Below are 105,857 nucleotides of genomic sequence, written 5' to 3' on the forward strand. Positions count from 1 at the left end.
ACACCAAGTGCTTTGGCTACACGAAAAAAAAACATTTCCCATGTAAACACGCGTCATTGAGACTGCAAACATGACTTGTAAAATATCACGTTTGCCACCCACGTCGACGAATTTCTTTCCGGCCAGGCTCGCGGCAAAATCCGCGTTCGCGCGTCGTCGGGAAAGAAGTTTTCGTTCATTCTCGAGATAACGCGGGTCAAATTACCGACGAGCCTCGTCGATGTTGTTTTGCCTGTCTCGATTAATCACGAGACTAAAAAATCATTAGTTTTTGGGTAAACAACATTGCGCCGCGCCGCGAAGCAATGCAAACGGCTGGGGGGCGGGCAGCGGCGTAAAGGTTAATATTTTAATGCCGCGCTCAATCGGAAATTAACGTGACGTGTAGAGTAGCTTAGGAAATTTCTGTGCGACGTGCTTCATTCATAATAATACGAGCGAGTGAGACTGGCTCTCATTTGTCAAAAACTGCGGCGCGTACGAAACAGATGTTTGTTGAAGGATCCACTCTAGTCGAGAACTGATATCGCGCGTCATTCAGCTTTTTAGCGTTACATGCCGCGCGCGCGTGGCGTGGAGCACACTTGAAAATTTTCGCGTAAAAATGAGATATCCGCGCGCGCGACTGATCGAGCCTCGATGTTTTTGTAATAATAAAAAGTGCTTTGTACGAGATTGTGTACTGACAAGCTCGTATTTTCAATAAGCGATTAAAAATTCATTTCGAATGCGCTTGAGCACTCTTTTTCATCGAAAATCGATTTTTCAACGAACCATAAAAGAAAAGCAAGGAATTTTTAAGATCTAAAAAATACATTAAAACCTGTTACAATTGCATGCTCGTAAAAATGTTTCCTTGAAAAAAAGGTTCACCTGCAATAACCGTAACTTTTTCTATGCTCGGCTACTGCTATTTAACAACAACGCGCGTATATATACGCGAAACTGGTTCATATAATACGTGTCGTACGCAACAGTAGGTCAAGCAAACGCGTTTATATACATACGCGCGTATGTACATATACCGATTGGCGCAAAAGTCCACCCCCATCATAAATCTGTATACAACGGGCAAATACAAACAGTAAAGCAGCAGCAGCAGCGGCAGTAAAAAGCTCCGGTGCTTTTTACCCGATGAAAAATAAAAATAAAAAAGTTTTCAGAAAAAGCACCGCAGCCCTCGAGTGAGCTACAGGGGCCAGATCATGTAAACAATTTGCGTCGCAGCACTAGAGCTAGCTCGCAGGTGTGCAGCCGGGGCGTCGTCATCGAGAGCTCTGTATTCCTTCGGTACAGCATGGGAGAGCAACTGAAGAATAGAGACAGAAAAGGGAAAAAAATAGAGGAGAAAGTATTGAGTAGCGCAGCGGAACAACACAAGCTCTCTTTTCCTCTTGGGCACAAGCGTACGCGCGGGTGTTATCGACTACTATCGTCGTCGGTCGGGGGGCCGCCGTCGTTGTCGTCGTCGTCGTCGACGTCGCCACACCACCACCACCTCCTCCCGTTCACGTGCATATACGTATACGTACGCGCACACGCGACTCTTTTATATCCTAGCATGTACGTATATATGCGCTTGGCACAGTCTGTGTACGTCGCGCTGCTGCTTTGCTACTGCTGCTGCTACAGGCAGTTTCGCGCAGTCAGGCAGTTGCCAGTTGTGCGCTCGCCGCCGTCGCAGGCGCACACGACCAACGTCGATTCGCATTCCTACCTAAGTTACTCGCTCTCTACATACGTAATCTTTTCCTCTCTCTCTCGACTCTCGACGCAGTATAGCGTTATCATTGTTATCGTTGTACGAGCAAGTACACGCGCTCTCTCTCTCTCTCTCTCTCTCGAGTCGAGCGGTAGCGAGCTCTTCCGAAACTCAAAAAAAGCTCTAGGCGCAGTGCGTGCGTGAACCACAGAGCTTCTTGGACACGTATTATAACGCATTATATTATAGTATAATAAAAGTCCCAGTGCAGCAGAAGCAGTATCAGAGCAGTAGCAGAACCAGTGCTGTGTGCAGTGCAAGCAGCGCGCGCGAAACGTTATATCGCTCGAGCGACCTATAACGCCTCCTCCTCGCAGCAGTAGTGAGCGCTCACTCACACACACCAACCCACACGTAGTCCATGAACTCTCGGTGAGCTCGAGTCGTTGTCCCCCTTTTACCCAATTTCTTTGCCTTTTTTCGCGAACATATATCCGCGAGCTTTTTTCTCCCTCTCTCTCTTTTTCTCTTTGTGTGCGAGTGAAAGCTCGCATTTTTCTCTTTCTATTTTTCTCTTACTCATTGCACTGTACTCCTGTGCCGTGTATGATCTTTTTCTCGAGTTGCGCGTTTAACGAGTTAAAAAATAATTATGTACGCGCGCTAATGCGTCCGCTACACACTGTGCTCTCTGCTGCAAGCTCAATCTCTTAACGACGACGTCGACGACTTGCGAGCGAGAGTGAGCGAAATTGGGTTAAGTGCCTGCATATATACAGTTTGAAGCTGTCTTTGATTCCTCTGTACCGCGAGGCAGGATTATAAACAAAGCTCGCCAAAGTTCAAAAGTCGGACAACAAAAGTATCGGCGAAAGTGACACCAGGGGTGTATAAAAAGCTCAATAATAAATGTTAAACAAAGTGTGCCCGTCGTAGCAGTGCGTGCGTCCATTTATATACGCGCTTCCACCAGTGTTGCAGTGTGTATACGTGCATATCATCACGATCGTTTCGTTCGTTGTGCACGGCTAACCCAAAACAAAAAGAAGAAAAGCTCGAAAAGTAAAAATAAAAAAGTAAAAGGCCTGCGTCGTGTGCACACGTGTCTGTCGTCTTGCTCTTGGGGGTGGTGGGAGAATAGCCACCATCGATGTACGCGCTACGTATGTAAACTCGCGCGATGCTCGCGAGTGTCAGCGATGCAAGTAGCACGACGATCATCGACCAAGGCGCCCTACGACAAACGGACGACGACATGCTGTTGTTGTTGTTGAACGCTGCGACGACGACGACGACGACGTGCAGCAGCTGCGTCACGAAGACGAGAAGTCAAAATTATTGTTATCGTTGTCAGCAGGAGCAGGAGTATAATTTGGAGCGCGAGCCCGCGCAGTCGATCGCCAGCACGCTCGGCTCACCGATCACGAGCAGCGAAGTAAGTTCCGAGCATTGGCAAGAGACCGTATTCCCAAGGCGTCAGCATTAGAAGCCAACATCGAGCTTTGGGGAATCGATCGTCACGTATAATAAAATACGTGAGCGCGCGCGATATATGTGTATAATATATAGCACGAGCGCGTTAAGCTCAGTTTAGCGGGCGCGAGAAAGACGCTCTCTCAACCCCAGCAGCCAGCCAGCCTGCCTGCCCGCCTGCCAACTTTGTGCCGAGAAGTCTCGAGCTTGCGAAGAGAGACGGAAAAGTCTCTCCGGTGGGTGTGTGTGTATCGAAAAATTGCTCTCACTCTTCCCATCGATCTCTTTCTCTCTCTCTCTTTGCGTGAAGGAGCCGCGTGAGCTTTAACACACTCACATACACACATACGCGGGGCCCTCCCTCCACCTCTTCAGCTCGGTGCGCTATCGTTTTCCCAGCTTCCGTACATAATATACAAGCGCCAGTATATAGACAGAAGCATCAGAAGCAGCTGCGAGAGCGAGAGGCAACAACACACGGATCGCGCAGGTTGACCTACACAGGCAGTGGCAGCAGCAGCAGCGGGCTCGACTCTGCTCTCTGTGTACGTGAGTGCGTGTATGTATTCGTGTGTGCTGCGATGTGATGCACGAGATTTTGCACGTAATACATAGAGCAGCAGCAGCCGGTCGTTAACATGAGCACCGCTGGCCTACTTAGCTTACTCGTCAGCTGACACACTCTCGCTCTCACTCCTACTCTCTGGCTCTGCTCTTGCGCGCAGCTTTGCTATATTCTCGGTGTGTGTGATATATATACGTTTATATAGCACACAACTTTGGTGAAATATATATATATATATATATAGAGAGGAGTCGCAACGGAGAGGGACGGAGAGCTGCAGAGTCGCCACCAGCACACAGCCTGTTGACGTCGCGCGCGGCTCTTGTGTATGACACCTATTCTCTCTCTCTTCTCTCCCACTCATCGAAACACACACAAACACACAGAGACTCACACGTGCGCGAATAAACAAACGTGTATCATTGTTGGTGTATTATCGCGTGTATACATATAACATATAGTAACAAGTGTCTTTGTGCGCGAGTGATAGATATCATTAAAAAAAAAAGCCGTAAGAAACATAGATAACAGAAACAATATAACAGAAACGAATCATGTACTGTTTTCAAAATCCGTTTTCGCGCGCTACGCGAAGCGTCGTCGGTAGTCCCCTAAATCCAAAGCTCGGCTCGAAGTCGAAACAGCAGCAACAGCAGCAGCAGCAACAGCCAAACGGCCAACAGACGCAGAACGGACAGCAGCAACGTCGCGGCAGCGAGGCAACGAGCGAAGACTCGGGCTCCTCGTCGATACGTTACATCGATCAGCTGTCCGAGGCCAGCAGCACCGACACATTGCCGGGCATCCGGGCGGGGGACTTTCTCGACGCCGAGTCGATCCTGTCGCCGGGTGGGCCCGAGTCATCGCTGGCCTCGCCCACCATCGTGTTCACGAGCGACGAGACCAACAATCGGACCAATAGCCAGGACGAGGACACCCTCGTCGGGAGTCCCTGCAGCAGCGTGCACGGCGGCAGCACGGGACACGTGGAGAAGCTCGGCAGCAGCGTCGGCGACTTGAACTCGGGTCCAAGCGGTACGGGCAAATCCGACGGCCACTGGCGGCGCAAGCTCCTGCTGAGACTGCGCTCCACCGACTCGTCCAACAGCGAGGCCAACAGCTCGTCGCCCTCGCCCGCCAGCGAGTCCTCCTGTCTGCACTCGCGCCAGCACGCCGAGCACCAGCACCACCACTCCAGCAATCAGCTGCTGGCCAAGAACAAGCTGTCGCCGCGACGCAGGCGCCTCCACGGCTCGGCCAGTCTGCTGATCGGCCGGCGCAAACACGAGAATGCCTTCAGCGACTACGACGACGACGACGATGACGTAGTCACCTGCCCGATCGACGACGCCGAGCCCGAGGAGGTCTCGTCGCTGCCCTCGAGTCCGGCCGCACCGGCCACGGTGGGCCTGGCTACGGCGACGAGCGTCCCAGTGCCCTATTACGGTTTCCTGTCGGTTAACGGCGGAGCCATGCGACAGGAGAGCACGAGCACGAGCTCGCCCCAGCTCGCCACGCGCTGCCACGACGACGAGGCCCAGAGCACCACGAGCCTGCCCGACGAGACGAGTTCGCTCAAGGAGGAGCACAGGGCCAGCAGCACCGAGACCGTGGCGCTCAAGTCGCTGCTCAAGCCCGACACCGGTCTCGAGGCGAGTGGCTGCCTGCCGGTGGCGCGCAGCTGTCCCAATCTCGAGCGACAGAGCGCCGGATTTTTCAGTGCATCGGGTTCTTCGAGTCCGATACCGAGCTCGGGGCCGAGATTCAAACCCGTCGAGGAGGGTGACATTCAGGTGTGTTATCTGAATCACGCCAGGACCCTCGTCAGCAAGATCCTGTCGAGTCGATTTCTGAGACGCTGGGAGACTCATCATCTTTATCTCAACGACGCCTGCCTATCGTCCAAAACCGTAAGTAGCTCAGATATACAATAAACACAACTCTATTTTACTCCGTTTTTCATTTTATATTATATTTCCTACGACTCGATAAAAGCTATTGTTTCCGCGCGTTTATCGCGAGTAGCAACGACGCGACAATCGCGGATACGTTTCCGTTGCCTCTTTATCTCGCAACAACGCTTTTAACTCGGTTTGGAAAAAACTTTCAACGACCGAGGGATGCGACAAAACGTGAATACTGGGCGTCGATTCGCGTTATCATTATTTATAACGATTTTTTTTCTCGCTTTCGCTTCGCGCTTCGCAACCGCAATCGCGTAACTGGGGTAATCGACCCTAATATTTTAATTATATTATAATTTTATAAGTAGAAATGTCGTATGCCAAGAAGAAAGTATTATTATTATTACCAAGTCCAAAAGTGGTCATTTACTGCAGTTAAAAGTGGGTAAATTACTAATCCATTTTACAAACTGTTTCCCGAGCAGAAAATCATTTCAAGTCAAGATTCATGCTCGCTTATAAGTCCGACGCGTCTTTTGTCGCTTCAATCTCGTATTTTTTTTGTACACCCGCCTTGTACATTATTTGTATATTAATCGCGTATTGATGCACGACGCACGGGGCATCTTTCTCTTTGCTCGCGGGCAAATCGTTAATCACACGACTTCTCATACACACATACGTGCGCGTAGCAAGCTCAAAAGACAAGAAGTAATTTATCCTTGAAAAGGATGCGCGCAGGAGCTCATACATATACGCGAGGCGACAGGATAGCACTTATGCCATCGTACCAAGCAGTGTCTATGTGCGTGTGTGTGTATATGAATGTATGCTGTGTCTAACTCGGAAAGTCGATGATTAAGTGATGTGCACTTTTGCGAGGGTATATAATTGATAGCGGCGTACAGTGTGTATGAGTGTGTGCCTGTACGTGTGCGTGTAGGTGTATTGTGTAGTGCGAGCGCGGCGAATAATTTATTTTGCTCCATCACGGAATTAAATGATGATGATGATGATGATGATGATGGTAGAAAAGAGAGACGGCGCTACGGGGAAAAAAGCGTCGGTTTTTCTCGAGATGAGCAGCACGCTTTTAATGAAATTTGATCGTCTTTCAACACCTTTTGGGTTTGATAACGACGTCCCAAATGAAAAAAACAAAAAGAAAAAATGACGTGCGCGTGCAACATTAACATAGCTACCGCGCGGATAAAAAAATAAGAAGATACAATTAACGCGTGTCGGTGGTCGCGAATCAACGTTGAATAGTTCGCGTTGATTTTCCTTACGAGATCGCGCGCGCGCGACGATTATGGAACTATGATTTTTTTTGCTTACCATTAATAAAGGCTATTTTACGAGAGTCGCTCTTCTTCCTCATTCCGCTGATACATGGATTCTCAGCGCCGCGGACTGCGCTGCACGAACGTCACTGGATTTTTTGTTTTCGGCGGAATGCGAATACCGCTTAATATTTACCTGCCATGAGTCATGCTCTGCGGTGAGAGAGAAGATGCGGGAATATGCGAAACACGAGCGAGCGAGCACTTGCACACCGGGGACGCCCTTTTGTTTGAACGAGCGCCAGACATACACGATACTTGCGAGTGACGTTGATTTCGAAGAATCAAATGCGGTAATTCGTAAAATAACAAAAAAAAAACTCGCATGTATCATAAGCGAAATAATTTCGGAACACGTCGATAAATCATAGTACATAAGCACGAGTGTCGATATACACAAGCGTATCGGTATGGCGCGCGGGAGCAGAAGGGTAATTTATTCAGTTGTACAAACATCATCACTCGCGGCAGCGTCGGCGGAATTAAGAGGAATTTCGGCTCATTCACGAAAAAGTATATAAAAAAAACTATAACCGTGATTTTCTATCGCCCCGGTATTTCGGCGTGACGTTTTGGCATTGAAAATTAAAATTAAAAAAAACCAACGGATAAGAGATCGTCATTCATATGATGCAGACGTAGGTTAACACATCGAAGACAGACAAGAATCTTAGTTGAATATACAAGGAAGTTGGCGTTAATTCTAGGATGTATGCATGCATGCGAGTCGGTCTTTGACTTGCTCCGTTTTGGCCGCCTTCGCTTTGCGAACAATAAAAAAAAAGAAGAAGGAGAGAAAAAGAATGAGATGCGAATCCCGATCGTAGAGCTGCAATGACGTACACACGGTACGCGATACCGAAGCTCCTCTATTGCCTAAGCGCAGCACAACGGCGGTCTATAAAGACGCATTCGTGCGTGTAATGTATCGCTCGTTGCAGAACTCGTCTCTCTCTCTCTCTTTCTGTAGGTATTGCGTGAGTCTCTATCCTTTACCTGTCCGTGATATTCGATTTCTTTTCGTCTTTGTGTGTATGAAACGTCTCTCTCCTCATTTTTTTCCTCTTTTTGAATTAAAAATTGCGCGCACGCTTTTGCAGCCGAGCGCGTCATTGCTGCGACACAATCGTCGTTGTCGCGGTCTTAGTGTCGTCTCGCTTGTATGCAGCTGCTGCTGTCTGCGCGCGCGAGCGACGATATTAATCATTACATAATGCGCGCGCGCGCGGCCTGATCGCTCACATATTTTTAATTCTTATTATAAAATTTGATATCTGCCTTATGCTATATTACTACTACTTCGTCACATTTTTTGCGCAGCAGCAGTGACAACGTCGGTGGTAGTGGTGGGATAAGAAATGAAAAAAAAAAGAAAATATAACTCGACTGTCGCGCGCCAGTGCCGTGGTAGTGCAGCTCACGGCACAACTCTAGCGCCTTTGCGTTTTATGAATTTCCAATATTTGGATTCGAGAGCATGGCTCGAGCAGCAGCAGCATGAGGTGTACACAGCACGTATACATGTATATAGAGGTGATCGAGCGTCGTCTGACGCAACTGGTCACGTTTCCGAGGCGAGCGCGCGTATAGTATTAAAAAATTTTGCTCGCGAAGAAAAAGAGTCGCGCTCTCGACGTGTACACAGTCACACATATGTACATAACGTACGTGGCAGCTCTTGAACGTATACATACGGAAAGCAGTGGCAACAATTGCAAAGTATTGCATGTACTGCAGCAGGCACACACGCGAATACAAAACCCCGAAGTCGAAGAATCCGAAGCTTTCGAGCTGATTGCGTTTCTATAAATCCATATATGCGCGCGACACATGCAGCGGTGTAACGACGACGGCGCACTACTGCTAGCCAAGAAAAAGGGGACGTTACATTTTTTTCAATTACGTGCACTACGTACGCTTCGAGGAGGATCGAGGATGCGTCGTCGTTGCAACGTTACAAAAGGATCCATATATATCTACGCGCGTACATTCTGGCTATAATAAAACTAGTCGAAGTTGAGTAAAAACGGACTAATCTTTTTAAAGAACGTCGCGCATTAACTTGCGCAAATGAAATTCGCTCTCTCATCTCGTTACTTTTTTTTGCTTTCTCAATTATTGTTCGTCTTTAAAACTTGATTTAGTGAGCGCCATTTTTTTATACGTACGATTAGAATGCTTTTTTGCGATCGATTTTAAGTTTTGCTAAATCACTATAAACTTGGCTCTTTATCGCTCTGTTTGCGTCTCTCTCGGGTAATTTTTTTCCCTTCCATCGAGAGCTCGAGTGCAAAAGTAGAAAAAAAATTCACGCGTACTCGCAGCTTTCATACGTGAAAAGGAAAAATTATACGAAGCCTGGCTGTGATAAAGTATATCGCGGCGTTGGGAGAAAAAAGATACAATTCGCACTTTCTCCGGTGCTACACGTGTTGTATCGCGCGCACACATATGAAATCTGTAATCTAAACGCGGTTAGCAGCGGGCGGTCTTGAAAGCTTCGCTCGCAGCTGGTGGACATCTCTATATACAATGATATACGTTATAATACAATACACCGAGAGCTATTCTGTAAAAAAGCTCTCGAAGCGTTTTTTTCTTTGTCCGACTGCTGCTGCTGCTGCTGTTGCTGCAACCACTGCTGCGCGATCGTGTCAAACTTTCTTTCTGTTTCATAAAATTTGCTGCCTCGGGGCTATCCACGCGCTGAAATTCGACGTTATTAATGTTTCCTTCGACGACAACGAGAATAATATTTTCTATGTGTTCGGAGTTTCTCGCCCGTAGTTTACACTGTTAAATATTTGATCGATAAAACTCTTATATTAAATACCGTATTGCATTCCACATTTTTGCGAGCTTTATAGATTTTAAATTGTACATATTTTTTTCGACAACATCTAGCTGACCTTTTTATTATATATCGTGTGTATCATGCAGCAATTTTGTGTTTGGCGCAAGCTTTCCATTATGACTCAGCAGGGCCACGCGGATAAATAGATTATTACGCTGGGAATTCGTTTTTCTTGAAAATCTCATTAATATTATTGGCGCCGCGCGCGCACGTAAGCACATTCGTGTACGTGTAATACGCGCCCGCTCACGAGAGCTTTCGATCGAGAGCTGTAAGGAGCCACAGCTGCCGTAATTTAATATTACAAAAATCATTTTGTATTGTATTAATATAAAATACAAATAATAAGACAAAAGAAAATAAACGTAAAGATCTTCGTGTCAAAGTGAAATTACAGAGCTCGAGTTATCTCAGGGAAAGTATAAAAAACATTTCGCACGATCATCTCGAAAATGCCAGCGCATCGTCCAATTGCAAGCACACATAAATAAGTAATCTTGCCGTTGCATGTGTTACTCTCGTTAATGCGGTCTAATGATTTTTTAGTGTATGCGCATATATGTATGCGTGTATACGCGTTAACGCTTGTATAGTTAAGCCCCGAGCGCGCGCTGCGCTGCTTCTACTTTAGCTATATATACTTGACGTCAAAGCCGACCCTGAAGATGATTATGATAATAATGGTGCGCGACTATTTTGTTCTTAGATTCCAAGTCGCGATTTTCGCTCTCTCTCTCTGCGGCGGAGGTATTATATACCTATATACACATCTTAGTATAGGTATGCCGTCCTTCACCCGAGTTCAAGCCCCCGAGTTCATCAGACTATTATCCTGCTCTCGACGTATACGTGCACACACGTTCGAGTGCGTATATACTGTTTGTATGCGTCGCCGTTTTTTCGTCTCTTCGTCGTTAATCGTCTTTTAACCATACGATGTGTGTGCATAATGGGTGTGTGTACACATACGTACGTATGTGCCGTGCCGAGCGCATCATCATGGTATACGTGTTATGCGTCGCGTATCTCTAATTGCGATATATTTCAATGTCGTGCCGAACAATCGACACAATGAAAAATAGCTGCAAAATAAACGCGCGCGCGCGCATATCGCTTATACAATTGAGAATACAGTCGAAGGCTTCGCGTTTACTCGCTCGCTCACGAGTTTACAATGGCCACAAGCCGTCGCGTATACACACGCACATACGTACACTTGTGCGTGAGTACTATACGCAGGCAGATGCCGATGTGAATGTATAACATTAAATATCTATTCGACGAAATAATAAGTGCATCTGCCTAACTCTCGCATGCAAGCAGGCGTGTGCTCTATGTAACGCGAGGCAGCCGAGAGACAAGTATCCTACACGCACATGCACACACGTGCGCAGCTCGAGCTCGGGCGCGAAAACAAACTTTATTACACGCGTTAAGCGATATTTTCCAAAAGCTTCCGCCGTCGAGCAGCAACAGCAGCTCGGGCAAACATTATGCGCGCATCCTATAATGTATACACACACGCGTACATTATCCACATACTTTACAACTAGGCGACCGTAAATTTTCTCGCTCAATTATGCGGGGCTGCCAAAAAACGATTTTTCTCGCGTTGTGTGCGGCTGCTGCTGCTTCTCGATGTCGGCGCGTCGCTGTCGCGCGCGGATTTCTGTTACGTAAAGTTTGTGTATATACTACACCGCGGCAAGCCAAGAGTATTTCCAATGTTTTCTCGCGCTGCGGCAATTTCTTTAATGAAATCACGATTAGGAAGAGCAAATATATGCAGTGTGTGTATGTTTACATTTGCCGAGTGATTAGGGAAATTTACTTTATTCGTATTGAACGAGCTCGTCGAGAGAGACGATGTGTACAATACGTCGGGAAAATCTCGAGCGTTTTATGTGCGAGGGATCGAGTTTATCGTATATTTACATAGACACACCCGCGGATGCAGATTTGTACTCGAATGAAAACAAAAACATCTTTTCTATCTCTCTTGTATATAGTAGGCAGCAATTAGAAAAGCGCATCGCCACGCTATATTACACATTTGGCACGGAGCTTGCAAGCTCGACCAACGTTTAAATGCCTGGCAGATGACGGAAACGCGAGCTCCGATCGCGGATGAATTTTAGCGAATTAAAAAACGAAGAAGAGAATAATAATGAAATCTGCGATAGTTCTCTTTTTCTTTCTTTCTTTCTTTTCGAATTTATTTTACCTTATTTTTCTCTTTTAATGCGCAATTCATACGTGCCGGGCGTTTTTCTGTATGTGTCCTCTTTATAATGCGAGAATTGCCGATAACGATTTGTCACGATCGAATAAATTGGATTAATAGCGTAATATTTTTGCTTCGAAATTTATACATTACGCGGGGGCTACGTGTGACCTGCGCTGCTCTACGCCAGTCGAAGTTGATTTTTTTCTCATTTTTTTTTATTTTTCTGTATTCATCGGACCAAAGCGCAATGAACCATATTTCGTACCGATTTGTCAAGCGTCACGTGCGTGTATACATATAAATGTAGGTGCGCGCGTATAAAAGTGCATCGCCATCTAGGTCAAGCTTTGGGCTTTTGAATCATTCAAAAAAATTTTATATCATACACGGCCGCGCGCCCACGCGTGCACGAGAAAATAAAGAAAAATATACATGAATCAAATCTCCGAGATTAACTAAAAATGGCACGACTACTTTGAATTCTCCACGGGTGGGTGGATGTGTGTGTGTGTGAGAGAAAATTCCTTGCAGATCTTTGGATGCATTCATATATATATGGAATTTTCGCATTCTTCTCCCAGACGAAAGATTTTCATTATTCTAACAGTGCAGATATAGCAGCCTCGTGTGTGTGTGTTTTTTGTTTATTTTTCATTCGCTTTTTTTTATTATAATTTTTCATGGCCAAAGGATGATCCCTCTCGCGTAAAATTTTGCGACACAATAAAGTTTAGGATGAATACTTTTTATACTCAGTCGTAGGTGACTGCTGAATAATTTTTTTTTCTTTTTTTTTCAAATTGACGCATCCATACGCGCTATAGTGGCGACCGAAAGAATTTGGAACAGCAATTTCTTTCAGTAATTCGCCAAGTATGTGAAAATTAAAAAATTTTAGTTCTTCGTTTCGGTAGAATATTTCGTTATTATATAATAAAAAATGAAAATGATAGCCATTGACAAATTTAAATCATTCTTAAAAATGTCACATTTTTCATTCGATTATTGAGCAACAACCATTAAATTTCACTAATTTTTTGGCGATATTATGAAAAAAATTTGGTCGCTGTTCCCAGAAATCTGTATTTTGAACAACATAAGAACCGAAATTGTGTTTCTGATGAAAAATAATTTTTGTTTATGCGGATTTATTTTCTGTAGAAATGATGTTGCACTGTGTTTTACACGTTTTCTCGTTGCAGTAAATACTTTTCTTCCTGTGCATTCTATTTTTATCTAATTAATAAGTATTATTTTAAAAAATCATCATTCCTGATCGAATCTTTCTTCTCTCAATATTTGCGTTCTATAATTTAGCTATTCACAGGCATACCAATCAATCGATGCTTACGAAGTAAGATTGCGTTAACGCGCGAATTCAAGATTATACTTCTATTGGAAATGTAATTCAACCAACCGTGGAGATTGAGTAATTTTACGAAAAAAAGCGGAGAGAAAAAAAAGAGCATCGCGAGCGTGACAACTGCATCGTCAGCTGTAATATTGACAATGAACACGTGTTTCTTTATTATTGACCTCTCTTGTATTTATTTTGCGCTCGTTGCGCACCTGACATTCTTTTTCTCACATCATAATGATAGCGCCGATATATTACGCTCTCGGGTGCGGAGATAAAAAAAACAACTGCTGCTACTTAAAAAAGAAGCAGCAGCAGCGATGGCGGTGGAGAACAAAATTAAACTTGCCGCTTCACTCTCTCACACTTTTCGTGACGTGCTTAAAGCTCGAGTCTTTCTCTTCCTTACGCTGGAGAGCGCCTGTATATACAGCTGCGAAGGATATATAATACTTAACTTGTGATAAATCCACAACTGCGCGCGAGATAGAGATTAAACTTGCGATATTATGAAATTGCTGCTCTAATACATCGGTGTTCGGTGCTGCTGCTGCAGACGTCACGTCATAATTAACGATAAGTATATATACACAAGCTCGAGCTGCTGCAGCAGCAACAGCAGCAAAAAAGCTCATCAAGCGCTATAGACTTTTTTCTCTTCTTCTTCTTCTCCTTCCCTGTGTGCCTTTTCATCCCCCGCTCGTATATCAGCTGAATGATGAATCGCGATGTATGGACGCAGGTCGCGCGCTAAACTTGGAATTAGCCCGATACATAAATCACACGCACACATAAATAATAATTAAGTCAACATTGTGTATGCGAAGAGAGATAGGCAGGAACTTTCTTTTGCCTGCCTATAGCCTATACTATTACTGTGTGCGAATCGCGTGACTTACGATAACGCAATTCTTTTCCGCGAAAATCGAAGCCACACCACAAACGTTACCCACGTACTATTATGTGTGTGTGTGTGTGTGTGTGTGTGTGTGTGTGTGTGTGTAGGACGATGGGAATTGCTCGCTCCTCGCTATTATAGACATACGTGAAAGCCGCAGGAGCAATATTTCTATATCCACATCACGCGCAAAAAAGGGGGCTGCTGCTGCTGCTGATTTCATTGGTATATAACACGGCTGACCTAATTCAAAATCTACCGCAAATTCGCCTTTGCCCTCTCTTTCTCTCTCTTTCTGTGTTATTCCATCTTAATGTTAAATTTTTTATTCGGGAGCTTGTTTCTTTTTTGTTATAAATTAAGAAGATTAAGTTATCGCCTCTTGGCGCTCGTAAAATACATTGAAATTATTAATGCATTGCGTGTGGTACGTGGTGGGCTGCACAAATCGCGTGTTGGCGCATAATATCGATACGTTTTATATTTTCGTTTGTGCTTACATACGTTACATACGTACGTTTTTTTCACATCGCTGAGGTACTTAATAAAAAAATTCGGATTTTGTCAGATGCCAAAATCAAATGTGGCACCACGATAAAGCGAGAAATTTACATCGGCAGCAGCAACATTGAATGAGAATGAAGAAAGCAAAAAATAAACGTTTTATGCGATTGATAAGAGCCAATGCGAAACATGCGAGCTGTATAGTTTTTCTCGTGTGGCATTTTTTTGGCGCGTAGTTACTTGGTACGTGTACCAGTTATTGCGCACGCGGGTGTTAAAAATAATGTGTTTGTATAAATAAAGCCTTTAATCGAGTACATACGTATACGGATTATCAAACGCAAGAAAGGCACATACTTCATCGGCTCTAAATGCTGGCCCAGCACGTACACTGCGGAAAATCCAAGCCTCTACAACGTTCGTCACCGTGTGTTGTTTACCAATGCTACTACGTTACGTATTATACACACGCACAATAAAACTCGGCTGCGCTCGGCGGAGAGTCGCCTCGATCCTGTGCGCGCACGAAACGTTAAACTTTTTTAATTTAAACTTATAATACGCATGTGCAGGCGCGCACGGGGGCTGTTCGAGCCGAGCGCCTGCACCCTGCTGCATACGGGACTAAGTGCGTATAGCGCACTATTTATTGCACCCCGAGTTGCTAAGCTTGTAACTCGTCGAGCAGTTTTCAGTGCCGAGCAAAAATAATTAATGTATAATTTTCGGGTGGTAAAAGCTCCCGAGAGCGGCCACCCGAGAGAAACATAATTGATTGAATATTTGAATAGCTTTTGCGTGTCAAATCCTGATTTTATGTGAGCGCGCTAACTCGTTAAAGACTTTTATAATACATATAAATAAATTGAGGAGCACCGCAAGCTCAGTGCGACGTGTATTGTACCGCTCCGAGTCTCACGGATTAACAAACCTATACTTTATTCATAGTTAATTTGAACGCTTCGGCGTTCGAATAAACTGGAAAAAAATATATACGTAATGTCCTGAACTGAATTATTTAAAGCAGTGGTTATTTATGTCGTTATTATGAATGGGTACATCGTTAGGAATAATACTATCGTAGATATAACGAAGCAAAATAGATCTATCCAACATGCAAAAAAGAAATACGCAATGAAAATTGAATTTTACATCGATGATATACATGACAAAATTAAATTGTCATTAGAGTATGTGTCTGTAAATGTTTGAAGACCTGTGACTATCATGCCCATAAACTTTTGATAAATTCTTAATTCATCAGCATATGCTAAAATTCGTGTACTCGAAAATGGGGAAACGCCAATGAAACTATAAGCACATATAAGAGCATGTACAAAGAAATGTTTCTATTCTAGTGAATGCTGTTCTTATTCAGAATTTTATAGGTAGGAACATTCGATGTGAATACAATTGCTAGTCAAAGGCTAATAACATATGCTAACCGCTTACCTGATATCAATCACTGCAGGAAGTTGTCATTCCATAAATTCAAATCAGATCGAGATTGAATACCGTAATATGACATTAAAATTTTTAAATGCACATCCACTAACAACATTGACTAATGAAAATAACAATTTTGAACTATGTAAGAAAATTTGCTGTATGAAATACTACATGTTGTCATATAAAAATGTTATTCTACCCCATGGCAAATTTTACTATGATGCAAATATAAGACTATTATTTCCCAGGAAAACATAGTAAAAATTATCATATGTGTATTAATTTTCACTGCAAAAGTTATTTCAGATAGTTTTAAGATAGTTTTTAATGGCAGCATGAACTTATCAAGAAATATCAAGAGTAAGAACTAAATTTGACTATGGCTCTGAATAAATAAAATGTTACTATGGACAGTTTAGTAAACATTACAATCACTACAAATCGAAACTTATACGTTACGTAATGAATGCAATTTCAACAACTGCTGGACAGTGTGTAGTCGAGCCACGTGATCCAGAATTTAATAAATTTTTCATTTTATACTTATTTTATTTTCTTTTCTTTCACCAACAAATCCTTATGTATTTCCAAGTGCACACATCAATCGATCCTTATGTATTTCCAAGTGCACGCATCAATCGATTTATTAGTCAAGCTACCCGTAAATGGCAAAAAGTTCAAAAATTGTACGCTCGCTTCGTTACCGTAGATTTTCTTGGCTTTTAATGCAATTCCTCGGTAAATGGTTCGCGGTAAATGCTACACTTACCCCACTCCCATACATGACCTACAAGTGCGAACACTTGTATACGCAGCAGCACAAGAGGTTGAAACGTACTCGACAGCTTTTCATGTTGTCGAAACTCTTTATTAAAATGCACTCGATGTCTTTCTCCTTGCGCAATGCGCCCACCACCAGCAGGCAACCCCTTTGAGTGTTCGTATAACGTCGCTCGCTATATGCGAGCACATACACACGATACGACGTTACAATAATGAAAAAAAGTTCATCCTCGAGCTTGCTAGCGATCTAGGAGCATACGACTCGGGTAACATTTATCCGGCACAGAGAATCCCTCACGTCTTGAATCATGGCCTTGGTAAAAATGCTCATTTCCCGACGTGCGTGCGCTCGCATAACTCTCTCAAGTATATATGTTTTATAATATAAACGCGTATACGACAGATGAAAAAAGGAGAAATGCGACCAACTTCCGTTTTTTAGCGCGATCTATATGCGCGTGCACATACACGAGCTTGCAAGCTCGAGCTTGCGCGAGTTTTATGCCGCGCGATAAAATCGATCGAGATCGCATCCACGATAGACAGTGTAAATTTTGATAAAACGCGAAGAAAAAATCGATGTATTTTTAGAACGCACAGCAACAGCAGCAGCAGCAGCAGCAGCAGCAGTGGCAGAGGTCGAGAAAATGTCTATAACATTTTTCTTTCGCCGTCGCGAGCACGCGCGCGTGGTGATTATTCCGCGGTTTTTTTTTGTTCGCGTAGCAGCAGCTTACGCGCGGCCGATAGGAAAATGCTTTATCCCTGTGTGAGAAAGAATCAAAAACTACCGGGAGAAGAGAGAATCAAATCGAATGAGGAAAAGTAAGGGAACGGTAAAAAAATAAGAGTAGCTCGCGTCAGTCAGGATTACTCTATAAATCCCTCTTCGTACATCACACAGAGAGCTCGTGCGCTGCTGCTACTGCTGCACAAGCTTCGAGCTTATATGCAACGACCAAAAAAAAAAAAGAAAAAACATCGCGTTACGTTCTTCGACCTACATAATCGCGGTAGAAAAGCTCTTCCTTCTCCTTTATTTTTCGTGCATACACTCACCCACATACACAAACATAGGAGGCGAAGAATAAAAACCTGACGAAACTTTTTTTTCAAATTCCCCCGCAAGCTTACTCTCCTGAAATTCTCCTAAACGTGCTTACTCATCAACGACATATCTGCCGCGCTCCCGCGTCCCGCGCGTTATAACACTCGCGCACTTACGTACACACATACATGCATGTATGCACCGAGCGTGCTTTGACTAAGCGAGCAGTGAATGTACGCGCGGCATATAACCCGTGCACCAAAAAAAATCGCTAGTAAAAACACTTAACCTTTTTTTGTCCCTCTCTTGTTCGTCGTCGTCGTTTCTTTTTACAAGAATTTTTTTCGTGTATTTCGTCGTTGATCGACGACGACGACGAGCTACAATGAGGCACTGATGATATAAGGTTAGCGTCCGTAATTTTAGCTATTCATCATAATCGCGCGCGCGGGGAATTTTTCAAGTATATATCTACGCGTATATGTATTATATGTGCGCGCCGCTCGAGCGCTCCGCAACGTCGTAAGGGATTTGGTCATTGAACGATCTCGAGGTTGTGCACCAGTGGTTGGCCGCGTTCATTCAAGGGAGCTGCTGCGCAGAATGAGTATACCTATACGTACATTGCACGTTCCTCTTTTTCTCTCTCGCTCGCTCAGTGGAGCAGCAGCAGGGGACTGCAGCGCGTGTATAGCTCGCGCAAGCTCGCTCGCCGCGCTGCAAGCTCACAGGTGTATAGCACATACATATACAGGAGCAGCAGCAGCGGCAGCAGTGCCAGTGCGAGCTTTGACTGAACTGGCCTAGTTTCCGAGACCAGCTCTCCTCCAGCAGTCGTTCAACTCGCGGCCTAGATTCGCAACGAGCAAGCGCAGCAGCAACCCGCTCTATCTCTCTCTCGCTCTAGCTCTGACGTCATTCGATGTGCACCTCCCTGCATACATACATACACACACACATGTATACTCGCGAGAACTGCGCGCGATCGCGTCAGCGTACATACATGCATACATGTATATGTGTTGTACGTGCACGGATAAATGCGCGCGCAAGCGAGTCTATTGGCTGACCCGGGTCATCGTCGTCGTAACGTCGACGACGACGCGATTTCGTTGGCTTTTATACATGCGCGCGCGCATTGTGCAGCGCCAAGTAAACTTGGCGATGTCAAATTTATCTTTCTTTTTTTTTTCTTCTTTACTTCAGAAAGTTATAATAATCGGACGCGCGCTCCTGTACAGCAGTAGTCAACCTATTACAACGAGCGCGCGTACAAAAGCAATTAATAAATTTTCATTTCGTATTTTTTGCTCGCAGCTCGCGTGCTATATAGCACATCAAGGAGATGGTCGTTAGCGCGTCAAGGACTGCTCACGCATACATTGGTCGCGGCTGTATAATGTTCGCGGCGACGAACGACGATACTTCAGAGCTAGCTGCTTCTTTTCTCGCGCACACATAATTTTCTCTCGACCCCGAGAGCTCTCGAGTTCGCCGTGCGACGCGCTCTCTTTGTGTTTTACGCTCGCGCGAGAGTGGCTCGCGAAGACGAAGACGAGATTCGATTTTAAATTCTTGATGAATTATGCATCGGCAGCGATGGCAGTGGCTTATCGCTTTCGACGAGTTTGTACGAATGTTAAACACGTCGGTGCCGCCGTCGCCGCCAACGCCGCACGCAGTAATGTGCCTAGATGATTAATTGTCGTCGTCGGTATAAAGTGTAATCGTATGCATGTATATCTAGACGCAAGAGAGCGCGTTAAATTATATATGCAACGTACCCGTTTCCGTAGTTAGATAATTAAGCTCTTTCTCTCTCTCGTTGTCGTCGTAACGATAAATATTCATTGGAAATTTGATTTAATTTTTGCTATACATACGCTCGTATATAATGTAATAACTCCTAAAGCGAAAGCGCAAAAAATATACCTTTACGTGTGTCATAATGCGCATATATAGTAACTTTTCTTTTTTACGCACGTGTGCCCACGGTGACACACTGACAAATTTAATTATTCGTCACAAAGTGCGAAAAGATCGAGTAGTGAAAAAGAAGCGAAAGAATAAAAAAGAAACTAGTAGCCACGCGCGCGTTAGGAAATGTCACTATACGAAGTGTACCGTCGTGGGGCGACGACAACGACGTGTATAGTGAATTGGCTAATTTCTTTCCTCATGGTTTAAGGCACACGCTTAATATAACACACACACATACATTTGGGAAAAGCGTATACGCGCGCCAGTAAAATTGCGGCTAAAGTAGAGCAAGTTCGATACGATAAGACTTAACGTATAGCGAACTCTGCTATATATATACCTTTTTATACTTTTTATACTATAGCTCCGTATTTTGCCAGTGTGTGTTTGTGTGAACGCGAGTATACATTCGTAAGTTTATATTGTCCGCGCATTGTTAACCCCGCGTGCATACGAACTGTATGTGTGTGCTTATAATATAGAGTGCAATTATAATGTTGCACCGATATTTCTTTTGTTTTGTATCGTTTTGTTATATCGTTTATGGAATATTATACCATAATAAGTTTAATACGCGACGTAATTGAGAAAAAATTCAGTCCAACCTTTTCATGGCACATTGTATTATACGACACGATTTTAACGAAACATCTATAGTTGATGTATTATGCATTTGTCGAGAAAGTGTGCTACACGAATCGAACAATTTTTTCTTCCTTTTGTCAACTTTTTCTTTCTTGTTTTCCTCAAGTTTTTGCACTGTACCGCTGCGCGTCAATCTTCCGATTGATTTCTCTTCTCCGAACGAACATGCTGGAGCTACGAACGTAATATCTCAACGTCGTTTTATTATATATTTCATTTATTTTTTGGTGATAGTCAAGAAAAATAAAATATGTTTACATACGCGACTATTACTTTTACCCGGGGTATATGTGTATGTGTATGTGTATGTGTGAGGCAAAAGACGCGCACTCGAAAAATCGATCGTCGTCGCTGTGTGTGTGTTCCATTCGCTGCTGCGGCCGGAATTCTGCAGGGTCGATGCGCGCGCGCGTCCCCAATGTGCGCCTGATGCGACGATATACAGCATGTACTTGACGCAGTCAGCTGAGCAGCAGCACTTGGCTTTTCTAGACAATTGTCCCTTATATACCACAGACTTATATATGTATATACGGCGCGCTGAAAATGAATGTATTTTCTTAGCGTAGGATTGTGTTTAATAAACTGGCTCGCGCGCAAGCTCGTATTGGCCAATGCTCGAGATCGGTCTCCAATCTCCAAGGATATTAAAATGAACGAAGGAAGAGGACGAGGGGCTTCTCAGCTTGGTATCCGTCATGCGTGAGATGAGGCGCCCGGGCGACTCGAGTTTCTGCAAGTGTGACTTAGACACTTGGAATTAATGAATAGAGATGCGCGCGGAGCAAGTTTCGACGTTCGCCGGGGAAGCGTAGCAGCTGTGTGCCAAAGGGAAAGAACAAAGTTTGGAATGGATTAAGTACTTACAGGACACTTCCTGCCCCTGGAACGCGATCCGCGCAAAGGGTAGGGATTATTAATTGATCTTTGTTGATAAATATGTACTTTGAACGGAGAAAACGGAGGGTTTGGCGAGTATTGACACAAGTTCAATTTGACAGCAGGTACTTTGCTCTTTGTAGATCCTAACCCCTTTTCGAGAGATAAATTTGAGAGATAATTTTTCTTGATTCGGCTCGGGATTTTCCTTTTTCAGAACCTTTTGTTGGGAATTATATACGAGTGAGCGGAATGGAATTTTCGTTATTCAATCAAGAATCCTATAGTAAAATATTTGTCGTATCTAGTGTAGATACTAAAATAAATTCCGAATTCGTTTGGGAATTCATTCGGCCGGCCAAATTTCAATTCGTGGAATTAAGTGCCGAGAATTTGCACTGTTATACAAAATTTAAAGCTAAATTTTTTTTCTTTTAATTTGGAACTTTGAGAACTTGGGGGTTTTACACGGTTGTCCAGCGTGTGCTTTTATACTTTTTTACTTTAATCTTATTTTCGTTAAATCATCAGCGACGGATATTGCTACGATTTTTTTCCTATTCGAGTTACCGCTTACTCTTCTGCGCTTGCCGTTATTTCTGACCAATATTTCTCTCTCTCTTACTTTTCCTGTCTGTCTTCTCTCTTTTACCACTCAAGTCGGAGCTTTTTCTACTTTTTTTTTCAACTTTCGTCTTCTTATGACATCGTTATCTATCAAATTTCTTTAATAATTGTTTTCGTCGTTGTAAGTCTTCGGACTTCTCGTCATTTTATTTCACGGTAAAGCCAATTTTCACGGTAAAAATAAAAGGTGGGGTTAATAATTTTTCCGTGAAATTTTATCGTAATTTCATTTTGTAAGAAAAAAAGAGAGCGATATAAACCACGGAGAGCTTTGGAGAGCTACTGTTTATTTCGAAAAAAAATAAACGAAAGCTAGCAAACACACGTATACGTATATAGACATAAAGACTCTGTGGAAAAGCGAATTTAATAACTTTTTACTTGAGTGTGTGTGTACGACCAGGAGCTAGTAGTATAACGCGCATACACATGCATACATGTATATTGGCCCAATATCGAACGTGAGCGCGAGGCACGTATATACATAATAATAAAGTGGGTCGAAGCTGGTTAGATCACCGAACGCCGCGCACTATACGTGGAGAAAGCTCGCGTACTGCCGCCACTGCTGCCGCCGCCGCCGCCGTTGTTCATATGTATATAAAAAAGCTCGTGTAAATAAAACGAAAACACGAACAACAATGTGAATAAGAGAGAGAGAGAGAGAGAGAGAGAGAGAGAGAGAAAAAGCTCGTATTTGCAAGTCTACACACGCGCTCGATATATACTCTCGGGCTCTCGCTCGTTCTCTCTCGAGACCATGTTCACTATCACCATCTGAGAGGAGAGGAAAAAAGACGTGTAAAAACAAAAAAAAATAAATATATAGTGTACAATCCTTTGCTGAAAATATTGCGTGCGAAATATTCCAAGTTTTCAAGCTCTCTCGAAGTACACGTACAGGTCAAGCACTCGCACGTAGACACACAAACATACGTATATGAAGTATAACAGTTTTCTCTCTCTCTCTCTCTCTCTCTCTCTCTCTGTCTCTCTATCTCACCGAAGAAAAAGTGATAAATACGTACAGGGAAAAGCTGGTACGTCCAGCAACAGCAGCACGAGCCAACACAAGAGCGAATACGTGTATATGCCATTGATTTTTATCCGTGACATTTCTCAACGTCGCAATATAACGTAAATATACATAGACACGTTTTCGACGTCGCGTCGTCTATGTAAGGGGGGAATATTTCGACTTTTCACGCGATATCGCCGATGTATGCAAGTACGTAAGTTTTTCATGAAAAAAATCGCCTATTATTCGTCATGCTTCGCGTATAATCGCGTGAGCGAGTGCGAATTCCGTCTGTCGAGTCGCAGTTTTGTGTTTTGGTGTTGACTCATTGTTACTTTCCTCTTGAGAGCTTATACCGCGTAGTATATGTGATATTTACGCGTGATTTTTTGACTTTGGGGGACTCCTAATGGTACGGCGATATATCGACTCTCATCTTTCTGGATAAACCAGGCGGGAAATTTGGGCAACACGATCGCGAAAGAGTATCCAGTCGAATGTCTGAGACGAAGGGATATTAGAAATAACGACTTGTTGGGTATTTTAAAGAGAAAAAAGTTGCAAGCTTACGAGCGTATATTACACTTAAGAAGAGCAAAGTTCTTTAACACGTATTACAAGATTCGCATTTCAGATAATTGCGAAACGTTATAGCGTGAGCTTGAAGCTCGCGAAGAATCGATTATTATTATATATGCGCGCAGTGCAACGCGATGACGCGTTCGCCATTGCCAATCACTATGTATAAACCATCATCCTCATTGTCATCGTCGTCGTTGTCGTTGCCGTCGTCATCGTAATGATCATCGAGGGAGTCGTTGCGTCCTCCTACCTATAACACTTCGACTCTCTCGCGTAACGTAACTTTTCATATTACGCGCGCGCACACGATTGCAATCGTAATAGGTGCCCTGTGCTGTACTTCTCCGTAATGAAGCTTGCAGAGAGTAATTTTCTCTCTATCTCTTTTCTCAGCTGTGTAATAGCAAATATTTCGTAGTTAATGCAATGTGCGTGCTCGGGCCTCGGGCGTATAATACGCGTACGATAGCTGCACGCGTGGAAAAAAACCTCTGCGTGTATAAAGCTTATATAGCTACTGCTCTCGGTAATTCTTTTCTGGGTGAGTTTTCGATTCTTTTTTTTTGTACTCTCTTGCGCTTAGTTTTTTTTTCTCCCTCTCTCATGGAGGGTTGCGTGCGATGAGTCAAGAGCTCGAATTTTAGCGTACAAATAATACGAACAGTGCGCGCGACGAAAGAAAAGCTGAAAACGTATCGATTTCAAACGCGAGCTCGTCTGAGCTGATTTCCGAACGCTTCGGCACGCGCGAACTCCGATCGCGTAGTTCGTTTTTCGTCGCGCTCATATCGCGCAAAGAGAGAGGAATTTGGAAAATTTTCTCATAAAACGCAAACGTCTTGTGACCATTCGGTGAAAAAATAGCCATCCCACGTGTTTTCTTTGTAAGTCGTTGAAAAAGAAAAAAAAAAGAAATATACGAAAGGAGAAAATTCTCTCGACTTTGCAAGTATCAAAGCTCGCGGATACCTATATTTGACGGAGCCGTGTGTAGTGCGCGCCTAGAGAGAGAGAGAGAGAGAGGGAGAGAGAGAGAGAGAGAGAGAGAGAGAGAGAGAGAGGACTATATAAAGGCGCAGTTTGTCTCTTTCCCTGTGAGTTCATTAATGCCACGACCCAATTTGCCCTCCTTCCGGATTCGACTTCATTTTCTCTCTCTCTCTCGCTCGATGCTGCTGCTGTACGTGCCGTAATACTCCATGATAGCTCTGACTCTTTCGGCACTAACTGCGAGCTCGATTCTGCACACGCATGCACTAACACACGTACAACGATTCACTCTTGAACATATAAATACATTTCCCAACCGAGGCATTAGGTTCTCCTAGTCTATGTGTATGTGCTTGCGACTGAATACATCTCTCTGCACATGTATGTATGTGTGTGTAGCCAAACGCGCTCTCTCTCTCTCTCTCTCTCTGGTAATTCTCGCTCGAGCTGCGATGGGCAATTTTCCTCAAATCGTTCTCAATTTTCTACGCAGAATAGATTCGCACTGTATAGATTGAATTTTTCCTCTTTATAAATATACGGTGTATTTCGATCTAGGGTGGACCTTTTTTCATACATTTTTTTTTGCGCTAAATCCCCTTTTTCTATCTTTTCTATGTATAGACACTATTAGCCGCATCGAATAGAGAGACTCGGTTGGGGTTTTTCTTCCTCCTATATACTTTGACAAAATCTCATCCGCAGGATTTATCATTTCCGATTATTATTTTTTTTTTCATGCTCGTGACGTCGTATAACTGAAATCTTGTGAAAAAACAGTAATACGGCAGTACTGTTTGCATTATTTTGTTTTATCATCCAACAATCTCTGACATTTAAATTTTCCATTTGGTTATTTATCGTGTATGTATTAAATTTCGTTTGCCGCGCGTCCCGTTGTCGATTGTTATCGTAAGACGGCAGAATTTTTTTTTACGACTCTGCCCAATATTGTTACAGATGACGAAAACAATATAATTATTGTTGTCGAATTTTCACATTTTACGTAACGCGCGCCCGCGCCGTACAAATTAATTATTGTTGTTGTTGTCTCAATCGCGTTCGTGACGCGCGCGCGTAAAGTGTGAGGCAATATCCATTCGAGTTATAAAGTAGTTAAAAAAAACAAAACAACAATCGAACTTGCGGATCTATACAGGCAACAGACGCGCAACATACGTTATTATATTTTTATTCATTTGTGCATGTAAAGACAATCGGCCCCGCGACGAATTATTCGCTCTAATAGTTCTCCTCGATATACGAAAAAAAAAGAAAGAAAGAATTAAAAGCGATTTTAACTGCGAAACGAGGATTTAATAATCATCCGATTCTCTATATTCTCTCTCTCATCTGCTGCTTCCAGTTGACCGGGTTTCTTCAGCAACCAGTGATGTACAGCATGATGAGCGAGGTCTACGCCGTGGCCAGATGGGATCCAGCCTACAAATACTGCCTAAGAATCGTCCTGCCAGACGGATCGTTACTGCTCCAGGCGAGCAATGCCTACACCAGAGACCAATGGTACTACTCGATACTGTGGAAGGTAAGTCGCGTTGTTGCTTTTTTCTTCTTCTCTCAAAATCTCCAGCTCTTTCTACAGACGCACATCGCGCCTGATTATTTTATTAATTGTCGCGAGGAAGAGTCCGCAAATATGTGCTTAAGTGACGTTTCGGAGGAATGCGTGACGCGAGAGAAAAAAAATTAACTCAGCTGTCATCGAGCGAGCTATGCGTGTGTGCGTGTAAATTTACTTAAGCTTTCTATCTCTCTTTTACACGCGCGAGCAAGAGTTTACAATAAAAGCGGCAAAGGAGCCACAGTCATGACGAACTTGCTCCGAGATTATATATAGCACATCTTCTTTATATATACGTGGCTGCATTAATTCATGAATTTTTACACGAATAGTCCTTCCTTCTCGTGTATAATTTTCCAACTCTCTCTCTCTCTCTTGCACAAATTACGGCTCCACCTAGGCCGAAATAACAACTTGTCCGAAACAGAGCTCGCCCGCGGCCGCAACACACAACAACAACAGCAGCACGTACTCTTTATAACTATCGCGGTGGTCTATGAAATTACCTGCATAATCGTTGCACCCGTGTGTTATATATATAAATAGTAGTACGTAGCATAGGTATACGGCGGCCGCGAAATTCCTTTATGAGAAATATCAAGTCCCTGATCGCCGGACGTTCGAATTCATTCCTTGTGTGTTGTTTTCTCTTGTGCATTGTGTATATCAGCCTATAAAGTAGATATGTTTGTGTATATGTATGTACTTTATCGTTATGCAATTGTCGTGCCATAGACGTGCGTGCGTACGTGCACTACTCGCTCTGCATATCGTCGTCGTCGTCGTCGTCGTCGTCACGGCTTTTCATGAATTACAAAGTTAAATGAGCCGCTAGTGCCTTGCTAACATCAAGAGCACTAGTATATAGGTCGATAATGATGTATATGCAATACACGTGTACACACGTTCGTGTACGACATCGCGTTGACCATGTACGATACATAGCACCTTCGATGCAACTCATAAAAGCTCTTTTTAATACCTGTGTTTTTGTTGTTTCTTTTTTTTTTTGGTTCCAACAGAAAAGTATTTTTAAGTACCAAAAAGTCGTGCCGACCGCCACGAAGGAGGAAGTCGTCCTGCGCGAACTCAAGGCTCTCGTCGATTTTGCCCTCTCGACGCCTTTGCAGGTGAGATAAAATTTCCTTATTATTAGCATCCATGTACTTGAAAAAAAGAATTAATTTTTCTCCCTCGATGTCTGATACAGGACGAGCGAGTGATGAGCACGCCGCTCGAAGCCGTGGCGAAGCTCCTCGACGAGCCCAACAATTACGAGCGCTCGTCCACATCTGGCTCCGATCAAGAGCCCCTGATCATCTCCGACCTGATGGACGAGCCTAGTCCGGCCCAGCTCAGCGAGGAGAGCGAGGAGGCCGATCGTCGCTGGTCCGAGGCGATACTCAACGTGGCGGCGCCTCTGTTGGAGCGAGCCGCACCCCCACCCACGCTGGCCCGCGCTCTGGCCCGCCTGGCCCAGCGCCATCCGCGCTCGTCCCTCGTGCCGGCCCTCGAGCCCGCCATCACCCGCTGCCTCAAGCACACCGTGGACTTTGGCAAGTCGCCGGACATGCGCAAGCTCCTGCAGGTGTTCATCGCGGCTCTCTACGAGAACGAGGACGGCGAGCTCGCCATTCGAGACTACGTGCAGGCGGTTCACGGGCCCGGCAGCGACTGTCCGCATCCGCGAATACTGCCCAATCTCGTCTCCATCTGCGTCGGAGCCATCTTTCACAGGTACGCCTGTGTCAAGCAGTGCACTTTTCACTTCGAACAAAAAACTCTCTTAAAAGATTTTCCAATCTACGACTACTCGGAGATAGTAGTAGTCGTAAAATAAAATAATTCAACGCGAGCGAGCTTTTCGTCTCGCCTGTCCACTTTATTATATCTAATGCGAACAGCGCCGAGAGAGAATGGAATACGTTTTATTTGGCATGTAAATCTCAATGAACAGCCGTCGCTGTTTCTGCGCACAGCGAGGGGCAAATAATTCAATCGCAATGTACTCGAGTTCCGTTCTTAAAGGTACTCCAAGAGAAAGAAGTGTGCGCGTCGCGCGGCGCAGAAGGAGCGTGATAAAAGCTTGAAAATAAATCTTGACGCCGCCTCGCTCGACCCTCTAGGCCAATTGTTCAAAATTTATGCAAACGAACGAACGATGGATTGTAACTCGCGTTACTACTCTCTTTTTTCCTTGTTTTTTTAAGTACATTTTCACTTAGACGCGACTATACGACGAGGCGCAGTCGGCGCGCAAGCCTAACGAGGCGCAGTCTTTTACGATTTCCGTTCTCATAAACCACCCGTGTTCCAGATTCGAGGTATCAGCCCTCAAGCAAAGCGTCAAGAGTCCGAAGAAACAGCAACAGCAGCAGCAGGCCAAAGAAAATCCAGAGCAGGAGAACGAGAAAGAACAAAATGGAAAGGAGGATGAGAAGGTGAAGAAGGAGGACGTCGAGAAGCAGAAGGAGGAGGAGGAGGAGGAGGAGGAAAAGAGAAAAATGGAAAACAAAGAGGAAAGTAGCAGCAGCGATAGCGGCAACGTCTCGCCTACGTCACTGCCACCCCTGAGATGCTATCTGCTCGTACTTAACATTGCGTACGTGAATAATACTTATATTATGGATTTTGCGTCGGTAGACTAGGCAAAACTTGTGTGTTGTGCGCCTTTATTTTTAGGGTTTCCAGAACTGTGCTGACGCCGCGATCTATAAATGCACAATCGTTTGTGTGTACTTGTGCAAAAGCCCGATAAATGTTTCTTTTATATTTATAACGCGAAAGCACGCGCGCATAACTAAGGCTTTGATTTTAGCTGATTTTATGTTATAACCTTTATACGTAGGTTCCACGTAAAGATCGCTAACAAAAAACCTAATAATAAACAAAAAAAAAAAATAAGAAGAAATTGCGCAACGACTATTAATTTTCCGTCAGTCAAAGTGACCGATTGCTTTTCGCGAGAGCGTAATTACGAGAGCGAGCTAGTCCTCGACACAATGCGTCGCGTGCGACTTGAAAATTAATTAATAATATCCTGCGTTATTTCTTTCAGCTCCGAGTACGCCGACTGGCGACCCGGCCTGGGTGCCCTACTCCAGCCCGTGCCGTTCCCCGAGGACGCCCTCGCGGACAAGGAGGTCCAGGAGTCCGTGCTGTCGGTGGTGATGCGCCGACTGGGCCGCGACCCACGTTGCAACGTGCATCGAGTGCTGCTGCCTGTGCGCGAGCTCCGACCCGGCTGGCTTCACATAGCCGCGCCCTCGAGTCCGGCTTGTCCCGACGAGGGACAGCTCTTCGGTGAAATGGTAAGAAAAAGAAGAAGAGTATGTACGAAAAAAATCAAAAAAATTTTATTCGATTTCACGTGACGTCTACGTGCTATCAATTACAAACGAAATTTTCGCGTCGACGGTGTTCCATCGGCGAAGACGTCGCCAGGTTCGTTCAACCCAAATCCCCTCGAGAGCGACGAAGAGGAGAAACAGAGAGAGAGAGAGAGAGATATTTTACGTCATTGGCACGCGCATCGGTCGCGCAGCCGTCTGAGTGCTGCTGCGTGGCCTGACAGAAAATAACATTATCATTGATCCGAACATTGGGCTTATTTGCGCGCAAATGCGAAATATCTCTTTACGGTCATCAGTTATATATATCGGGACACTTCAAGTATTTTAATGTATATATAATATCGTCCAAGGAAAACTTTTGCCTCGCTCGATTCTGGCGCTACTCTCCACTGATTTATTTCAACCGGTCATTTTTCTTCTTGACGAGTAGTTACATTGGACATTTTACAACCCCACGGAGTGATGTTAATGTCCAGCTAGCTTGTATTTTTACCTTATTGCTCAGTGTGTTGCGAGCGCGACGATTTTCAATATTTTGCTCTTTCTCTCTCTCTCTCTAAAATGTAATCATTAAGTGCTTTTAAAATAGATTTATGCTCTTTCGTTGTGTATATCATCGAGCGACACGTTAAAACCCCCACAAATTTCAGCAAATTCTTTTTTCCTCGAAGAGAAAATTATTAGTCGTGTGCTAGTTAAACGAGCTAGCATACAGAGAAGACCCTGCGCTGACGAATCGTTCCGTTACGCGAGTGTGACTCACGAAGACCAATTAGAATTTCGATAGCCTTAGAAATCGAATTTACTCTCTCTCTCTCTCTTTCTCTCTCTCTATATATATATCGCTCAAGAAGCGCATATATCTATATGCACCGGAATCGAAAGCAGATGCTGTTTATACGGGGATCGTGGTGCAGCGGCCACCGCCGCGCGCTATGTACACGGTCTCGCGGAAAGCTTGCAAAACGTTAAACTTGTTAGCTCGCAGTTTCAAAGCTGCTCGTGGACCATGTCTCTGTGCGCGCGTCTATGTGTGTGCGGGAAACTGCACAATATCTACACAATGCAGAAACATAATAAACTTTGGCGCGAGTTTGCGTTCATACCCTGTTCTATAGATTTCCCACGTGCACCATGAGCGCAATGTATGTGATCGGGGCCGCAGCAGCAGCAGCAGCTGAAGCGCGATGACTTGGAAAGTGCAAACACTTCTATTTCCTAAGCTCGAATCACATCTCTCGAGCTTTTCATCTCCGCTTTTGGCTTATAATACCACGTGACGTTATATATATTCTGCATACACGTTCGCGACGTTAATGGGGACATACGAGTCGGGCAAGACTATGAAAAGCTTTAATTAAAATTCTTGATGCCTTGAAGATGAAACGCTCCAAGTGTGCAATTCTAAACTTGCAGAGATGAAAAAATAAGCTTCAAAATCATAGCTTCGATATTCATTAGAACGATTGATAATAATGTATTTGTCATTTTAGCTGACGACTCTGCTAGACTGCTGCTGTCGTCGCAAGCGCTTCATCAGTTCGCTGCTCAAGCAGACCGGCGGCGCCTGCATACTCCTCGGGGTGAGGGGCTGCGACGCCGCCCAGGAGGCTCTCTGCCTCATGCTCGAGTGGCGCCTGCTGCCCAACGAGGAGGCTCGTCTGCAGGTGGTCTCGGCCCTACAGTCCACCGAGTCCGGCAAGGCCCGATACAACGCCCTCTGCCAGCGACAACGCAACCTCCAGGAGCTAGTGAGTTTGAGTTTGCTTTTATTGTTTTATGGCAAATCTCCTATCCCAGTTGTATTTCACGTACGATCTCTGACCTGTCACTTAGCAACAGAAGGGTGGCCCGCGCAAGCTCACCCTGCCAGTACGGGCGACCGACGCGGACGTGGCTCTGCTGCTCGGCGGCGGTGCCCTCGGCAATCTCGAGTGTCTCTCCCTGGCCTTCACCTCGGTCACGTCGGCCTGCGCCGAGCAACTGATCAAGCTGCCAGCCCTCAGGTACCTCAATCTCTGGGCCACGCAGTTCGGCGACACCGGCCTGCAGATGATCAGTGAGCACCTGCAAAAGCTCCAGGTGCTGAACCTCTGCGAGACGCCCGTCTCCGACAAGGGCATCTCCACTCTGGCTTGTGAGTACAGGCTTCTTTCGTTTTTAAGTATACGCTTGCACCATTGAGTTTGTTTTCACAATCGTGTGCTCTCTCTCCGCAGCACTGACGAATCTGCGCAAGCTCAATCTCAACAGCACGAAGCTGTCGGCGTCGACCTTCGAGCAGCTGAAGAAGCGCCTGCCCGCTCTCCAGGAGTTCGACGTGCGCTACACGGAGGCTTGGTGACCCGAGTACACTCCCGAGACGGCCTCACAGGGCTGCTCTCGGGAGAACTCGCGACGCATCAAAGCTGCTAATAGCTTCAAGTCGTCGCTCAAGCGCGCCGCCTCCAAGAGCCTATCTTCGTCTTAAATTTAGAATTTATTATATATGTATAATGAAAACGATCTCGAGCGAGCCAATGCATTTCTTCTTCTTCTTCTTCTTCTTCTTCTTCTTCTTCTTCTCTTCTTCAACGTCTTCGTCTCTCTCTCTCTCTATCTCTCTATTTTATATATGTGCCGTGTTTCTCACAATTCTCAAAGTTCCGCGCGGGCTATATCCGTAAATAATTCCACATACACACAGACACACACTCGTTTTTGAAACGTATCAACTCTGTTCTCTGAAAACCTCTTCTCTGTCTATTTCTATAACTGTATCCCGATTTTCGAGCGTATATATCATACATAAATATTATAATAAACCACTGATACACGATCTTAATATACCTAAGAGAATGAATTGTATATATTATTAAAAATTTAAGTATATCTGATCTCGCCTTTTTCCACTCGTTGTCTAATTAACTATACGTGTAAAAATAATTATTAAATCGTATTGTATATTAAAAAGCTTGTGTGCGAGAGGCGTGTCGAGGATAAAAACAAATAATTTTAGGATAAATGTCGTTGCGATAGTATGTAATTATCATTATCATTATCGTAGTTGTATATTTGGTACATATACGACCGTTGGAGGCGACTCACTTTTTTATTCACGGTGATAATAATGACGTTGATATTTAGTCTTCATCGTTGTTATTCGCGAGACGTAAAAGCCTATTTGCGCTCGCTGTTATATTATTCATCGTCGAAAATTATGCACCTAATGTCCATTACTTTACCTCCTCTTTCTCTTCTTCTTTTTTTTACACACATCTACAACGTGGATAGAAAAAAAGTAAATATATATATTATACAATATATATGACATACGATACCACTGACGAGTATTAATTAAAAAAATTGCGTGTGAATGTTGTTATGATTATCTTCGTTGCGTGTTTATGCAATGTTATACGATGTGTAATTTTACAATATCTTTGTAAGCTTCGACAAATTTTTCGTTAAGAGATGCATGTTAATATTGCGCATATGAACATTTTTTTACATAGAATATTTGCTAAAACGTAATTTGTGTATACCGAAAAAAAAACGAAAAATCCAAGAATTTAAACAAAAGTATGTACATCGATCGTCGATATAAAAAAAATTTTCGTAATAATTGTAATAATAATTAATTGGGCACGATGAATGTAAAAGAAATGGACACTTCAATTATCGATGTTTGCATTGTTATTCTCTATTAATGATATCTCAAACTCTCACTACCAAGGTGACTGCCAAGCAGATTTATCTATGTTGTTATACTTTTTTAAGTCCATATCAAATATTTATCTCGTATAAATAATAAACTTTTCCTAGTCAATAAGTCGTTGAATATTTTCACTCGCGTAAATAAATTATATCGTATACTCCTAATTCCTTTGTTTCTCTCTGGGAATGCATGTGTTGCGTGTATAAATGTTTGAAGTTATAAAAAAACGAGTCTTGGTGTTGTAAAGATAAAAACGAAGCTACTTGGCAAAAACGAAAGCATCTTTACTTCGATTAAAAAGCCGACGCGACGAGTAAAAATAAGAAAAAAAAGTATTTATTGACAGAGTAAGCGTAATGTAGTTTGAACAAAGATACGAGAAAAAAATTCGGCTTTTGCAAAAATTCATTTGCCTTGCTAAGCTTAAAAATAAACGTATCGAGGAGGAATGCTGTACGCCGTTGATGCGTACTTAGATGTAATTGCGAGGCACGCAAAAACACAGTCACACCTTGGTAAATTGAATACCCTGTTACATATTGTCATGTATAAACGGCACTATTAATGTCTAAAGTTCTAGTTCAATTGGAGGAAAAACAAAAGGGAATAAGAGATTTAGGAAATATTTACTTGAGTGATAAAATTCTTAATGTAGAATAATCGAAGCGAAAAGATATCATTTCCGTTCGAGTATAATAAGTATTTTCCAAATCTATCGATGTTTCTGAACGTGTTTGATGTAGTCTTATTGTGTATGGATTTTAAAAAAATGCAACCTTAAACATTGTGTATATATGCATTTATTGAAAGATGCTTGTTAAAAACTTATATTTGTCGCGTTTAGTATGGAGAGTTACCGAAAATTGAATAAAATCTATGTACATCTTCGTATTTTCTTCGTCGACACCAATAAACAACAAAAATGAGAATTAAAAAAAACTTACACGGTCTATTTTTGACTACAAGACATGGGTATTTATTATGAAGAAAAATTGACTTTTATAATAGTCGCAAAATAATTGTTGAATCTATCCCTGCTTTGGACGAAGCAGATTCATATTTTAGTCCGATGATCATATAGTACATAATTAACCATCGTAGAATCCGATAAGAGTCGCGTCTCGATTCTCCGATTGCTTTCTACGTAAATATAATACATATCATCGACGAAAGGCGTTTTAGAGTAAGCTTGTCTAGGATGAATTGTAAGTGAAAAAGTTAAGCTTTAAATTGACACATATTCATTTTTTTAGCCGCAATTTAACTTGTCTCTGAAGCAGGGAAGATATAATCATTAAGACGAGTTCAGAGTTTAAAAAAATGGAGAAAAAATAAAGTTATCGTATCGATTACGAAAAAAAGAAAACTGGTGAAAGTCTCAAAGATACTCTCGCCTGGCAAGGCAAAATTTATTCTTGAAAAATACATTTGATTGCGTGTTTTGCTGGCTAAAATGCACAACTATTTTAATAGAAGAGAGCATCGTGCTATTATAGAAAATTAGTTATTGAATATACCACATTATATAGGCAAAGAAAAATTTTCAATAATATGTATTTAATATACGAAAATTTATTTTTAAACTATAATACAATGTTGTACCAGTAAAAAGACATGCACATATACGCACACGTTTACACTCGACTATTAATTTTTTGTAGTACATTACAATATGTAAAGCATCAGCTGAGTTCTCAAACAAAATGAATTATATATTTCAGAAAAAAGTAATTGTATAATAAAAATACGTCCGGATGGAGATAAATATAATTATGTCAAATGTATTACAGATTACTAGACGCACTGTGTAACAGAAAAGTTATTAAAGACAATTGAAAAATTCCAAAGTATGAAAGAAAATATTATCGTTATTATTATAATTATTATCATTATCATTATCATTAATAATAAATCTGATGATGAATTGATGAAATTTATAATAAACTGCCCTTTGAAACAAAAAAAAGATATAATTCATAAATAAAATATATATTTATCGCGATTTATAAGTGTGAACACTGCCACGCGCTCTCGTCAAGGGTCTCATTACTGAATTATATTTATTATGTATAAAGTAGCAAAGGCGGCTGGTTCGTCTTAGACATTTAAAAAATATATATATGTAGAAGAAAATATAGAGAGCGTGCCGATAATAATCGTACGAACTCATGTTATTCGCATTCGAATCTGAAATTTCAGTACAAGAAATCCTGTAATGTTTTAATCCTCGTAAAAAAATTATACATTCAACAAATCGTACAAGTGTATTACTAAATTATTTCCTTTTAAATGTATATAGTTAATATGATCGCAGAACAAATAACTTAATTTATGCATCATTTTTTTCGGTAGCGAATATTTATAAAGATTCTAAGAGTACAGATAAAAATTAATTATGAAATAATAACAAACAATAATAATTATAATTATATTCATCGCACAAGTTGATGTAATAATTATGCGGGGTGAAGACCGAGCCGCAAGTAAAAACATAATTGTACGATCGGTGGATATGTGTTCGTATGTGTAATAAAAGCGGTGTCGCATTTATTGTTAAAAGATATCAAGAAAACGGTGAGGCAAAAAAAAAGTATTTTTAAAAAAAACCGTTCAAGACAAGGGCATTCATTCGTTATCCCTCCAGCCATCTTCGTGATTAATGATATGTAATTATGAAAGCGCCACAAACTGACAAAATCAAATTTACAATGATATTTATCGATCTCTCGAAACATGTGCTCAATTAACGTCCGGAATTTAATGAATACTAACGGTATTTTCTGCAAAAATGCTTCAGCGAAAAAGTCAATGTTGTAACAATTTTATCACTTACGATATACAACATAATATCTTAACACGAGCACTCGATTGTTGTCATTGCGACTCCATCGATACGTGCGAATGAACAAACAGAAAAACGATAAAACGAGCAAAATGTATGACACGACGAAGAAAAAATGTTCCAACGGAATAATAAAGTTGACCGATTTTTGTCGATCTCGTGTGCAGTGAATTGCATTTGAAACGAGAATATACATAGGTGACTTTGTTGCACCCAAGACTGTCTGCGTCAATTTCGAATAACTGCGATTCTATTGTAAAATGCGTAGCCAGTTATACGACTTTTATTATTAAACATAAATTTGGAGAAAAAAAGTAATAGGTATATGAATTGCAGCCTGCGATGCGAGGATCAAATACATACATTTATGAAATAAGATTCGAGACAAAATGAAAAAGTCGTATAAAATTAAATAATTGTACCATGTATTGTTATTATTGTATATTTGGTATTGTTAAAGAAAAAAAAACAACTTGCAAACTTTGAATACCGATACAAAATAATGACATTATAATAATGATAACAATAATAATAAAAGTCACCGCGTATATCGTTTACATAAACGCATAATGACGATCGCATAGGTATTACGATCTCTTAGATTTCTTTTTATAATTTTTATTGACACATTTTCATAATCGAAATAAAAATTAACGGGGTGGTAACTTTAGATAAAGATGCATTCGATACTCCATCGTTCATTCGTTGTAAAATTTATTGTGAATCTCTTTCTTTATTTTTTTGTCTTAATCTCTGAAGAATACACACTACGTTTATTATTATTTTACAAAAAACTCTATTAACGATGCAGTCATATCAATAATCGATTTTTCACAATATTCTTCCTCTTTCATAAATTTACAAAAATTTTATCAAATCAGAAAATTTCTAAATCAATAATAAAACTCATTCGTAAGTCAGAAAATCGGAGAAAAAATATAATGAAAAAAAATCGTATTATGCATCGACACGATTATTACATTTATTATGGCTAGTCTTCACACTTAATATACAGCTATTTCCCCTCCACGATGTGCATAAATAATTATGATAATAATCAATTTAAATATACACACAGTCGTGACATTTTTAAACACTATACATTTTCGAAAACACACGATAAAAAAATTATTACAATTAAGATAAGATTAATTCACACTTGTCATCGTTTAGTCACATATTATTATTATTCTTATTATTATTCTCTTTTTCAAGCTCATATTTTCCCAGAGATAATGAGCTTTTTTCTCCGATGCAGAAAAAATAGGGTATTTGATTCTCTATATTTACACGAAAAATCATGTATGTGTGTCCGTCTATCGAAAGTTGGTATGTGAGCGACAAAAAGATGCTATTATTATTTAATGATAATAATTATAATTACAATAATAACAATAATAATAATATGGCTACAGTCATGAAAATTAAAAAGGGAAAAATGCAAATTTAAAAGAGGTTGACATACACAACTGACAACGACGATCCGTCGCTGGAGATCTATTTATGTATCATTCCACGTGATATATATTAGACATACATAATATATATGAATATATATTTAAATGGAGAAATTAAATAATTTCAAATTATAAATACAAAAAGAAAGAAGGTGAAATAAACTTAATTAAAAAAACGCTGCCACGCTCTCTGTCTTTACATAATACAAAAAAAAACATGCTCTCGCCGAGCGTGCGTTACGATAATAATGATAATTTAAAGTAAAATAAAAAAAATTAAAAATAAAAATAATAACGACGTACTACCATTATTATTTAGACAGACAAATATAACGGTGTGTGTGTGTGTGTGTGTGTGTGTGACGCCGTGCGTGGTGGTAGTGGTGTGGTGCGGGTACTGAGTACTGCGGCGGTGCGTAATAATTCAGCCTGCGGCCCTTGCTACTGCAGAGCTTGCGAGCCGAGCTTTTCACGGACGATTATAGTCGGTGTGGACCTGAGATTGGATGTTGGGCGGCAGAGTACGGTACACTTCGAAGGGCACGGTCTCTGCGCACGATTTATGAAACACACACATGAAAAAAGAGAGAGAAAGTGTTATTATCTAAATATTGATAAATAAGATACTCACATGAACGAGTAAATATGATTTGAACATATTTTTCGCAAATATTATAGATGCATAAAAAAAAACAACATATTTGTGAGATAATATAATTATAAATTTAAAAGCACGCATATAATTAAATAAGATAATGTATTATTATGATAACAAAACAAACAAACAGAAAAAAAACGACAAAACAAGTGTGATGATCGAAATGAGAATTATGGTGTTTATCTCAATAAAAACAGTTGAATTACTCAATAAACTCGATTATTGCATTATTAAATTCCCTCACCTTTGCACGTGTATCTTAGATTGGACCAGAGCACCATCTGCTGGGAGAAGGCAAAGACACCGAGTCGGCCACCCTTCAAGGTCGAGTCGAAATTGTTGCCCGAGTCGGCGATGAGCCGCTGGCCCTCGTAGATCCAGAGTCGAATCAGACCGATTCTTGGCCGGTGAATGAGTCGCCACCTGTAGGGCGTGTACTGCTTCCAGCCGACCTTACGTGGATCTTTCCAAAGCAATTTGACCTGCTCGCGAGTGTTGCCCGTGTGCCATAGGGCGTTGCGCAGATGCTCGCCCGGTCCGGTTTTAGAGTCGACGAGTTTGAGCTGTATGCCAGTTTCGGCGATGGCGCGGAAAGGCATGGGCTCCCAATAAGTTTGAAGTACTTTCTTCCACATCACTGTGTAGAATTGACGGGTGTTCTGGTAGGAGAAGACGAAGCCGACGTAGTCGTCGTCGATGTCCGTGTTGACGAAGAAGGTACCCTCGAAGTCGACACCGCTGAAGCTGTCGAAGCCTACGGCGATGCCAGGGTCGCTATTCAGTGTTTGATAGATCTCCGAGCCGTTGTGATGGATCTCCCATATGGGATCCTCTTGGGTGGCGCCGTGCGGGTCCAGGGCTATGGTGTCATACTTGCGGAAGTCCGTGGCCCAGACGCGGCTGTTGTTCGGGCAAATGTCGATGAGATTTTCAACCTGGTCGTTATCGTTGTCGTTGAAGCAGGCGTCACCGATTCCATCGCCTATATTTTAATGGTAAAAATAATCAATAATGACTCAATTATTTCCAATTATATAGTTGTCTGTTATAATAACCATTAACATCCAGCTGATCTGGATTGTACACGTAGAGGCAGTTGTCGTTTTCGTTGGGCACGCGATCGTTGTCGATGTCGGCGTCGCACTCGTCGCCGAGGCCGTCCTGATCCGAGTCCGTCTGTCCAGGATTCGGCACGTCGATGCAGTTGTCGATGTCGTCCTGTATGCCGTCCTTGTCGCGATCGCTGTTATTGTCGCAGACGTCGCCGACCTTGTCGCCGTCCTCGTCGCGCTGATCGGCGTTCGAGATTCGCGGACAGTTGTCGCACACGTCGCCGATGCCGTCGTGATCGAAGTCCATCTGGTCGTCGTTGAAGACTTTCGGGCAGTTGTCGTTCATGTTTAGAATACCTGCGGCGTAAAATCAACGATTGAAAACAATCATTTCCGGTTGTTTTTTTGCCCAAAAAAATCGTTTACCGTCGTTATCGATGTCGTCGTCGCAGGCGTCACCGATACCGTCGCCGTCCGTGTCGTGCTGATTCGTATTCTTCACGTACGGGCAATTGTCGCAGACGTCGCCGATGTCGTCGGGCCCCTCGTGATCGCTGTCGGCCTGATCGCTGTTGGCAATCAGCGGACAATTGTCCGACAGATTGAGCACGTTGTCGTTATCGGCGTCGTCGTCGCAGGCGTTGCCGAGGCCATCCCCGTCGGCGTCCTCCTGGCCGCTGTTGGGCGTCTTCGGGCAGTTGTCGGCCCGGCAGTGCTGGTCCTGGCAGTTGAGCGCCTCGTCGGGATAGCCGTCGCTGTCGGAGTCGATGCCGCAGGTCTGGCCGTCGCCCGCCCAACCTACGTTACACTATTGGCCCAAGGTAGAGTATACACCCGATTGGCGCCACGACCAGGGATGATTTATTAGTTTTTTTTTCGGGCTCGTGATATTTTATGTTTTGTTTTTTTTTTTCAAACTTTTAAAAGAAAGAGAGAGAGTTACAAAAAGATGATTAGTTGCGGCGCATTTTTGAAATATTAAACGGCATATATAACGTAATGGTTGAAACGAAAAGTGCTGTTAGTGTCAAGAGTGATGCGATGGACACGTAAAAGTACTCGAAGTTACAAGGAAGAATCTCTCGAGTTCAACTTTTGAGAGCTCAAAAAGTTTTTTAAATATGTTACGCAGATTCCTAATATATTAAATACTCTTATAAGTCTTTAAAGTATCATGGAACTTTGTAAGTAAATTGCGTAAAGATATATAATTACGTTTTTTAAGTAATTATTAGACCCGAAAAATTGAAATTATTATAACGTGACGTTTCTATGAATTTTTTTTCTTTTCAATGTCACAAGTAGAACGAGTCTATATACGGTGAGACTCATGCAGTCATTAACATGAATGAAGTAAAAAAATAAAAAAACTTTTTGAAGTAACCAATAGCTTCATCTCTTTGCGCGTTAACGCCAGACTTTTCTATATTATACACTGTTAAACGCATAAGCTCAGGCATAAAGGTCGGCTCACTTTTTGTCGACGGCAATTCAAAGTCCTTTTTTCCTGGGTGAGAAGAAAAGGAAGAGAAAAGCTCAGTCGACAAAAGCGGCCACGCGCGTTAAATTGATTTTTAATCTTTTCGCTTTTTTTATCCAACACACGCTTTTTTGTGATAATTACCCTGCACAAATATTGATCGACAGCTACGCAGATGCAATCAGCGTTATGGTCGCATCTCGTTATTCCGTCGCCACAGATATCGTGGCGTGGATAGCAGCCTACCGTCTGATTTCCGTCGAAACCTTCTTTGCATGGTCCGCATCTTGCGATTCCCTATGTGTGAATAAATTTCTTTACACTTTTCTGAGATATATATATTGCTTTCACAGCAGCCGCTCGTTCTTTGACTAGCAGCTCGCAGCTCGCTGACTTATGTATGCCGTGCGCTTTTTGCTCGACGACACTTTTATGTTAAAAAAATAACATCAGCCGTGGATGTGGCGAGTTGGTTAGTAAATGTACTTTTTCAGCGGGTGTGCAACAGAGGCCGATAGAGAAAAAAAATCAATGCTGATGACGAATGAATGAGTTGAAAACTTACTTGCTTAATAGAAACTACAGTCGAAGAAAAACATCCAGATATATATAATTGTTTGTAAAATTAGGAAGGAGAGAAAACTTGAGCAAGCTTAACGACTTACGGTCAAATACAAATAAACTAGAGTAAAAATAATCCCTCATGCTTAAAAGATATTTTCAACAAAAATATGTACAAAGAAGTCGTTAATCTTGAATCTAACTTCCTCTCCAAAATTGAGTTATAAGGTTCGGTCGAAAAAAAGGATAAGCAAAATAACGTTTACTATAAATCAACGAAGTACGTAGTAAGAAAAAAAACATGGCAAATGGTGATAACAGTAATAGCAATATAGCAGTGTATACATTCACTTCGCGCGACAAAAATAAGTTACTGTCGAACCTCATAACAAAATTACGACTTAAAGGACAGAGAGAATTGTGGTGAGGAAGAATAAAGAAACCCAAGATTTTCTTTCCTTTTTCTTTTTTTATATGTTCCTGCATTTTTTTCATACGCATGGAAATTATAATTTTGCCTTATTTTTATAAATTAAAATGTCGATTTTTGTTTCGCATTTTGTTCTCAAAAGATATACAAGTAAAAATAGATGCATTGACTTAAGAATATAATAATAATCATAATCGTATGGAAGAGAAGAAGTAGAAAAAATGGAGATATTTTACATGACGTAGCGAATAGTGCGCGATATTACACACACATTTGTCTTTCTCGAAATAAATAGTACGCATTATTAGCCTAATGAATCGTATAGACACATGAATGAACAATTGAACGAGAAAGCAATAAATGGTAACTTATTAATTATCGCATTGTCGTTGAGAAAATTACACACGATGAAACTCGAGGAAAAAAAATTAGACGCGCGAGATTAATAGAAAGAAATTAGAGTCCGAGAGAAATAGAGAGCTTGATAAAATTGTTCAAAACTTAAAAATATGAACATGACGCGGATTTATTTTTTTTATTTTATCGTAAGTGTGTGTATTTGTTTTTGTATTCACGTGCAAATCACCTCGGAGTTGTAGCAATCCGAGTTTTCGACGCATCCTCCGTTGTTGTCGCTGCACGGGTCAATTCTGTAGCAGTACTGGCGATGGGTGCGCGCGTACTCGATGCCACGGCCCTCCGACACGTTGCCCGTCATGCCCTCAGGACAGGAGTCGCATCTACATCAAACAAATGCAGAGACATTTATGAATTACGTAGATTTGTCATGAATCGCCATCAATTATTTGGCGGGCGATCGTGGAAACCAAGACGAGAAAATTAAGAGCGAGAAAAATTAAGGTTGAACTGTTTTACTTTTTTTTGATGAATCGCGCGTTATATTGGACAAAGATGAGAGAAAATAAAAACAGAGTCGATACACGCGACATATTACTGCAGTCGTGCGCATTGGACGCCTTTGTTTTTTCACTTTTATCACAACACTCACATACGTATACAGACATATATGTGTAGTTGGAGAAAAACTAATCAAACTTCTTCGCGCCGACATCTCGTTCTCTCTCATATATTACGAAATCAGCCAGTGTACTTTGATACTTCTTTTTTCTCACTCGCTACACTGCAGCAGCACCAGAAAGCTCGAACTTTCGCGAATTAAAAACTAAACAACGGCAGCGGCGGTGTAGTATCGGGGCACGGAACAAAAAAAAAAGAAAAAAATAAAGAAAAAAAGGGAGCCAACAAAGTTTTTTCTTTCTCACCTGTATCCGTGATCAAATTTGTAGCATCTGACGCCCTGCCAGCACGGCTTGGCCAGGTCGCACTCGTCCTCGCGTTGGCAATTGAGGCCGTTGCCGTGGTAGCCGAGGGGACAGCCGCCGCAGCGATAGAACGGCGGCACCGTCATCGGGGTGCAGGCCACCTGGGGGAAGCACGGATTCGGCTGGCAGCCGTTGATGCGCTCGCAGTGCTGGCCGTTGCCGGTGTAGCCGCGCGGGCACGAGCCGCAACTGAGAGAAAGAGAGAGAGAAAAAAAAATAGGCGATACAGTTTTTTGTCTTCTTTTTTTCATTAGTTATTTACGACGTAGAGGGAAAAGGTATCGGGGAAGGCGAGGAAAGGAAAGCTCGACCTTGAGATAATTACGCGTCTCGCTTGGCCAAAGGTCACCTTTACTCGGGAGTTCCTCCTCCTCCCTCACCGACACCCTTATACTCAATTTTTTACTTCTTCCCCAGTTCAACATTTAACGAAAAAGTTTTTCGGACTTGAAAGGACCACTTGAATTAGTCGCAAGTTATCCAAAGCTACATTTGACAGCAGTTTATTAATAGCTTATGCATTTGTGATTTGGTGACTTATACATTTATTTTGACTTTGCCACTTGCAGATTTACAGATAAAGGCACTCGCCATCTAGTGGTGGATGCTCAAAGTCGTATTATCGTATTTAAAGTGGCTAAAAACTGGTCTAAATTTTTTGAAAATAGTAAATCGTAATTTTTCGTTTATCTTACAATGCGCTTAATATTTCCGGCCAAAAATCGCCAAAAATAGGTCAATATAGATATAGAATTTGAAACATTTAAACGGTCACTTTTTGTAATTAGGCCATTATCAATGTCGATCATTTTCACGATGGTTATTCCGTTGAATTTTGTAACTTACACGAATCCAGTGGCGGTGTCCATGCACTCGACGCCGTCGAAGCACGGATGGTCCTTGCAGCTGGGCAGTCGTCGGCAGTTGCGGCCGTCACCCTGGTAGCCGCTCGGGCAGCGCAGACACTGAGGTCCGGCGGGGGTGTCTCGGCAGTCCGCTCCGGGGAAGCAGGGCGACATGTAGCTGCAGCTTCGCGGTGGCGGCGGTGGAGCTGCACAAATAATATATAAAATACGATACAGCGATCTCGAAGTAAGAGCTAGGTTTAAGAACGCGCGGGTGAGTAATGTGGTCAACGACAGTTGCAGCGCGCTGCAGGAAACAATATTAAAAGTGTGCTGTGCGCGCAAGCGAGCGCCAAGGTACATAATACATAAATTAGTTATACTCACGCGTCGGTTTCTCGTGACAAGCTGCGCAGTTCTCCAGCAGTTCGCGAATACGCTTCGTCTCGCCGAGCTGTAAATTATGCGCGAGGCAACTGTGTTAGTTAACGGTTTTCATGATAGATTGAATAGATAGCCGCCTGCCTGTCGGGCAGGTGACGCGACGCGTTACACCCGCGGGGGTGTCGGTGTCTAGCTTACGTTCAGATCCAATTTGGTCCACATCTTTTTGATAGCGTCTATCAGCAGATTCAGAGTTTTCGCCATCACTTCGTCGCTGAGGCATCCTGCCAAGTAGAAAAACAGAGAAAAAAAGACGAGTTTTCATAAATTGATTTCCAATTTCCCAATTATAAAGCGTGTATATATAGGTGCATTCGCACGTGGCAGGTCGCGCGATACGCTTTTACTGCGTATATTATTTTCATTCGAATTTCTCGGATAAAAATTAATTAATCCGTTCGTTCTCTCGCGCGGGAACGAATGCGGAATGAGAGAAGAAAATGAAAAACAAAGTAGCAGCGAAACAATTCAGGCATAAATAATAACCATTAATATCGATGAGCGGCGGAAACTCGCCGGGAATGTCACCCCGCCGACGAACCCTCGTCGTCTGATCGTCCAGCAGTGCAGTTGTCGTCATGTTGGCTCCGTACTCGTGATCGTGTTGTTGTCCGCCGCTGTGATGACGATAACCATCTTGGTGGAGTATCTCGTCGATGTCGCGCAGCGTCGTGCGACTGCAATTTTCTCGAAGTAATGCCCCCTCGATATCTCCGCCTCGGTAGATCCTCGTTTTGTAGCGACGCTCACGTAGCTACGCGTGCGGAGAGAGAAGACGACGAGCAGCGCAGGGCCGAGAAGAAGAGGACGAGAAAAAAAATTCATTTGTACGGTGAGCTTCTCTTTTACTTTTTCTTGTTTTTCTTCGATTACAAGAATTTTCAATTTAATTCCGGAAAAAGTAAATGAAATTCGACCACGTGAATTTCAAACGACTCCGAACAATCGACACAAATTGAGCCGAGTCGACGCGACAAAAAAAAAGTAAGTAAATAAAAATAAATAGCCACGCGACATATACGAGCATCTCGCGCAAATAAGGCAAGGTTTTGTATGGGAGCTATGCTGCGCGCCGATGCATCACGTGTAGCAGTAGCATAATACCGGTCACGGCTACGAGTTGTTAAGTAAGTGCAGTACACTGTGTGCACAGTGTGCTGCATGCATAATAATAACAATGATGAACGACGGCGGCTGCGGCGGCTCGGGAAGATGCCGTATTTGGCGAGCGAGACCTCGGCCCACGTTTTCATATATATATGAAAACAAGTTGCACTCTGAGTTTCTTATACATAGATCCAGATCTCGTACTGTGTGGCTGAGTTAATGTACACCTCTTACGCTGTTATTTAAGTTGCCAATAATAGGGACTTTATTAATGCAGGTGGCGAAATCCATTACAGCGCGATAGTCATATCTCTCGTCCGCATAAGTGGGAACTTTCGTGGTGTTAGTTGATAAATTACGGGGATTGTGTCACACGCACTTGGTGCCTTTTTTTTAATGACTCTTTAAAAAGCTAATTATATCTAGACATTATTTTCCTGCCTTTGGAAATTATTTTTATCCTCGAATTGACAGTTTGAGTTTAACACGTCGCTAATTACAGCGTGGATTTTTCTTTCTCTCGATAGCGAATAATTTTTTCTTTCCGTGAAATATTTTTCAACAGAGAGAGGAAAAATAAGTGTATCGTTCTACGCGGTAACGACTTTCGTTTTTTAAGCTAATACGAAAAGCTCATTTTAGACAGGCCGAGAGTTTTGGAATTTTCGCCGAAGCTCGACGACGACGATGACGACGACGAGGCAACCGCTACAAACAGTGTCCCTTAGGGCTACTTAAAATAGAATTTCGCGCTCGATCAGCTCTGATCCACGATTTCCTGTGTCAATCGGATGTAGGCAGGGAGCAGAGATAGAGAATGATCAGATCATTAAGACGCGCGTCGAACATCTTACCACTTCGAGGGGCAAATCGGCGGCCCTCGAGGCCAGCTGGCGCAGCGTCCTCTGAAGCGGAATCTGGCCCTGGTGCTGACAATCGACGAAGACCTCGAGCTTGGCGTTGGGCTCTTTCTGATCCACCACCAGTATCAGACTCTTGAACGGCTCGCTTATGTCCAGACTGTCGGCTATTATGTGTTCGCGATGCTTCTGATTGTCCACGGTCGTCTCGAGAATCACTGCAGGCAGTTAATCGTTAATTCGTGCTGATCCACGCTCGATTTGCGATGGTATGTGTATCTATACGTACCTCTCTTGGCTCGTCTATCCAACATGAGGATGAACTTGTGCTTGGAGTTCTCGTACTCGGCGGCGAAGAAGGTCTCGATGTTGGCACCGACCTTCTTTTTCGCCTTCACGTGGTTCAGCGTTATCGCGAACTCGTCGTCGTGGAGGGCATCTTTCAGTAGCAGGCTCAAGCCTTAAACGACAATCGTACAGTTTCAGTGACATCGTTCGAGATCGATCGATCGTCGAGTAAAATAATGAAAAAAAAAGAGACGAAATAAATAATAATGAAATTGAACGAGGCAGATCGAGTTAAATAGGGAATTATCGACGTAGCGGGGTGTATACGCGTTCTCGAGTTGATTGACCCAAGGCGCATGACGCGAGCGCGCGCGAACGATCTTGACTATACTATAATACTAGCTATCGAACACGAGGCGCAAGATCGCGACTTTTTTTTTGTACGCGCTTATAAAAAAGGCCACCGGACGGGTTTCCGATACTCGTATACATTTAACACTTTTATAGATCCACGCTCTTTTGGAGAGACAGAGAGAGTATCAAGAATTATTGTCTCTTATATTATCGCTCTCGAGCATCCATTGCAAGCTCGCTAGAGCAGATTTCCTCCTGCTTTATTTAAAATGTTCGTTCACGACCGTTTGATGCGTATTTAGCGCGCGACGCTTTCTTTCGAGCCACCCGCTGCTCGCCGTACGGCTTTTGGCGCATCAGTGAAAGTTTTTGTATATAGAAGATATGTGTATATATGGGGGAGCTCCGGGCTCGAGGAAGGAAAATAAAGCGTAGCTGCGTTTGTCACGGCCGTTAAAGCTCGCAAAACCTAAGTTAAAACACACACACACGCGCATCAAGACGCGAAGATGCGACATAAGACGGCGACGTACGTCGTACGAGTCTAAATGTAAAGCGGCTAAAAAGTCATCTCGTCCCCTGGGCATGGCCTAATTATTAAGGCAGCAGTCTCCAGTTTAAACCCATACGCCGCAGCGTTAGCTATTTAAATATGCATCTCTCGGCTCTCTCTCTCTGTGCACTACGTCGGCCCCTTGATGTTCATATGCTGTTGCAGCTTCTATACCGTGTGTTTACATTCAATGTATTACGCGCGCGTGGCCAGCAACACATAGCTCATCCTATATTCGTTGATTTTAAAGTTTAGCCGAGATTATAAAAGCTCCGGTGTCCCGTCGTAGGCCGCCGCCGACGACGACGACGACGACGACGCGTGGGTCTGTCTGCTGTCTGTATACGCTTTTAGATGCGCGCGCGCGCGAATTCACGACCGATGAAACTATTTTTTTTTGTTTTTTTGCAGAATTTCTTTACGGACGTTGACGATGTTACGGCACGAAATTTTTTTCCCCGTAAATTATGTATAAATTTTTTATTCTGCACTCACCTTGATCTGGCATGAGGTTCGAGCTACATAAGGTGGCGAGTGCCACGAAGAGGGCGATTGTGGCGATTCCTCGCATGTCGACGGTGCTCCGGACCAGATCTGCATCAAATTAACATTTTTTTGCTCGTAGACGTTGTTGTTTTTTTAAAATGTTGTGATTTTTTTATGTACAGTAGAGAAAATCAGTAAAGCTCGAATTGTGCATTTTTAAGATAGAACAGGAACAAACGATTGCCGAACGCGAAATATTTTACGTGAAAAGAGAGAATTAGAGAGGTACACACGTACTGTGTCATCATTTCTGATTTGTGCAAATGATATTAAGCGTCGATTCACAGAATTGATTGATGTGGTTTATCCAACGCGCGCGTACAAACGCAATTTCTACGCTTTTCGTTCCGAAATTCGTGATCAAAATGTATGATTGAACGCGTGCACGTACTTTTCATAACGAACTTTTTTTTAACGATCGAGGAAAAAATAAATAGACAAAAAAAAGGTGTTGTCACTGTTCCACACAATTGATAAAAGCTCCAAAAGTAATAGCAGAACAATCCAATTAACAGGAAGCAAAAAATCTCTTTCTTAAGCTCCATCCGCTTGGCCGAGATCAATGGGCGAATTCGCCGCGCAATGAAATACTATATACAGAGCGAATCTATACACTAAAATGCACTTTATTAATTACTGCTTGGCTGCTTTTTTTTGCTCGTGAAGCTATACTTGGTTGAATAAAAAAAATTGCGTGGAAATAGAATTCACTCACGCACCGAACAACACTCAGGCCACGTTTAAACAGCTTACTGGCCGTCTCGCTCTCTCTCCAAAAAAAAGCTGTGTATCTCACTGACTGATGCTGTTACTGCCGGTGCTGTTGCTGCTGCTACTGGTCCGAGAAAGAGAAACAGAAAAAAAACAGAGGAAATGAAAAAAAAAGAAGAACAAGAAGAAACTGACGAAGAAGAAAAAAAAAACAGTCTCTCTCTCGCTCGCGCTCACTCGCACGCACACCACATACACACGTATAAACGGTATGTATTATATATAGATAAAAACACACATAGACCGCGGCGTACCAAAGTTGTATTGTGTATCGTATCACGAGCCACGCGAGCGGCTCGGCAATGTGTTGAGATCTCCCCCCGCGGACGCTAACTGGAGTGCCTGCGGCCGCTCGAGAGCAGTTTTATACGGCGCCTACTCAGCGACCCCGCTCGCGGCAGCTTATACACCAGCAGCAGCAGCTCGGCTAAACCATCGAGCCGATCATCATCGTCGTCGTCGCCGTCGTCGTCGTTTCTCTCACTCTTACTCGCGATGTTTTTCTCGAATAGTACAGCTCAAGAGATATACGACGCTTATTAGCTCCACCGCTTTGAGCTTAAATATTTCCTCCTTTCCTTCTTTTTTTCCATGCCCCGCTGACCGATGCGGTTGTGGTTTTAGGGCCACACAAACGAGCATCGGGCGTTGACAATAATATTGAGAGTAGCGCGAAGATGTATGTGTTTGTGTAATAATGCGAGAGCCAAGAGAGGCTCGCACGACACGAATTGATGGTGCACTTGAGCCTATGCACGCATGGTGTATTTTTGGAATATATCGTCTCGTGAAGTGGGCCTCTTTCGCCCGGAGAACCAAAATAACGAAGAAGCGACTTTATTCCGTATAGACGCGTACGTACACAAGTCGAGTTTTCTGTGCAGCGAGCGAAGATCGCGCGTCTGTGTGATGGCAATGTATGTAAAATGCACAGTACCTATATGCACGACAGGGAGCGGAATATAAAGCTCGTGCTCTTCTGCCGCTGCTGCTGCTGCTGCTACTATACGCATCTCACGATTCTTCCTCCGGCATGAATAGCTGATGGTGTCACGTACAATCCTGGCGCATCGATCATCCGAATCTCGGACGTACGTATATTTGCTCTTCATTGACGGAATTGTACACGTCGCGTGGAGGAGGCTGATTTAGCTGCAAAAAAGAAATCACGCGCACATGCTATTTACGTGAATTTACGCACCCTTTCGTATCGCAAAATGAGCTGCTGAGCAATATTAGGGATACAAATGAAATGATTGAGGGCAGTGATCGCGCGTGATGCATCATTCGCAATTCAACACTAAATAAGCTCCGTTGTTCAGACTCTTCGAATCCCTGTTAGAGATAATGAAAAATTAATGGCTTGCTTTGTGAAGTTTTTCGGACATAAAAAAGGGTCAATGTAAGTGGGCATAAACGACCCAAAAGTATAACGTCTTTTTTAACATTTTATGATAAAAATTGAATCACATCGGAGTGCCCTCAGTCCTTTCGATCGTGTCTTAAAACTGTGTGTATTGACTTATATACAATTACTTTTACTTTTCCACTTGCAGATTTATTCGTATAGAGGTATACTCACCACCTGACCGCGAATGTTTAATAGGTTTCATTGCTTTGTAAAATTTGGTTATAATAAAATTATACTTCAAAAACTAAAAGTCAGCTTGATTTAAATTCTTCTTTGAAATAGTATTTTTATACGGTGTGAAGGATACTTTGGTGCAGGATCATCTGAAATCAAAAAGTGGATATTTTTCTTGAAGTTTATACCCTTGCCTCGTGATTGAATGAAGGGATTCTAAGCCTTTCAACTTTTTTTTGTTTTATTTAATAAGAAAGTGAGAAAAATGATCAAAATTTGACGAACGATTAAAAATATGCGTCAAAAATTTATTTAAACTCGCGTCAAATTATCAGTGTAACTTTTTTTCGATTTCTTCGTTTAGTCATGAACCGATTTTCAATTAAAACTTTTTGCAAATAACAAACTTTATTGGGTATACATTTCAAATCAATGTGACCTTTGGTTTTTGAATAATAACTTTATGAAAAAAAATATTGTTTTTCTTCTTGCAAAGCTATGTAACCTCTGAAGTCTTCGCCACTAGATGGAGAGCTCTTTTATCGATATATCTATAAGTGCTAAAGTGAAAATAATTGTATAAGTTAAAGTACAATTTTGAAATTTATCTGTAACAAAACATCTGAAGTTTTTACCGCTAGATGGCGAGCACTTTTATCGATATATCTGCAAGTGCTAAAGTGAAAATAATTTTTCCCCACTCTAACCTAAAATACGCAACTTTGCCGCTAATTTTAGGCTCTCGTAGGAAAAAATATTATCTCAAACTGGTGCAGATATGGTTTTTTAACAAAACTCGTTACAGCACTCGCCTTCGGCTCGTGCTATAATCCCTCGTTTTGCTAAAAAACCATATGTGCACCCGTTGAGAAATATACTATTATAAGTTGAAGCACTGTTTTGAAATTAATCTGTATATGCAGTGGGGTATACAAACGGAAATGCGTAATCCAATTGTAAAAAAAATTGCAAAAAGTAATTAGCCAATCAATATTAATATATTTTGAAACATTTGAAATGGTTATTTTTTGGTTACTGGGCCATTATTATTGTTGAATACTTCTACCTGGGATATTATTGTCGATATCGATTACGTGCGCTTGGTTGAATTTAAGGATCCACCGATTAAAATGTGTATGCTTTGTTGCATACATGTGAACTTTACAATTAAAAAAAAAGAAAAAAAAGTCAATAGCGATAAGTATCGATTTTTTTCGAAAGAATATTTTAAAGAGCGGAAGAAGAAGCGAAACGACTGCACGACTCGAGCGTTTAATATACCAAATGGCATTGTGGGTGGCGATGTATGACGGGTTGGTGGTGGTGATGCGCAACGAGAGAGAGGACAACGCAACTATGTTTTTCCTTGTCACTGAATTCACGACGATAACAGCAGCAGCAGCAGCACAAACGTCATCCATACGCAATACGCGCGCGCACGATTTCTTCGGCTCGTTTAACTTCTCCGCGCCAGGCTCTGGCTAAATGTCTGTTGCACGTATTACTCGCGTACACCGATGCATGAAATGTAACATACGCGCAGGGTGGCAAAAAATCAAGTGCCTCTGTAAAAACCTCGGGATTTTCCATTATTACAAGCTTACACGCAGCTCAACATTTGCCAAGCAGTAGCTGCCATCCCTTGATCCGCGAGCTATATTTGAAGTACAAAGTTGGAGAGAATCTCCGATATATTCCACCCTTTGGATATGATATTCCAGAAAGTTCGTAATATATACCATCCGTTTGATGTAGACGTTTTTCAGCCGTACCTCGGAGATTCGAGCAAAGATAAACATACATTATAAACTATTATTTCTAATTCAAAAGCGGAAGATAGTCGCACGTGCACACCAGAAATATACATGTATATGATCGCAGTGGAGTTTTATAGTTCAATGATGTACGTATTATACTTTATGTATATACATAGGCCGCCGCGCCACACGCATGATGTACGTCTCTCACTCGCGCTGAAATATATAACCCATGAATATTTAAGACAAGCGCGTATATAATACGACTGATGAATGAAATCGACTTTCCTCGACGGCAGAGAAAATTAGAATTTCAGCTCAGGCTATTTACGCGTCCTTGCACATAGACTCGCGCGTCGCTGTCTGTAGAGCATGTATACCACTACCAGATATACCATTATGTATAATACACGCGCGCGTATGTATGTGGCGTACGTATGTACGCGTACGTGGGAAGTTGTCACACCTACGATTATAATACATGTGGATTCACGGATTAGCGATGTGTGTGCGCGCGGCGTTTATCTATATTCTATACGTATATGTAACGCGACGAAAGCCCTATACGCACGCGTTGCGCAGTTTATCATTCGCATATATATATTATTCGTATATATATGAGCAGTTTTTTCATATATGTACAACTTTTGTGCGGGGGGTTCTCGGATCTGCCCCAAAATTTAGTATGTTATTTGGGTATGTGAAAATAGCCTTCAGGTAAATTTTTAGCCCTCTAGGGGCCTTAGGGCCCAAATTTGGGCCCCTCGAAGGTCCAAAAATAGCCGTTTTTACCTATTTTTGCGTATTATTCAAATATTTGTAACTCGGGCACCGGTGCATATTTTTTAACTCTGAGGGTCGCATTTTTTAGGTCAAGACATGTACTTTTCGTAAAAAAATTATGTAGAGCTCGATAGACCAACCCCCGGTTATGGGGGGGCAATGAAGGGGGATGAAAAATCGCAAAATTGACGTTTTTTAGCTTTTTTTGAATTGATGCAGAAGGCGACTGGATTGACGTATTTACTTTTGCAACGTCTCATTTTAAAGGTATTTTCATTACCTTTAAATTGCCGTGCGCAGAATTAAGATTGGTTCAAAAACGACGGAGATAGAGCTGTTTAAAGGTGTCAACATTATGAAAAAAGGCGTTTTTTCGAGATTTCGATAAGCTGTAACTTTTTTCTAGTAACATGAATCTCTTTGAAATTTTATGTGAAAGTAGTTGATTACATGTAGTTTGAAGCCATGTAGGTAAGGATCTTGGTATTTGCCTCTATAACCGAAAACGAGGCCCCCGAAATCCGGCACTTTAGCCCTTATATAGGCAAAATACATGTTAAATTGGGCGGCAAAACTATTTGGTAACTCCTGAAATTATCGCAAAATAAACATAAAAAAAAAATCAAAAACCCCATATTAAACGTATTTTTCGACGAGGAATCCAATGGTAACCTCGAATTTGACCTTGAACATAACCTCTAAACTATAGCGAACCAAAATTGATTTTTCGCACGGTGACCCCCTTTTTTTATTTCAGATTTGAAAAGAGCGGAAAATTTCACGTTCAAATACATATTTCGTTTTTTTTTTCAAGGTAATTTTAAGGGCCCCACAGATCAAGAATAAACTCTTTGGCTGAGTTTAATATTAGTTTTAATGGAGCCTTCATTTTCAAACTGTGGGGCCCTTAAAATTACCTTGAAAAAAAAAACGAAATATGTATTTGAACGTGAAATTTTCCGCTCTTTTCAAATCTGAAATAAAAAAAGGGGGTCACCGTGCGAAAAATCAATTTTGGTTCGCTATAGTTTAGAGGTTATGTTCAAGGTCAAATTCGAGGTTACCATTGGATTCCTCGTCGAAAAATACGTTTAATATGGGGTTTTTGATTTTTTTTTTATGTTTATTTTGCGATAATTTCAGGAGTTACCAAATAGTTTTGCCGCCCAATTTAACATGTATTTTGCCTATATAAGGGCTAAAGTGCCGGATTTCGGGGGCCTCGTTTTCGGTTATAGAGGCAAATACCAAGATCCTTACCTACATGGCTTCAAACTACATGTAATCAACTACTTTCACATAAAATTTCAAAGAGATTCATGTTACTAGAAAAAAGTTACAGCTTATCGAAATCTCGAAAAAACGCCTTTTTTCATAATGTTGACACCTTTAAACAGCTCTATCTCCGTCGTTTTTGAACCAATCTTAATTCTGCGCACGGCAATTTAAAGGTAATAAAAATACCTTTAAAATGAGACGTTGCAAAAGTAAATACGTCAATCCAGTCGCCTTCTGCATCAATTCAAAAAAAGCTAAAAAACGTCAATTTTGCGATTTTTCATCCCCCTTCATTGCCCCCCCATAACCGGGGGTTGGTCTATCGAGCTCTACATAATTTTTTTACGAAAAGTACATGTCTTGACCTAAAAAATGCGACCCTCAGAGTTAAAAAATATGCACCGGTGCCCGAGTTACAAATATTTGAATAATACGCAAAAATAGGTAAAAACGGCTATTTTTGGACCTTCGAGGGGCCCAAATTTGGGCCCTAAGGCCCCTAGAGGGCTAAAAATTTACCTGAAGGCTATTTTCACATACCCAAATAACATACTAAATTTTGGGGCAGATCCGAGAACCCCCCGCACAAAAGTTGTACATATATGAAAAAACTGCTCATATGCTACCGCCTATCTATCCCTCTTCCTTTTTCTTCGCGAGCCAGTCTCCGATCGATGAGCGGACACGAGGGCTGTAAATTTCGTCGTCGGCGATGTAACTATTATTGTAACGGTTCACGATGAGACCATTACTGTATTATCGCAAGTGAATTATTTTTTTTTTTTGAAGCTCTCACCTGAATCGTCATACCTCCACGTTTTTGCTGTATACATCCGATGAAAATCGTTGATCCTTCCGTCACTCGGCTCCGCTCGGCTTGACTTCATTTCACTGCGTACACACACTCGCGCCCACGTACCCCGCACACACGTGATAAGGTGGAATCGACTTTTTGAATTCCGCAGGATTTATAATTATTTACCTTTTACGAACGAATAATGCAATTTATTATGTATGCACGTACGAGAGCAAGTGCATGAGACGATGATTAATAATTTTGCAATTTCCACATGCGTCACGACACAGCTGCACACACACACACACACACTTCACAGCATTTGTATCTACATGTCTCTCTCTCGCTCGCTTGATCCTGTATGTATACTCGCTCTTCGCGTTTGCATTATTCGAAAATTATTATCAAACTTGTCTGTTTCGATGTGTGTTATTACGTTTTGTTTTGTTATAAATAATTTTTTTAAGTTTATACGTCGTTACGGTTTTACCCACTAACTATGTTTACGTTAACTAATTGGCACAATTTCACTTTTTTTAAAAAGCGTCTTTTTCTTAGTTATTAGAGGATGCTGATGTTGTTGTTCTTCTTTTCCGTGACAATCAGCCCTGCATGGGATATTATTTGAAGATCACAATGGAAGTCGCACGCTTTGGAAAAAATTATCCTCATATCATTTTATACTCACGCGAGTTCATGTCATCCAGCGCAAGTGTGATGGTCGTCGTAGTCTCGTATCGTCCGCTGGGCAGTATGGTAATTTCCGCGGGCACCAGGCGCACCCGACGCCCGCTACCCGACGATCTCGTGCTGCTCGAGTCCCTGCGCCGGTGCTGATGATGATAGGAGTTCTGATGATGATTATGATGATGATGATGGTGGGGCCAGGTGACGATGCGACAAGTCGAAACTTGATCTTGGGCGCCGCCTGAGCCACCCGAACCACGGCTGGAGCACGTCATACGACGCTGCGACGACGATAAGTCCTGTGTATCAGCGAGAGACAAGGGCAGGGGAGAATTGAGAGAGAGCCGCAGCATGATTTATAGGAGAAAGAGCCACGCAAATATACACACAGCAGAGACACACGCGCGGGTCTATTATCACGCTTTATTCTGTCGTGTCCTTGTTTGGTTGTGAGTAATCTTTTTTCATTGTATCTAAGATAATTGCTTGGCGAACTGCGGCTACGAAAATTTCTTCCTTCTTTTTTCATTTTCTTAAATATGATTTTACGAAGGAAAAGTTGTGTTAGACTGTAAGTCAGAAATACCGTAAAGCATGATTATCGCAGAGCTTTTTTTTCACTCAAATCTGTTTGTTTAACTGGACGATTTTGGAAGGAATAATTTATTCAAAAGCGAGAAGTATAAAGATGATATTTAGTTTTATTTTTTTGAATTATTTATGTCAGTGTGTTATCTGTAATACGAGAGTAATGTAGGAGAAAAAAGAAAACACAGATTAAAATTATACCAAACGATTATTATTTGTTGATTTATTTGAAAAAATTATAAATTACACAAGGAACAATTTTATTTAGTTGTCAATATAATTAACGTACAAACTAAATGCGAGAATAACACGGTATTCAATTGTAATTATAATAATTATAATAATAATAATTTTTTCATATCGTTTTTATCAGGTCTCCGAAAATTCTATGCCCAGTTTAAGTATGTATATTCAGAATGATAATTAAGACGTGGGCACGCCGTAGACTAGAAATGTCAAGTTTGAACGATCGTTTATAATAATGCGTTATTTATTACAGAGCTAGTCTATGCGGTAAAAAAATAATATTTATATATTTTCTATACATATGGTCAACACGAGCGTTGTAATTATTTAATTTATGAGAAAAGAAAAATTGAATCAATCACGGTAGTCGCTTCTATTTTAAAAACTTGAATCACTTCAGAGTGTGAATGTCCCAATTTCTGGTCACCTAAAAGAGACACACAGAGCTCATCACAAAACGTATAAAGTGTGAAGAATGAAAGATCGATCAACATTGCTCAGGTGATAATTGGATTTGGAGAGTCTATTTCTACCTCCGAGTGTGACATTTAATTATTTACAAATGGCAGTTTTGATTTTCATGGCCATGTCAAGACAGCAACAAGTGCGCAATGTCAAGTTTCGTATCGCACGTGTTGCGTTATTTCCTTTTTCATTTTTATTTTTTTATAGATATGTACATATAATTCGGTGTGAAAAATTTTAACTCTGTCAAAAAACGTACAAGAGTTGCGTATGAGTTGAATGACAAAAAAAGAGATCTTTAAGCATCATTGTTATAAAGGCACATTGACAGCGTTAGATGCCAATGACCTCGTAAACGAAAATAATTACTCTGGACACAGTCAAGTTATTTACATCGATGCACGTGCGGTCCTTATAAGCCCTCCAATCATAAACATGAACAACAATTCGTATACTGAAATGGAGGAAAAAGCTCGTCTCTGTATTCTTATTATTATTATTATTATTTTCATATATAAAATATTATGTACAGATACAAGTAAGGCGATGGATTATAAATATATGTGCGATTTTTTTTGCTCGTTTTGTGTCAGGCAATAAGTCTAATCGAAAGAGATAGCGGAGTCACTCGTGTTTCAATGGTGGGCGCTCGTACCGGTGCCTACAACCAAAGCAATAGAAAAAATACTAACTCGTTTCATTGAATTTCTTCTTTCTTTCTTTTTTTTTTCGTTATATTATGTATCAAACCCGGTTTGTTTATGGATGATTTTGCGTTACGCACGCGTATAAAACCATTTATCAAGCGAATACAAACGTACCCTCCCAAAAAAGTGTCAGTGTATTATTTTAAGATATTCATGCTTGAGCGTTTGACAATGGGAAAATGATAATATTTCTTTCTCTCCGCGATATTACAGCCATTATATAAACCTTTTTTTAGCCGCGACTACGCCACGTGCAAAATATAGATATCGTCATGCACTGCGGGGTTAATGCCATAATAATTTTCGCGAATTTATACCTTTCGTCGCTCATTGAAAAGCTTCCGTCAAAAAGAACCAAGAAGCGGATGTGGATGTGGAGACACACACACACACTTATTACGCTTTGGGTTAAAAATAAGAGAGAGGGTCCAGAAGCTTTTGTGTTAGTATCGTAAGTAAAAGGATTAATTTTCGAGCGGTTTAATACAACACACGCATTCCAAAGCTCGTGAACCAAGATGATATACACGTGCGCACGACACGCTTGTGAGCTTGTGAGCTCGAGCACACGTATACACACATCGAGAGATGCATTATATACATATAGCCCGCAGAGAAAGCGAGATAGATATAGAGTGAGAGAGATTTTGGAGCTTACCTTATTGCCTTTGCGTATATTGAAAGCCCCGTAAACAATGGGATTCATGCACGAATTCGTGCATGCAAATAGAAACAGAGCCTTTTGTATTCGTTGATCGACGTTCTTGGCTGTGCGATGATCAATCCAGTACCTATACACACATAGTCGACGTGAAATTTTATAGAAGATTGTAGAATTGGTGCATGTAAAATATCGAGTGCGCGTGCATCGCATTTATGACGATATGGAGAATGCACGCGTATAATTTTTTCTTTGTTTGTTTTTGTTTTTTATACGCACCACAGGCTCATCACGTAATAAGGCGTCCAGCAGACGAAAAATACCAAAACGATGATTATGGTCATTTTCAGCGTGCGTACTCGAGCTCGTCCGAGAAAGCCCAGCGACGACCTTCTTATGCCTGAAAATAGAGGAGAGCGTGTGTGAATTCATTTTTCTCACGCACGTTTGTTCCCGAGGTCTTTTTTTTCATTTAATCAAAAGGGAACAATGGGCACCGCACGAGAGAGGCGCAATACATAATGCGTGATAATGGATAAATCGTTCCATAAATAGCCTCGTCGCGCGTAGTAGTACTTACCGGTGGTGGTGCTCCTCGACCTCTTGTACATCTCGACGATTATGCTCGTGTAGGTGTAAATGATGACGATGAACGGTATCCAGTACATGGTGATCATTCCAAAAACGGCGTAGATGCGCTCGTGCGTCACGCTCGAGAACGTGTTGAAGGTCACGCACTGCTCGTACCACGGGTAGTCGGGATGCGCCTCGACGTGAAAAACGATGGACTGGGGCGCCGAGCAGGCGAACGAGACGCACCAGGCCACGATCAGCATCCACTTGCCGCGCTTGTCGACGTCGAGCATCGACAGCGGCCGCTTCACCGCGTGATACCTGTCGACGCTGATGCAGATCAGGATGTTGGACGACAGGCAGAGGCCGAACATGCGAAAGAACGACATGATCCGGCACATGGCGTCGCCCGCCACCCACGAGACAGTCACCAGCCAGCCGATCTCCATCGGCATCATTAGGAACGTCACCTGCGTATAAAATCATATCAGAGGGAGAGAGTTACGTGCGGCACAAAAATATATTATTATTACATTATATGCTATCACGCAAATGTGCTTTATGTGCTTTAATTATATGTTATGAAACGTAACGTATAAACAGTACGCGCAACTACGCGCGATGATTCGCAGGTGTATTTGAATTATGCAAAATACCCGGTGGTATACGAGGTATTCGCGCGATGATTGAAAGTATGGCAGAGCGAAACTTACTTAATACCTCGTTGGGGCGGAAATTAATTCATAAATAATTTAGCACCCGGATAAGCTCCCTTTGTAGTTTCGATATAATATACGCGCGTATAACACGCGAGGCACATAACGTCGATTGATCGATCTGAGTTTATTTGTACATTTTCTCTCTCTGTCTCTCTCGTTCGCTTGAACCCTCTTACAGCGAGCTTTCGTATACGTGTACACTGTACAGAGAGTCGAGCTTGCACAGAAATAAATGACAGAAGATTAACTCGAGCGCGCAACTGCAGCAGATAATGTACGTGTTGTATTTAAGTGAGCGAGCGTATCGATATATGTCAAACGTGTGTCACTTGAGCTACGTACGGTTTCGTACGACGGAGTTTGCAAAATTTTTTCATTAAAAAAAAGTAAAAACGAGATTTACCATCGATAATCGTTGCGTCGCGACTTTTTACTTTTTATTTAATTTTTTATCCGCACATTTTCGTTTATTTATAACTAATTCGTTAATTGGTGTAATTATTAAACCGTATACACTAGATATACATGTACAAAGAGAGGATTAAATTGCTCAATCATTAGTAATATGGATGCAACGCGTACGCGCGCGCGCGGGGTAGTACGACGCGACGCGATGTTTATTTCGACGAAGTGACGATCGACCGGGAGAACTTTCATTGATAATCGCGTCGAATCTAGAGCTAATATTAGCCCCCTTCCCAATAGTTAATTAACTTGGCCCAAGTGATCGATCCCCGGCGATGTGTGTTATATGTGCTCTCTGCGGCCTGTACACACAAAGCTCGGGCGCGCTCACATTTATCTATGTACATCAGTAAATCATCGAGCGCCATCGTCAACGTAGTCGTCGTCGAGGGAGCGAGGTGAGAAAATCAATTTAAAACGCGCCTATATTAATAAAAACTTGTACCGCGTGAACTTGACGGCGTTGGTGCAAAGTTATGAACTTATACAGCTCAGCTTGTATACAAATGCAATACTCTCTCGAGGGGTAAGTCAAAGAGCTCGCGGACTGGGAAGGGTGGAAGGAGAAATCCAATCAAAATTTCTGCCACTCACCAGCAAGTCGGCGATTGCCAAATGTATGAGCATCCAATTGATTCTCGGCCTCGACGAATTGCTTTTCCTCCTCAACAATAGCCTCAGCACGGTCGTGTTGCCGATCGCCGAGATGATCATGAGGCAGCTGTAGACCGATATGCCGATCACGTGGCTGTCGTTGAAGCGCATATCCATCGGCAAATCGTCGTAATCCAGTGCTGCAGTAGTTCGAGCTGTGCCGCCGCCTCCACTCGTCATCGTTGACGCTATTACGTCGTCGTAGTAGCTGCTGACGTTTTCCACGGGCGAGCCCGTAGTTGGCGATGACATTATTGCCGCTGCTGCTGTTGCAGCCCAAGACGAGCTATCGACTTCGCTGCTGCTGCCGCCGCTGCTGTTCACAAGAGGTGCCAGAATCATCGTAATCGGCGTCTTCGACGTTGCGTTGAGACGATCGCAGCGTGATATTACGTGGATTATACCTGTTGGTTATAAGCGTGCTGTGTTTACTTCGATTTTTCACTCAATTGGCATGTGTACGCGGTTTTTCTATTTCAGTATTCAGAGGCAGTAATTTTTTTCCGTTTCACCCGGAATGTTATACCACTTTCACATCTGGATTATATATCATCGCAAATTCCACGCGCTATAACGCTTGATAAATTCGTATAACGATTCACACGCCCTAAACGTGCAGCAGCTGTTTCATTATGCAAGTTTTGCAATTACAATGACCGATTACAACGCGCGTATCTGCTCTCTCTTATACGCACACGTCCGTTATTTTCCAAAAAAATAAAGCAAATAACGAGCTCAATCGCTGATGAGAATTTCGACTCTCCTCCCTTTTTTTTCGTTGTCACAAATGCGATAAATGAGCGTCGATTGGAGTTTCGGGGGGATCATCTGGTCCAGCTCTGCTCGCGTGTTTGCACACGCGACTTTTCTCTGCTGCGCAGTCACGATGCGATGCAATTCGTTTACCGTGTACTTGTGTACGTGTGTAAATATAAGTGCCTGTGTGCATGTGCACGATGATGTATACATTGAGAAGCGCCGCGCTGCACCGCGCCGTTGACTCTCGACGTCGTGCAACAGCAGCGCCGTTTGATAAAGCTTAAATTATAAGATACGACGTAGAGAGCGAGCACGCGTTTAGACGCCTAGATGTTTTAGCCTGACAGGGCTCACTAATGCCACTTGAGTTCATGATACGCTCCTGTGATTATAATATATTGTATAAAGCGTTATTACTTGAAATAACACTCGCCCACCCCTTGCCGAGTAAAATCGTATTATACATCCCTTGCCGAACGTAATCCGCGCGCCTTCTCAAAATCAACTACATTGTGTGCGAGTATCTATATGTGTGGTAGATATTCTTGGAAAAAAGTAAAGCTTTTGAAAATATATTTCTCGATATAAAAATGAACTGAATTGCAATTCAACGCCCCTGCATGCCTGTATGGAAGAGTCGCGGCTTACAGCGGGCGGCTGTATACGGTATTATCTGCGGCTTCGATCTCGATGAATGTGCTAGGCATAACTATTTTAACAAAAGTCCCAAGTGTTGTGTACAATAAAGCCGCGCATACAGAGAGAGAGAGAGAGAGAAGCGATAGTGAATTGGCGCGCGTCGAGTCTAGTGCCATTTTGCTAGATAAATATTTGCCTTACTTGCCCCCGGAGGAATCCTCGTGAGCGCGAATGAACTATACTGCACGCCGCTACAATATACATATAAAGTTGCAATAAGTGTATCTATTCGTGCGCGAGCGCAAAGTGTGCATTGACTATTGTTGTATTACATTATAAAATCGCCAAACTGCGGAATTTCTCACGTTTTCCTCTGCTCGATTGCGTTTGGATTCTCCACACACACACTCTCTCTCTGTTATTGTCAGCAGCCGCGTAAATGCATGCGTGAGCTTTCGTGTTTATTTGATGTATGCACTCGAGTGATGTGTGAGAGCCGTCGAATGAAAAGATGCCCACATACGACTCGCGAAATATAATTTATAATCGATCACTGAATGAGTCTCGCACACTATGTACGCTTGAAAGCTCGTATTCGTATGTGTGTGCATACAATTCGCTCGAGCAGAGGAAAAGAAATACACATTACGAGTCGAGGTTTTGATAACGAAACGCTGAAAAAGATTTAACGTTATATATTATGCTGGTGTCAAGAGATACGCTCGGCAACGCAAGCCGCGAGCTTATGTTTGCTTTATAAAATCGCGAACTTTCTTGCGGACACTCGCGATGACAATGTATTTTCATTAAGGATTTTTTTTAATGAACGTTTTTGAAAAAATAGAAAAGCTCAAGACCCACTCGAACTGGTGTTTATACGGTCTCTATCTTTCTCTCTTGCAAAGATTATTAGTTTACTTTGAAAACAAATTTTTGCTCGATCTAACGCAAGAACAAGTACGTAATACTTCGTGTATGTATCTTTGAGATCTCCGAAAGATATGCTCGAGCTTGCAGCTGCAATATTAATAACAATAATAATTCGCGCAAAAATCAAAAATAGCTCCTCCGCGTTAACGCAAGCTCCGCAACGCGAGGAACGCGCGATTCGCTCGACCACCTGTACATCATCGCTTCTCTCATCGTTTATTATGTGTTTATGTATGATGATGATCACCTCCGACCAAAAGCTTTACTTATTTCACCGCATTTTAACGAGCTCTGCGCCTAACTCACGCACACTGGTATACGTACACTGCAGCCGCTGCACGCGAAGACTCGAGACGGTGAACTATAAACTCAATCGCGCGGATTGGTACAAGTCGCGGTGACTTTTTATACGTGTGTATCACAAAAGTTTATATCTTATAATATTCGACTATCGAACGAGCATGTATCAATAACAAAAACAAAACTGCTTCTTCCATTTTTTTCTGTTTCATGCGCGTCGAGCGCAGTCGGCGATAAATGGGGTGTCTCGGAAAGCTTATTCAATCGGTCAATTTCTTATCGGACACAATAATTACTTGCGCTTTCTCTCGCTCTTTTTCTCTCACTCTTTCTTGCACTCGTTATACTCGACTGCTGAGATGGAACTGTAATGAGACACAACAATTTTTTCTCCTCGCTTTTTCTTTTTTACAACAAACACTTCTGCCGCTTGTGGACGCACTCGATTATTAAAAAAAAAAAAAAAAAGAAAAAGCAATAATCAAAAGATACACACCGATTTCGTATGCAAGCTGCTGCGCGTATCGTCGATTCACTTGTTGTAATCTGCATATTTCTCTAACCGTGCGCGCATTTTTGCACTTTGTATACAGATTAATGCATAAGAAAAAAGAAAAGAGACAAATTTCAATCGCACATATTATTCGTTGTCGGTGGTTATACTACGTTCGATTTTTGTAATTCTTTTTTCTACTCGAGCATGAACGATAGCCGTTGAAAGTCGCTGTTGCTACTATCACTACAACGGCTACGACTACCACGACGACAACAACTACCCTTGAGTAGCCGCGGAAGAGACTGGCGGACGTCCGCCGCCACCGCGGGGTTTTTGTCATGCGAACGACTACGACGAAGACTTTGTGTACTACACACCGAGAGCGGAGAGCAGCGCGTATCGCGCGCGCGAGAGAGTCGGAGAGACTTGTGTGTATAGGCGATAGAGAGAGACGGAGAGAGAAATTCTGGTGGTAGTGTGTACGTGCGCACAGCTGAAAGAGTCTGACACATTGCGCAGGTCGGCACGGTTGCCTCTGCTGCTGATGCTGTTGCTGTTACTGCTATATCTATATTGTAGCCGTGACTATATATATTATGTATTATGCTTATAAATATGAGATGTTTCGCATTGGAATATAATCTCGATAAACAGTTGTATAATTATCTGTCATCTTCTTATGAATTTTGGAATGATTTCATCTCGAATTTTTGTATTTTTTTAAGTTTATTTTATATATCATTGTTCGCGCGAGCTTGCAAGCTCGCCCATAATTCTTCGGACGCGCAGCGCTTGTGCACGTGCGTGTATGCGACCTTATTTTTCGAACAAATTGTAATCTTCGCGTCAAGAAAGATCTCTCCGCGTTTTTTCCCTTCGCTCTATGTGCCAGTGCCAGTGCCATCCGCACACATGCGAGTTTTATTTATGCATGCGCATCGCTTTGCCGGTACTTTTCTCTCTTTTTCTTATCGTTGACTTTGCTCGGAGCGCGAGAATTGTAGAAAAAAAGATAGAGAGAAAGAGGAAAATAAGAGAGAGTGAGTGCCGAGAGAGAGAGAGAGAGAGAGAGAGAAAAAAATGAGAAAAAACTAATTGAATCACTTAATCGTAAATATTCTCGAGAGCTTACGACACCGATGCTAGTTTTGTTTTTTGACATGGAAAAATTACTCATAGCTGGTTACGCTACTGCGTCACAGTCACACAATAGTAACAAAATAGTATCCATGCCTTTCCTGACCGAAGTATTAAGTTCTCGATGCATATATATGCGATCGGTCAGACGAAAAAATTCAAGTATTTATATAATGCGCGTGTATGCGTAACGTATAATGTTGAGACTATAAACTCGAGCCTTCGGCTCTTTGGCATATAGATTATCGATTTTTTTCTCTCTGTACACACACGAATTTTTCCGTCACGAGGAAAATATTATAATAATCTTGAAAGACAATGGACAGCTGTTTGTGAGCGACGTTGTCTGGAGTGTATAGTGCTGTGCGCGCGGCGATGCAACGAAAGAAAAAAAATTAAACAACCGATTACATAAAAATTAGCATTAAATTACGCTAGGAGCAAAAACCGAAAATCATCTTTTTACATTATATACACAATACACGTGAGCACGCTTACGCACATGACGCGCGCCACTACGTTCGACTAAGCTCGTTCCGGAACGAAATTTCATCCTTCGTGACGTATATTGTGTGTCAGGCCGAAATATAGATATCGCGTAGTATTAAGTGATGACTGGTCAATCGATGCAAGATCGCTATTAGGAACTTCGAATCTTCTAATGTAATGATTGAAGCATTTGAAACCTTATTCAGCCATAGAGCCGTTGATTGCGAAATGCAATTATTAGATCTATCAATTCATTTCATTACCGAAGAAAACCTTGGACGTTTATCCGAGAAGGACGGTAAATAAATTTTCATCAATTTCTCACAATGTTGTTGATTTTTTTTTGCTCATCTGTACAGAGCGAGTCTTCGTGTTCACTCAGCGATATATGTTTGGGTGGACAAGCTCCTCAACTTCTCGTTATTCCTCTAGTCTGCAAATCAATGCTGATACGATCTATGTCGTATATCGTCTATCGTAAGCGTTTATGCCCTATACATGTTACATACGAAAGAATTGCAATAATACTCAAGGTTTTCTGGGGACAATGATTATTCCTCATCATTTTTATATATTTACGTTTTGCTTACCCTGACTTGCATTTAAAATAATTGTGCGTATGCCATTTGGTGTTATTAACATTATGAACCCATTCGTGCACTTATAAAAATTAACCAACTCGATGAATATGTTTCGCTCTGTATGTATTGTATGTGCTTGTATTAATGTGCAGCTTGTCAGCATCTTACCTGCGATTATTAATCGTATATCTGTACGCTTCAGCCTTTGCGTGTTCACCTCTCAAGCGTACGCGCCGGTGACTTTTTTACTCCAATCGATCATGTTTACGATAGAATACGTCTCGCGTGCATAGGCTCGACTCTGACCCGAACGATTCATCGCTTCCACTGTGTATTTATCGGAACGCACTGAATGCCTACTTGCAACACCCGAAATACACGTGATTTCTACGCTGCTGCGGCGGCTGCTGCTGCTGCTGTTACTGCATGCGATCTATCTTATAGATCGGCCAGTGTGTTGGCGCACTTTTGAGACTAGACTGCGGCACGCGATTAAGATCGGTAACTCGCGCGCGAGCGAGCTCGCGTATACGTGTGCAGCACTATGTGTTAGCCTTGAAAATCACTTGCGGTTTCGAGATCTCAAGGTCTGTGATATTTATATGCGTTTACCTGCAGCTATATAAAAATGTAATGTATGTATGTATGCGTGGTATACAGAGACGCAACAGAGGATCGATATCGACTGCTGCATCGAGTTATTTGACATCGTTAAACACGCAGTAGCGTTGCGCGCGGGGAGCGACAAATACGCGCATTATATCTATATGTGCGAGGCAGAGAGAAAACGGATCATTAGCGCAGTATATGCTATCGTCTAAAATACTCTCGGCTGAAGTAGGAAGATGTTGGCCGCGCCGCCGACTGCTGCGGCCTGGTCAGAGGTCAACATTTTTCTCGTCATTAGATAGAGAACACACGAGAAAGGGAATGTAAAATATCGCAAGCATATATACGCACAACATATTTATCCGACTCGTGCCATTGAGAATGTTTGATTGAAAGAGAAACGACGGGTTGAAGTGAAGAAAAATGGATTTCGAAAAGATCTGTCATTTTCTTCGAGTGAATTATTTTGGGATTGGCGCTTGTGCTCTGAAGTTAACTTTTACTTATTATGACTTGAATTAAAATCAAAATTATTTTGAAAATTGAACAAAAAAATCGACCTTTGTTCATACACATAATCCAGAATGTTTTCATTAAAATTATTTAGATAGTCGAACGTTGATACATTTTAAAGGCAAATTAATTAAAGTAGTAAAATTCATAATACCAGTCATTATTACTGATTAGTATTTGCATAAAATTATTATGAAAGAATATTTACTTTTAAATAATATTTTTTTAAGTTATGCAGGCGGGAAAATTAATGTCATAAAAACAATTAAAGTTGTTTGGTAAAAAAATATGAGATAATAGTAAAATTATTTGTGGATCGTTACAGAATTTTACCACACAAAAATAATATATTTTTGAAATTCATACCAACAGGCCTATGTAAACAGATTCCCTCCTACCAATAGGCAACCCGCTATCCAGCCAACTAAGACAATCTGTCTAACTTATAGCAATGCTGCGTATAGAAATGCTGAATAAGTTTTCTTTCTTCACGTGTTAATAAAATCATTGAGTGATCTATGAAACTAATCAATACAAAAAAAATTTAAAGAAAAAACTTTCAAAATTTTAGCTAGGCAACTTTATCATGAATCCTTAACTATTTTCTAATGTGTTTCAGATAATTTTTACATTATCCGAATGAGGCGATTCCTTGCTTATTTTTCTTTATCAAATAAAATTAAAATATGTATTCATGTGTATTGATAGTACAATTACAAAACAGCTTTATTCTGTTAAAATCTTATATTAAAGCTACTCATTTTACGGATAAAATAACAGTCTTAAGCTTCTACATATGAATTCTGGCTGTAGCATGGTCTAGAAATAGTTATTTTCGTCATACTATTGCATAAAGTACTCTTATAGGTCCTTTTACAACAAAAAATATGTCTCTAGTTCCTCTTATTGTTAAAATTCATCCAGGATTTATATATATTGACTTGTGGTTGCTAAATCATTGACCGCATAATTTTGAATCCAATTTTTCACCAATCCTGATCCTGTGGGTCTCAAAAGTTTTATAATGAAATTCTTATCCACTTAAGTGTTATAGAATTTAAACAAAAGGCTTGGAAAAATTTTTTTCATGCTAAAGTACAAAAAAAATGACGAGAATAGCTATTTTAATAACGCTTATTGCTATATTTGAAGATTAGTAAATTAAAAAAATAACTAAATAAAAAATCTGCTACACTTAAGGGGGGGGGGGGCTAGGATCTTGACTAAATTTCAAAAAAAATCTTTTTTTTTTAACATCTAGTAAATCTAATTGATATAAATCATACACATAATTAATAGTTACTTTAAGAATATTCAGTTAAATTTTTAGCCCAAAATACTGAAAAATAAGCAGGCTACAGCAAATTTTCACATGCAACGTAAAAAAAACCGGTGGACACCATCACTCAAAATCTACTCGACCGATCCACTTCATATTTTATACGCTATTTAAGTAAACTAGACGTTTAAGACGCGTTCCGCGCGTATCAATTTTTTTATTTGTGTTTTGAGGTTAGCAACTTTCAGGCGCGCTTCGCGCGCGTACATCTTTCAGTCAGTTTCGAAAAAGTTGCTATTATGACCGTAGATGTTACTTTATTACGTTTCGACTCAAGTCAAAAGTCAGTCGACCAATCAGAGGCCGAATAGATTGGCTTCACTTTAAGGTCCATCTCTTTTTTATAAGTTAGATTATTTATGAGATAATGGCGTCGAGATAATTTAACTTTTTGCATTTTTAAATGCAATTTTTTTCACTTCAAAATGATGCCAAAAACTCAAAAATCATTTTAAATGAAATATCTCGACGTCATTACCTCATAATTTATGTAGATAAGTAGTGAGGAAAATTTGGAAAGAGTCGGTCGAGTAGATTTTCAGTTACGGAGTCCACCGCAATCAATCTTTTTTTTCGGTTGTGCGAGTAAATTTGCTGTAGTTAGCTTATTTTTTACTATTTTTAACTGAAAATCGAACTGAATATTCTTTAAATAACCATTTATTATGTATATAATTTGTAGATAAATTCATACACTATGTGCTCAAAAAAATTATTAAAACTCAGCTCGAAAATCATCGAACACGACCCCCCACCCCTTCAGTGATAAAGAATTTTATTACAATACTTTTGAGACCCCAAGGATCAGGATTGGTGAAAAATTGCATTCAAAATCATGCGGTCAATGTCTTAGCAATCACAGGTCAATATGAATCCTGCATGAATTTTAATAATAAGAGGAACTAGAGACATATTTTTTGTTGTAAAATGTTTTTCATTTATAGGCATAAACACAGGTGTGTCCCATTAAAGAAGAATTCATACATAGTTTTCTGAAGAAATAAAATTTGATTTTAACAAATTTCAAACAAATAAAATGGTGGATTATAATACAAGACCTAGAAAACTTCCATTCGCAATTTTTCAAATTAAATGGTATAGTCTATAACATGAAATTTTATGCTGATGTCCTTTTTTATTCTTGCACTAAGGTCAAAAATAATAAAATAAGCATTGTATTATACAGTCTAGATCAAAATTGAACCGTAGTTCAATTTTTACATTTGGGAACTAAAGTCTCCTTTTGTTAAATACAGCCGTTGAAAATCATTTGTTTATTATGGTTAAAATCCAAGAATCTGATGTGAAAAAATTGATAGTGAAATATGCATATTGGAATTTTATATTTATGCGGTTATCTTTCTTATGGCCTTATGAAAAAAAATCTGTAAAAATTGTTGGAAGATGCCTATTTTTTTCACATTTTACATTTGAGCTTTTTAATTTGGTAATACAAATGATGTGCTTGAAATGTAAACAACATACTTTATAAAATTAATTTCTGCTTTGTAGACGAAAGCTTTCATCTATAAAACATTGGTAAAGCCCTTTAATTATGAATTTGCTATCATGAACGTATTTGAACTAGCAACAGTAATCACAGTTTTCTTAACATATGCTCTCTTCGTGAAAATTGATAAAGAGGTAATAAAAATGATTTACATTTAATAAGTACAAATATCATTTTATGATGGACCATTTAGACAAAGGGATACTTGGAACTCATTTTCACGGAATCATTACACCACGACGAAGGAAGTGAAGAAGAATGGGAAATTCTTCACCAATCTAATAAACGACAGTACAAGATAAGCCTTATTTTTACAAGTTTGTTGCATTATTTATAATTTAGAGTCATCAAGATTTCAAGCCTGACTATTGTTATTCTTTCAGTCATAATTTTCACTTCTTTCGTGATGTGGGCAGTACTGCCTGTGATATTCCCCAGCATCATTTCATTTATTTATCCAAATCGATTCAACTTCACGAAACAATTATGTACCACGGAAATGTTTCCAAAATTTTTTGAATTTGAAGGAAATTTTTACTACCTCTTCATTTACAGTCTCCTCGGTATGATACAGCGGGCAAACGTCGTTATTGCAGCTTCCACTTGTTACATTAATATGGTTTCTTATATTTGTGCTAAATTTTCGCTTGTTGAGTAAGTATTGACTTAATATTTTGCGCATTTTGATGTTTTATAAAAATTATAATAATGATAACTTAACTCTTATTTAGTTATAAATTTACCAACTTATGTAAAAGTCAAAAGAGTGAATTTGAATTAACTGGCTCAAGATCTTTAAGCAACAAAAAGGAGCTTATGGCAATTTGTCGGGAACATAACATGTCTATAAAGTTATGATTTTGACACAATTAAAGCATAAATGTAAAATTATATAGCTCTAAATGTTTATTTCAGATTGTTTAAAAGCGTTGAATACATAGGACAAGAAATTTTGATGATCATTACAGTACTTACTCTAACTACTTTAATTTTCACTGGATCTATGGTAAGAAATTTACTATCGTTTTTTCATATTGATCTATAAAATGTTTACTTTTTACTGGCAGATGGTTATATTTTTGGAAAAAGATATGTTTCTTTTTATGGAAATGTTCATTTCTTGGGTTTGTGCGTTGTTGCTGTCTTTTTTTCTAAATCACGTTGGGCAGATATTAGTGAACGGTAGCTCAATAATTTTGAGATCCAGGTGATTTCGAAATTCCAATTTTCCAGTTTTTTTTTTACATGCGGAGCTATATTATTATATTTGTTAGAGGTCTGTCCCTATTTTCGCTGATCTCTGAAGATCAGTGAAATGATCTAAATAGTTAAAAGAAATTGATAGTATGAACTAAATATATTCAACAAAACTTTATATTACTGGTATTAAATTTTGATCTTACATAAAAAATTAATTCAAAAATTGAAAAAAATAGGGACATTCCGCTTTCTAAGAATCTCTTTGAAAACTCATACCAATGATCATAAAAAAATTAATGAGTTATTCAATGTGAGAATAAGTTGAAAAAATTTAGAAGAGAAAAAGAAGTGATATTAGTTGTCGCATCAAATCGCTTTGTGATTGTTTTAAGGTTGTTTAGGGAGTAAATTAACAATCATTGTTTCAGCGTTGTTTATAGGATATTTTTTATTAACTTTCTAGCTACAACTCTGGATGGGAGTTCTTATCGCCTCAGAATAGGCGAATATTATTGTTTATGATGATGGCAGCAAAAAATCCTTGTGAATTATCCGCCGGACCATTTAAAATATTAAAATTAAATTATATGAACTTCAGTGTGGTAAGTTTAAAAACAATATTTTATAAACATAAGCCTTGAAATCTAAATCTTTGTTTTGTAGATTGTGCGTACTGCCGTTTCGTATGTAACAGTGATGTTGTCTTTGATAACGTAAACGTTGCCAGTTCAACCATAAAACATTTATTATTAAATTGTAATGACCAGTAGAAATACATACAACAAAAATCATTACATTAAAGCTTCAGTAATGTAAAGTTGGTCTAAAATGTTATAATCTTCATTCACAAAAGAACTGTATGCACAATAGTGACCATGACTTTTCTATCATATTTTCTCTTTTCTTCGAGCATATAACATAAGCTTTGCTCTACTTTGTTTGAACTTGAAAAAAAGCCCGTCCTTAAATTTACTAAGCTGCAGTGATTGGACGAGAACCGGTGTTTCCAAAGTGATTTGAACGTTGCCGATGTAATCAAAACAAAAAAGAATTTGGAACAAACTTCATAGAATGAATTTGGAGTCAAAATGTTATATTAATTTTTAATAAAAATTAGTTAATTCTGATACATGCGTGGATCAATTTTAATAAATATAAAAAATAGATAGCAATAATTAGAAAAGTGATAAAATTAAAAAAAATATAGTTCGAAAAGTCAAAAGAGAAGGTACCTACGTCACGCGGGGTTCCCAGGCGGTCACCCATCCAAGTACTAACCGCGCTCAACTTTGCTTATATTCGGTGATCGGACGAGAACCGTAGTTTTCAAAGTGATATGGACGTAGACATTATGTAGAAAAACACGAAAAATTTTCAAACAAATTCTATTATATATTTCGGAGCGTTTAAAACTTGGACCTAATTTTATGAAAATAGTCAAGATATGAATTTTTTTAAAGGCTAAATCATAGTTGGGGTGTAATGCAAAAAATAAAGATTGAAATAGAGTATACTCTTAAAGAGTACATTAAGAAATGAAAATCCTGAAAACTTGAACCCTCTACGTTAATCCCTCAAGGATCTGCACGAAAGCTATAATAAGTCTGTGTAAAAGCTTAAAGTCGAATATTCATTTTATATATTTTGTCTGCATGCATTCATGGAGTAACAATAAAAAAATATTCATATGACGATTTTGGAAAAAAAATTGGACTAGGAATTCAAATGTTAATTATAACTTCAGGCTAGAAAAATGTATTTTCATCCAAGTGCTGCAAGAAAGTTTCAGAGCATACAGTTATCAGCTGAGGCCAAGTCAAAAGACTTTTTTATTTATAAGAAAAGTTGATCGTAAGATTTTAAGGTATTTAACCTTTTGAACCCTAGTATGTCGAAGCCATGTTAATTTACGTTCAAAAATCGGTATACTGGATTTTCGGCTCTCTAAAGTTTAAATAATCAAACTAGCCTCTTTTTATAATGTTTATAATGTTTATAGCATCCTAGTAAGAAAAAAAATAAAGATGGTATGCTTTAGCAGTGACAAAAGAACGTGGATAAATATACATGCTTTGCTAGCAAAAAAGGTAACGGGAATGCATACTTTTGATCAAAGGATCATGAAAACGTTTATTCTCTTTTCTCTCTTTCATTCTCTCTTTCTTTTTCTCGCTTTCTTGGTCTCTGTCTTTCTTTTCCTCCTCTCAACGCCCGAGGCAGCATTTTAACAACTTAATTCCAGCGTTGAGAAAAAGAGAGGGAAGCATACAAGCAAGTAGAGATAGACAGAGAAAGATGAAACTATACACACAAAAATGTACAATACATAGTTACTATTGGCATATTTCTTTCGTTCTCGAATATACATATAGGATTGAAAAAAGTAATAAATTTAGTCTTCTCTGTAAAAACGAATCCTAAATAACAAATTTATCAGAAACGTTGAGACTTTTTAAAAATTTACTTCAGGATCTTGAATTCGGGGTTTTCCTTTATTGATGGTTTTGCTCATATTAATTTTTCTAAATTTCGAAAGAAAGGGTTTATTTGCATTCTAAGAGATTTTTATATAAAAAGCAACGCAAATGTCTAAATTTTATTAAATTCGATCTAGATTTTTATTACTTAAAATTTACAGAAATTCCTAATACAGTCAAATTCATCCTACATTTTTTAATAGACCGATATAAAGTTTGAGAGCCATAAAAACCAGTTATTTCAAAATATAGTGAAATCATCATATAACGTAAGGAATGGATATTTAAAAAGAAATAACTGATATTAAACTTAACAAAAAAGCTCATTTTGAATAATTTTTTCAGTGAACTTGAAAGTAATAACACCTGTAAAACTCAACATTTAATTCTAATAAGCTTTGATATTAGTCTATGAAAACGCGACCAAGAAGTTTGACCTTTTTTAAAATTCTATCATTTTTCATACTTTATAAGAGGATGTGTTAATTTCATTCTTCATATTTAGACTGAAATACAGTTGACGTGATGCAACCCATATGTTTGCGCCTGCGATAGCCACGTAATAAAGTTATCTAGAGAGTGAGAGAGAAAAAAAGGAAGAATCTAAGGGTATACAAGAAAAGTATAAGGAACGAGAGGGAGGGAGTATGGTCGTAACAGAGTTCGTGCTTGCTTGTGTGTACTTGTATTGGTGGAGAGGGGAAAAACCAGTTTAGAGATATGTTTTAAGCGAGAGGTTGCACGCTTAAAAACATAACGAAAAAAGAATGAAGAAACAGAGAAGAAGAGAGAAAAGTAGGCGCACACCCTGCAGCAGGTATAACAGCCGCAGAGGACGAGAAAGAGATGGAAAGTCATATATGAGGCGTGCACGCACGAGCGAGGCAACAGCTTTAGAAGAAAAAGAAAACCAATGCGCAGGCCATATATATACCGATTCTCCTCCATGTGCATCTCGCAACCTCCCGTTTCTCCCTCAGCGAAACGAATTTGAAGTACGTATGAGTGTGTAATTTGTATAAGTATGCGTTCACAAGTGTGCAAACACATACACATGTATAGAAGTATCTTAGATAAAAGATGAAAGGTAGAAAAAGCGTGGGGCGTGGTTAAAAGAAAGAGCGAGAGAGAAGTACACACAGAGATCGTAAATACCTGTAGAGTATTAAAGAGAAAAAGAATATCTAGCGCGGCACATGTCTTCATTAGCCCTGGCTATGTTGACGGTGTATCTGCCTACGTAAGCGTAGTCGTATACATAGCATGAAAATATATTTATACATTTTACCTTTATTTGAAAAAATTATAAAAACCTCAAGACAATTCACAAAGCTAACGAAAAAAATCATGAATATCATGAATGATACTCGGAGAGAAAAATGTTGGAATGATTCCGAAGCGCTACGCATGGACTTATTCCAACATTTTTCTCTCCGAGTAATAATGGAATTTATAATGGACAATTCAAGGATGACCTTGGCTTTGACCTTGAATGCAACCTGAAAACTCTGAGGAATCGAATTATCTGTTTTACAAAAAAAATCATCAATTTTAACGAATATGAAAGAATGGAAAAACCATTTGGTTTTTCTCTAAATATTACGTTGTTTATTTTTGCCACTTGTAGATTTACAGTTAAAGGTACTAGCCATCTATTGACAGAAGCTTAAAGTATTATTATCGTATTGAATGCGGTTGAAAACATTAGTTCCCACGTAGAAAATAAAGCAAACATGCAGGTTTCCTACTGCTGAGTTGGTTAGAATCCGACCAGTTGCATCCGACCATTTGTTACTCATTTTATAAGCCCAATTAAATTGGTCAGAAACTGTCTAGCGTACTAGATCGGGGTAAAATAGAATGTTTAATTTAATAAATATGACCTAAAGTTATAGTTATGAATACTCTAATATTAACTAAAATACGAATTTACAATACCATGTGTATGATTAATACTTGAAAAATCTATGTAGGAATCTTATCTCGGCAACTAAAGCACAAATCAAGAGATTTGAGCTACAGGAATTTTACAATTTTTGACCTACAAGTTTAGAGTGATTTTGGAAAAACATTAAAAATAGATTTTTGTCGAGAAATTTAGTGAGAAATGCGAAACAGCGAACAAAAATTACATCCGTGAATTCAAACCCTTCAAAGATAAAAAAATATCATAAAAATTTAAGAAATGGACTAGTATTTGTAGCATTAGAATGAATATTAAAATGTGTTCTTTCAAAGACTAAAATAATATTTTACACTTTTGCTATTGTTAATTCACTTTTAACTTCTTTGACAGACTATTTGACTTGTTTTATTAGTACTCGAAGAAGACGCTTGATCGTTTTTCCTTTAAAACTGAATAAATAGACCGAAAATTACAAAAAGAACTGGTTAGTGTCTTTACAACCAATTGTAAAATTTTTAATTTCGAATACCAAAATAGCAACTTTTCACTTATAATGACTTCAGCAGATAGATTTTGCTAATATTCGAATAATGTAAAAAAATATTGTTTCTCATTTTCATGAATTTTCCATATTTTTTCATCCTCCGATTATTACCAAAAAGTGTTTGTTAGTCAGTCGATGAACTCAATCGGAGAAAAGCAAGCAGAATAAAATTTCAAAAGTGAAAATCCAACTTTGAGGCTCTGTAGATACATGAGCAATGAACCTAAAGTGCTAAAATTTCCAGGATTTTTTTTAACCTTCTTGACGACTATACTCTTTGTTTGAATTTCTAATATCTTTATTCAAATTTCTATATCATAGCGTAATACTTATAAGACAATTTTCTTTTGATATGTTCTTTATGCTTTTTCCGAATGGATAGTTAACCTTCGCCGAAATTAAAGTCACAGGTACATTTTGTGAAGGTACAACCCAATTGGTACGTAGAAACAATAAGACATTTTGAAGATTTTACTTGCGAAGTACTAAATGAGTTAACTTTATTATGTCACGTCCAAACAGCTATTACTCAAGTTTCGCTCAAGTGCTGATGTATATTTGTAATTGAACAATTCAGATGAGAAACAATTATTCAATAATTTTTGTAATCAATTTTTTTCTTCATTTTTTCGTGTTATTTTGCGGATTTATTGGCGGTCCTCGAGTTCATGTTTCATGTTTTAAACAGTGGTGGCGCGACAGCGCACAGTCTGCAGTTTCACGTAGCATCAGCATGTCGACTCGTACTGTATCTTATAGCCTTTAGAGATTGCCGTTAAGTAAACAAAAAAAGATCGCATCGTACTGTGTCAAGTGATTGTTGTTTTCTGTGTGGAGTGACAAAAATTAACTTTTATAATAACAATTTACTGTGTTTTTGTGAAAAGTAAGCAAAAGGATGTCCACAACCGACGAAGACATTTACGAAAGTTTCAATGATGGTGGCGATACGAGCGACGGCAATGATTCAGAGGACGAGGAACGTCCGTACAAAGAAAACTTGGAAAGATTGAAGGGCTTAATAGGAAGGGTCCATTGGCAAGTTGCAGAAGAGACATATCGATTTTTTAATGACATTTTTCATCTATTCGGAAATTGGAAGGGCCGAATTCCGAATCTCCGGAACATATTTCGTAACGAGCAGATGGATTGTCTTCTCTCGGTGGCCGTAATTTACAAACATCACGGGGATAATAATTTCGATCGAGGTAAGCTGATCATCGAGTTCGTGATCAAGACGGACTACAAAGACCAGCCCGACGTAGACAAAGACGGCAAGCCGCTGTCGCGTCGCTTCACCGCAGTGCACTGCGCGGCTAGACACGGCTATTTTTCCGACGTGCGCGAGCTCTTCAAAATATACAACAAGTTCGGCGTGAACTACAGCGACAAGTCCGGCCTCACGCACTTTCACGCGGCCTGCATGTCCGGCTGCGACGAAGTCGTCAAGAAATTCCTCGAGTTCGGTCAGGATCCCAATTGTCGACCCGAGGAATCAGTCGATCCGCCTCTACACTTGGCTCTGACTTCCGGCAGAAGAGAGGCGACCAAGATAGCCGAGTCGCTGCTGAAGATTGGCGCCAATCCGAATTTGGCCAACTTCAACGGATTGACTCCTCTGCACCTCATTTGCACGAGCCGCGGATTATTGTACGAGGACGACTTTATAATGTTGAAGATGTTGTTCGACATCGCCGACAGCAAATATCAGACGCTGGAAATCGACGCGCAAGACAAGTGGGGCCGGACGCCGCTGCACTTGGCTCTCGCGCACTGCCACGATGAAGAGATAGTCCGCTTGCTGATGACGAGAGGCGCCAATCCGAATTTGTCCGACGTGAATGGATTGACACCGCTGCACATTATCTGTCAGAAATCATGCGAAACCAGTTGGGTGGAGATGTTTTTCAAGATCAGCGATGACAGGCATCGGACGTTGCAGCTCGAAGTCCGGGACAAGTGGGGTCGGACACCGCTGCAATTGGCTGCGGCATATCTCCTGCCGAATACTTTTAATATACTATTGGATCGGGGTGCCGATTTGTCTAGTTTCGTCTTTTTAAATGAAGGTCATTTGGAAATAACAAGCCAAGCTCTTGATGGTTTGCGCAGGTTGAAACTGGGATTAGCGTACGCCGCGCTGACCATCGTCGATCACCTCGAGAGTAGAGGATACAAGATGAACCGAAGCGACGCCCTCAAGGTCATGAATGTATTCGCTAAGCACGGAATATTCCAAAGGTCAGAGTGTCTTGAATTTTTGCGCAACGACAAAGAATTCGTCAGTGAGGCGAAACAAATGATGGTGATTCCAAATCTGTCGCTCTACAAGCTGCTTCGATTACGACCCAAACTGGTGGAGAAACTACTCATGCGCTTGGACTATTGGAAGTTCGCTTGCGAATCGAATTACTATCTGACCCTGTCCGAGGAGGCTTATCAGGCGTGCACCGAGTATCTGGGCGAGATCATGTCGAGAGGATTTTTTCGACGGTGGGCGCTGGATGCTGTACTGGATCTGACGGGCCAACGACTGCCAAGTTTTTGCGTCGAAAAAATTGTTCAGAGTTTGACGAACGAGGACTTGTTGAGATTATGCCTCTCGGCAGAAATTGCGGCGAAAGAACAAATCCAAAATGTTCAATAACGCTCGCAAAGGTAATCTTACTATCTTTTTTTCGACCCGAATCAATACGTGTATTTTTTATTAACTAAATATATCGTTATTTTTTCAGACAGCAAAGTTGAGGAATTATAAAGTAACTATTTTATCGTTTACCTTGAATTGTTTGTGTTCATACGCACTGTGTACGATTTTACATCATGTCTATCAAATATATGTAAATATATATTCAAATATATATTTCAAATAAACATAGTAATGCTTAAAAAAATCTTGATAACTGATTACTATACTTGGTATAATTGAGACAAAAGAATTTTGCTTTATTTATTCGACCATCGCAATATTTTATCCCGTATTTTATATCGCATTACTGTACAATCGTATCTAACGCGTTATTTCGTTTGCGCAGTGACAGGACAATTGCTAATTACGGGCTGATGGTATGATCAATTTTTTAATTCAAATCCAGTTTTATTCCCGAAACAAAATGATTTGTGAAATAAATTTGATGGAAATCGAATTTCATGATCTTCAATTTTTTTTAGTGGTTCATCTCCGGGTAGTAAAAGTAATCCAGTTTATGCAAATTTTCTGTTAAAATTTTGTTACAAATGAGTGCATTTTAAATAAACTAATTGATGTTTAACATTTCAAATCTAGAAAATCTTATCTAAAATCTGAAAAAATAATACGCTTTTCAACGGTATAGTTCAGTTCCAATGGCCATTTTATGACTAAGAAACTTTTTCTTTGAACAATAACTAGCCAAAAATGTTATCAGGAATGCTATCAGAAAAATTAAGACGTAAAATTAGATCTTATTAACCATTATCTCATTTTTAAATTTATCAGTGTAATTTTCAAAGTTCATCAAAAAAAGTATTTAAGGGACCCTCCATTGTATATGTTACGTTTATAAAATCCCACACACTACTGAACTGCTAGTTGGACGATGTCTTTTCTATGGTTATTGCTACTTGTTAATATTTTCATTTATGCATTGAAAATTTCATATTGTTTGGTAGCTACTCAGCCATTTTAGTTCTCGATATAAATAAACCTCAAATCAAATCTCTTTCTCTCCTCGTATGCATGCATCGTATAAGCACGTCCTGAGATGTGAACCAGGCTTTGCCAAGAATTTATGCCTTATTCATGAGACACGATGCTTCTATATAAGCTGCCTTTCGAAGTTTTCTTCTTTTTTTATTCTCCTTCTCTCTCTCTCTCTCTCTCTCTCCGTCTCTCTCATTCTCTCTCTCTCCTTGCGAGCGGTGCAGATTGAGATGTTTACGCCGTGGACAGGTCAGCATAACAGCACCATTGGCAACTGAGCGTTCGCGCAATTTGCGGTTTTTCAAGACGCGCCGTACGCTGCAAAGCACAGCCAGAAAGAAAGAGTGAGAGAAAGAGAGAAGGGGAGGATTTAAGAAACTGCATATGTAGAAAGAAAAGAAATTGCGCGCGTCGGCGTATATGGCCTGTGCGTTATACACATGGAGCGATTTTATGATTTTTTTTCAACTCTTTTACGTCCCCCGTCCCTCTCTCTCTCCCTCCGCGTATACATACGGACTATATTCTGATGCTGCGAGTTCGTTTTTTTTACCGAACTGCCGATTGCGATCGGTACACCGGACACCCGAAAGATTAATGCACCGCTGAGTTGTGCGCGCCGACGCGCGGTCGATTCGATAATATACACCATCCGCCGCTGAGCGTGTTTCGTTGTATACACCACTGCGCACCGAACACTTTGTATCGTACAAAACTCGGACCTTGACGTGTGGGTTTTGACATTAACGCGCATGCACACGCGTATACACGTGTAGAAAAAATAGAATGCTGCGAGGTAATTTTTTCGAGCCAAAGAAAAGAGGGAAGGGCGATAACGAAGATGTGGCAGGGATTGTTATTATATTAATTTATAAGAGTGACTCGGCGAATGCAAACTTAATTGTACGCTTGCGAGCGACATTTTTCACGAAGAAGGATCAATCTTGGGTTCTATTTTTGAACCCGTGAAATAAATGTTTGCCCTTTATATATGAACAATAATTGTATTTTTAGATCACAAACAGTTTACAATAAAATATAATTCGCTTGGACATTTATACACGTATAATATATACTTTTTATTTAGTAAGAAAAACAAATCATAAAATCTATTTGACCAATCAACATCATCATACTATCACAGTACAAAAGCTATATATGGGATAGTACAATATTCTATTATTTGAGCTTTTTGTTCCATAAGGACATACGCAATTATACTCGTATACGTAGCATTTTAATGGATGGGCACACGCCTTGAATCCAGAGATATTCAACGCGATTGACTAAGAAGTTTCTGTCTTTCAAAATTGACGGAATAAGACATCAATAATGTTTTTTTTTTTTTAGTTAAGCGCTATAATTATACAGACTTGATTATTGAGGATAGCATCGAGCACCTTTACTTATTTATTAATTCATTATTATCATTATTTACTTATTTTTTTTGATAAATCCGTCCTTTGCATGACAATATAATACCAGTCCATAGTGACAAGAGCTTCCGAAGTAAACTCTCAATTGTTTCTGAAAAAAAAACAAAGATAACAACGAAAAATAAACAAAAGAAGAGTCTCGTGACTGCACATTCGCAGTCACACACCGCGCCACCAGTCACCACGCACGCAGCAACGACAACAACAACACGAGTTTCACAACGACGCGACGGTGCAGCAGGTATATAGGTGTATACCAACAATTTGAGTGCACAGGTTGCATTTGTGCGCACACAACGCACGGCGTCTCCAATACCCTTTGGATATGTAACTCGTGGAACGAAGAAAATGCCGTAGTATATCACTCGCGCTCGGTGCAAGTTAATTAGCTGCTCGCCCCGGCTCGGGGAGAGTTATATATGCGCGCAAAGTCCCATATACATAGCTTTTACATTCATAATATTGTACTTTTGCTCTCCCGCTCTGCATCCCGTGCGCACGTTCGTTTCTCAATCTATTTGTTTTTTGTTTGCCAGCTCGCTCATTCACTCTCTCGAGCACGACACGCACACAAGAAGTGCTGTTGCTGCTGCTGCACACAGGACTCGTTCAGTCAAATGTCACCTCCGTCTCTCTGTCTCCCTCGTTCTCCATTGGCAGAGGTGACCATAATACAGTCTCCGATAATACACGAACGTGTTATAATAAAATTGTAAAATATCGTAAATATATAAATGTACGCCGCGCTGCGGACACAACCAAGTGCCTACAGTACAATATTTATGTATATAATCGTATACTCGGCAAAAGAAACCCGTACTTACACGCACTCCACACATACACATACAAGCGATAAAAATGAGTATCCGGTACATAATGTACGTAAGGTAACAATAAAAAAATAAAAGGAAAAAAGGTAAAATAGGCATATAAATGCATAAGTAGAGAATAAACCCGCGTAGTACGAGTGAAAAAGACAGAGAGAAAGAGAGAGCTATATATGTGCGAAGAGAGCGAGAGAGAGAGAGAGAGAGCGAAAAACTGGTTTGAAAGTGTCGGAGATGAAACTATACTCCCTCTCGATTTCATTTGAATTTCGAATATATTTCGTGTTTACCCGCGCAAGCTCTCTTTTTCTCTCTCTTCTCTCAATCTCTGTTTCTCTCTGTCTTTCACTCACACAAATTTGCACCATAGCGTGTGCAAGTGGGTGTACGTATATATCTGCACACTCGGAGGCTCATAATAGGGCCCTATACACACATTGTATAGCACACGTATAGGCCGGAGAGCACCAAGCTTCTCTTCGTTCTTTGCCTCGATATCCTTTTTGCTCTCGTTCGCAGGCTCTTATATAGAGCCGGTCGTGTGATGATGTTATGTATTTTTTGCTTGTTACTCTCTCTCTCTCTCCCGTAGGTTCTTTCTTTATATAACACAGCAGCAGCTACTGGCTCCTTCTGCAGCTTCACCTGTGTATGTCTGTGTTTGTGTGTATATAAATTTATGTGTGTGTGTGTATGTGTACCGTGTGTATCATAGAATGGAGCGCGCAAGCATGGCATGCCAGCGATACACTCGGTCCGATATAAACGCCGCCGCCGCCGTCGCCGACACACTGCTGCACACCCATTTTTATATCTCAATTTACATTTTCCAGTTCGTTAGCAGTCGGAACTTCCACACGATGTTGGGCCCGATTTCCGATACGTAGAGGGCCGTGCCGTTGGGACAGGCTGCTATTTCGTGCGGATTGCTGAATGACTGCATCGGACAAACGTACTAATTATCATCGATTCTTATTTTATTTTTGTTTTGTGTTTCTTTTTTCTTTCTTTCGCTGTGCTGTCTCTGTTCTTCAAGGCTTTGAAAAAATGCTGCGTATGTGTTGCGATGGGATTTTTCGATTAGACGCGTGAGATACAAATGGCCGGATTCCACTTGGACGACCGCGCGCGCTCTTATTATTCTCGATACACATATATAAAATAATAATACAGAACGTTTTTTTCATCAACGACGAGGCGTGTATATGATTATTTGATTTAGACGCTCGCTTATAATTTTGACTCATTAAAGAATCACGACGCGGGCGTCGATTGCTCCATTAAGATTTATATGAACGCACGGATCGCACGTACGAAGCGTAAATCAAAATAATAATGAAAAAAAGGCAACGAGCTGACCCACGCTTAAGCGACGTAATGGGCGCACTCGAGCATTTGATAATATAATTCGCAATAATTGTCTCAGCGGTAGGGCCCCACGCGAGTGAGCGTTAGAGTACGTACATACATTCGAGCACATAAAGCCGCGCGCGAGATAGAAAAGTGCGCGCATGAATTACCACGAGCTCGAGAGCCATAATTCCTCGAGGCTCTATCTTTCTCTCGCGCACTCGAAAGCTTTCGCGTGAACGTGACATTGTAATAATCCTTGAAGAAGAAGAGCAGCAGCAACAGAAGAAGAAGATAAAGATGATGATGAACAAAAACATATAGTAATAATGCTTACGTCGAACGTCGGACCCCAAGTGGACAGGATGGACTTGCTGTCGGGATTGAGCGTAAATCCCATAACTGGATTGTTCGACGTAGTCGGCCCGTTGACAGCGAACAACATGTCATCTGCGTAAGATATATTTTATTGATCGTCATATATAATATGTTTTTATATACATGCGTGTACGTGTGTGAGTATGTGAGAGTGTATGCCGCACTGCTACTGTACACACGTCGCGAGTTGAATTTCTCGAAAGCAAAAAAGCAAGAAAAAAATCTTATAATATAACGATAATGAATATACAGGCGCTCGAGCGTGGACGCGCGCGCGTCCTTGTCAAGAAGAAATGATAGATCAGATTTAGAGGCTCGTATATACGGCGATTATCATCAAAATCATAAATACATCTTTACAACTTCATCGAGGCAGCCAGCGGAGAGTTTCGCGAATTTTTAATTCGTACACGGAAAAAATTCCTCGTCGCTTCGTTTTTACCGTGTTTCTATCGTACGCACACATCGGCATGGATGCCGATTTATCGAGGTTATTTTTCGGAAATTGAAGTGTATAAGTGTGTACGCGTGTGTGTGCTATAGCGAAAAAAGTTGTGGAAACCTGGCCCCTTTGACTTATTATTCCCACGCGAACACCCGATATTATAATCGTCTCAGGTCGTGCACGCGCCTGTGTAACTCAGCTCCATCGTTTCCTCGAGCGAGTGATAATCCCGCAGCTTCTATATACACGCGTATATACATGAAACGGATTTATCATCGCTTCCTTCCTTGACGACTTAATTTCAGCCGCACGCACACATATAGCTGACCAACGCTCACACACACATATACTTAATTCTACGATATAACCAAGAGGTATAAAATATATAGTACCGTGCGAGGTAACGCCAAATATTCGACAGACACCTGGCCGATGCACCGTGAGCGGCAGCCAGGGCAGCATTATCTGCTCCTTGTTGCTGCTCTCCTGGGGCCTGAGCGCTCTGGCCAGGTTGAAGCAGACGATTCGCTGGTGCTCGCGATCGGCCACGCAGATGTCGCCGCGCTTCATGATCGTCAGACTGTGCGGCACGCTCAGCCGCAGGTAATCTGAAATGAAACGGAATGGAATGAAAGAGAAAGAAATTATTATGCGTTTTCGGTGTAATAAAGATCGAGGCTTTAAAATGCACTAAATTCGAGCCATAGCATATAGTATAAATGCAATTTAACGATCGGCTCGAAGTGGAGTCGACGACGACGACGACTGCGAAATTTGACTTTCGCGCCCGACGACGACCACGACGCCGGCATTATAATATGCGTTAATGCACTCGAAACCGGATTCCTGGCCGCAGAACGACCAACATTTTTATCTCGTCGTTATAATGTATAACACGAATATTATTTCCTTTCGAATCTACATATGTATAGTGGCATTAAAAAGGTTTACCCGAGGACGTTATACGCAGAGAAGCCTTAGGGATGTGAAAAAGGGTACATAATGTATATCCAGTTACGTAAAGTAGAGGAATCAATATGAACGATTGTATACGTACTTACAAAAATCGAAATGAAATTGCGCGTTTGTTTATAATATTTGGCTCGAACTTCGAGAGTGCATAATGTAAATCGATTTTCGATACAAGTATGCAATAATATTTACCTTCGTTACCCTTGGGTGGCAGCTGGCCAATCATCTTTCCCTGCGGATCGAGCACCAGAATCCGATCGTTGCAGTAGCCGTCCGCAATGACGATCTCGCCGGTTTCCGGCATGACGGCCACGGCCGTCGGCTGGCAAAAGTGTTGGCCGTCGCTGCCCGGCACGAATCGTTTGCCGAGCACCAGACTCGGCTCCAGCTCGCCCATTCCGAAGCGCTCGCGTCTTGGATACTGCACGCGAGACACGCATGGCGACAGAAAAAAAACGCACAAATGATTATGAAAGGCTTGTGCGAGGATGCAAGCATTCGTAAAGATTCGCTTGCGGCTAATGAGGTGCCCGCACAAAGGTATTTTTCGATCGTTTATTATTCTACGTTCCTTGTTCTCAAGATTACTTGGTAGTACTACTCCTTCGACGTAGATGTCGCACTCGTTCAGAGACTCAAAACTTCGTACCATAGGGTGCTCTGCTCTCTATCTCGCCACTACCCGTGGCGCGCTACCGTCATTATTCCTTTGTGCGTCGTAGAGTTAAGTCGCAATATTCACGATAAAATGAGCTCCGGATTATCATCCGAGAAAGAGAAACAGCCGAGGAAGCGTAAACGGTCCACAGAGGTCGAAAAGCTTGAGAAAGAAATGGCAGCTATGGCAAAGAAGCTGAGATTGTTGCAACAAAATGACATAATGGCAACAGATGCTGACGAATCAGGTTAGTTCGAATACGTAATCGAATCGCTGCAAATCTAGCTGAACTCGAACCCAAGTCGAGGCAGAGCTGAAAAATAACCTTCATTACAAGGGATACGATGCTGAACTCGTACATAAGTCGAGGCAAAGCAAGCAAAGTATCATCGCGAATTACGCAATATATGCCAGCTGAGCTCTTGTATAAGCAGAGACAGAGCTGAGAGAGACCACCTAAAAAATAGGGGTTATGTAACCTAAAACTACAAGTACATAGACTTGGTGATTAATCGTAACGTGTCTTGGTTCTGTTTTTGCGTAGATGCAACGCAATCCAGCGAGGAAAATCAAAGCCCAAACAAGGTTAAACAGGCCTCAGTCAAAGCAGCTAACGTCAATGAAGAGGAAGTGAGTTCTTGTCTAGGCGAGCTACGCGAAAACAAAACGTCGAACGAATTGGATCTAATCGACGACGTGGCATTAAGAGTGTCAGAATACCTCCGTCTAGGACTGCCTAAGGAGCAGAAGAAGGAAATCTTAGAGCTGATTCCAAGGAAACATAAGGATTTCAATCTCGTAGCGCCTAAAATAAATGCCGAGATTCTGCACTCCATGAAAGAAGAGGCAATAAAACGTGACAATTTTTTTGCACATTACCAAGATATAGCAGCAGCAAATCTGGCTCTATCATCATCGGTTTTAAGCATGGTGTTGAACGACCAAAATGAACCTTTGGAGAGAAGCAACATTTTAAAGGCATTATCAGATGCTGTAAAATTGAATGCAGAGTTATATCGCTGCTTAAACATTGCTCGCAAGATTTACATTACACCTGCATTTGAAAAGAAAGTCAAAGCAGTGTTAGATAAAGCGGAGTCAACAGAGCTGCTATTTGGCGACAAGGTTACAGATTTGATCAGTGGTGTTAAAACAGCTGAAACCCTAAAAAAAGATTTGCTTGGAACGAAGATGACCGGTTCTTTAAACTGGAGAAGTTCTTCGAACAACACAGTGGGCAGTCCGAAGAACCAAACCAAGAAGTCATACTTTGCCCGCAAAGATCAACAAACACCATTCACTCCGAGGCAGAACAGCAACAAGAAGCAAAACTACCGTCGGAATTACACCCAGTCTCATCCGTTGCAGAAGAAAACATAAATGAGGTAAATATCGCAGGACGACTTGCCCTGTTTTCATCTGAATGGGAATCAATAACCAACAATGACTTTATACTGAATGTTATAAAGGGCTATAAAATACCCTTGATTGGTCAACCGTTTCAAAGACATTTGGTAAAAGAAAAAATAANAAAAAAACCAATCTATTTTAAACCATCAGACTCATTATTAATTTCATCCAACAGGAAAGATCACCATCCGCTGGCCAGACAGCTGACGTTGATAGCAGGGACCTTATCAGGCGAGCCTTTGAAAGAAGGGGATATGAAAAATCAACAGTGGACATAATGATCAACTCCTTATCAGAGAGCACACTTAAACAATACACATCAGCCTTAAAGAAATGGACAGAGTTCTGCAAAAAAGAAAGTATAGATTCGTTCTGCAACAAAAGCATAAACATACTAAAATTTTTAACGCAAGAATTGCAAAAAGGAGCTAAATATGGCACTTTAAATTCTATGCGCTCAGCCATATCACTCTTGAACAACAATGAACTTCAAAATTCCAAAGAATTGGAACGATTCTTCAAAGGTGTGTATCGTTTAAGGCCCCCTGCTCCAAAGTACTCAGACACCTGGGATGTAACTCCAGTATTGACAGAATTAAAAAAATGGCATCCGTTAGAATCTCTTTCTTTGGAAAAAATAACATGGAAAGTAACGATGCTACTGGCACTTGGCACAGGATTTCGTGCTCAGAGTATTGCATTAATAAAACTGGATGGAATAAAGGAGAAAAAGGATGGAGTAGAAATTAGAATTCAAGATTTGATTAAAACTTCCAAGGTGGGGAAAAACCAGCCATATGCGCTTATACCTTTCTTTAATGAAAATCCGGAAATTTGTATTGCTAAAACACTCATAGAATACAAAAAGATCACCGCAAATTTGCGATCAAATGCAGATAATTTATTGATAACCATTAAGAAACCACACCAAGCTGCTACATCACAAACTATAAGTAGATGGTTGAAGACGGTCCTACAAGTGTGTAAGGTTGATCCTAAGTATACAGGTCATTCAACCAGACACGCGGCCACGTCTAAAGCGCAAAAAAATGGGCTAAATATTAATATCATAAAGAAAGCAGCAGGTTGGTCCGAAAATTCTTCAGTATTTATGCGATTCTATAACAGACCTATCCTCAATATAAATGAAAATTTTGCTGCAAATGTATGTAATGATAATTAATACTTAAATGTAATAATTAATACTTAAATGTATGTTAATCAATAAAATACTTAAAGTACATAAAATACATTCTCAACATACAAAAGTAATCTTTTCATTAATCTGAAAATCTACCAAGTAATCTTGAGAACAAGGAACGTAGAATAATTGAACAATCAAACGAACTTGTGAAGTTCGATTATGATTATTCAAGTTCCTTGTTCGAAAAGATTACTTTCCCACCCAATTTATTTACCCAAAAACTTGGGAAAAAAATGTATAAATACAACCCAACCCATGAAAATATACTTTAAACTTAATGACGGTAGCGCGCCACGGGTAGTGGCGAGATAGAGAGCAGAGCACCCTATGGTACGAAGTTTTGAGTCTCTGAACGAGTGCGACATCTACGTCGAAGGAGTAGTACTACCAAGTAATCTTTTCGAACAAGGAACTTGAATAATCATAATCGAACTTCACAAGTTCGTTTGATTGTTCAATTATTAATGCGGTTTTGTGAATGGGCGCGAGACTCAATGAAAATGATAATTACAGCGCGGCTTTTCAGATAAAATCTCTTTGAAAAGTCGAAATGAAAGTTTTTTGGTTAACACGTATCTTTCTCACGCAATAAGCGGGTGAGAGCTATTGACCTAAGACGAAAACACCACATAATTGTAACCCGTTGCTCGTGTTTACGTCGTACATTACTACGTACACGAGAAATCTAATAAATCAGTCCCAAACTCCATCGCAATGATTAATTTTTCAACATTTTTACATATTGTTTTGACATTTTTTTCTTCATGTATATATACGTTTCTTCTTTTACCTTAAAAACTTGATGCAGAGCCACGTCGGTGAGCCAGTAGTTGCCCCAAGTGTCCACGTGCACGCCGTGGGGCATGTAAAACGTCTCGCTGGCCCATCCGTCTTCGATCTCGCCGCTGGCCGGATTAAGCGTCAACACCGTATTCGCGGCAATCGGACCGGCTTTGGCTCTTCTGTAGCGGTGGCGAGAGTCGAACGCACTGTTTGCGTGTAGGCAGGTACGCATATAGCAGCAAAGACGACAACGACGTAGCAGCAAATATGCACAAAAGGAAGATGTATATTATGTATCAAATATAAATGTCTCACGTACTATAGAGGTGCGAAATTTCCTTTTTTCTTATTTTCTTTCTTTTTCATTTTTTCATTTTACGTAGGAGATACAAGCATACGAGCTCGAAAGATTTTTTTCGTACTCATCGTCGTGCGTGACTGATTCGGGCGTGAAGGGGCTGAGAAAAGGGCATTTATATATTATTATTCGAAGTAATCCCTGACTTATGTGTGTACCGATCTCTCTTTGAATAGCAGTCGAAATCATGCCTGCATCGATTCACTTGATGCGCTGCCCTCTATATGCAGTCAATCGTCCGTAAGTAATTACTCTTTCGCAAGCGTGAATTTAGACGTCGAATCAGAGTCAAAAATGATATTCTTCGTCGCAGCATGTGCGCGAAAACGAGGGCTACTAGAGTTGACGATTTCTTATGCGTACGGTGGTGCGACTATATTATTATAATAATGCCGCTCAGCGCGCGATAAATCGTCCACGCGCGCCCTAGAAAAGATACTATACATAATAATAAAATATACGGGGCACACAATGCTCGTCCGCAAGTCGTAAAAACTCGTGCACGAAACTCGGACGATATATATTCTATATAAAAAAAAAAAAAAAGAAAAATTGAACAATGTGAGGCTAGTCAACGCATTCAGCAAATAAGCACACACCGTCTCTCGGTGTTTTCCTCGAAAATTTTCTTATACACGGGACGCGCATCTGCGCATATATAATGTATAAGCTTCTGTGTTTGTCGCTCGTAGGAGACATAAAATTGCTGAAAATATATGTGCGTGTACGCGATTGCTTGCGTTTGTCACCGAGGCTACGGAGGCTATTTATTACAACACGTATAGAGAGCATCGTGCAGGCCGCGATACAAATATAAGCAAACAAAAGGGCGATGGACACGCGAGTTGAAAAAAAAGAAGCGAAAAAATAAAAAACGGAAAATTTGATACATTCGACATTATTCATGCAGGCCGAGTTTATATATACGCCGAGTCTCTCGATTCTGCGAAAACTCTCGGGGGTTATTTTTTTCTGTGTCTTTCTCTCTCTCTCTCTCTCTCTCTCTCTTGCTCGAGCAAACGACTATATCGTCGCCTGCAATTGCACACACATACACACATACATGCTGTGTACTGTGTATGGCCCTTTCGATATTTTTCTCGCTTTAAGCACATAAATCCTCTCTCTCTTTCTCTGCGCGCCAAAGCCAAAAAAGAAGAAGAGGAAGAAGAAAGAATAAGAAGAAGACGCGAAGTTGCTGCTCAGTACGGTGCACACACGACTCGCTCTCTCTCAAGAGCAGCTCCTTTTTATCGGTAACACATCTATACTCGCTCTCTCATATGTATATATAGCATATATAAAGGAAAGGGATTTTCTTTTGCTCGTGCCTCGACCATGGACGTCTCTTTTACTTGGCTTTTTACAAACACGCCATTGGTCAAGCTCATCTCTCGACGCCTCCTTAGTCCTTACAGCACCTGCACACTGAGCAACACACGCATATAGTAGAAGCACGCAGAGAGTTTTTCAGTATTGGCGCTCGTATACACACACACACACAAAGTCTCTCTCTTGCTCTCTCTCGCAAACTTGGGATATTACAAGCGCAAACATATTATATCCGGTGGATTACTTTTTGTCTCTTTTGTAAAATGTCTCACTCTTACGGTAGCCTCAGCGTCAGCAGCAGCGCCATACACGCAATGGACTCTCCGAGATGCAAATTTACATACGCACCATTATCGAGTTAATTTTGAGCAAACATTAGGAAGGAGTATATATAATATTTGCTGCTGCTGCTGCGCGTGGCGAGAGCGAAGAGTCAATATTTCGAGTGGAAGTCGCGAGCGAGCGCAAACATATGCGCACGTAATGAGGCGCGTAGGTATAGTAGCAGTGGTCGCCGCTACTTCTGTTGCTGATCGCGCACCTACTTGCTAAATACGTTCGGGTATACGACGATATATTTGCCTCTTTATTTATCATCGTCATCCGGCGTGCGAACTAAGAGAGAAAAAAGAATTAGTGAGAGATGCAAATTTGTCAGCGCGTGTGACACGCGACAGCTGTCAATTATACTATAAGTTATGTTGTATACGCACGACGATGGTTTCGTACGAGTCTCGTTGACGCGACTATTATATATATATACTTTTGTATACACAACATGATTTTGTTTTGATTATATTCATGCATGTATACTCACTGGTAATCCCATACGTGGTCGCCGCGATGGAACACGACGGGTCTGCCCTGGGGATCGACGCTCACACCGGATATCTGGCCGAGGCCTCGAGGACTCTTCCAGTTCTGGTCCTGGACGGGCTGACGAGCAGCTAGATAAGCGTCTCCGCCGTCGGCTTGACGCGCGTTGATTATCTGCTGCTCTTCCGGCACTCGACACTATACAAGAGCAAAAAGGCCAATGGAACAAATCGATGATCAATGCATATTATATTTATTATACGCCCGTGAGAAGGCCTGGAGCGTAGTATGCACGTAAATTGCGAGCAACAGGTCTCTCTTACTGTGCTGAGCGCGGGATTATTAGCCGCGGCTATATGTGTACGTAAGCGTCGATCGATAGCGTACGAATGCATGCATGCCATGTATCGCTGCTATACCTATGTATACACGAGCCGCCGCTATTGTCGAAAATATACCCATTGTATATAGGTATAGACGTATGGACCGAGACGGCCACTCGAGAGTTCAATAATCACAATCGTATGGATATATAATACGTAGCATGTACCTGCAATATATCGAGGACGTTCTCGTAGAATCTGAAGACAGCCTCGTTTTGGCGTCGCTCCTCGGACAATAGGCTATTCTCCAAGCCGAATCCACTGCCGCCGCCAGCAGCTGTCGGGCTGGCCCGAGCTTTGCCGCCGACGATGGCTACCACTGCTGTCAGTATCAGTGTCCAAAGCCAAAGCCATCTCACCCGCTGCTGCGAATCCATTGCGCCAATCGTCGATTCCCAGCGATCAGGTGCGACGATAATGAATGTCTAGAATATAGGGACGATGCACTCGAGAAATGGGTATTTATTCGTCTCCCCGGATGCGTGTGACTTTTCTAATGCATCTCTCTCGTCGAGGGAGCAACTGAAACGCGAGAGCTTGACGCTAGACGACGACGACGACGACGCCCACTCTTACGCACGTACGTGCACATCCGAATGTGTGTATGTATATAGAGGAAACAGAGCGAGCCGAATAATCGATAAAAGCTACGGCGCAGAGAGACGCGGACGATTGCGAGGAACGGCGCAGGCGTACGTGGTACATCGTTCAAAACGCCGGCGCAATTCGACGTGTATCATATTATACGATATATAGAGCGTGTGCTTTATCGCGGATATATTTGAATTATTGAATGCACGACGAGCCTTATTGTGAGACATTACAAGTGTCGAAACGTGCGAGTGAATATGGGAGAGCTTTTGAATCGTGGTTTATACAAAATTGAACGTGTATCATATGGTTTTTTGAGAGTTTGTATGTAGGCTCACATTGAATTAGTGATGGGAAAAATAATATACCACCCAAAAATACGAGCTTTATTGATTTTTCAACGAGGAAGCGATGTATATGACTATTTAAAATCTAGGACAGATTTAATTTTAGTTGAAAAGAAGAGAAAATTTAAAAAAAAGTGTATTACATAAATAAAACGCACTTGTCGAGCTCAAACTCTATAACGAAAAAAGCTCGTTGAACTCCGACGTTGACGTGCTTGAATATTTGTTTTTTTTTTTTACTGAAACTGATGAACTGAGCTAGCTAAGAGCTCGTCACTCAAATGTATCCTCTCTATTATTTTTTCTATTTAAAATTAAGAATAATAAACAAATGAAAGAGCTAGAGAATGAAAGATATACAAAGATCGTCTTATATGTGGTTACTTTTTTTCCTTTCAAATGAAACAAATACACACGCAAAAAGCAAAGTGTATTTCGATATTGTACGCGCCGGCGCCGCAGAAATACACGCATCGTCGAGTATGCGCGTCTTACATTATACACAAAGTGCATATGTCTCTCTCTCTCCCATACAATGAGCTTTAATAATAACCACGCAGGTACTTCCCCATAGACAATCGCAACAGCTGCTGCCGTCGCCGCTGGACTGCCCGTGCCCCGGCGCATAAAAAGTACAAATAATCATTTCCACATTGTATCTACGTGTGTGTGTATAGACGAAGCTTGCGCGCAGGCCGCGTTTTAAAGGCCGAGATATCATTAGTTCGATCGCACCGTACTACTATGCATATCTATACAGCGCATAAACACAATCGCTACCGGCGCACGATCTCTTTTTTCTCTTCTCTCTTACTAGGGCGGCCGTATTACAATATACCGCACAGCGAGTATATCGGATGCAGTTTTAATGGTCGCACGAGTCGCTCATCACGCTGCTGCTGCCGGCAGCAGAGCCTATATACCACGGGATTAATCGCGCGGAAAAACCGCAAGCGAGTTTGTTTTTGCTGTATGTACTCTGAATATAACGTCGAGCAAAGTGTCGATATACCACCCGGGTGACAGTCGCGTCGCGAGTACTCTCTCAGGGAAGAATATCCGTGTATAATACAAGTGTCGCGCGGGCTTCTCTTCTTATGTACCTACTAATTTTAACGATTTCTTCTTCTCTCGCGAGTTTTACAATCGAGGAAAAATATATCGTGTACTATGGGCAGTGCAGAGCACCGTGTGGCCCTTACTTCTTCTTCGTCCTTCTCGTCTCTCTTTTTTTTATTTTTCTTTCTTTTTAGCACCGCGGCGGCGTCCGATCATCTGCTGCTGCTGCTGCCACGGAGCTCTCTTTCTCAAAGTCATATATAATTAAAGGCGTATGTACTCCGATGGGCTGCAGTATACCGAAGAGCTTATATCCAAAGAAAGTTGTAAAAGTCCGTACTCCGAATCTTCTGATTGTAACAACGTCCGCTTCTCTCTCTCTCTCTCCCTGCATTCTTGCACGACGTAATTACTCAATCGTGTAGAGTGTGCGCTGTGTGTCGGAGCCGGCCTGTGCGCTCATGCTCGCCTCTCTCTGAAATCGTTTTGTTTGGCCTTTTTTTTCAGCCTCCGAGCGAAATGTTGAGCTCGCGCGCGCCAGAGCCGCGATTCTCTCATCATCGCGCGTGCCGCATTATAGTATGCTCTTGCGCCGCCGTCGCGGTTATATACACGATCGGCGGCCACTATTGTGTGTACCTACGTATGTACCTGCACTGTGTACATACTACACACGTTTTATATGTATAATGTACAACGTATTACAGAGCCGGCCCAAATGAATAGCAGCTGCGAGCGAGCGAAACATCGTGCATATGAGCTATACATTACGTTCAACGTGTACCCATAGCATTTATGCCGTGTACATGGGAGTGTGTGTTAAGCACACCTGAGCTCTTGATTTTCCTTCGATGCTCCTACTCTCATGCCGTGCTGAGATTCGACGCATATGCCTGTATATTATATTATATACACGAGAAGAAAGAGAGAAAAATAAGACTTGATCGGCGGCTTTACTTGCGCACAGGTCTACGTATGCGAGTGTATGTTTTTTGACGTAAAAAAGCCATAGATATACGATTCGCCAAGCGCACTGCACCTTCGATAAATAATAATCTCTTCATTGGCCGTACGCATAAAACTCTTAAATCAAATCGTTCCGACGTATTTTCTTCATCCTTTTTCCCTTACCCAACCGATACATTTATTTATCGCGGAGCAATTTAATGCGCGTATGTACAGGGGCACTAACTTCTTCCTCTTTCTCGACCGCATATAAGAGTACAGAAGAGGAGCTTCTGCTGCCTCCTCCTCACCACGATATATATATGGTGTTATGAAATTCGATGAGGAGGACTCGAGGCACAGCAGCTCTCGCGCTTGACTGCGTGAACGACACTCGATATTTATATATTTATAACGAGTCGCTCGTGCGTACTATACCTTTATTATGGCACATACTCGATTTATAATACATGCGCGGCAATGTGCGCGCGTGTGCATCGGTAACGATGTCTTTAAAAATACCGTTACACGTCACTTGTGTGTATAATACGCAGAAAAGCTGCGGAAAAAAAGAAAGAAGCGACGCGCAAGAACGTCAACAAGAAACAGGAAGAAAATTTTATTTTCTGGCCACGAGCTCAAAGAAGAGGAGGAGGAGCATCCAAGCTTTCATAGCAAAAGAACCTGTCAACAGTTCGGAGCTCAGAGTCTAGACGAAGAAAAATACATAATACTATGTATGTAATTTGTATTTGAAACAAACGCGTGTTGTATACGTGCATGCGTCAAAAGCTATGAACCTGTTGCAGGGCGCAGAGATTATTCTTTTACTCTCCGGTCTTTCAATGGTTATTTTTCGCCGCCGTCGCTGTATGCTACTGCTATGGGTATGTAATACAAGAGACAAGTGGAACGATCGTGACGCAGGGCATTTCTTCTCTCTCTTCTTTCTCTCTTTTCTCTCAATTTTTTTTTTCTCTCGAATCATCCTGACAAATTGCGCGCGCGCGCGCGCGCGAGGTGGATCGATCTTGCGCGGCAGGTTTCTAAGATTCGTTAGGAGCAGAGCGAACTGCCGCGCTTCATGCCTTCGAGCCTGCCACAGAGCGGCGATCGTCATGATGCACGAGGACTAAAAAGGATACACAGCAAACGGTCTCTAAGAACGTTTCGAATCGGCGTAAATTGCTATTTTTCTCGGTTCTCAAGCAGCTGCCCCTGCCGCTGCCTGCGTAGAAACGATCTACTTGACCAAAGTAACGTCTATTTCTTCCTTCTCTATTGCCGATCCTAACGATCCGTAGACACGCGATCGAGTGAAAGAGCAAAGCTAGGCAACCCAGCGCAACAATCGACGGAAATTGGCCCGTGCTCGTCTTCTTTCTTACATTTTTTTTCTTCCTCGACACAAGGTGCAGGCTGAGAATCACCAAATTTTCGGGATGACGAGACGAGATTCCCCGCGCACAGGAGAGAACCGGAACTACATTTTTGTGCCGATTTTCAGCCAAATCTCCGGATTCCAGAGGTTCTGGAGTGCACCGCGCCATGCACACTGTATAAAACCATTAAAAAAATAACAAACGAAATTATACCAAAGTCCAACCGCAATATCCTGATTCCAATGGGTTAAATTCCGCGGAGCGATCCTAAAAATCGTGTATATAGCTGTTAGCAACAAATTATCACGCCGTACGTATACATTATATTTTTTTTCGATCTTGGTGATTCACGCGATTCGAAATCGATAACGACGTCGCAGGTTCACTGCAATTTCTAAGTATCGATCTTCGCCTGAGCCGCAGTAGCCATCAACAGCGAAGATTACAAAAAATTGTCTCGTTCGGTTAATATACGAAAAAGGATGTGCTTGGCAGCAGCAGCAGCAGCGTAGCAAGTAGCTGTGTGCACGATGATGCCGCGGAGTCAAGCGATCGAGCGCGGGGACCGGAAAGGCCTTTGGCGCCGAAAAAACTGCATACATTATACCGCGCGCTCGCGTATATATACTTAAATATAAGATAATGTTCTGCCAGGCTGCATCACACAAACCGATTCTCCGTGATGGTGTATGTGTGTGTGTGCGTTATATAAAGTTGAGAACCTGTACGCACACAGCACAAGCTGCACCCTGTGTTTATGTCCATGTATTCGAATCTCAGCCTCTCTCTCTCTCTTAGTTCTTCGCGCATACACACGCATACTCTTTCGATACACGTACGTATATATATAGAAAAATAAGAAAGAAAAGACGGACAAAAGAAGAGAAAAAAAGGCGAAGGAAGAGAGAGCCGCTCGGTCGGTCGGTGGCGCGCGCGCTCGCAACTTGGTATCTCAATCAGGCAGTTTCTTCTTTGGTGCACATACATGCATGCATGCATGTGAGGGGTTGGTTCCAATCGGAGAACGTACCCACACACACACATTCACACATGCACATCGTATAATGTGTATACGAGAGACAGAGACGGGGAGAGTCGTTTTCCCCACTCTGTCTTTCTCTTTCTCTCTCTTTCTCTTTCTCGCTATCTCCATCTCTCTCGCTTCTTTGAGGAGCATATATAGATACATGTTAGTGTGTAGGTTTGTGTGTGTGTGTGTCTGTGCCTCTATACGGGCCCCCGTTTATACACATAAGAGAGAAGGAAGTTTTATACATAAGTCGTTTTACAGCTCCAAGAGAGACGACGACGATGAGGAGGAGAAGTGGGGATTTAGTCGAGGTTCTCTCTCTCTCTCTCTCTTTCCATGCACAAAACTGCTGCCTTCGAAGCGCGGCCTGTAGTGGCCGTCACAACTCAATCTAGTTCCTCGGAGGCTGTGCTCAGAAGCGTGTGTGCGCTCGCGGCCCCCACGTTTATAAAAGCTGTGCTCCTCTTCGAATAATATATTCGCGCTCCAGCAGAGAATTCTGATTTTTCGAGCGCTCCGATTTCTTTTGCCGATTGTTTGTTATTGTTGTTGTTTTTGTTTATCTTTGTTTGTAGTCTTTGTTTTTTGTTTGTCAGTTTTGGTTATTGTTTATACCGATCGTGATTGAAATTTTTCACTGTGTCCCTCCACCTCGCAAGAACAAGTCACCGAAGACAATGAAGATCATGCTCGTACTCAGATGATATTCGAGAGAGAGAGAGAGAGAGAGAGAGGCAACAAAAAAAAACCAACAACGAGGATATTCAAATAGATTCGCGCGCGCTGCAGTGTCGCGAACACGAAGAAGAAATTGTGTGTGTGTCGTGTGAGTGTTTTCGCGGGTGCAAAACGTCAGAAAAAAAACAACAAACCGAAAGGGTGAACGAGACAAATAGTTAAGGTGAATATTCCTCTTGTAATATAAATACACGCACGCATATTTATATTGAGAGATTATCGCGCGTATAGGCCGCGGTCGCTGGCTGTGGCCGTGCACGGGGCCGCCACTGCACCGCACGACGCTCGCTGCGTTATAAACACACTATGTATACATACACACTATATACACACGGATACACGTATACACACGCGCGCACGAGCCTCACGAGCTGTGCAGCGCGCAAAAGTAGATTGAGTTATTTGCGCGCGCTCTCCGGCTCTCTCTCTCTCTCTCTTTCGAGCTTGTGAGTATATATATGTGTGTGCAGAGAGGGTAATGATCTCGATGTGCGGTGAACGAAGAGAGAGAGAGAGAGAAAGAGAGAACCAGAGAGAGGCTCGCATACACACACACTAACTTAAATACGGAGCTGCGGAGGAGTATATACACGCGCACGAGAGCTCACGAGCTCGCCTCTATATACATACAGTCTCTCTGGATATATACGTACGTGTGTGCTTTGGTGCGAGTATAGTAGTAGTTGTAGTAGTAATAGTAGTATTATTATATAGCCGGAGACAAGATCCAGCTTCTCTCGCGAGCCATGCCTGCTGGCCTGGTCTCCTGTGGATTTCGTCCGGTTTTTTTTCACGTATGTATAGAGAGAGAGAGAGAGAGGCGATCGGGCGCGCGGCAAACGACGGGTGTGCCGGGACATTTCAAACGTTCGACAGAAACTTTTGTCTCGAGGCCACGCGAGCCGCCACCGCCACCGACCCGTAGAGAGAGATTATTGCGGTTCTTGTATTCGTGTAAATATTGCCCACAAACTTTATACACGCATATACGCGTGTGTATAAAGCTCGCGGCACGCGTATAATATGCATGTTTCTTGTAGCGTATTATGGTACCGATCATCGCGCGCTACGTACGTGCGTTTTTACGATTTGTTGTTGTCGTTGTCGTTCGGCGCGCGTAACGTCGATCGATCGATAAATCATATATGCGTGCGCGGGTATTATATAGCGCGCGCGAGAGACTCGTAAAAGCTTCGATAACGCACTCGCTGAAAACGCACGAAAGCACTCACCGAGGCTAAATAAAATCCTCCGACTCGACCCTCGCCCGCAGTTATACGTGCGCGTAAAAGTGTGTAAATGTATCATATATGCACACACTTTATTATGTTCATGAATACGCGTCTGTGCAGTGCATACACGTACGCGCCCGGACTCTCGACGTGAAATTGTATACATTTATATATTTATATAAACGAGTGTCCGGCGCTGGGCCGAGCGAGCAACTCCTTCTCTCTCTCTCTCTCACTGTATGTGTATTAAAATGAAGATAGAGACGAGAGACAGGCTGTTGTAATGCTGCACGAGTCCCGCATATAAGAACGACGTCGTCGTCGTCGTCGTCGTTCGAGACGGTATATATTGATAAAAATTTTACAAGGCTTCGTTAGTGCCTTCACCGATTTTATTTTGCTTGCTGCATGGCGAGCGCGGCGTCCGCGACGGCGGCTGCATGGCGCGCGGACTTCATTTGAAATTCTAATATATACCTATATCTCTCTCTCTCGAGGAGTCGTATAGCACACACGTTCGACTCGCCATACTCGCCCTGCTTCGTGCGCCTAAAGTTTCTCTATTTTATTTTCGTTATTTATGTATATCGAGTTATACATTTTTCTTCTTCCGATGTTTACTTTTCTTCTTTCGACTTTTTACCTTATATTCCTGAGCGTAAATAAACTCGTTGTTATCAAATAGTCGCGGCGAACGAGCGATGCACCCGATCTCTCGCATACGTCGGCCCGTATTAATACGGACGTACGTACGAGCTTACTTCCGGTTGACGAAGCTCACAAATATACATATACAGAGCAGATCAAACGGGGCTCGCGCCATTTAAATTCCAGCATTGTTTATTTTGAAATACGAATACGCTGTCGCATATCGAGTAACTTATAAGGCCCCGTACGCGTCGCAGATGCGCTCGCGCGTGTATATATTATGCTACGGAACCGCGCGACTTTATCGCACTTGCGTCGCACGAGAAAAACAGAGAAAAGTATGTGCATCAACTCTTGGCCAACATCAACGACGACTACTAATTTACGTAACTTCAATTTACTAATTCGATGCGAATTTAATATGTACTATATATACTAATCGAAAATTATTTTGTCACTTGCGAATTCACAATACTCCATCTGTTGATAGAATTGAAAAGCTCGTAACTAAATATAACATCTTTAATTCCGATAAAATATTTACAATACAAAACGAACTTCGAAATACTAAACCGTGCATTTTCCTACAAAATTATGAGACATTTTTTAAAACAAACAGCTGTGTTAAAAAAAGTATAATGAAAATTCTAACAAACTTCTAAGAAAAAAATTATAGTTGAAGCAAATTAATAATTTCAATTTTAAATCATTAAAAAATGAACATAAAATAATACGATCAAAAAGCAAAAAGAGTCTACACAATTTCTCTTCTCGTGTCTATGGCTGTTAGATAACCAAATCATCAGAAGTGATTTGATTAAATTTATTTATTTAAATCAAATGTGTCAATTTGGTTAGACTTGAATTATTCTTGAATTTTGAGAAACTTCCACTTATTTAAAAAAAAAGAGTAATATTTTTTAAATAGGATTTATACATTAGCTTGAATTTAAGTTTTATCGTTTGAATTTGTTGATGTGTCGAATTTTAATTTCCTACAATTATCGCATTAGCTCTTTCACTCGTTTTTCACATGAATACTCTCATACCCAACTTGAACAAAGAGGTTCCACATCAAAAGATATGCGAATTTTTTGTTCCTTCAATCAATTCATTGCATGTATATAAAAAGTCCTTGATTAATCGTATCTTTTTTACATTAATTTATGAATGCTACGCGAGCCAAAGAAATTGAAAGATGTTACGCGTTCGCACGAGCGAGAGCTTTATTAGGCCATTCTAATGCCTGATTAATGCGTGTGCGCTCGACATTGAAATTTTTCGGCCGGCCGTGACGTGAAAAGAAGCCACAGCGATTTGGCCACACTATAATACGAGGTATTTCGAGGGCAGCTCGTTATATAATGGTAATATGGCTTTTCTCCTAATACATCATTTCAACGGAGAAATATATTGTTTATGGTGATTTATGTACGCATCGGCTCGAACCCGAGAGATAGGATTTCGCGGCTGATATTGTATAGGCCCAGTGAGCCTCGCGTCTTCGAGAGCCGCAGCAGTACTGATTCTCTTCACTTTCTGATTATTGAAATTCAAAATTTGATTTTTTTTCTTCTCTCTCTCTCTCTCTTTCGATGATTGACGATGATCTCGCGTACGTAGTAGTAGCAGTACGGCGAACCAAATTTCACACAGTCGCGAGTGTGTGAGAATCGCGTTCGAGAGCTGCGAGAACAGAAATCGCCACTGTGTATAGATCGAGTGTAGTAGGATATCCCGTGCGCTCGAGATGCAGTTTTCGCGCTGCACATCCGCATATCCGCCGATCTCTCATGCTTCTCTCCCACGCGCGTAGAAAAGCTGTGCAAACACACACTCCACTGTCCGCACAATGTATTGAAATTATATACTTAAAATTCGACTGCAATCGATAATTTACTTTTTCCTTGTGTTGTTAACCTCCTGCATATATTCGCAGCAGCAGCAGCAGCAACGGTGAGTCGACAGCCATAACAACAAGAGCAACGACAACAGCAGCTGCGGCACAGCTCATCGCGTCGAGATGAGATCGTCAATACCGTTACTATTGTACTTCCTGCTGCTAGTCCAGTCGTTCGACACAGTCTTCGTATCGGCGTCGCGTTTGTTTCCCATAGCCACGAGCCTCGGCATCAGGCTCAATAATGGCGAAAACGACACAACGGCGACGACGACGACGACCTCGGGCGGAAGTAGCGGCGGCGGCGAGGAGGAAGTCGACGCGCAGGCCGTCAACGCGACCATGAGATGCGACGACGCGAATCTGCGCTGCGCCTACAGGGCCGGCTGCGGCCGAGCGCTCCAGCACTACCTGACGAGGTGCGCCTCGGTGCTGCAGGGCGACGTCAACGAGTGCCCGGAGTTCTGCCAGCACGCCCTCATAGGACTCATGAGCACCGACGAGGGCAAGGAGCTCATGACGGTGAGTTATTATAACGGTGGCTCGAGCTTTCGGGCTTGATTGAATTTATTGTCTTCAGACAACGATTAACGTGGCAAGTATGCATAAAAATTGCTTATATCCGTTCTAAGCGAGTAAATCTTTATTTAAACGACCAATTTTTATATTATCATAATCTCGTCTCGTTCCGCAGTGTCAATGCGCCAAGGACGACGCCCTGTGCCGGAGATCGAAGCAGCGCGCCGAGATCTGTCGGGCCTCGGTCACGTCGACCCTGAATCGCGAGCGAGTCTCGTGCCGAGTGGCCCAGTGGATCTGCAACGGCGACGTGCAGTGCTCCACGGCGTTGCAGTACTACAACGGCTACTGCAAGCGCATGTTCCACGGCAAAAAGTGCACCAAACAGTGAGTATATCGTATAATATAACATTATATATCGTCGCGTTCGTGCCGATTTATTCTCTATAATAAAAATAATAATGAATATAAATAAGAGAGACGATACTTTTTTGAGAGAGAAATGCCGAGGCACGTATGTAGCGATTGTCACGCTATTATACAAATCGTCCGCATGCTGACTTTGATCCGAGTGTAGTGGAGGCAACGCTGCGGCTATAATATCATTCTCCGTCGTCTACGGTATTAGCCGCGCATACAACAGCACATGCACAGCAGCTTCTCTTTTCCATACGCGTATACAAAAACGACACACATAACTCAACGGCTAATCGCCTCAAGCTCTGCGAAAACAAAGCAATAAAAATCTCTCTCTCTTTCCTCTCCTTATCCTCCTCGATTCTCTTTTTCGCTCCATCTCTCTTCTGCGCTTCATCTTGCGGGCGCGTCTCTCTTTCTAAACGTACGCTATATATGCATATATTCTTCACGATCTTATATACTCAACGTACGAACTCTTGCAGCTGCCGCAACTCGATCAACATCCTGCGGCGACAGGAGAAGGCGGCCAAGCTGAGCACGTGCTTCTGCGACGGCACCGAGGACTACGACTGCAACGCCATACAGCGCAACATGGAGGTGCTCTGCTTCAACAAGCCCAGCTCGCCGAGGCACAACTACGACGACATGCCCAACAGGACGTCGTCGAGCTCGGGTGCCGGTGATCGTACGAGTGGTCCCAACGGACACGGCAAGGGTGGTAGTCAATCGAGCGGTAGCGGCGACGTCAGGACGAACAAGGTGCCGAGCAGAGCCTCCACGACGACGTCGGCCAGCCAGTCCTGGAGGATACTGTTGCTCGGACTGGTGCTGCTGCTTCACTCGGCGCTGACGCATTGCGCCTTTGGCGCCTTGACTCTGGGTAAATGACTCGTTTTTTCCCTTTTTTTATTACAATTTTTTTACGATTATGAAAGTTGTGGATTGTATAAAACGGAGCGGCGCCGTTGTATAGCTAATTTTTACATACGAATGCGACGATCGAAATAAAAATTTGTCGATCTCCATCTCCGTCGCTGCGCGGCAAGCATATTTTTCTGAATCGTTTGATAAAAATGCCTGAGAATTTATAAGTGACTATACGATCATGCGTACGAGAACGGGTCTCGCAATCATTAGCATAAGTCAAAAATCTTCGAGAGTTACGAGTCGATCGGAGCTGAATTTTAAATCGAATAAAATTTGCGATTTCGAATGCATGCGAGCGCGCGCGCGATCGTCTTCTTCTTCTTCTTCATTTTTTCTCTGTTCACCTCTTTACGAACGAACGTTTTTCGAACTTTAACAGGTGTACATCAGTCCTACGACGACAACAACAAGTTGAAAAGAGAGAAAAAAAATCAAAACAAAAAACAGCCTGTATTATCGAATTCTCCTCTTCTTCTCTAAAATCCACTTCCTTCTTTATTGCGCAATTCTGCGAATTTTGACTTAGCGAAATTTGAAGGTCGCATCCTTGACATTGTACGTTTTTAAGTGTGCACAAAGTTGAGCTTTTAGTGCGCGTACGCGACGACGATGAATTTGGCAAATTTTTATGAAAAGAGGATTACCAGCCCGCGCGAATGCAAGATTTTAAGTCGATCGCCCCCTTTTTCCTTTCTCATACTCGCTCAGGCCTTTTACAGCCACCAGCTCGTGCAGATCGTGTCTCTTTTATACAGATCAAGTGTATTGGAAGTAATAAAGCCTTGTTACACTTAGGAGCGAACGCGCTGTGGGATACTAAGTAGTAGTAAAAGAAAAAAATATATATACGGTAAAACTAGCGCGGTATCCTTTTGCTCTTTTCTCTACGCTACGCGCGTACCTAATAGACTTTGAATTGACTTTTGTTAGGCGGGTATTTGTTTAGCCAGGGGGATGAATGTCGCGCGTCGGAGCTAATGTTCGGGCATTTCGTTCGCTAATGATTGTTACCTTCTCTCGATGATTGACGTTTGATGTGAACCGGTCCACGCAGTATAACACATGCGCAAAAGACGCAGCCGATCAAAGGATGATTTTTACGAATTTTCCGCTAATTTGCTTCTTTGTATAACGGCACACGTGTATCTATATATTCCATACGAAAATCGTACGCGTTCGCGCGCATAATGTATAATACACGCACACACATCCGAACGTTGAAAAGACATCACGTTTTCATTTCTATTTTCAGACTGACGACAGGCATTATGGTAAAGGCAGTAAGCAAAAGTAACAGCACCGTCGGCAACAGCAGCAGCAGCAGTAGCAATAGCTTAAAAGAACGTCGTCTCCCTCTTGCCCCTCCGGAAACAGTATTTTGCGAGTGAACGACCAAAGAAAAGAGAGAGAGAGAGAGAGAGAGATATAGAACCGAGGCAAACATGCGTCCATTGAAAATTCATGTGTTTTGTGCACGAGTGTGTTTTTGTGTCATGCGCGTCGGTATATTATAAGCGAAAAAATAAAAAATGAAGTTACGCACGCGGCACATAAAGCGCACGACTGCACCGAGATTTCTCGTCTCGAAAAACACACCAAAAAAAAAGGAACGAAGAGAAAAAAAATCAAGAAAACTTATGC

General features: G+C 41.4%; 5 protein-coding genes, 1 non-coding gene and 1 pseudogene across 14 annotated transcripts; 3 read left to right on the forward strand and 4 right to left on the reverse strand.

Annotated features, from left to right (window-relative positions):
* Nucleotides 1-1,679: 1,679 nt before the first annotated feature.
* LOC106660003 (C-Maf-inducing protein-like) lies at nucleotides 1,680-32,307 on the forward strand. Of its 2 annotated transcripts, none has more exons than XM_023461030.1 (9): nucleotides 1,680-5,650; nucleotides 26,195-26,374; nucleotides 27,433-27,540; nucleotides 27,621-28,147; nucleotides 28,728-29,012; nucleotides 29,469-29,721; nucleotides 31,257-31,514; nucleotides 31,600-31,900; nucleotides 31,983-32,307. In XM_023461030.1, the coding sequence occupies exons 1-9, from the start codon at nucleotides 4,295-4,297 to the stop codon at nucleotides 32,105-32,107; spliced, it is 3,393 nt and encodes a 1,130-aa protein (XP_023316798.1). In that variant the 5' UTR covers nucleotides 1,680-4,294; the 3' UTR covers nucleotides 32,108-32,307. The 2 variants fall into 2 exon arrangements, with proteins under 2 accessions (XP_023316798.1, XP_023316799.1); XM_023461031.1 differs by having other exon boundaries at nucleotides 31,606-31,900.
* Nucleotides 32,308-35,385: 3,078 nt separating this feature from the next.
* On the reverse strand, nucleotides 35,386-50,127 carry LOC106660180 (cartilage oligomeric matrix protein). 2 transcript variants are annotated; one of them, XM_023461032.1, is made up of 14 exons: nucleotides 49,989-50,127; nucleotides 48,230-48,328; nucleotides 46,829-46,999; nucleotides 46,534-46,757; nucleotides 45,059-45,326; nucleotides 44,711-44,796; nucleotides 44,516-44,582; nucleotides 44,130-44,334; nucleotides 43,224-43,472; nucleotides 42,527-42,680; nucleotides 39,896-40,277; nucleotides 39,473-39,826; nucleotides 38,662-39,399; nucleotides 35,386-38,308 (listed from the first exon to the last, which is right to left on the reverse strand). In XM_023461032.1, the coding sequence occupies exons 1-14, from the start codon at nucleotides 50,062-50,064 to the stop codon at nucleotides 38,229-38,231; spliced, it is 3,153 nt and encodes a 1,050-aa protein (XP_023316800.1). In that variant the 5' UTR covers nucleotides 50,065-50,127; the 3' UTR covers nucleotides 35,386-38,228. The 2 variants fall into 2 exon arrangements, with proteins under 2 accessions (XP_023316800.1, XP_023316801.1); XM_023461033.1 differs by lacking the exon at nucleotides 49,989-50,127 and adding an exon at nucleotides 49,000-49,087.
* Nucleotides 50,052-67,013, reverse strand: LOC106660042 (gonadotropin-releasing hormone II receptor). 7 transcript variants are annotated; one of them, XM_023461037.1, is made up of 7 exons: nucleotides 64,140-64,449; nucleotides 60,956-61,419; nucleotides 59,185-59,647; nucleotides 58,884-59,004; nucleotides 58,602-58,734; nucleotides 55,939-56,236; nucleotides 50,052-50,203 (listed from the first exon to the last, which is right to left on the reverse strand). In XM_023461037.1, exons 2-7 carry the CDS (start codon nucleotides 61,355-61,357, stop codon nucleotides 50,160-50,162), a joined length of 1,461 nt encoding a protein of 486 aa, XP_023316805.1. In that variant the 5' UTR covers nucleotides 61,358-61,419; nucleotides 64,140-64,449; the 3' UTR covers nucleotides 50,052-50,159. The 7 variants fall into 7 exon arrangements, with proteins under 7 accessions (XP_023316805.1, XP_023316803.1, XP_023316802.1 ...); XM_023461035.1 differs by lacking the exons at nucleotides 50,052-50,203; nucleotides 64,140-64,449 and adding exons at nucleotides 55,606-55,858; nucleotides 66,515-67,013; XM_023461034.1 differs by lacking the exon at nucleotides 50,052-50,203 and adding an exon at nucleotides 55,606-55,858.
* Nucleotides 67,014-72,746: 5,733 nt separating this feature from the next.
* Nucleotides 72,747-72,865, reverse strand: LOC111694145. Its single transcript, XR_002763566.1, has one exon. It is a non-coding gene; the product is annotated as a 5S ribosomal RNA (ribosomal RNA).
* An 11,240-nt stretch (nucleotides 72,866-84,105) lies between these two features.
* On the reverse strand, nucleotides 84,106-93,057 carry LOC106660074 (annotated as a pseudogene).
* Nucleotides 86,266-88,076, forward strand: LOC106655413 (E3 ubiquitin-protein ligase BRE1-like). Its single transcript, XM_023461020.1, has 3 exons — nucleotides 86,266-86,439; nucleotides 86,737-87,577; nucleotides 87,778-88,076. The coding sequence occupies exons 1-2, from the start codon at nucleotides 86,283-86,285 to the stop codon at nucleotides 87,570-87,572; spliced, it is 993 nt and encodes a 330-aa protein (XP_023316788.1). The 5' UTR covers nucleotides 86,266-86,282; the 3' UTR covers nucleotides 87,573-87,577; nucleotides 87,778-88,076.
* A 9,396-nt stretch (nucleotides 93,058-102,453) lies between the features above and the next one.
* LOC106660005 (growth arrest-specific protein 1-like) lies at nucleotides 102,454-105,610 on the forward strand. The gene is made up of 4 exons (XM_023461027.1): nucleotides 102,454-102,872; nucleotides 103,045-103,256; nucleotides 103,772-104,169; nucleotides 105,469-105,610. Exons 1-4 carry the CDS (start codon nucleotides 102,474-102,476, stop codon nucleotides 105,471-105,473), a joined length of 1,014 nt encoding a protein of 337 aa, XP_023316795.1. The 5' UTR covers nucleotides 102,454-102,473; the 3' UTR covers nucleotides 105,474-105,610.
* Nucleotides 105,611-105,857: the final 247 nt, after the last annotated feature.

The sequence above is a fragment of the Trichogramma pretiosum genome, unplaced genomic scaffold, assembly GCF_000599845.2.
Source record: "Trichogramma pretiosum strain Unisexual culture from Peru unplaced genomic scaffold, Tpre_2.0 scaffold18, whole genome shotgun sequence".
NCBI lineage: Eukaryota > Metazoa > Arthropoda > Insecta > Hymenoptera > Trichogrammatidae > Trichogramma > Trichogramma pretiosum.

Excerpts from the sequence above, each read along its gene's own strand:
- LOC106660042 (XM_023461035.1), bottom strand. The coding sequence starts at position 61,357 with ATGATTCTGGCACCTCTTGTGAACAGCAGCGGCGGCAGCAGCAGCGAA. Across the intron at positions 59,648-60,955 it reads TGGCAATCGCCGACTTGCTG|GTGACGTTCCTAATGATGCC; the intron begins GTGAGTGGCAGA and ends TTTTATACGCAG. Across the intron at positions 55,859-55,938 it reads GCTGGATGACATGAACTCGC|GGCTGATTGTCACGGAAAAG; the intron begins GTGAGTATAAAA and ends TATCCCATGCAG.
- LOC106660005 (XM_023461027.1), top strand. The coding sequence starts at position 102,474 with ATGAGATCGTCAATACCGTTACTATTGTACTTCCTGCTGCTAGTCCAG. Across the intron at positions 102,873-103,044 it reads AGGGCAAGGAGCTCATGACG|TGTCAATGCGCCAAGGACGA; the intron begins GTGAGTTATTAT and ends CTCGTTCCGCAG. Across the intron at positions 103,257-103,771 it reads GGCAAAAAGTGCACCAAACA|CTGCCGCAACTCGATCAACA; the intron begins GTGAGTATATCG and ends GAACTCTTGCAG.
- LOC106660180 (XM_023461032.1), bottom strand. The coding sequence starts at position 50,064 with ATGCGTATAGTAGCAGCAGCAGCAGCAGCGGCAGAAGAGCACGAGCTT. Across the intron at positions 44,335-44,515 it reads TTGTCACGAGAAACCGACGC|CTCCACCGCCGCCACCGCGA; the intron begins GTGAGTATAACT and ends TTATTTGTGCAG. Across the intron at positions 42,681-43,223 it reads AAATTTGATCACGGATACAG|ATGCGACTCCTGTCCTGAGG; the intron begins GTGAGAAAGAAA and ends TGTTTGATGTAG.
- LOC106660003 (XM_023461030.1), top strand. The coding sequence starts at position 4,295 with ATGTACTGTTTTCAAAATCCGTTTTCGCGCGCTACGCGAAGCGTCGTC. Across the intron at positions 5,651-26,194 it reads CCTGCCTATCGTCCAAAACC|TTGACCGGGTTTCTTCAGCA; the intron begins GTAAGTAGCTCA and ends TGCTGCTTCCAG. Across the intron at positions 26,375-27,432 it reads ACTACTCGATACTGTGGAAG|AAAAGTATTTTTAAGTACCA; the intron begins GTAAGTCGCGTT and ends TGGTTCCAACAG.
- LOC106655413 (XM_023461020.1), top strand. The coding sequence starts at position 86,283 with ATGAGCTCCGGATTATCATCCGAGAAAGAGAAACAGCCGAGGAAGCGT. Across the intron at positions 86,440-86,736 it reads AACAGATGCTGACGAATCAG|ATGCAACGCAATCCAGCGAG; the intron begins GTTAGTTCGAAT and ends GTTTTTGCGTAG.